Here is a 131,300-nt window from a genome sequence, read left to right on the forward strand (position 1 = left end):
CAGCTTTGCTTTTTCATACCATTGCCATAATGATTCATTCACCCCGAACCAGAACCTGAGATTTCTAATGAGGTTCAAACTGCATCAGTGACCGGTAATTACATGAAGGACGGATTTGCCTGGTTCTGCTGGAGGTTTCTTCCTCTAAAGGGAGTTTTTCCTCTCCACTGTTGCCTAAAGCTTGCTCAAATGGGATTGTTGGGTTTTCTCTATAATTTTTTGTATAAATATTTTCTGTAAGGTCTTAAACCTTACACTGTAAAGTGCCTTGAGATAACTTCTGTTGTAAATTGGCGCTATACAAATAAAACTAAATTGAATTTAATTGAATTGAATCAGCATTTTGTTTCTAATTCGATTTCTATTCAGTTTATTTTATCAAATGTGCCAAATCACAACAAAAGTCATATCAGGGCACTTTACAGAATCTACATGTACATAGAAATATTAAGAACAGCCAGTTAAGCAGCACTACAATAATGGTTTTGATTATTTGAGGGTAATTAGATGACAGAAGAAGCATACGCTGTCCTTACAATGCCAGTGGAGTTAAGGTAAATCCATTACAGATGGGGGAGGTGGTCTAATAGTGGGTCCCCTGTCTTGTTTTGAGGTCCAGGCCCTGCTCGGTGAGCGCGGGGCTCAGGGCCCGATCTGGCAGCCTGGTCCAGATAAATACAGCCGACTGGACAGGCAGCTGCAGAGCGCCAACTCTCAGTTTATTGAGGAGCAGCAGGTCCAGCAGCAGGTACAGTCACACCTGTGAAATAAAGCGGCCAATCACAGAGAAACAGTGTAATGCGAAAAGCAGAAAAGTAACGTCAAACATTGTCTGATCAGCTGATCGTAGAGCAGCAGGACGAACAGTTGGAGCTTGTGTCGGGAACAATTGGAGTCCTGAAGAACATGTCGGAGCGGATCGGCATGGAGCTGGACGAGCAGGCTGTGTAAGATTCAGTTCTCAGTGAGACCTATCCAGGTTTAAAGTTTCAGTACTGGTTTTAGCACCTGTGAGAACCCAGTTTAGCCCGGTATGAACCAGTCTGTGCCTGTGTTCCTTGCAGGATGTTGGACGACTTCAGCCATGAGATGGACAACACTCAGTCTCGGCTTGACAACGTGATGAAGAAACTTGCCAAAGTTTCTCACATGACCAGTGGTAATCTGTAATAGTGTTATTAATCACAGTTAGTTATAGGTAGTTCATTATAGTTGGGTCGTTATTGTTCCCCATACTGTCTGTGTCACCGCAGACTGTTGTCAGTCAGTGTTGTTGTGGTTATAGTTAAGTTAGTTAAGTTAGAGTGAGTAGTATAGTATGTTAGAGTGAGTAGTATAGTATGTTAGAGTTAGTAGTATAGTAAGTTAGAGTTAGTACTATAGTAAGTTAGAGTTAGTAGTATAGTAAGTTAGAGTTAGTAGTATAGTAAGTTAGAGTTAGTAGTATAGTAAGTTAGAGTGAGTACTATAATAAGTTAGAGTTATTACTATAGTATGTTAGAGTTAGTAGTATAGTAAGTTAGAGTTAGTAGTTAGTCGTTAGTTAGTCTGGTAGTTTTAGCGTTCGTAGTCTAGTATGTTGGCGTGCGTCGTCTCGTCGTTCGTTCGTCGTCTCGTAGTTCGAGTTAGTCGTCTAGTAGTTCGCGTGCGTCTCTCGTAAGTTCGCGTTCGTCGTCTCGTCCGTTCGCGTTTCGTCGATGGTCCTTCGCGTGCGTCGTATCGTATGTTCGCGTTCGTCCGTATAGTCTGTTGGCGTGCGTCGTCTCGTCCGTTCGCGTTTCGTCGTCTCGTCCGTTCGCGTGCGTCCTCTCGTCCGTTAGCGTCGTCGTCTCGTCCGTTCGCGTGCGTCCTCTCCTCCGTTCGCGTTCGTCTCTCGTCTGTTCGCGTTCGTCGCTCGTCCGTTCGCGTTGTCGTCTCGTCTGTTCGCGTTCGTCGTCTCGTCCGTTGGCGTGCGTCGTCTCGTACCGTTAGAGTGAGTATATAGTAAGTTCCAGAGTTAGTAGTATAGTAAGTTAGAGTGAGTAATATAGTAAGTTAGAGTTAGTAGTATAGTAAGTTAGAGTGAGTACTATAGTAAGTAGTAAGTTAGAGTAAGTACTATAGTATGTTAGAGTTAGTACTATAGTATGTTAGAGTTAGTAGTATAGTAAGTTAGAGTTAGTACTATAGTAAGTTAGAGTTAGTACTATAGTATGTTACAGGTACTAATACGGGTTGTGTTATTGCAGATCGTCGCCAGTGGTGCGCTATCGGAGTGTTGCTTGCTATTCTTTTTGTCGTCATACTCCTCTTCTTCATCCTCTGATTGATGCTTCCATCTGTCAGCACAGAACCATCCTAATCTTGTTCGGACTGGACTCTACTGGACTGTACAGGCCTGCATTGGGAACTCTTTACCCTGTGATCTGAACCACACTCTTCCTCTTCCACCACCAGGTTCTGATCCAGCTTACATGATTACATCTGTCAGCAGAAACCTCTAACTAGACGTTAGCTGCCGTTAATCCTGAATCTACTGAACTCTAATCAACTCTACTAGACTTTGTTGGACTGGTGTGTAATCTGGTAGGGGCAGGACTGGAGTTCTTACTAGTCTGACAGCTCTCATTTACAAGCAGTCTTTATTATTAACAACAAAATGGAACTCCAATGGTTTCTTCTTGACTCTACTGTACTCTAATGGACTCTACTGACCCCGACTGGACTTTGATGAACTTTATTGAACTCTAATGGTTTATTCTGGACAGAAAAGGATCTGTTTGGTTTTTGAATGTCTGGTTCCTTCGTGGTCCAGTCTGAGGTCAAAGGTCAAACAGGTGGCAACACATTTAAAATTTAGTAAATTTTGTTATTTTATTTAAAAGGCTGAAAAAAACTTTTCAACTCCAGTATAACTCCAGTTTGAGTTCAGTTTAATTCCACTTTAACTCTATGTTAATATCAGTTTACTCATGTTTTAAAGTCAGTTTAACTTCAGTTAATCTCTAGTTTAGTGCAATTCTGTCAAGTTTACTTCGGCTTTTAACCACTTTAATCCTAGTTTAACTTCAGTTAAGCTGGAAAATAATCTGAAAACACTAAAACTTTTTCTGTTTGTCATTTTGCAAAAATATTAATTAACTTCTTTACATCTTGTTTTGTTTTTATTTCACTTTTGTTGCCTGATTGTCCTGGTTCATAGAGGTTTTTCGTCACCTATGATACTGTGTCTCGGCTGCCATATTGGACGTGTTGCTGACAGGGCTGCATTGCAGAGTTGCTGCAGCTTCTGTGGTTTCGAACTTCCAGATGTATCTCCTTGTCTTTCAGTACCTTGTTGAGCCCACTATTCTGACAGTTTACATATGCTGTATATGAACATGACTGTCATGGTCAGTTTGGACTTTACATAATTTCTCTGGACTTTTTTGTAGCACCATTGTAAAACTGAAGAATTTAATTTACTTGTTAGTTAAGTTATACAGCATCAGCACAGTCTCATACAGGGTCAAAACTTCACATACAGTAACCTAGTGTTTGATTGTCTCAAAATTGCTGTTCAGTATCAATTGGACTTAAGATATTTCAGCTTCTATCCAAAAGCTTCATCAGTTCCGACTGACTGGAAACTCAGGATTATAAACCCTGTGGAGTCATCGAGTCGTTAGCCCTTGACGTTCACCTGTTGTTCCACCTTGTGTCACCACCTGACACGCAGTGTGAACGACTGTGAAACATCCGGGTAGTGAGGAAAGAACAGGACTGTAAGTCAGCGACAGATTGTGCCTGAGACCACCTGCTCTGTTTAATGAGGGTTGTTCAATGTAGTAAACAACCTCTTTCACACCTCGCTTGAACCAGTTGTGTCCCCTGTACAGAGTATGGACGTTACTGTCTTCAAAGGAGTTGTCCTTTTCTTTTAGATGGAGCTTCTTTTTTAGACAGCAGCCTTTCAGTCTGTGGTGATGTGAAATGGACTTCCTTGGGGTTACAGCAGTAACCAATTCAAAGCAGACCTGTACCATGATAGCAAAATATACAACAGTTCTGCCAAAAGCTTGTTAATGGCTTTAGTGTCCACTGAAGGTGAAACTTGCTAAGAAAAATTCAACCAAACATTCGGTTGCTTTATGTGCAGTTTTGAGCCTGTGTTGATGAAAATCTGAAAGCAATTTAAACTTTGTGGACCTTCGGGTTTTCTATTCTGCCTCATATTTGTTTGCCTCAGTTATCCCATAATAATCATCCACAGGCTTTATCTCCGTACCTAACTTTCTTTCAAAATTGCATCAACAGCACAATGTTCCGACTGTTGATATATATGTATAATAATGATAACATTAATACTTTATTAACCCCATTGGGGAAATTCTTGTGACCAGAATTCAGGGTTCAGTGTTTGTCCAGGGACACTCAGATTCATCTGAGAAAACTAGGAGTTGAACCACCAACCCTGGGTTTCATAGATGAATAAGTTACTAACTGAACCACAGTGGCCACAATCTGTGGCGATACGTCCCATATGGCAGAAATTTAGGTTTCAGGTGACTTGATGAAGCCACATGAAAAGGCTTCATGCTGCTCTTTCACAATAAAAAACCTTTCACCTGGGAAGGCGAGGAAGGGTTTTATTGTGAAGAAGCAACAGGTGGCAAGCAGGTGTTAGATGACGCAGGTTTACGGTACGCACAACAGAAAAATGTTAGCATCCTAATTCAAGCAGTGTTCAGAATAAAACTCATAAACCACTTAACAGTGATCAATAATCATTAATAATGTTTAAAACTATTGTTGGACATCCATCACTTTCCAGCAGACATCACTGAACCTGTCAGTATTTTTTCTTCTCCTTCAGGAAAATGTCACGTATCATCTTTAATTATTATATCATCATCACAGTGATGTTTGTCTGCAGAAAAATAATGGCTTAACTTTTACAGGTTTAGACTGAAACTGACTGAATTCAGTGTCTTTATCATTACAATAAAAAGTTGTAATAAGAGCAAAGGTACTAGGTACAAACCTAGAATGTGAATATGAGTGAAAACATTGGATTTGATGCTGAATCATTTCCAAACTGCAGGTTTATAGGAATATGTGAGATGTGCAGTCTTTCTGTGCAACAGCAATAGTCGTGATAATAGAATGAGTAATTCTTAATAACAGTAATAACATTAGAATGATATGATAATAATAATAATAATAGGTTTAGTGTCTGCAGCATATTTTCTTTCTTTAAACAAAAAGAAAAAAGACCTTTTCATGTCTTGAGTTATTCTACATTTCATGTTTGTTATTTAATAGAACATCCTGTGATCGCAGCTACTCTTTATTGTGTTATATAAAGATCATTAATTCATTTTATCTTTGAATTTATTGGTTTCGAAAATATTTTATTTATTTTTTATTTTGGTCACCAAGTTTTTTTGCGATAAATTCCTCTGTATCATCACTAGAAAAGCTTTGCAGTGTTATGTTTTACAGGATCCAAGTCAAATCATACACAAACATGGAAACTTACATACAGGCAAACTCAAACACCATAAATAAAAAGAAAAATGATTTACCAGGAAACATGAAACTTCAGTTTGTGGGTTCTTTAAATTGTCTGAAAATATAAAACAGAGACAAAAATGCTCCAGATATCTGTAAATAATGTGAATGAACAGCGTTACAGCATCGATAGCCATTCACAAACTGAACTGAGAATAGTCGAAACAGGAGAAATGGTTCCAACCAAGTACAACTGTTTTCATTCATTCATGTTGCTGTGAGACAAGCGTAAACTGTGAACTTGTCCTTTTGTTTTTTTAATGAGCTTATGTTGGACCACACATGCTCTGAGTACCTGCATCCTTCACCTGGACTCACCTTGTAGCAAGCAGGATATAAAGGAGTTGTCGGCAGGAGCACTGGACTGATTAAGGTTCACTAACAGCACAGTGGAAAATGTGGCAGGTAAAATGGTTCAGGTAAGTATCACCCCATTGTAGGGAGGCAAATGTTTCTGTCTGAGAAGATGGTCGCTGAGTTAAATTCTAAACTTCTGACCTACAATGTAAAAAAATAATTTTCCATTTACTTTGACCAGTTAAATTATTAGTTTGAATTCAGACAAATTTATGAAACACATTATGAGACCCACACAGCATCAGGAACTGACCTTTGACTGCATGTTTGTACCGGTGCTCTGTTCATTACAGGACATGATAGGATACAATAGATCCTTATAGATAGATTTTTTTATTAATCCCACAGCGGGGAAATTCCCATGTTCACAGCAGCAGAGGGAACCAAATAGAAGCAAAAAGATATCTACAAATGTACATATTTACAGTGCTTTGGGATTGAGATTTTGAGCATTGAATATTGCACCTCCCATGATTATTATATATTTGCATATTGCCTAACACCTTAAGTTACAGATTCACTGTGTAATTGTGTGTTACTGCAGTGAAATATTGTGCAGTCTAATGGCAGTGGGGTGAAACAACCTGCATTATCATTCATTCTTGCACTGGCGGTGTAACAGTCTGGTGCTAAAGGAGCTACTCAGAGCCTCCACCTTCTTGATGCAATAGAGTGGGCAGCTGAGGACAGAGCCAGCTCTCTTAACTCACTTGTTAAGTCCCTTCCTATCTCTTTCCATACTGCCTCCCCGCCAGCACATGACATCATGTGTGACAGCATGCATCTGCAGAGGATTGCAGAAGCCACCATCTGTGTTATCAGTCCAGTCCGGTGTATTGTTGAGGTGAACACCCAGGAATTTAAAGGTGTCCACAATCTCAATGACGGAACCCTGAATGCTCACCTGCATGGTCTGGTGGAGTTTTCTGCCGGAAGTCAATCTTTGCCCAGGCCTGGTCTCCAGTGGCCTGGTGACCATCCCCACTTTTTCCATGGCCCAAGATGTATTTCAGTCCTTTCCAGACATCACGGACGTTGGATGGGTGCGTTTCTGACATTTTCCAATAGCAAGTCTAGAGTTTTATTGTCCCTTATGTGGCAATTTACATACTATTAAAGTTGGGTTGGGAGGGTGGCGGAGAGGGGGAAGGAAGCATGAATACAGTTCCCTCAAGAGGATGAGAGACTGTGGGTGCTGTTTCTGCAGCTGTGACACGGAGCAGAGCACATGCAGCACCAGCATTGGCGGTGGAAGGGATGTAAACAGTCAACAGCACTACAAGTGAAAACTCCTGCAGGACGTTATATGGCCAACAAAGGCAGCTCTGTGCTCCTATGGGTCAGTCAAGCAATTAATATTTGGCTATAGCTGCCAAAGATTCTTAGTCATCCAGGTCGTGGTTACCAAAGAGCCATTAACACTTTTAACCCACAGGGGTCCATTACAGTGCTAACGACTCGATGACTCCACAGGGTTTATAAGCCTGTTTTTTCAGTTGGTCAGTCAGAACCAATGAAGCCTTCTGGCCGGACAGTGAAACGTCTTCAAGAACATAAAACAAGTCCAGTTGTTAATGTACAGCAAATCTTCTTGTGATACAGCATAGCTCAGTTTTCAGATTGGTTCGGTCCAGATTGGTCTGGTTCTGGTTGGGCCAATTATTGAAGTTGTAGTTACAACAAAGGTGACGGTCTCCGGTGTCGGATGACACAAACCATGGTGGAGGGGTTCTGGGATAGCAAGAGGGTTACCTGGTCCAGACTGAGACCAGCCACCTTTTCTCCGTTCACCTCCAGGATCTCATCTCCAACTGACAGCAGACCTGAGTATAGCTTCTCAGTACTGTAGTCCAGCATGTCCTCCACGTACACACCTGCAGTATACAAGATTATACTGTTAATCATCTGTTAATGCAGTAAGGCCTGATTTGAGAGTTAAATTGTCTGCACTTATATAGCGCTTTTCTACCTAGCTGGTACTCAAAGCGCTTTACACTGCATCTCATTCACCCATTCGCACACACAAGCCGACACACACACACTCACACTCAAACTCAAACTCAAACTCTGATGGCAGAGCTGCTATGCAGCTGACCTGGGGCAACCTGTGGTTCAGTATCTTGCCCAAGGACTTTGGCATGTGACATGGCAGCCGGGAATCGAACCACCAATCCTATGATTGGCAGACAACTGCTCCAGCTATTGATCCACAGCCACCCCTGAGTTAGGAGAAGGACCAGCGTAAATGCAAGAGGACATTTTGTCCACTGGTATTAAAGCCATTAATAGGAGTGGGACAAAAATCTCTTTGATGAGCTAAAGCAACAAAAAGAAAAAACACTCCTATAACTCTCAGAAAACCAGCAACATAAAAGTCACATTTGGCCTCATTTAGTGCGTCCTGTGTGTGCAGAAACCAGAGTTGGCAGATCATATCGGGGGGCTGACATGCACACATGTACAAATGCCCTCTTAAATTTAGTGAATTGCAATATAATAGTTCATATCATTTTACCATTGTGATTGTAATTAGGTTAGTAAAAAGGATATTGAAATTGTTTTTGTAGTTGCTTGTGTTTCAAATTGTGAAATCAAATTTGTTATCTTGTGTATTTTCTAACTGCCCAGTGTATCAGGATTTATGGACCTGTAAGACCTGTATTTATGTATTATGGCGAACTTGGAAGTGTAAGGCTTTAAATATAAACCTAAAGGTTCAATGTCTGGGGAATTGGCTCATATAAACACTGCCTGGCATCCTTCCCCAACTGAAGGGAGCAGGAGAGACCCCGAACCTTAAACTAGGAGATGCCCCATTACTAATAGTATTTCAGTATTAGTGTACTACCTGACGTAGAGTGTGCGCTTCCTTGGCTGATAATAAAACCAAACATTCCCCCTGGTGGGCGACTGAGTTCCAGCTGAACTGTTCCATCACAACAAACCTGAAGAACTCGACCAATAGAACGAGTAGAGCCAGGATGACCAATGTCCTCAACGCTCAGAGTCTGTGGCAAGAATCTGAGGGATAGACTCATGTTGTGATGGGCTGGTGAGAGTTTACCTTGACAACACATTATAGCAACAGAAGTGTGGATGTGTCACCTGTCGGACTCTGGTCTGTAATCAGCTGAACAGTCATTCTTTTTCTTTTGTTCTGATCCAAAGCTCTGAACTGATGATGACTTTCTTAACTGTGAGAAGGGTGCCCCCTGCGGAAAAGGCAAAAAACAGTCAGTTCATTCATTTGGCTCTCTATGTTACCACAGTGGATCTGGACTGTCCAATACCATTTACCATGTCCAAAATTTACAGTGACTAGGTAAAAGATTTATAAAAATGTGTTGTTGTGTAAGTCCAGTATGAAGTTCAAAGAGCTGTCAGTGTACAAATACAATATCATTAGGCTGAAAAAACGAACGTAATCCATCGGAAATAGCAAACACATTAAGTGTAGATAAACCAACTATTTGGTTTATAGAAATATGAAAGAAATGATTGCATGGTGCTTCAGTGTAGATTTTGATCAGATCCTCCTTGCAAGCGGCATAGATGGACTCGTATGTACAGCTCTAGAACAACTCTAGATTCATTTCTAGGTCCACACTCGTATGTAGACTGCTTCCTTCCCATAGATCATTCTAAATTAGTTTCAGTAATTAATTCATCTAAACCATTAAAATATCTCTTAGACCCATCCCGGGTGTCACAGCTAAAAGATATTTTACCTTTGATCAGCACGTCCATATTAGATCAGATCAATCTATCTTTACTAACAGGCTACGTACCACAGGCTTTTAAGGTTGCTGTAGTCAAGGCCCTACTCAAAAAGCCTACTCTGGACTCAGGGGTTTGAGTAAATTATAGACCAATATCCAATCTGCCTTTTATCTCAAAAATTCTTGAAATGGTAGTTTCTAAGCAAACATGGCGCTGCATGAGCAGCAGCACGTTACAAAAGCTCTCCCCTCTCTTTTTCTATTTCTTTTCTTTTTTATTGTTTATTGTCTTACAGGTTTTCTTTAATATGGTCAAATCCTGTTGCAAGGGTGCATACAGGGAGACCATTTTTATTACTTTTCTGTTTTGCTTTTTTTTTTTTTTTTTTAACCTTTTTGGGAACGCAACGGGGGATCCCCTCAGCTTCACATGTGAAAACATTGTTTACACCGGAGACCAACTGTTAGCTCTGCGCGGCCCTGCACTTCTCCACACGGAACGGCCCAAGGTTCCACCTGAAATACGGAGGAAAAGGAGAGGCTGCAGAGCAGGATGAAAGCTCCAGGAGAGGAGACGGAGGTACAGATCATACGTGCCCTCCATCATTATGGGAAATGTCCGTTCCCTCTCCAATAAGATGGACAACCTTACGGCGCTTACCTGGTGAATGAAACAACACTGGACTCTGTGGTCACCCTGGATGGATTTAAACTCGTTTGGGTGGACAGGAGTTTGGGAGAAAGTGGTAAGAAGAAAGGTGGAGGCCTGGCAGTGTTTATTAATGAGAGATGGTGCAACCCGGGGCATGTCTTTGTTAGGGAACAGCTTTGCACTTGGGATGTCGAGTTTCTCGCTGTCGACATTCGGCCTTATTACATCCCGAGGGAGCATTCACATGTTATCCTGCTTAATGTGTACATCCCTCATTAGCCTGCACATAATAAACGAGTTAAACCTGTTCTTCAACAGATTTGATTCCAGCCCCCCTCCTCCCACTTCATACATCTCCAGTCCACTGGATACATCCACCCCCACGCATTCAAATTCAAATCACGTCAACCCCCTCCATAACCAGATCATGTGTGCCCCCTACCTCCACCCCCGTCCTTCACTGCAGATCAGGTGAGGAGAGGGGCTTAGCTACCAAGCCCCTCTCCTGTGGAACCAGCTCCCAGTTCAGGTTCGGGAGGCAGACACCGTCTCTACATTTAAGACTAGACTTAAAACTTTCCTTTTTTATAAAGCTTATAGTTAGAGATGGATCAGGTGACTCTGAACCATCTCTTAGTTATGCTGCTATAGGTTATTCTGCTGGGGGACCTCTACTGATAAACTGAGCTCCTCTCCTGTCTCCTTTCTCCTGTATCAATGCAAATGCCACCATTTCATGTCATTAACTTTGTGTCTTCTCTCTCCTGTAGTTGTGTTTCCTCCTCTCTGTCTGCCTCTCTCTGTACTTTTCTGCAGGTATCCTCGGCCTGGGGCTGTACATCTCCAGAATCCAGTTCATCTGCCCAATGTTCTTGATGCTTGTTGTTGTCTTTATTGCCTGCTGTTCTTTTCTCTCTTCTCTTTCCACTCACCCCAACCGGTCGAGGCAGATGGCCGCCCACTATGAGCCTGGTTCTGCTGGAGGTTTCTTCCTCTAAAGGGAGTTTTTCCTCTCCACTGTTGCCTAAAGCTTGCTCAAATGGGATTGTTGGGTTTTCTCTATAATGTTTTGTATAAATATTTTCTGTAAGGTCTTAAACCTTACACTGTAAAGTGCCTTGAGATAACTTCTGTTGTAAATTGGCGCTATACAAATAAAATTGAATTGAATTGAATTGAATTGAGAGAATTGAGGCGGTTAAAGATCAGGAAAGCCGCAGGTCAGGACGGCATCAGCCCCAGACTGCTCAGAAACTGTGCTGACCAGCTCTATGAGGTGGTCACGTACGTCTTCAACCTAAGCCTGAGTCTGGAGATGGTCCCGGAGCTGTGGAGTGGAGGACCTCCTTTGTGGGCTTCTTGGAGGACGCAAATGTTTTCGTCTGAGAGCAACAGTGGGATTTTTAAACTCTACACAACATTTCTACAACTCAGGTACGTTAAAATGAGTAATATTGAGCTTGTTCAGTGTGTGGAGTGCAGGATGTTTAGACCGTCTTCCTCTGTCGTTAGCGGTAATTTTACCTGTGACAGGTGTGTGTTAGTTAGCACTCTGACGGAGAAGATAACAGCGTTAGAGGAGCGCATCCAGACTTTAGAGAGGGTTAGAGAGAGTGAGAGTAGTGTTATTTCTGTAGCAGACAGTCTGGGTGTCGCAGGCGGAGATAGCCAGTCCCCGACTCCGGCGTTAGAGCCCCCACAGCGGGGCGAGTGGGTGCCGACTCGGCTGCATACTCGCGCAGCCAAAGCTAAGGCTAAAAGTAGTCCACCGGAGCACACCACCCCCGCGCTTCACGTGTCCAACAGGTTTGCCCCTCTGATTCACCCGCTGAGAAACCTGGAAGAACTCTGGTCATAGGAGACTCGATAATGAGACACGTGAAATTAGCAAGACCTTTAGGGGCTAGTCGCTGACTACCCAGAGTCCAGGCCAGGGAGCAGACAAACAGGCTAAACCAAGTGTCTGCTAGCTGCACAGAGTTGTCACTCAGGGTTCAACATATTGGGACTGTGTCTGTTCCTCGAGCTAAACAAAAAGTTAGAAAAACCCAGAAAATCTGTTTTAGTAATCTAATTAACATAGTGACCTCAAATTCAGAGCACACTGATTGTGCAGCCAGCCCCTCTGATCTGAAGTTAGGACTGTAAAATATGATATACTCTGTTTAACAGAAACCTGGATTAAACAGGACGAGTATGTAGCTTTAAATGAAGCAACTCCTCCTGGATAAACTGAACTACAGAACTAGACCAGGCGACTGAATATCTAGAGTCGTCATTACGTTATACCTTAGATAATGTATCTCCAGTTAAAAAAAAAGTCATTAGAGATAAGAAACTTGCTCCCTGGTATAACGATGACATGCGCGCCTTAAAACAGACTGCTCGAAAGTTAGAACGTAAATGGCGCCAAACTAAATTGTTAGTATTTCAGATAGCATGAAAGGGGAGCATCCTGAACTATAAAAAAGCTCTTAGTGCAGCTAGATCAACGTATCTCTCCACTCTCATGGAAAACAACAAAAATAACCCTAGATTTTTATTTAATACAGTAGCCAAATTAACTAGAAAGAAGACCACTGCAGATATCTCCGCAACAACGTTGTGCAGTAGTGAGGACTTCATGAACTTTTTCAATAACAAAATTGTAAATATAAGGCAGAAAATTCAAGCTTTAAAACCAGACAATTTAGTTGACACAGGTGACGAGCTAACCTCAGCAGATCAGTACCTAGATTACTTTACTCCTCTTCAAGAGAATGAACTAATTTCACTCATCTCTTCTGCAAAATCTTCAACCTGTACATTAGACCCTATACCGACACACTTTCTAAAACAGATAGTGCCAGAAATAATAGAACCCCTGCTGACAATCATAAATTCCTCACTCAGCTGTGGGTATGTCCCAAAGTGTTTTAAATTAGCAGTTATTAAACCGCTAATCAAGAAACCTGATCTCGACCCCTGTCAGCTGTCAAATTACAGGCCGATATCAAACCTCCCCTTTATCTCAAAGATTCTCAAAAAGATAGTAGCTGGGCAGCTATCCTCGTATCTTCATAGAAATAACATACATGAACTCTATCAGTCAGGATTTAGGCCTCATCACAGCACAGAGACGGCACTTGTTAAAGTAGTAAATGACCTCCTATTGGCCGCTGATCAGGGTAGTGTCTCTATGCTTGTGCTACTCGACCTCAGTGCAGCTTTCGACACCATTGACCATAGTATTCTCCTTCACAGACTAGAAAATGTTGTTGGAATTAGGGGAACGGCCCTCTCCTGTCTTAGGTCCTATTTGACCGATCGTTCTCAGTATGTAGATCTAAATGGCGATTACTCCACATGCTCTCCAGTGGAGTTTGGTGTTCCACAGGGTTCAGTTTTTTTTTCCCTTACATGTCCTCTGGCACATATCGAAACATGGTTTAACCATGGTTGCGAGAAAACATTAAGTTTCTTCAAACCAGATAGATCAAATGCTTAATAAGTGAATGTAAGTATATACACTGGATGAGTAACTCTCTGCATCTGATAGAACAGAAGTACTATTGACATCACTGCAGCTAAAGCAGATGTTAGACCACACCGTAACACTTTCGTCATTGTGCAACCAGACCTTGGTGAAATCTAGATTCCAGTCTTTCATTGAGCTTTTAGATAATACTACGACAGCTCTTCACTCGAATATTGCAAGTAAGAAATTTTGTCACTAATGCGCCGAAAACAGTCCATCATCACTCTAGTGACACTGTAAAGCTTCGTCTGGTGTTCAACCAGGTGCTAAACAGGTTGTTAGATGCAGCCTAGAGTCCTATGAACAGAAGATATGACATCACCCTACTTATCTCACTCAAGGCTCCCGGTGAAATTCGCATGATTTTAAAGTACTACTTTTGACATTAAACATTAAGCTGCGGCCGCAGAGACCTTTTTGATACCAATTCGCTCAAGATTGGCTTTGTCAATAGCCTGTCCTAAACTAAGTGGGGGCGCTTTTCTTACAAAGCCCCAAATTTGGAATAGCCCCAAATAAGGCAGACACAGTCTCAGTGTTTAAGTCTAGGCTGAAAACCTATTTATTTAGTCAAGCATTTTGTAAATAGATTTGGGAGGGACTCATGGACGTAGAGCATTATGGTGAACTGGTATGTTTAGATACTGTCTTCCCAACTCTCACTGATCACTCAGGTTTGTTGATGGTGAAGTGTTCGGTTGCTCTACATCCCAAGGAGCCCTCATGTCTGTGTTTCCTTCTGGCCCACCCTTTTAGTAAGGCTGTCATAATTAGTCCTTCCGGAGTCCCTGCTGCACTATTCTACATATAGTGCAGCATATATATATAGTACATATTCACCTCAAACTTTATCCGACTGTGAATACAACTAACTGCCATCTCTCTCTTTCTCTACCTCTCTATTTCCCTCTTCCTGTCTCTCTGTCGAGCTACACGTCATTCCACCCTCTGCCCTCTGGACCTGTCTGACTCGTCCTGATGCCCAACTTCTGGCTGGAGATCTCGTCGCTCGGGATCCACCGTTTGCCCTATGGGATGCGTTTGGAGACTGGATTTGGTCACACACTACTATGAAGTCGGTCTTGGTCTTGGCCTCGGCGGACGTCGGCAGCTGTTTCTTGGAGGTCTCGACTCAACGCTCGATAGTCCAGGAATGGAACAAGTCTGCCTGCAATTAACTAACTGGACTCCACATTAACTTAAAGACATTAACTATTATATTGGACTGCCTGCTGCCTACATAGCATGCAATCACCCATATGAAGATGGGTTCCCTGTTGAGTCTGGTTCCTCTCAAGGTTTCTTCCTGTTGCCTTCTCAGGGAGTTTTTCCTTGCCACCGTCGCCCTCGGCTTGCTCATCAGGGACAATCTCATTTCATGATTCATACACATTCACTGTTCATGTACTGTTCTTTGGTTGTGTAAAGCTGCTTTGTGACAATGTCAATTGTAAAAAGCGCTCTACAAATAAAATTGAATTGAATTTGTGTCGGTTCCTAAGACAATGCACGCTAGGGAGCCAAACCACTACAGACCAGTAGCCTTGACCTCCCAACTCATGAAGACCACGGAGAGGCTCATCTTCAGCCACCTTCGCTCTGTGGTGAGCACTACGATGGACCCGCTGCAGTTTGCCTACAGGCCAAACATCGGGATGGATGACGCTATCATCTACCTGCTGCAATGGGCGCTGACTGCCCTGGAAGCTGCCGGAACCGCTGTGACGTTTGTTTTTTGACTTCTCAAGCGCCTTCAACACCTTACAACCGGCACTCCTGGGAGAGAAGCTGGAAAGGGCAGGAGTGGATGAGCAACTGATGGCATTGATAACTGATTACCTCACTAGCAGAAGACAGTACGTAAAGCTACGCAACTGCATGTCTGAGGTGGTAGTTTCCAGCACTGGGGCCCTTCAGGGGACGGTGCTCTCACTGTTCCTCTTCACCCTGTACACCAAGAACTTCACGTACAACACCAGCAGTTGTCACCTCCAGAGGTTCTTTGATGACTCAGCCATTGTTGGCTGTGTGTCTGAGGGGAACGAGCTGGAGTACAAGTCAGTCATCATGAACTTTGTGGACTGCTGTGAGCGCAATCACTTGTGCTTGAACACCAGTAACACAAAGGAAATGATGATTGACTTCCGGAGGAGGACACCACAACACACACTGGTGAGCATCCAGGGCTCGGAGATTGACATAGTGGACAGTTTTACGTAACTGGCTGTTCACCTAGACCATGAACTAGACTGGACTAATAATACTGATGCCTTGTATAAGAAGGGCCAAAGTTGCCTCCACCTTCTGAGAAGACTACGGTCCTTCGGAGTGTGCAGGCCACTACTAAGGACTTTTTATGACTCTGTGGTTTCCTCTGCTATCCACTACGCTGTGGTCTGCTGGGGTGCTGGCAGCACAGACATGGACAGGAAAAGGCTGAACAAGCTGGTCAGGAGGGCCAGTTTTGTCCTGGGCTGTCCACTGGACTCTGTGGAAGAGGTGGGGGAGAGGAGGATTTTGGCCAAGCTGACTTCCTTCATGGACAATATCTCTCATCCACTGAATAAGACAGGGGAAGCTCTGTGCAGCTCCTTCAGTGGACGACTGATCCACCCTCAGTGTAAGAAGGAGCGGTACCGCAGATCATTCATTCCTACCGCGGTTAGGCTGTACAACTCCACAGTGTAACAAACACAACACATACAAGTTCATTATTAATCTGTCTCATTTAAGGAGTGTGTTTGTTTTATTTTATTTTATACATATAATTGTATACCTTGGTCTTGTAAATAATTGTGTATTTGTAACATTTTGAATTTTTGCACATTTCTTGCATACTTATCTATTCTCACTCTTTTGCACCTTACTATTGTCTTGGAGCTGCCATAACAATTGAATTTCCCCACTGTGGGATCAATAAAGATTTTATCTTAGATGTTATCTTATGTGATCTTATGTGAATAGCATGTATGAAGATTCCCAGTCAGGATTTAGAGTACATTATAGTACAGAAACAGCACTGTCTTAGATGACTTAGCTTTGGCATCAAGCTGCAACACCAAAATTTCCCCTTGGGGATCAATAAAGTATCTATCTATCTATCTATCTATCTATCTATCTATCTATCTATCTATCTATCTATCTATCTATCTAAGTAATACCGTGAGGAATCTCTGCATTATTTTGATCAGGATATATCCTTTACTTCATATATAAAAAATATCTATTACTGCTTCTTCCAGTAATATTGCTAAAATCAGGAGCATCCTGTCCCAAAGTGATGCTGAATAACTAATCCATGCACTTCAAGTTCAAATCAAGCTCCATCTTATCTTAAAGACCTCATATTTCATATAGTTCCATATTTTTCTAGCAGAACTCTATATTCTCAGACTGCAGGTTTACTTGTGGTTCCTTGAGTTCCCAAATGTAGAATGGGAGGCAGAGCCTTTAGATATCAAGCTCCTCTCCTGTGGAACCAGCTCCAAGTTCAGGTTCTGGAGGCAGACACCCTCTCCAAATTTAAGACTCAACTTAAAACTTTCCTTTTTTATAAAGCTTATAGTTAGAGATGGATCAGGTGACTCTGAACCATCTCTTAGTTCTGCTGCTATAGGTTAGTCTGCTGGGGGAACTCTGCTGATACACTGAGCTCCTCTACTCTCTCATTTCTCCTCTATCCATTCAAATTCTACCATTGCATGTCATTAACTTTGTGTCTTGTCTCTCCTGTAGTTGTGTTTCCTCCTCTCCGTCTCCCTCTCTCTGTTCTCCTCTGCAGGTATCCTCCTCCTTGGAGCTGTATATGTCCAGAGTCCAATTACTGGTCCTACCAACCTGTTCAGTGTTTTTCCTGCTTGTTGTTTTTTGTTGCCTAATGTTCTTCTCTCTCTCTTCTCTTCTCTCTCCTCTTTCCACTCACCCCAACCGGTGGAGGCAGATGGCCGCCCACCCTGAGCCTGGTTCTACTGGAGGTTTCTACCTCTAAAGGGAGTTTTTCCTCTCCACTGTCTAATGCTTGCTCTAATGAGATTGATGGGTTTTCTATATAATTTTCTATATAATTATACTCTGTAAGGTTTTAAACCTTAAACACTGTGAAGTGCCTTGAGATGACTTCTGTTGTGATTTTGGCGCTATACAAATAAAATTGAGTTGAATTGAACTGAATTGAATAGTTGGACTTCACCCAAGCTGAATTTCACCTGTGAAAGGTAAAACTAAAGATGAAACAGCCAAAACCTGGCACGAAGTGAAGATAGCTTCCCTAAAGACCTGACAGAGCAAGAAACCATAATCTGCTGATGACTGTGGTTCTAGACTGGCGGTACAGGATTTACTATCAAATAATAAAACTGACAGTTTAATTTATGATTATTATTGATTATGTTTGTTGAGACTTTAACACATCTACTTATCAATGATTTTCTCACCACGCTGAGTGACTGAACAGAAGATTTCTTGAGCAGGCTGGAGGTCATTCTGGTACCTGGGAGACCATGGTCAGATGCTGGGGGGTGAGGATTCAACTTGAGTTGGTCCAGACTGCCAGTTCGAGTCCTGCTCAGTCTGATGTTGGAAAAAAGACGACGCAGAGAAAGATGGGAGGATTCGTCTCTGCTGCAGAATCTGAATGAAACGCAGATATCAATCATCAGGTAAGGAACTGAAACTTTGGACACATGAGACCATACATGAAAATCCATTAAAATGGATCAAGTTTCAGATGCTACTGGTTTGTTTATTCAGTTTGAAAAAAAGTGTCAGCTTCTTTCTGATATCATCAGTTTCAGGATCGGCACACGGTCTGAGCTCTGTTCTTGGAATCAAAAATGAACTTTTAGTTGCACTTGGACCATCCTGATCTCCTGATCAACCTGGAGTAGTTCATACTCATACCATTATCACTGCTCCACTGCACCCAAAACCACCAGGACCATCTGAACTCAGTAACGATTATGTCTTTTGATTTCTCCAGTGCATTCAACACCTTCTGGCCGGCACTGCCTGGGGAGAAATTAAAAGAACATGTTGAGTTGACACTCCCATGATTTAATGGATTGTGGAGTACCTCACCGACTGCCCCCAAGTATATCTGCTTCCAGAACTGTGTGTCTGACACTGCTGCCTGTAGCAGAGAACAGGGGACAGTTCTGTCTCTGGACAGCTTTGTGGGCTGGTGTGGGCGCAACCATCTCCAGCTTAACATCAATGAAACAAAGAACTGGTGGAACTGGACTTCAGAAAATCCAGGGGTCCTGTCACCCTTCTATCTATCTAGGGTGAGTAGGTTGAGGTAGTCTGAAATTCACAGGACTCTACATAGACAATAAACTGTACCAGACAGCAAACTCAACAGTTTCCTGCAAAAAAGCTCAGGTCCTTCTGCAGATGTTCTATGAGTCTGTGGTTCCAGTGTCATCTTGTATGCTGTGGTCTGCTGGAACAGCAACATGAAGGTGGCAGACACTAACAGGCTGAACAAACTTATCAGGAGGGCTGGCTCTGTTCTGGGGGTGGAGCTGGACCCTCTACATGTTGTAGCTGAGAGGAGGATGCTGTCCAAACTCCTCTAAATCCTGGACAATCTCTCAAGTTCAGGTTCTGGAGTCACCTTCTCTACATTTAAGACTAGACTTCAAACTTTCCTTTTTTATAAAGCTTATAGTTAGAGATGGATCAGGTGACTCTGAACCATCTCTTAGTTCTGCTGCTATAGGTTAGTCTGCTGGGGGAACTCTACTGATACACTGAGTTCCTCTCCTCTCTCCTTTCTCCTCTCTCCATTCAAATTCTACCATTTCATGTCATTAACTTTGTGTCTTCTTTCTCCTATAGTTGTGTTTCCTCCTCTCTGTCTCCCTCTCTCTGTTCTCCTCTGCAGGTAACCTCCTCCTTGGAGCTGTAAATCTCCAGAATCCAGTTACTTGCTAATATTCATGACAATAAATGTGTCTAGTTTTTACAAAATAAAGTGTCTCTCAGTTTTGAACCCAATATCACATAGTTCTTTAGGTTTGCATGAGAACCGGGGCTTGTGTCACAAAGCAGGTTAAACTAAAATCTGGTTATCCTCTTAATTATGTATCTGTTGTAAACTGTTTTGTCTTCATCAGGATCCTGTAGAAACGATGACAATGAAGAGTTTTATCACTAATCTGATTGGTCAGTGTTTGGGCTGTTGACAGGTTGAGTCCATCAACTGATAACTGGTGTTTTCGTCTGAGAGCAACAGCTGGATTTCTAAAAACTCTACACAACATTTCTACAACTTAGGTACGTTAAAATGAGTAATATTGAGCTTGTTCAGTGTGTGGAGTGCAGGATGTTCAGACCGTCTTCCTCCGTCGTTAGCGGTAATTTTACCTGTGACAGGTGTGTGTTAGTTAGCACTCTGACGGAGAAGATAACAGCGTTAGAGGAGCGCATCCAGACTTTAGAGAGGGTTAGAGAGAGCGAGAGTAGAGTTATTTCTGTAGCAGACAGTCTGGGTGCCGCAGGCGGAGATAGCCAGTCCCCGACTCCGGCGTTAGAGCCCTCACAGCGGGGCGAGTGTGTGACGACTCGGCGGCATACTCGCGCAGCCAAAGCTAAGGCTAAGGCTAGCCCACCGGAGCACACCACCCCCACGCTTCACGTGTCCAACAGGTTTGCCCCTCTCAGTGATTCACCCGCTGAAAAACCTGGAAGAACTCTGGTTATAGGAGACTCCATCATGAGACACGTGAAATTAGCCAGACCTTTAGGGGCTCCAGCGGCTGTGGTCAGGTGTATCCCGGGGGCCAGGGTACCGGACATTGAAGGTAATCTTAGGGCCTTAGGACAGCATAGGTTTTCTAAGATAGTGGTACATGCTGGAGCTAACGATATACGCCTTCGTCAGTCTGAGGTTACCAAGAATAACTTTAAAGAGGTGTTTAAATTAGCGAAGGCGATGTCCGAAGTTGTAATCTGCTCTGGCCCCCTCCCAATGAGACGAGGCGACATAACCTACAGCAGGTTATGGTCGCTGAACCGCTGGATGTCCAGGTGGTGCTCCGAAAACAATGTGGGCTTCATAGATAATTGGAGTACCTTTGAGGGCAAACCTGGCCTGTTAGGGCGGGATGGTGTCCATCCCACTCGGGAAGGTGCTGCTCTCATTTCTTGCAGTATAGCTCATAGTCTAAGATCAGGCCCAGCTAGTCGCTGACTACCCAGAGTCCAGGCCAGGGAGCAGACAAACAGGCTAAACCAAGTGTCTGCTAGCTGCACAGAGTCGTCACTCAGGATTCAACATATTGAGACTGTGTCTGTTCCTCGAGCTAAACAAAAAGTTAGAAAAACCCAGAAAATCTGTTTTAGTAATCTAATTAACATACAGACCTCAAATTCAGAGCACACTGATTGTGCAGCCAGCACCTCTGATCTGATGTTAGGACTGTTAAATATTAGATCTCTTACATCTAAAGCTCTTACTGTTAATGAAACTATCACAGATCAGGAGTTTGATATACTCTGTTTAACAGAAACCTGGATTAAACAGGACGAGTATGTAGCTTTGAATGAAGCAACTCCTCCTGGATACAGCTACATTCACCAGCCTCGTCTGACAGGTAGAGGAGGAGGTGTTGCAGTTATTTACAATGATAAACTGACTATCGTACAAAAGTATGTACACAAATTTAAAGCTTTTTAATGTCTTTATAGCAACAAAATTGTAAATATAAGGCATAAAATTCAAGCTTTAAAACCAGACAATTTAGTTGACACAGGTGACGAGCTAACCTCAGCAGATCAGTACCTAGATTACTTTACTCCTCTTCAAGAGAATGAACTAATTTCACTCATCTCTTCTGCAAAATCTTCAACCTGTACATTAGACCCTATACCAACACACTTTCAAAAACAGATAGTGCCAGAAATAATAGAACCCCTGCTGACAATCATAAATTCCTCACTCAGCTGTGGGTATGTCCCAAAGTGTTTTAAATTAGCAGTTATTAAACCGCTAATCAAGAAACCTGATCTCGACCCGTCAGCTGTCCAATTACAGGCCGATATCAAACCTCCCCTTTATCTCAAAGATTCTCGAAAAGATAGTAGCTGGGCAGCTATCCTCGTATCTTCATAGAAATAACATACACAAACTCTATCAGTCAGGTTTTAGGCCTCATCACAGCACAGAGACGGCACTTGTTAAAGTAGTAAATGACCTCCTATTGGCCTCTGATCAGGGTAGTGTCTCTATGCTTGTGCTACTCGACCTCAGTGCAGCTTTTGACACCATTGACCATAGTATTCTCACATAGTATTCTCACAGACTAGAAAATGTTGTTGGAAGTTATAGTAACTGAGGGCCGTTCTTGGCTTAGGACCTAAGCCAGGAACGGCCCTCTCCTGGCTTAGGTCCTATTTGACTGATCTTTATCAGTATGTAGATCTAAATGGCGATTACTCCACATGCTCTCCAGTGGAGTTTGGTGTTCCACAGGGTTCAGTTTTAGGCCCACTGCTTTTTTCCCTCTACATGCTTCAACAACATTATCCGTTAACATGGTATTAACTTTCATTGTTATGCTGACGACACACAGTTATATGTTTCATCAAAACCAGATGAGATCAAACAGCTTAATAAAGTTGAGCAATGTGTAAAGGATATACGAGACTGGATGCTAATTAACTTCCTTCTGCTAAATCCTGATAAGACAGAAGTACTAGTTATAGGATCACCTGCAGCTAGAAGCAAGATGTTAGATCACACCGTAACTCTAGATGGCCTTTCTGTTACATCTAGTGCAACAGTAAAAGACCTTGGTGTGATTCTAGATTCCAGTCTTTCATTTGAAGCTCATGTAGATAATATCACCAGGACAGCTTTCTTTCACCTCAGAAATATTGCCAAGATAAGGAATATTTTGTCACTAAATGATGCAGAAAAATTAGTCCATGCTTTCATCACGTCTAGGGTGGACTACTGTAATGCCTTACTGTCTGGCTGTTCAACCAGGTGCATAAACAAGCTTCAGTTAGTTCAGAAAGCAGGAGCGAGAGTCCTCACTAGAACCAGAAGATATGAGCACATCACGCCTATCTTATCTACACTTCATTGGCTCCCCGTGAAATTTCACATTGATTTTAAAATACTACTTTTGACATTTAAAGCATTAAATGGTCTTGCGCCGCAGTATCTAAGTGAACTGCTAGTGTCTTATGATCCACCACGCCTACTTCGATCAAAGGATGCTGGCTGCCTGTCAGTACCTCGTATCATAAAAACTACAGCTGGGGGCAGAGCCTTTTCTTACAAAGCCCCAAAGTTATGGAATAGCCTTCCAAATAGCATTCGGGACTCAGACACAGTCTCAGTGTTTAAGTCTAGGCTGAAAACCTATTTATTTAGTCAAGCATTTTGTAAATAGATTTGGGAGGGACTCATGGACGTAGAGCATTATGGTGAACTGGTATGTTTAGATACTGTCTTCCCAACTCTCACTGATCACTCAGGTTTGTTGATGGTGAAGTGTTCGGTTGCTCTACATCCCAGGGAGCCCTCATGTCTGTGTTTCCTTCAGGCCCACCCTTTTAGTAAGGCTGTCATAATTAGTCCTTCCGGAGTCCCTGCTGCACTATTCTACATATACATTCACCTCAAACTTTATCCAACTGTGAATACAACTAACTGCCATCTCTGTCTTTCTCTACCTCTCTATTTCCCTCTTCCTGTCTCTCTGTCGAGCTACATGTCATTCCACCCTCTGCCCTCTGGACCTGTCTGACTCGTCCTGATGCCCAACTTCTGGCTGGAGATCTCGTCGCTCGGATCCACCGTCTGCTCTATGGGATGCGTTTGGAGACTGGAGTTGGTCACACACTACTATGAAGTCGGTCCTGGCCTCGGCGGACGTCCGCAGCTGTTTCTCGGAGGTCTCGACTCAACGCTCGATAGTCCAGGAATGGAACAAATCTGCCTGCAATTAACTAACTGGACTCCACATTAACTTAAAAAGACATTAACTATTATATTGGACTGCCTGCTGCCTACATAGCATGTAATCACCCATATGAGGATGGGTTCCCTGTTGAGTCTGGTTCCTCTCAAGGTTTCTTCCTGTTGCCTTCTCAGAGAGTTTTTCCTTGCCACTGTCGCCCTCGGCTTGCTCATCAGGGACAATCTGATTATTATGATTCTTACACATTCACTGTTCATGTACTGTTCTTTGGTTGTGTAAAGCTGCTTTGTGACAATGTCAATTGTAAAAAGCGCTCTACAAATAAAATTGAATTGAATTGAATTGAATAACACAGGCGATTACAGGTGTATCATACAGACTCACTGTTCAGGAATTGGAGCGTCAGCACTGTGGAGTTCTGCATTCATTGGCTGTTTCACCTGTCCATCACTGGTGCTCTCTGAGGTGGGTGGGTCTTGGCTTTGAGCTGCGAACCCATCAGAAGACACTGTCATTAGTGAGTGTTTACAGGTGTGTGTTGTCACACTGCAATAAACTGATGAGTTTTTTTGTTCAGTTTTTTAAGTTTGACTGAAGCAGTGGCTACAGGGGGAAAAATAATCTATTACTGTAATCAGTTGCTGTTACCCCACTATAATCAGTTACTTTAAATTCTCTATAATCAGTTACTATAACTTCACTGTAATCAGTTGCTGTTACCCCACTAAAATCATTTACTGTAACTTCTCTATAATCAGTTACTATAACTTCACTGTAATCAGTTGCTGTTACCCCACTATAATCAGTTACTGTAACTTCTCTATAATCAGTTACTATAACTTCACTGTAATCAGTTACTGTTACTGCACTATAATCAGTTACTATAACTTCACTGTAATCAGTTGCTGTTACCCCACTATAATCAGTTACTTTAAATTCTCTATAATCAGTTACTATAACTTCACTGTAATCAGTTGCTGTTACCCCACTATAATCATTTACTGTAACTTCTCTATAATCAGTTACTATAACTTCACTGTAATCAGTTGCTGTTACCCCACTATAATCAGTTACTGTAACTTCTCTATAATCAGTTACTATAACTTCACTGTAATCAGTTACTGTTACTGCACTATAATCAGTTACTATAACTTCACTGTAATCAGTTACTGTTACCCCACTATAATCAGTTACTGTAACTTCACTGCAATCAGTTACGGTTACCCCACTATAATCAGTTACTATAACTTCACTGCAATCAGTTGCTGTTACCCCACTATAATCAGTTACTGTAACTTCTCTATTAGCAGTTACTATAACTTCACTATAATCAGTTACTGTTACCCCACTATAATCAGTTACTGTAACTTCTCTATAATCAGTTACTGTAACTTCTCTATAATCAGTTACTATAACTTCACTGTAATCAGTTACTATAACTTCACTATAATCAGTTACTGTTACCCCACTATAATCAGTTACTGTAACTTCTCTATAATCAGTTACTATAACTTCACTGTAATCAGTTACTATAACTTCACTGTAATCAGTTACTGTTACCCTACTATAATCAGTTACTGTTACCCCACTATAACCAGTTACTGAAAATTCTCTATAATCAGTTACTATAATGTCACTGTAATCAGTTACTGTTACCCCACTATAATCAGTTACTGTAAATTCTCTATAATCAGTTACTATAACTTCACTGTAATCAGTTACTGTTACCCCACTATAATCAGTTGCTGTTACCCCACTATAATCAGTTACTTTAAATTCTCTATAATCGGTTACTGTAACTTCACTGTAATCAGTTGCTGTTACCCCACTATAATCAGTCACTGTTACCCCACTATAATCAGTTACTGTAACTTCTCTATAATCAGTTACTATAACTTCACTGTAATCAGTTACTGTTACCCCACTATAATCAGTTACTGTTACCCCACTATAATCAGTTACTGTAACTTCTCTATAATCAGTTACTGTTACCCCACTATAATCAGTTACTGTAACTTCTCTATAATCAGTTACTGTAACTTCACTGTAATCCGTTACTGTTACCCCACTATAATCAGTTACTGTTACCCCACTATAATCAGTTACTGTTACCCCACTATAATCAGTTACTGTAACTTCACTGTAATCAATTACTGTTACCCCACTATAATCAGTTACTGTAACTTCTCTATAATCCGTTGCTGTTACCCCACTATAATCAGTTACTGTTACCCCACTATAATCAGTTACTGTAAATTCTCTATAATCAGTTACTGTAACTTCACTGTAATCAGTTACTGTTACCCCACTATAATCAGTTACTGTAACTTCACTGTAATCAGTTACTGTTACCCCACTATAATCAGTTACTGTAAATTCTCTATAATCAGTTACTGTAACTTCACTGTAATCCGTTACTGTTACCCCACTATAATCCGTTACTGTTACCCCACTGTAATCAGTTACTGTAACTTCTCTATAATCAGTAACTATAACTTCGCTGTAATCAGTTACTGTTACCCCACTATAATCAGTTACTATAACTTCACTGTAATCAGTTACTGTTACCCCACTATAATCAGTTACTATAACTTCACTGTAATCAGTTACTGTTACCCCACAATAATCAGTTACTGTAACTTCTCTATAATCAGTTACTGTTACCCCACTATAATCAGTTACTATAACTTCACTGTAATCAGTTACTGTTACCCCACTATAATCAGTTACTATAACTTCACTGTAATCAGTTACTGTTACCCCACTATAATCAGTTACTGTAACTTCTCTATAATCAGTTACTATAACTTCACTATAATCAGTTACTGTAAATTCTCTATAATCAGTTACTGTAACTTCACTGTAATCCGTTACTGTTACCCCACTATAATCAGTTACTGTAACTTCTCTATAATCAGTTACTGTTACCCCACTATAATCAGTTACTGTAACTTCTCTATAATCAGTTACTATAACGTCACTGCAATCAGTTGCTGTTACCCCACTATAATAAGTTACTGTAACTTCTCTATAATCAGTTACTGTTACCCCACTATAATCAGTTACTATAACTTCACTGTAATCAGTTACTGTTACCCCACTATAATCAGTTACTATAACTTCACTGTAATCAGTTACTGTTACCCCACTATAATCAGTTACTGTAACTTCTCTATAATCAGTTACTATAACTTCACTATAATCAGTTACTGTAAATTCTCTATAATCAGTTACTGTAACTTCACTGTAATCCGTTACTGTTACCCCACTATAATCAGTTACTGTAACTTCTCTATAATCAGTTACTGTTACCCCACTATAATCAGTTACTGTAACTTCTCTATAATCAGTTACTATAACGTCACTGCAATCAGTTGCTGTTACCCCACTATAATCAGTTACTGTAACTTCTCTATAATCAGTTACTATAACTTCACTGTAATCAGTTACTGTTACCTCACTATAATCAGTTACTGTTACCCCACTATAATCAGTTACTGTAAATTCTCTATAATCACTTACTATAACTTCACTGTAATCAGTTACTGTTACCCCACTATAATCAGTTACTGTTACCCCACTATAATCAGTTACTGTTACCCCACTATAATCAGTTACTGTTACCCCACTATAATCAGTTACTGTAACTTCTCTATAATCAGTTACTATAACGTCACTGCAATCAGTTGCTGTTACCCCACTATAATCAGTTACTGTAACTTCTCTATAATCAGTTACTGTTACCCCACTATAATCAGTTACTATAACTTCACTGTAATCAGTTACTGTTACCCCACTATAATCAGTTACTATAACTTCACTGTAATCAGTTACTGTTACCCCACTATAATCAGTTACTGTAACTTCTCTATAATCAGTTACTATAACTTCACTATAATCAGTTACTGTAAATTCTCTATAATCAGTTACTGTAACTTCACTGTAATCCGTTACTGTTACCCCACTATAATCAGTTACTGTAACTTCTCTATAATCAGTTACTGTTACCCCACTATAATCAGTTACTGTAACTTCTCTATAATCAGTTACTATAACGTCACTGTAATCAGTTACTGTTACCCCACTATAATCAGTTACTGTAAATTCTCTATAATCAGTTACTATAACTTCACTGTAATCAGTTACTGTTACCCCACTATAATCAGTTACTGTAACTTCTCTATAATCAGTTACTATAACTTCACTATAATCAGTTACTATAACTTTACTGTAATCAGTTGCTGTTACCCCACTATAATCAGTTACTGTTACCTCACTATAATCAGTTACTGTAACTTCACACTAATCTAACGCTAAAACACTATGTGAGTAAACAAACTGGAGAGTTTGTTTCATGCTATGACATATTCTCACCTGGTGACTCTGAGCTCGTCATTAACGGCTCTACTTGTGCAAGTAAACAGGCGGAATTCTTCCTCCTGAGATCCACACGTGGACTCCTCTCTGTCAGCTGAGCTGCTGCTGGTCCCCCCAGTAAGTCCTGGTTTAGATCCTGTCCTGCCTTTCTGCCATTGAGCCTGACAGCAGTTGATGTCATCAATGATGTCATAGGAGGAGGAGCAGTGGGCGGGCATGTGACCATCGCCTGCTGGTCAGGGGCATAGGGGTTGATTGGCAGGTCTGTTGGGTGTGTGACCTGATTTACATTAGGTTCTATGTTATTGGCTCTTGTCCTCACCTGCATGTTAGATGCAGACAAGGCCCCGCGCCCTCTGGTCTCACTTGGTATGGCAGAGCCAATGTAGGTCTCTCTGATTGGCTCAGTCCACAAGTTCAGGTTGGTCTTGTATAAGCACCGCCTTCTGTCATCACTTACAGGTGTGTGTTGACTGAAGTCAACTGGACCCTCTGAGCTTGTCCCACAGGTGTGACACTGCCCTATCACCTGAAGTCCTTGTCCTGCCCTGTCACTAATGTATACGTTTAAGCCTGGTTTGGAGACCAGGACGCCTGTCCCTCGTATCCACCCCCGTCTCCTTTGTCTCTCCTGGTAACGGGACTCGACCTCCATCTCTGTCTCATCCTCAAACCGCAGACGCCGACTTGGAGATGCCGCAGGGCGTCGTGTCATCTGCCCTGCAGCTGCTTTGTTGTTGGATGATTCACCCAGGTTTGCTGATTGACCCAGGTTTGCTGAATGGGAGGTCATGCCCAATAACCTCACCTGGGTGACAGGACACAGCTGATTCCCCGACCTATGGACAAATGACAATGGACCACAAATGTGCAGTGAGGATACATTAGGTCACAGTAATCAAGATTACCTGTGCAGGTAAAACCTGGGGCCAGTTAATGTTTTACAACATCATTACAATGTCTGCCGATGATTTTACTTGTAACTGAGGTGATTGACAGGAAGGAGCAGAAGAACAGGTGATGTGATATATATAGTGATGTAACAGGAAGTGATGTAACAGGAAGTGATGTAACAGGTGAAGAAAAAGAACTACATTGTTGGTTCATTAAACACTTTAGTCACAGAGTAGGTTCTGGTTTCACCAACTAATTAAAAACTAAGTCTTCAGCAGTGACAGAACCAGATCCTGAGCACTGACAGAACCAGATCCTGAGCACTGACAGAACCAGATCCTGAGCAGCGGCAGAACCATGTCTTCAGCAGCAACAGAACCAGATCCTGAGCCGGGTTAGGCTTAGGGTTAGGGACAGAACCAGGTCTTCAGCAGAAACGGAACCAGCTCCTGAACAGCGACAGATCAGGTCTTTAGCAGAGACAGAACCAGATCCTCAGCACAGACTGACATGTATTCAGCTGTGAGATGCTGATCACAGTCGTTGCCTCAGGCGGTTCACACCGTCTCAGTTTCCCAACAGTCAAACTCACTGTGTGACTACAAACCACAAAGTGAACTTTTAAAAACCTGATTAAATTTTCCTGAGGCTGAACCTGAATCTAGCTGAGGAAACATTTTCACACTGACCGACACCGATCAGCGATCAGTGTTTGTTTGTGTTACTCACAATGTGCAGGTGTCGGGGGTCATCAGGTCGTGGTCTCCCCTCACAGGAAAACGCCGACGCTTCATACGAGCTCTGCCCTCACGTTGCTGCTGTCGCCGTGGCGACAGAGACTGAGACACTCACACAGAGTGGGGGAGGGGAGAGGGAACAAGCTACTGTGATTGGTTGGTTTGATACAGTAAGAGGATTAAACAGAGCAACTTGTCAGCAACAATTAACCTGACGAGAGCAAGACTGTTAAATCAGTAAAACACTGTGAGGACATTTCTGTCTCTGTGAGGACAGTTGGTAATTTAACAGTCTAGGTTCAAATTAAAAATAAAGACAGCGTTAGCATCAGTACTGATGGAAACTTTAGTTTATAGAGAAATGTATAAGTTACATCAACTGAAAAACAAAAACCTTAATATTTAGAATCAGGTATTCTAAGAGAAACATAATTTTTTTTAGCTGTAGTTGTTTCTCAAAAGAACTTCAGAATCATTCAAAGCCCCAAAACAAAAACTCAGTGATTTGTTGTCATTAATTAAATAATTTTCACTAACATGTAATATATTCCTTTCCCGAGCACCTGGGGTCTACCTGTGTCTAATTGACTGTTATCCAGGAGTGCCCTCTGGCTGTTCAGCAGATGCTGGAGGATCGTGCAGTTCAACTGGGTCCTCTGACCCAGAGACAGGAAGTTTCTCACTTTGTCTGCAGGTGTGATGCTGGTCCATGCGTTCTCCAGGTACATGAGGCAAAGCATGTGAAGGATGTGTCAAGGTCAAAGCCAAACAAACCGTGCAGACCGTTCTGTGACTCCACCTCAGCCAGGCTTCAAGTCGACTGAGCTACACTGTGCATCACATTGCTTGTTACATCATACAAAACTAAAGTAGACAAAAATAAATCACAGTGTGATCATATAGCTTTAAATACGTAGACTTATCTCAAACGGCAATTTGCTATTATCTGCTATTATAATTTTTATAATATATATTTCTATTGAACAAAATTAAATTTTAACAGTAAAAAAAAAATACAGTTATACTACGTTATGAAAGAATTTAAACTCTTAATAAAACCCAAACATAAACGAAAGGACAATGAGGGAATAGACATACCTGTATAAAATAAAATAAAAACAGTACAGCAACTTCATCAATCGGTCTCTCACATGCACACCTTTAAAAAAAAAACACAGAAACACCGCATGAAAAACCGACCGCATGCTCCACAAACCTAGCTTAAGAACGGCTGACTTTAGCATTGCAGTCCAGTGCTGTACAGACCTACAAAAATACATAAATAAATACTGACGCTCGAAATACAAATTTAGAACTATCATTTATCATTAACATGTGTTAACATATTAAAGGGAGCACCAGCATAAGATCACCTTACCTCAGCGAGGCTTCAAGCCGATTGAGGAAAGTAGCGCGACTTAACAGGGAATGACATCGCTAAAAGGTCAGAGGTCACATAAAGAAAATAAATTCAGAAAATAAAAATTCCCTCAAAATAAAAATCACATATACCATGCACATAATACAACCCAACATATAACAGACCAAAAACAATGGATGGATAACTGGTGAAATATAAAACACCTTAATGCACATGCTACACTGAGTCAGGTAGTACGAGGACATTAGTCAGACTCCACACATGTTGTCTGGTGAACAGTTTAAAACAGACACATTCCATTCCATTACATTCTCATCCGCTTATCCGGGGCCGGGTCACGGGGGGAGCAGCTTTAGCAGAGATGCCCAGACTTCCCTCTCCCTAGACACCTCCTCCAGCTCTTCCGGGGGGACACCGAGTCGTTCCCAGGCCAGCCGAGAGACATAGTCCCTCCAACGTGTGCTGGGTCTTCCCCGGGGCCTCCTCCCGGTGGGACAGGACCGGAAAACCTCCCCTACGAGGCGTCCCGGGGGCATCCGAAACAGATGCCCAAGCCACCTCAACTGGCCCCTCTCGATGCAGAGGAGCAGCGGCTCTACTCCGAGCTCCTCCCGGGTGACTGAGCTCCTCACCCTATCTCTAAGGGTGTGCCCAGCCACTCTACGGAGGAAACTCATTTCGGCCGCTTGTATCCGCGACCTTGTCCTTTCGGTCATGACCCAAAGCTCATGACCATAGGTGAGGGTAGGAACGTAGACTGACCGGTAAATCGAGAGCTTTGCCTTTCGGCTCAGCTCCTTTTTCACCATGACGGACCGGTACACCGACCGCATTACTGCTGCCGATGCACCAATCCGTCTGTCAATCTCACGCTCCCTATTTCCCTCACTCGTGAACAAGACCCCAAGATACTTAAACTCCTCCGCTTGAGGGAGGATCTCCCCCCCAATCTGGAGGGTGCAAGCCACCTTTTTCCGGTTGAGAACCATGGCCTCGGACTTGAAGGTGCTGATTCTCATCCCAGCCCTTTCACACTCGGCTGCAAACCGCCCCAGTGCCTGCTGGAGGTCCCGGTCTGATGAGGCCAACAGGACAACATCATCTGCAAAAAGCAGAGATGAAATCCTGTGATTCCCAAAATCCTGTCCATAAAAGTAATGAACAGGATCGGTGACAAAGGGCAGCCCTGTCGGAGTCCAACATGCACCGGGAACAAGTCTGACTTACTACCGGCAATGCGAACCAAGCTCCTACTCCGGTCATACAAGGACCGAATGGCCCTTAACAAAGGGTCCCGAATCCCGTATTTCCGGAGTACCCCCCACAGGAAGCCACGAGGGACCTTCTCCAAGTCCACAAAACACATGTAGACTGGATGGGCGAACTCCCATGAACCCTCGAGCACCCTAGCAAGAGTATGGAGCTGGTCCAGTGTTCCACGGCCAGGACGAAAACCGCATTGTTCCTCCTGGATCCGAGGTTCGACTAGCGGCCTAACTCTCCTCTCCAGCACTCTGGAATAGACTTTCCCAGGGAGGCTGAGGAGTGTGATCCCCCTATAGTTGGAACACACCCTCCGGTCCCCCTATTTAAAAAGAGGAACCACCACCCCGGTCTGCCAGTCCAGAGGTACTGTCCCCGATCTCCACGCGATGCTGCAAAGGCGTGTCAACCAAGACAGCCCTACAACATCCAGTGACTTAAGGTACTCGGGGCGAATTTCATCCACCCCTGGTGCCTTGCCACCCAGGAGCTTACTGACTACCTCGGTGACTTCGACCAGGGAAATGGACGAATCAACCTCCGAGTCCCCAGCCTCTGCTTCCTCAACAGAAGGCGTGTCGACGGGGTTGAGGAGATCCTCAAAGTATTCCTTCCACCGTCCTACAACGTCCCCAGTCGAAGTCAGCAACTCCCCACCTCCACTGTAAACAGTGTTGGCAGGAAACTGCTTTCCCCTTCTGAGGCGCCGGACGGTTTGCCAGAATTTCCTTGAGGCAGACCGATAGTCCTCCTCCATGGCCTCGCCGAACTTTTCCCAGGTCCGAGTTTTTGCCTCTGCGACCGCGCGGGCTGCGGCACATTTGGCCTGCCGATACCCAGCTGCATCAGGAGTCCCACAGGCCAACCAGGCCTGATAAGACTCCTTCTTCAGCTTGACGGCTTCCCTTACTTCCGGTGTCCACCACCGGGTTCGGGGATTGCCGCCACGACAGGCACCAGAGACCCTACGGCCACAGCTCCGAACAGCCGCATTGACAATGGAGGTGGAAAACATGGTCCTCTTGGACTCAATGTCTCCAGGTTCCCTCGGGACCTGATTGTAGCTCTCCCGGAGGTGGGAGTTGAAGACCTCTCTGACAGAGGGTTCCACCAGACGTTCCCAACAGACCCTCACAACGCGTTTGGGTCTGCCAGGTCTATCCAGCTCCCTCCTCCGCCATCAGATCCAACTCACCACCAGGTGGTGATCAGTTGACAGCTCAGCCCCTCTCTTCACCCGAGTGTCCAAGACATATGGTCGGAGGTCAGATGACACAACCACAAAGTCGATCATAGACCTCCGACCTAGGGTGTCCGGGTGCCACGTGTACTGATGGACACCCTTATGCTTGAACATGGTGTTCGTTATGGACAAGCTGTGACTAGCAAAGAAGTCCAATAACAAAACACCACTTGGGTTCAGATCAGGGAGGCCGTTCCTCCCAATCACGCCCCTCCAGGTATCACTGTCATTGCCCACGTGGGCGTTGAAATCCCCCAGTAGGACGACAGAGTCCCCAGTCGGAGTACTCTACACCGCTATTTGGCCCGTAGGCACAAACAACGGTGAGAGACCTATCCCCTACCCGAAGGCGCAGGGAAACAACTCTCTCGTCCACCGGGGAAAACTCCAACACATGGCAGCTGAGCTGGGGGGCTATAAGCAAGCCCACACCTGCCCGCCGCCTCTCACCATGGGCAACTCCAGAGTAGAAGAGAGTCCAACCTCTCTCAAGGAGTGTTCCAGAGCCCAGACTGTGTGTGGAAGTGAGCCCGACTATCTCTAGCCGGTACCGCTCAACCTCCAACACAAGTTCAGGCTCCTTTCCACCCAGTGAGGTGACATTCCATGTCCCAATCGCCAGGTTCCTTGTCCAGGGATTGGGTCGTTGAGGCACCTCCCCACGGCTGCCACCCAATCCACACTGCACCGGCCCCCTATGCTCCTTCCTGCGGGTGGTGGGCCTACAGGAAGTCGGTCCCACGTCGCTCCTTCGGGCTGAGCCCGGCCGGGTCCCGTGAGAAAGATCCCGGCCACCAAGCGCTCACCTACGTGCCCCAACCCCCGGCCTGGCTCCAGGGTGGGGCCCCGGTGACGCAGATCCGGGCGACGTAACAGTCCTTGATTTCATTTTCATCATAAGGGGTTTATGAACTGCAGAGCAGAGCAGTTCAAAACAGACACAGTGAGGTGGAAAATGAACTGATTGACCCTTTAATTATCTCAGTTTCTCAGGTCTTAATAAAACCTGTTGAGACTCAGATGCACTGATTTACTAAGATCCTAAACAGCAAGTACTAAATTGCATGTGGAATCTTCAAAATTGCTTGTTTCATTTGTGGGCGCTTTTAGAATCAGAATCAGAATCAGCTTTATTGACCAAGTTTGCACAAGACAAGCAAGGAATTGGATGTGGTCTGACTCCGTCTTTTGTAGCCTCTGGTTGCATGAAACATTAATCATTTACATACATAGTTGCAATTATTTACATAATACACAGTTCACTATGTTACATGGGGTTATTGCACTGAGTCCTTGCTTTATGGGATTGGACAGTTCAGCTCAGACACAGCTTGGGGGAAGAAGCTGACTCTGTGTCTGGTGGTTCTGGTGTCTATAGCTCTGTGGTGCCTGCCAGAGGGGAGGAGCTTGAACAGATGGAAGGAAGCTCAGTCCCAATGATCTTCTCTGCTGACCGGATCACCCGCTGCACTCTGTGCCTGTCCTGCTTGGTGGCTGAACCAAACCACACAGTGATGGAGGTGCAGAGGACAGACTGGATGATGGCGGTATAGAACATGGTCAGCAGCTCCTGGGGTAGATTGAACTTCCTGAGTTGTCTCCGGAAGTACAGCCTCTGGTGAGACTTTTTACGGACTGTTTCTATGTGGGAGGACCACTTCTTCCTGAGAGATTGTGGATCCTAGGAACCTGAATGAGTTCACAGTAGATACTGTGGTATTGTGAATGGTGAGGGGGAGGGGAGCCAGGGGGTTCCTTCTAAAGTCCACTGTCATCTCCACAGTCTTGAGTGTGTTGAGCTCCAGCTGGTTCTGACTACACCACTGGACCAGCTGCTCCACCTCCTGCCTGTATGCAGACTCATCACCGTCCCGGATCAGTCAGATAACTGTCATGTCGTCTGGATACTTCAGGAGTTTCACAGACGGGTCCCCGGAGGTGCAGTCATTAGTGTACAGGGAGGAGAGCAGTGGAGAAAGTACACACCCCTGTGGTGCGCCGGTGCTGATGGTGCGGGTGCCAGATGTGATGCTGCCCAACCGCACCTGCTGCCTCCTGTCAGTCAGGAAGCTCCTGATCCACTGACACGTGGGAGCAGGTACGGTGAGCTGGGTCAGTTTATGGTCGAGTATTCCAGGGGTGTGTTAAAGGCTGAGCTGAAGTCCACGAACAGGATCCTGACATATGTGCCAGGGAGGTGAACTGCACCTACAGGGGGTCCAGCAGGGGGTCTGTGATGTCCTTCAGGTGGTTCATCACCAGCCTCTCAAATGCCTTCTGCAGACTTTCAGACAGGTTGGGGACAGACTGTATGGTCCCGTAGCCTTTCTGATTTTCTGCCTTTGAAGGAGGGAGCAGACGTCTTCTTCACAAATCTTTAGTGCAGGTAGGGGGTCTGAAGACGGGAGGGTGTGAATATTGGGGGGTGCAGCTAAGCTTATTGTGTGGCCAGGAGGTGTGAGGTGGTTCTTTTCAAACTGGCAGTAAAAGTTGTTCAGGTTGTCTGCCAGGCATTTGCTAGCCTCAGGGTGTGGAGATGGTTTCCTGTAGTTGGTAATGTGCTGCAGGCCTCTCCAGACTAATGCAGGATCATTTATTGATAAGTTGTTCTGCTGCTTCTCACCATAGCTCCTTTTAGCTGCTTTGATCTCCTTTGTCAGCCTGTTTCTGTCCTGCCTGTACAGGGACCGGTCAACACTTCTGTAGGCTTCTTCCTTGGCCTGGCGCAGCTTCCTTAAGTTTGGAGTGAACAATGGGTTGTTGTTATTGAATGTGCGCACAGTCTTGGTCCTGACGCACATATCTTCACAAAAACTGATGTAAGATGTCACAGTGTCAGTGAGATCATGGATGTCTCTCGCTGCAGCTTAAAAAAAAACCTCCCAGACAGTGCAATCAAAACAGCCCTGCAACTCCAATTTTGACTCCTCCGTCCACCTTTTCACCATCCTGACCACAGGTTTATTGGTTTTAGATTTCTGCCTGTAAGTTGGGATGAGGTGAAGCAGACAGTAATCAGAGAGTCCCAGTGCTGCCTGTGGGACAGAGCAGTAGGCATCCTTTACAACAGTGTAGCAGTGGTCCAGTGTGTCCTGGTGGGACACTTCACATGCTGCCTGTATCTAGGAAGTTCATAGCTGAGACTCGCTCTGTTAAAATCCCCTATGATGATGACCAGGGAGTCTGGATGTTTTCTTTCCATGTCCGTTATGTGGTCAGCCAGGTTCTGTAAAGCTGTTGTTACACAGGCCTGAGGTGGAATGTAAACGCCGACCAGAACAAACGAGGCAAACTCCCGCGATGAATAAAAGGGATGGCAGTTGATAAAAAAACACTCTAAGTGAGGACTGCAGAACTTCTTCAACACTGTAACATCTGTACACCAACCTCTGTTTATATAAAAGCAGGTTCCGCCTCCCCGTGTTTTACTGGAGAGCTCCGTGACATGGTCCGCATGGAGCAGCTGGAAGCCGGGAAGGTGTAGAGCACCGTCAGGGATGTTCTCACTGAGCCAGGTTTCACTAAAGCACAGGGCGGCGGATCTGTGTAAGTCCTTGTTTTTTGTGCTGAGGAGCAGAAGCTCATCCATCTTATTTACTAGGTAGCGCACGTTAGCCAGGTGAATTGACGGGAGCGGCGTTTTAACAATTGTCATTGTCGCAAGGCAGCTTTACACAAGCAAAGAAACTAAGTTTACATGAACAATAAATGTGTATGAATCACAATAATCAAATTGTCCCTGATGAGCAAGCCGAGGGCGACAGTGGCAAGGAAAAACTACCTGAGAAGGCAACTGGAAGAAACCTTGAGAGGAACCAGACTCAACAGGGAACCCATCCTCATATATGTGATTACATGCTATGTGTTAGGCAGCAGGGAGTCCAGTATAACAGTTAATGTCTTTAAGTTAATGTGGAGTCCAGTGAGTTATTGGAGGCTCTGGTAGACTTGTAGGAAATTCCAGCTCTGGACTATCGAGCGTTGAGTTTAGAGCTCAGAGAAACAGCTGCCAATGTCCACAGAGGCCAGGACCGTCTTTTTAATCTTGAATCAAATTATCAGAACAGTAGATGGGAAAAGTGAACGTGAAAGGATTGAAAAGACAGAAATTGCGCATGTAGAACTCTAAGAAATCAATTAAGCTAAGATAAACTGATCGACTATCTAAGGCAGGGGTCTCAAACTTGCGGCCCGCGGGACGATAATTTGTGGCCTCCACCTTCATATGAAAGTTTAATGTTAGTGCGGCCCTCGAGTTTTATATGTGTGACACTTTACAGTTTTGTGTGCGGAGATGAACGAACCAACCAATCATGGTGGGGTATATGGATCTCTGGGCAGGACATCGGCCGGGATTAATCCAATCAGAGAAACATTTCTCAATGAGTGACAAAAGTGTTGCCATGGAGAGTTTTCAGCCTGACATTCGTCCCAGTGCTGCGTTCACACTTCAAAAAAAAGTTAAGTTGCTGCCCAGATGGACATTATAAGTCAAAGTGATGCAGTCACATAGCGACACCTGTCCATCGGCAATAACAGTCCCCGGTAACCCCGACCAATTAGGGTCGCATCGCTATTTGTGTCTCGTGTTTTTATTTGCACCGCGCTATTTGCAGTTTTTGAGAGAATTGACCCCCAGCTTCCCTGAGCTGAACTTCAATAAGTCCAAGTACAGGTCCAGACTTACTGATGATCATCTTCAAGTCATACTGAGGGTCTCAGCTGCTTCCTCCCTCAAGACAAATGTGGCTCGACTATGGGAGAGGAAGCGCTGCCAGGTCTGTAGCAGCAAGGAGTAGACAAGAGAAGAAGAACAGTTCATGTTCTTCAATGCTCAATTCATGTTCAGAAGAAGGTTAAAGGTTAAAGAACTGTTAATACAGACATTTGAATCTGTATACAGCAGATATAGAAGACCGAAGAAACCACATATAATCACGACTAGAGAAATCTAATTATTATTATTTTCATTGTTATTATTTTTATTTTATTTATTTATTACTGATTTATTTTGTTATTACTTTTTAATGTGTTTATTTATTTTTTCATATTATTTTGTATTAAAAAATAAAAATACATTGATGTGAGAAGATAGGAATTTTTTATAACAAAGCTTTTCTTGTGGAAAACCTGATGTGGCCCAGCCTCAGCCAGACTCTGCTTCCTGCGGCCCCCAGAGAAATTGACTTTGAGACCCCTGATCTAAGGAAAGGCAGTAGTATTGAAGATAATTAAGTAATTCAAGGATGCATGGAGATAATTCTGCACCCCAACTGGCAGAAAAATAAAGTTGGATGATATGTGGTCAATGATTAAAAAGTGGGAAAGTGGTTAGTGGAAAAAGAAAATCTGTTAAAATCCCAGTATTGATGGATGGAGAATAGATGGCAACTACAAACAAGGAGAAAGCTTATTTGCTAGTGTACATTATAAATATTATTTGGATAAAATACACAAGCAATGGAAAGATAACAATTCTCAAGCTAATTTTGATGTATCCAAGTAAAAGGGTGGTAATGGATTAGCACTTGACATGGAGTTTACAGTACCATTTATACTTTGTTCAGACATTTACCTAATATAGTCACCAAAATGATATTACATTATAGGAGAGAAGGTGCACTCTAAAAACTAAGAACAAGAAAATAATCAACACAACAGTTTACAGGCTATGTACCACAGGCTTTTAAGGTTACTGTAGTCAAACCTCTACTCAAAAAGCCTACTCTGGACCCTTTATCTCTAAAATTCTTGAAAAAGTATTTTCAAAGCAATTATGTGACCATCTATGCAGGAAGAACTTGTAGTAATCACAGTACAGAAACAGCACTGGTGGAGGTCACTAACAATCTTCTATTAGCATCAGACAATGGACTACTCTCTATACTCGTCTTGTTTGATCATAGTGCTGCATTCGACACTATAGATCACAACATTTTATTACACAGACTGGAACTGTCATTGGGGTTAAAGGAACAGCTGGTTTAAATTGTATCTATCAGACAGATTCCAATTAGTGCAAGTTGAGATGATAAGTCTTCTAGAAAAACTAGTCCATGCATTTGTTACTTCCGTCCGTACTGGATGGACTATTTACTATTAATAAGATGTCCCAAAAACTGCTTAAAAAGCCTCCAGTTAATCCAAAATGCTGCAGCCAGAGTCCAGTTACTGGTTCTACCAACCTGTCCAGTGTTTTCGCTGCTTGTTTTTTGTTGCCCGTTGTGCTTTTCTCTCTCCTCTTTCCACTCACCCCAACTGGTGGAGGCAGATGGCCGCCCACCCTCAGCCTGGTTTTGGTTAAGGTTTCTTCGGTTGCTTTCACACCTACAGGATTTAGTTCGATTAAATCGGACTCAAGTTCGTTTTCCCTCTTAGTACGGTTCGTTTTGTCCGGTGTGAACACGGTAATCGCACTCGAGTGCGCACCAAAACAACCGCACCGAGACCCCCAAAACGAGGTGGTCTCGATCCGCATAATCTAGCGAACTCTGGTGCGGTCCTCCTGGTGAGAACGTGTACCGAACCAAAACGGGACCAAACGCTATGAATGATTTGAGGACTTTGGGTAGTGTGTAGATTCCAATTTCTTTCGTTTGTGCAACAAAAACATGCTGTCTGATTAATGGAGGACAAATGTGGAGACGTGAGGAGGTGAAGTGTCTCACAGACACCAGGTCTGATGACTCTGCAAGCGATGTAACGTAATAAACAATAATGAACGGGATGATTGATCTGCATTAACATTTATAGTTAAAAATCATCTCTCTCCTGTCACACAAACGTACAGTAGAACAACACTTTATCTTCTTCCTGTATTTACTTTTTATTTTCCGCAGCAGAAACAATCTGACCAATAAGAGGAGAGGACGTTCTTACGTAGTTTGAAGTGACGTGTTTTGGTTCGTTTGGATTTTTACTCAGTGTGAAACGAAACCGAACCGAAGAGAAACTGATACAATGATACAAAGTCATCAACTGATTCGGACCAAAGCAAACGAATTAAGGTGTGAAAGCGACCTTCCTCTCCACTGTGTTCTGGTGCTGCACAGCGGGGTTGTTGGGTTTTCTACATAGAAAAACTTTGCAATACTGCACAAGATCTGTTTAATTTTCTTAAAAATATTGTATGTTCCCAGTGACCAGAACTACACAAAAACCTGATATAAAGAAGAAGAAGAACAACAAACAAACAAACAAAACAACAACAACCTTTTTTTCGCTCAAACATTTCCCACAATGCCCCGGCCTCAGGATGTGACGTTATACGCTGCCAGTTCCGCGCCTGTAGTGTGTTGTGAAGGAGCCAACATGGCGGCTCCTATGGAGATAATCATGAGCAGCGACTCGGGCTCGCAACTGTGGAACTGCACCGTGTTCGACCTCCACAGCGGCTCCAGCCTGCTCTCTTACCGGGGAGGGAACAGTTCGGCCCGAACTCTCGCCGTCCTCCGCGGGGATTTCCTGCTGTCTGCACAGCTCGGAAAGAACTTCATCAACGTGTGGGAAATCCAAAGGAAGGTAACGTTACGGTCCATCTTACCTCCCGTGGTCAACACGATAAACGGCACACAAATCGTTACCAAACTAAATTCAAAAGTCGGTAATTTAAAAAAAAAAAGGGTCTACTTCAAACATAAATACACCATAATACAAAGTGCCGGACTTGTTTCCGACCAGCTGGACCTTCTGATGAATTCGGCTTCATTGAACTGGCAAAACAGGTAAAACTGGTGTCTTGTAATGAACTCTGCCCGGTGTTCCAAATTTACGAGTGACCACGTTAACTGGTGACCAACTTCCGAACTTCTCGGTGCCACCACCCATTGTCCCAGTTCTGACAGAAAATGCCAGAATTTTGAATGACGTTCTGAGAAGGTAGTGCGTGTGTTCATCCAGTTGTGTAGATCTACCTTCAGTTAGTAACTCCCTGCTCCCCCATAATACAATAGTTTGCTGATTATATAATTTTATTTTAGAGTGCTTTATGAGTTCTTTAAAAAATGTAAATGAAAACACATTAAAGAGGATTTGTATTGCTTCAGTCACTTTGGATTAAACAGATTTTCTCTTCCCACTCACCCCAACCGGTCTAGGCAGATGGCCGCCCACTCTGTTCTTTTTTTTCCTCTCAACTGTCTCCTAGTGCTGCTTAAGTGGGGTTGTTGGGTTTTCTGTAATAGCTTCTGTATAGCTTATATCTGTAGTGTCTGTAGAGACATAGCATGACTGGGTAAGGTGCTGTGATATTATTTTAGTGTATTATTAACTGAACCAGTAATAGGCCATTTTAAATTTCTGCCTGTGTGTTGTGTCTAGGATCAGCTGCAGCAGAAAATTGTGTGTCCAGGTGTGGTCACCTGTGTCACTGCTTCCCCTAATGGACTCTTCCTCGCTGCTGGAGTTGCTGAGGCCATCTACCTGTGGGAGGTGGGTCAGCTTGTTCTTCTGTGGTTTTATCTATGCTGGTCATTGTTTGTTTATAGAAAACTGCTCCAAAGACTTTAACAAACTGTATCTGATTGGTTCAGGTGAACACAGGTAAGCTGCTGTCTGTCCTCAATCGTCACTATCAAGACGTCTCCTGTCTGAAGTTCACAGACGACAGCAGCCATTTTATTTCAGGAGGAAAAGACAACCTGGCTCTGGTGTGGAGTCTGTGCAGGTAATGCACCTGGACACACCTGTACATATCTGCACTCATCATTTTACTAATTACAAATCCATAATTATGATGAAACACTGTGTAACATAATGTTACATTTAAACCAGTTTATATGAACATGATAAGAATGTGTAAAAAACATGCAAATCACTAGTAACATGGATCTGCAGTGTCCAGCAGAGGGAGCTGTGACATCTGAACACAGTCTGAGACTAAGATTGACTTCATGGATCGTAAACAGACCTGAATCTGTTAGACCAGGTTCCTCACAGGCACATTTCCACAGCGGAAATGTCAAGTCAGTCATTATGATCGGTAACTGCTTTGGTGATTGATGAATGTCTGTAGCCATAAAAACTATCATGTGACCAGTTTTTTTTTCTTTTTTTCCCCAGTTTGTTTAGTTGATCAGCTGATTGGTTTTGATCCATAGAGATTAGTTATTTTATTCATCAGCCTTTTTAAAAAACGTTTTATCATTGCTGCACAGAGGGAAATAGAAAATGTTTTCATCAATAACAGAAAACCTCACCCAAATCAATAGCTTCTGTAACTTACTGATCCAACAGAACCGGTTCTCCCCAGTACGATTTGTGAGGTTCACGGCCCTGATTGTGGTTCTATGTTTCTGCAAACCTTTACTATCCACTCTGTTACTCTACAAACCTGGTCCTGGTCCTCACAGAGGTGGTTCTGATCTCAGTGAGCAGCAGAAGATGATGGAAGATGTGAGCTGAATGTTAAATGTGTTTTCAGTTGCAGCTCAGAAATAAAACATGTTTCAGCTGTTTGATCGTGTCTTCTGCAGGATCTGGTCTCAGGTCTGTTTGTGAGAAGGTTGAAACAGTGCCTGTGGAACAAACATCTTTATTTTCAGACTCATGTTGTGAATTGATTATTTGGCTAATAACTGAAATCATCCTCCTCCTCCTTCTTCTTCTTATTTTTCTTTCAGCTACTCCCTCTAGGGCATGGGTTTCCAATCCTGCTCCTCAAGGGCCACTGTCCTGTTTGTTTTTCAACTCTCCTTTCCACTGCTGATTACCTGGATTAGGTATGTACAGCTAATCAGAAGCTATAAGCGCAAGGATGGTTGGAAAAACAAGCAGGACAGTGGCCCTCAAGAAGCAGGATTGGACACCCATGCGTTAGGGTGTAACCCCAGCAGATCATCTGTTTCTGTCTCACTTTGTTCTCTGCATCTTCCTCTGTCACAAAAATGCCTCATATATTCTCCTTTACCACGTCCATGAACATCCTCTTTGACCTTCCTCTTCTAACCCTTCCTGGCAGCTTCATCCTCAGCATTCTTCTCCCAATATACTCCTCCTCCCTATATGCATATTTGATTTGGCCCAGAGTTGTTGCCAGATGTTCCTCCTAACAAGTCCTTCTCCATTTATCCAGGTTTGGGACTGGCACTAAGAAAGCACTGGCTTGTGCAACCTCAGTGGTTGGTTAACACCTGAAAACATCAAATGTCTATAAAAATTGTCCCAGTTTTATTGTCCAATCAACAGTCCAAAGAATTTGACATAGATTGGAGAGGTTTTGTGTAGAAACGATCAGTATAATTACAGAAGCGTGAGAATGTTAATGCCTAAATAAAACACTAACTGATTCTGTATCTAAAAAAAATATTATTACATGTTTTTATCCACTTCCTTCCTGTATCAACTGTTTTCTGATAGAGGTTCTGAATGGAAATGAAAGGACTATTCCTGTGTTTTTCAGTGTGATCCAGCTGGATTTAACCCACGCCCCTGACCCGCGTCACATCCTGGGTCGCCACTCTTTACCAATCACAGACCTCTGCTGCGGCATGATGGGAGCTCAGGCCAGGGTCGCCACCGCGTCCTTAGACCAGACGATCAAGGTAAGACTAACACCGGCAGGTACAACAGGTCCATTCAGGAACATAGCCTATAAAGGGACATGAGCAAAAAAAAATCCTCTTGCCCACGAGAAAGTGTCACGAGAAGATGCACACGATTGATCAAAATGATTTTAATGCAGAATCTGTTATTTGTCTACAGTTACTTTTACAGCGGGCAAAAAAAAAAAAAATAAAAAAAATAAAATAAAATATATATTTATTTGCCTGTCATTATATGCGGACCAGCACATACACTTCTGCTGCTTTATGCACAAGTTATTTATTTTACATCAACCCCACGAACGGAAATTAGTTTTAAATTTGCTTTAGATGTCTTTGAGATATAGCTCATTATCTTCATCAACATCTTTACTGTTTAATGTAGATTTAATGTTCCTGAATAAACAACATGACATTAGTCTCTTGAAACCACAGAGACTAAGCAGCACAATCTGATGTAATAACCTTTGGTTTGTTGTTGACCTGCTGCTTAGGTGTCTTTTTTTAAGAATGATATATATATATATATATATATATATATATATATATATATATATATATATATATATATATACACACACACACAGTGAGGGAAAAAATTATTTGAACCCCAGCTGATTTTGTAAGTTTGCCCACTAACAAAGAAATGATCAGGCTATAATTTCAATGGTAGGTTTATTTGAACAGTGAGACACAACAATGACAAAAAAAATCCAGAAAAATGCGTTTCAAAAAGAGTTATAAATTAATTTGCATTTCCATGAAGGAAATAAGTATTTGATCCCCTATCCGTCAGCAAGATCTCTAGCTCCCAGGTGGATCTTATACAGGTAACGAGCTGACATTGGCAGCCCTTTCAGCTTGTTACCTGTATAAAAGAGACCTGTCCACAGAAGCAATCAATCAATCCAGATTCCAAACTCTTCACCATGGCCAAGACCAAAGAGCTTTCCAAGGATGTCAGGGACAAGATTGTGGACCTACACAAGGCTGGAATGGGCTACAAGACCATCGCCAAGCAGCTGGGTGAGAAGGTGACAACAGTTGGTGCAATTATTCGCAAATGGAAGAAACATAAATTAACTGCCAATCTCCCTTGGTCTGGAGCTCCATGCAAGATCTCACCTCGTGGAGTTTCAATGATAATGAGAACGGTGAGGAATCAGCCAAGAACCACTCGGGAGGAACTTGTCAATGATCTCAAGGCAGCTGTGACCATAGTCACCAAAAAAACAGTTGGTAACACACTACGCCGTGAAGGACTGAAATCCTGCTGTGCCCACAAGGTCCCCCTGCTCAAGAAAGCCCATCTACAGGCCCGTTTGAAGTTTGCCACTGAACATCTGACTGATTCAGAGGAAGACTGGGTGAAAGTGTTGTGGTCAGATAAGACCAAAATCGAGCTCTTTGGCATCAACTCAACTCGCTGTGTTTGGAGGAGGAGGAAGGCTGCCTATGACTCCAAAAACACCATCCCCACTGTCAAATATGGAGGTGGAAACATTATGCTTTGGGGGTGTTTTTCTGCCAAGGGGACAGGACAATTGCACCGCATCAAAGGGAGGATGGATGGGGCCATGTACCGTCAAATGTTGGGTGAGAACCTCCTTCCCTCAGTCAGGGCATTGAAAAGGGTCGTGGTTGGGTATTCCAGCATGACAATGATCCAAAACACACGGCTAAGGCAACAAATCACTGGCTCAAGAAGAAGCATATTAAGGTCATGGAGTGGCCTAGTCAGTCTCCAGACCTTAATCCCATAGAAAATCTGTGGAGGGAGCTGAAGGTTCGAGTTGCCAAACATTGGAGAGGATCTGCAAAGAGGAGTGGGCCAAAATCCCCCCTGAGATGTGTGCAAACCTTGTGGCCAACTACAAGAAACGGCTGACCTCTGTGATTGCCAACAAAGGTTTTGCCACCAAGTACTAAAGCACGTTTTTCGAAGGGATCAAATACTTCTTTCCTTCGTGGAAATGCAAATTAATTTATAACTCTTTTTGAAACGCATTTTTCTGGATTTTTTTTGTCATTGTTGTGTCTCACTGTTCAAATACACCTACCATTGAAATTATAGACTGATCATTTCTTTGTTAGTGGGCAAACTTACAAAATCAGCTGGGGTTCAAATAATTTTTTCCCTCACTGTGTATATATATGTATGTATTTTTTTTAAAGACGCCTTGTTCCTGCTCTTCAAGTTGAAAGGTGACAGAGACACTAACAAGCTGCTTATATGTCCAATTATGAGGTTTGGTTTGTTACCGTTCAAAAGCGTTTTTTAAATGTATCTTTTCTTTCTTTATCTTATGCATGTTTATTGCTCCCTATTGTATATTAGATGGAATCATTATTTCCATGCTAAACCACACAATACATAAAACAAACACATAATACAACAAATGAGCAAGACAGTTAAACTAACAATAACAGACACTACATGCACTCTTACACTCAAGGACCGGGTATACCACTCTTCAGTTCACGTCACTGAACACAAGTATGTCCCTTCAAATAATCTAGTTAGCAGCCCAATTTCCTTAATGTGACATTTTATTAATGAAGTTTGGTTTGTCGTTGGTTTGCAACAGTAGCCAGAGCTGATCAGAAAACAAAAACGTAATGAAGTTTGGTTTGATCCTTTGTTAAAAGTGGCACGAGCTGAGCAGCAAACTGATGCATTTTCTTGTGATGTCTTTGCTTAATTTTCTTATTGTAAGTAACAGGTTTAGGAAATTATGTTCTACCCTCTGAAATCATGTTTTTATCGCTGCAATTAGACTTTCACTCATCTGTGTAGTTGATGCATAGCAGCAGCTCCATCCCCATTGAGTGGGCTTCCTTATTTACACCCAAATGGTATTGACTTATTCTAGATCTCTCTTGAAAATATATTGATAGACTTTACAAAGTCAGAACCTCTCCCAGCCAGAATTGGAGGTCGGAAATGTTTCAGTTGAACATTCCTGGTCCCAAGTTCAGAGCAGTTCATGCTTTAGATGCAGTTAAATTCCACAGGTGTTTGGCAGGTGTCACATAAATATTTGTGCTGTTAGCAGCACTCGAAGATAAATAGTGAAGAAGGAAAGAGACTGATGCATTTAAACAAACACAAAGTTAAAGATTTACACACTATAGGCATTTTAAATATCATTTACTAATAAAGTAAGTAGCGTTAGATCTTATTGAGACTTTCATTCATTAAACACCATAAACAGTGTGACTTTTTTTCATGGATGCTGACATTTTTAATGATGTCACATCATCAGCTGCTCTGTGAATTTGGCCCATGTTTTCCAGTGCGATCTTCAAGGATGTTTACACATCCTCACACTATTTCAATCACAAAGTTGAGTTGGAAATGTCTAACTTCTGGTTGAGATTGATAAATGTTTTATTTGGTTGTTTTCACTGTTTTTGTAAACAAATTAATTTAAATTCAGATTTAGTATAAATCTTAATCTTCAGTAGTTTTTAACTAGTATATTGTTTTATATTCACATATTTCCACAGCTATCCTACTTCAACAAGTTTGATCAAGTTCTGTCAGGATCCACATGAAGGAGAGTTTCTGAGGCTGACGATGATCTGTGTATTGGCCCCACGGCCCTCTGCAGGATCAGTGAAATACCTGATGCATGATGATGATCTCTGTGAGCTCGGTCTGAGAGTAGAGTAGAACTCTGATGTTTAATTTAACCCAGAGAAACTAGTTTTGCCAAGACATGATCCAGGAGCTCTGTTTCTTAGGGTGGCAGCAGAATAAACATTGATGTACGCTGTTTGGATGGATGAACTTGTTTGTAGCTGCTCTGTGTAAACTGAGATAACCTGAAGGTTGTTGTGGCGATAGGGCAGGTAGAATAGGTGAGGTGGTCGGGTCCACTCTCAGATATAGTGAGACTGACAATGATAGATGGTTTTGCCAAGGAAAGTGACAAACCCTCAGAAGCTTCTCATCTTTGACTCTTCTGAACCAGGTTCTAGGTTTAGATCGTCAGGATCACAGCACTAACAAAACTTTGTTTATAGAGAAAATCATCATTCAGGTTTCCTGTTCGCAATGTTAGCTATCTATCATGTGTCTATATTATATTATTTAGTTTAAGCTTAAAATAAATCATTGAGACTCTGTTGGAGCTGAGTGGTAAGTGGTAAAATAAATCACTTCTGTAATAAATCCACCTGTTTCACTGATGGATTTTTTTGTATGATCTTTGTGCTGGTGTTGAACTTTATACTTTAATAGTGACACGTGTCTCTAGTAGTGTCAACAAAAAAATACTTACACAGTGTGATGAAGTAAAGGTTAAGCTCTAGATCAGGTGTTGTCACTATCATGCAACTGATCACCTCTGATCAGAACAGAGATTCTTCTCTGAGCATTCTCAGACCCGTTTTTAATTTCAGTAAAACCTCTTCTGATCTGCAGTAATGACACGTCAGCTCGCTGTCGCATTGTAATTGATGGTCAGGACGTGTTGAACACAAGCCGAGGCGTTGCTGCTACTCACACTTTAAATTATCTAGTTTTTAAGTGGAGTCTGGAACAGAAATACAGACTGAGTTCTGCAGAGCCAGCAGCTCTATTACAGCAAGAGGGAGGCAGGGGTTAAAGTTCAGCTGGCACATCCTGTCTCCATAAGTCTTTATTTATTGTGGAGCGAAACTAAAGATGCTGCATTGGAACAATCTAATTTTATTCATAAAGCACCTTAAAAAACCTTTATTAAAAACCTTTGGACTTAATATGTGGTTGACCCTTCTTTGGCAGCAATAACCTCAACCAAGCGTTTCCTGTAGTTGCACATCAGACCTGCACAATGATCTGGAGTAATTTTCGACCACTCCTCTTCACAAAACTGTTTCAGTGTAGAAATATTCTTGGGATGTCTGGTGTGAATAGCTCTCTTAAGGTCATGCCACAGCATTTCAATCGGGTTGAGGTCAGGACTTTGACTGGGCCACTCCAGAAGGTGTATTTTGTTCTGTTGGGTTAGGGTTAGGGTTAGTAGCAAGTTTTTCAGAGATCTCAGATGTTGTTCCTCGGATCTGCTGGAGCCATTCTCCCAGTTTGGGAGTTACAGCCCCCAGTGTTCCAATCACCACGGGTACCACCTTTGCCTTCACCTTCCACATCTTTTCCATCTCTTCTTTCAGCCCTTGGTATTTCTCCATCTTCTCGTGCTCCTCCTTCCTGACGTTGCTATCACTATCACCCTGAATGCCCACCAGTTTTCCAGGCGAGACAGGAGGATTTGATGAACCAATGTATCGAAGGCAGCCGTTAGGTCCAACAGTACCAAAATAATGCAGTGACTTAAGCTTATCAATACGAAGGTGTGTTGAGGTGGTTTAACTCAGACATGAACATGATGTTTGTTCTGCTGTTGTCATTTAATTAGGTTTATCTGATACATTCTGTGTAGAAAAACAAGAGCCACAAAGACTGTCCAGGTTCTGGGGTCTGGTTCTGGATAGAGCACTGTTTCAGGTAGGGCGGATAGTGCAGGGGAAAAATGGTTAATTTTTCGAACAACCAACTGACACATGTTGAAACTGTAGAAAACAGGAACATACATGTTGTATGTAAGTATTCATTATTAAAAAAAAAATCATAATCTCAAACACGTTGATGTTGAAGATTTAAATTAGGTTTGTTGTTTCCTTGTTAGAAACGGTTTTTATATCAGGTGAATAAAATAACAGCTAGTATTTGTCATATAGCAGCCATGTTTATTCTGTCTCTGTCATGACCAGGTGTGGGAGCTGTCGTCAGGTGAGCTGCTCTTGTCCATTCTCTTTGATGTGGAGATCATGTCTGTCACCTTTGACCCCTGCGAGTACTTCCTGTTCTGTGGAGGAAGTGATGGAAACATTTTCCAAGCGTCCCTTCGCAGCAAGGTTAGTCTGAGCCCTTGCCTTGTAATATCTGCTACATCCTACAACTGGATCCTACTGCAGCTCATGAAAGTCATAGCAAACACAGGACTTTAATTTCCAGCTGACCACTATGGCTACTGCTCCAGGCTCAGTGTCTCCCCTTCCCCCAGTCTGTCTTGCGTGTCCTCTAAATGCTACATGTTCCCACCAACTTTGAACAAATTACCTAACCCCAGGAAGTGTATTTAAATACAGCCCCCACCATGCTGCAGGCTGTGTCAGGCAGGTCAGTTTATCTTCAGCTGATTCTGTATCTAAACTTGGAGAACAAAACAATCTGAGCTGCCATTTAAATCTCTGCTGTTTCGTCTGCAGAGTCTCAATCGGGACAGATCCTTCCAGTCCGACATCGATGGAAACCAGGTGTTTAAAGGTCACAGGTGAGAGCATGTTCACATCAATAGGTGTCAGAACTTTATTACAACTTTATTGTGCTTATACCAAAATGGTAATGTTGTTGTGTGTCAGGGGGAACAACAGGACAATGGTAAACTGAGTCTTCACTAGATGAAAGAACAGGTGACCTACTGCTGCATTTCAAACATTACAGTAGATGTGTGATTTAAATAACGGGTGGCCAGTGTTCTCGCCTGTTGGCTCCTCTGTAGCTGGTCTGGATTTGGAACCTGTCTCAGGTTTGTTCCGTGGCTTCATGGTGATGAACAAAGCCCTCGCCCCCACTGTAACTGTAGGATCTTCTGGCACAGACTGAAACAGAGAAACAGAATGTGCTTTCAGCCAAAGAGAGGAGAAATCTTTGTTTGGCAGGGATGGGAAAACAAGAAAAACGGAATGAAACAGAAGCAGTTTTAAATTTCTTTTCTATTTTACTAAAACCAGATGTTCATATAGGATCTTTACTTGAAGCCTAAAACACATTTTACTGTTATGTTCTGAGTCTTCCTGAAACAAAGGTGACCTACACTCAATAGTTATTTTAAAGCCCTTCACATGCTGTGTTTAGGACCCCTCATAAAGACTGGTTTTAGAGATATCCCACCTGTGTTTCATCCTTAGGAACTTGGTGAGCTGTCTCTCGGTCTCAATGGACGGGACCCTGCTCCTCTCTGGGTCACATGATGAGACGGTTCGACTCTGGGACACTAACAGCAAACAGAGCATCCGCTGCCTGGCCCACAAAGGTAAACCTCAGCACCCCCAGTATGGCTTTACCGTTGACAAGAGTATAAAACTGTACTTTACAGTCCGATGTGAATAAATAATCAAAACTATTATAACAAATCATCAAGAAAATGTGGTAAAGGTGAAAGTGGGGGGCATTGACTACCTGTCGAGTTTACTTGTGCAGTCCCCCAAATGAGGGGCTCAAACAGCTAAAGCCTCAATACCTGTAATGACAAGTGGAGGTTTTGCAACAGGGAGTCAGGATGTCACAGATATAAACTGGATTCTAAATATTCATAAAACAAGCCGTTTAAAAATCAGCAGCATGGTTGTCCTGATTGGCTGTCGTTGTCCTGATTGGCTGATAAAGTAGTTTCAGACTTGTCAAACACAAAACCATCAATTCACTTATTACTGATCAGGTTGTTGATCCTCTCTGCTGAAACTTATGATTAGATTTATGGTCCTGGTCTACGCTCTGTTCCATGTTGTTTAACTGCATCTCTGCGTTAAACTCAACAGAACTGATCAGAAGCAGGACCTGTTGTCTCAGACCCTGATGTGGAGGTGAACTGATCTGTGCAATTGCACTACTCCCTGGTCTCTGGTCGCTGCTGGTTAATTAATGAATCCTCTGACCCTGGAGCAGCTTTTAGTTACCGTCTCATCCATAATGAGTGCTGGTGCTGCTGCTGCTGCAGTGTCTGACAGGGACATGAAGAAGAAATGAGCCACCGTGTTCATGACTGGCACTTTGTAATTAACCAAATCCTCTCTGTGCTGAGGCTGTGTCACTTCAAACGGCGTCTGGAGACGATAATCCTTCCTCTGGCTGGACTGACGGACTCGTCCTGTCACGTTTTCACACTTGCTTGTGCCAACGCTGCTCACACAGAACCAGGCGGAGGAAAGAAAAGATTTATCCTCTGAGACAGCAACACTACAGATGCCTCTAAATACTTCTAGGGGTGTAACAAAATATCGACATACTCTTGAGCACTGCAATATCATTGATTAGCAAAGATTAATTTAGGAAAAATTTGATGCCTGACTTTAAAGTTGGTCTCTTTTAGCTTTTAGTTCAGACCTCTGATGACGAAAACTCGTCCACAACTTTCTCTGCACTTAAATGTTAGGTGCTTATGAATCAGAACCATTTCTTCCTGTAACACTTTACTGTAATGTTTTTCTTCTTGACTTAGTTTTTGTGCTTGCGTAAAACGAGTCCAGTTGCCACTGAACAGCATTTTTTTGGGATATATTTTCACATTCTCTAAACTCGCTTACTAAGTTTTAAGTTCTAATACAATGCATCCTGTTGAATAACTTGAACTGGTGCACCTCAATAACCTTTCACATTCATACACTATAATTTACCTTTGCATTTACTCATGAAATGCTCCAAGTATAGGCTGCAGATGTATCCAGATATTCTTTTAATTAATTGACCAGCATGAGCACAGCCCTGCCCATGTTGATTAACTAGAAATGTCAAAGATTGGATTGATTAATTGATTGACCACGCCAGAAGATACGAGGTTCAGGTTCTAATCCTAATCCTAACTCTAACCCTAGTTTTATGTAGTTTTGAATATATTCAAAGTACAAGTACTATACAGACCATGGCATCATCTCTGACACCTCCACTGCACAGTGTGCAGCTGGCATCCCTTGCTCTCAGCTTACTTCAGTAAGTAACCCTAATTCAGTGTTTTTCCACCAGTCCATCATTGTGTGGACATATCTGGCTGATGTAGGACATGAGGAGCTTGAGACAGACTGGAACAAACAAATGCCGCTATAAATGTATTTATTATTTTTTCTGGATTGAAACTCAGCATAGAATCAATGTGTTTCTACTCTACAGACATAAAAAGCAGAAACATCATGAAACACAGCTGTCTCACCTCATCAGTTGAGCTGCTGCAGAGCTTTTAATCCCATCATATGATCTTCACATTAATCTTATTTATACATCACATCATGGCTCTAGAAGATTAATCTGCTGGTTAAGGTCACATGATGTGATATGATCGAAATCTCCATTCCAATGGTCTGAGCGTTGAGCCTGAGAAAAGCACAAACTGCTGAAGGAAAACAATTAATTTTTAATAATTAATGCTACATCTAAGATATTCTGACTTCTGAGTTATTAATGATGTTCATGTCTTCTTCACAGAGTGGTGGACAGATATTGAGTAACAATCAGTCATTACTTTATCAGGCCTTCTTCGTGTTTGCAGCCTTCTAATAAAGTAGCGACGGGATCACTCTTACATGTGCCAATCTTAGGAGTGCTGACGTTAAACTAAAAAGGAAATGACCTACTGTAGACAATATATGTTCTGAGGCAAAACTGTATAACACACTACATGCTTTTATTTACTTTTATTAGAAGGCCATAAACCTGATGAAGTCGTGATACATTAGATGCACATTTAATCATGATTACAACACAGTTTGAGCCAGTACAATTTTCATATATCTGGTGTCTTTCCCAAATGTGTTTTCCTAAAAACATAGTAAGATTTAATGTAATAGTGGTTGCTACATGAAATACTAATTAACATGGTGACATTACTAAAAACTAGATTTAAAAACGATAATTTAGCATTTTGACTTTCGCAAGTACTTAAGAGAGATACTTAAAATATCTGACTTTATTAAATTGATTAATTATTAATTAATATTAATTATGTGACCAAGTGGGTTAGGGTTGGAGTTAGTGTTACAGGCTACATTTACCCTAATCTGAAAGTGGTACTGTGAATTCTAAAGCTTAAAAATGTGACTCATAAATATGTTAAAATATGAATTATAAATATCATATATGCCAGTTACTAAGTTTACTAACCCTCCAACTAGAAACATGAAACATGACTGTATCTGCATCAGAACTTTAATGTTATTCAGCTCACATTTAACTGGAATTCATTAGAAATTAAAGTAATTTTTGTATATTTTTTTGTTTGTTACTTAGTGTTGACCCTGGATGACCTTTTGATTCTGACTTGAGGCAATATGGATCAAATCTGTGAATCAGTTAATCAGTTGTTAAATGTCTGACTTTTGTTCTGTGATGTAGAACCGTTACGATCAGTCCATATACACTGCATTTCTCATGTAGTGCATGTAGTAATGAAGCCATAATAAATCTGTAGTTGATGCCAGCCAGTTTTACCTATATAAACTAAATCTGAAAAAAAAAAAAAAAACGGAACAAGCAAACATTTATTGTTTGAAATAAACTGTTATAAATCAGATTTCAACCACATAAGGTGAGTTGGTTTAGTTTATCCTTATGTAGACTCTTTTGGCATCAGTGACTGGTCATCAAGTCCATCCTGTCCCTGCATGTTAGTAATTTCAATCTTCAGCTGCAAACATATATAAACTGTTTCAGGTTCAGTCATAGTTCATGTCGCCAGGGAGCAAAGAGATAAATGAAGGATACGAAACAGTTCCACAGTTTTTTAAATCTGCAGTGCTGGAGAGCTGATTGTTTCTGTTTCCTCAAGTCTCAATGTGTCAGATCTCTGTGACTGTTACTAAGAAACCTCCGTCTTACAGCAGAACTCGACCTCTTTACTCTACAACTAACTCTGACATCATCTAAACTACTGCTCATCTCACTAAGAGAGACGCCGACAGCTGCTGGTGGAAATGACCGCATCTCTTTGGAATAAAGTAGATTGTGCTGAGGACACAGAGACACCTGAACACAGCATACTGTACTTAACTGGATCATACTGATCACACCTGAACTGGTCCCATAATCCCCTAATAGAGATGGGTATTGGGGTGAGCTATAATTTTCTGTTCTGTAACAAAAATATAAAAATAAATATTCAGACATTTTGCAAGACGAAAAAGTTGAACCTCAACCTGGGAGTCCAGGTGTGTTCTCCAGAGTGAGTGAGTCCAGTAAACAGTGTGTCAGGTGCCATTTCCTCAGCATCTGCAGTACGTTGGCAGCTCTTTAACCCTGAACACTTACTCAAATTTATGTCTCCACGTTGGACCAGGTTTGGGCCATTAGTAATTTAGTAATTTCAGCAGCTAGAGCCAAGTGAATGATCAATATTTGTAATTGAGTGGGAGATTATTATCCAGTTTCTATCACCACAACAAGAGACAAATGCACTTTGACAGTAGAAACAACAAACTTCCATCAAACTGTGGCTTTATCCAAGGTTTCACTGCTGAAGACGTTTATTGCTGTTTTACAGCAGCCTACCTTATCACTAAACATTGAAAGTCTGTGTCTGTGTCACTAATAAAGCATTTCTATTTAACCATTTAACCAAGTGTGAGAGCATCAAATAAAATTAAAGTGTAGGATTATTAGGTATCACATTTAGATATAAAACCTGCTGTGGTCAAATAAAACAAGACAACAAATATTTTGGATCAGAGACTTTAAAGTCCTTAACAGACAATAAGTTTTATTTTTGAATTAAATATAAAGATGAAGAAAAAAAACAGGGTAAAGAAAAGGAACTTGTATAAAACTGTGACTTTGACCTCAGAGCATTAGTTTCTAGCTTGTTTGCTTAACATGTTTTAGTTTGTTTAAAGGAAGAGATATCTAACGCAGTGTTGGACCAGTGCAAACCTGATTTGGTTGTGGGAGACTGGGCTTCCAATCCCAGCTGTAACCTACCTCCAGTAGGGGTCCTTAGGCAAGACCTCCTTATGTTACCCTGCCTACACGTCACTTCAAACTACGTGAGAACGTCCTCTGCGCTTATTGGTCAGATGTTTCTGCCGGGCGAACAGAAAAGGTAAATACAGGAAGAAGGTGAAGTGTTGTGAACTACTGTACATTTGTGTGACAGGAGAGAGATGAGTTCACTATGAATGTTAATTCAGATTGGTCATCCTGTTGATTTTTTTTTTTTTTTTTTTTTTTTTTTTTACATTACATTGCCTGCAGAGTCATCAGACCTGGTGTCTGAGACACTTCGCTTTGAGTACCAGTTAGGCGCTTTGAGTACCAGTTAGGCGCTTTGAGTACCAGTTAGGTAGAAAAGCGCTATATAAGTGCAGACCATTTCCCATTTACCATTTACTTCACCCTGTAACGTCTCCACGTTTGTCCTCCATGAATCAGACACCATGATTTTGGTGGACAAACAAAAAAGAGGAAAATCTACGCACTATTCATAGCGTTTGGTCCTGTTTTGGTTCGGTACGCGTTCTCACCAGGAGGACCGCACCAGAGTTCGTTAAGTGATTCGGATCACGACCACCTCATTTTGGGGGTCTTGGTGCGGTTGTTTTGGTGCGCACTCGAGTGCGATTACCGTGTTCACACCAGTCAAAACGAACCGCACTGAGAGGGGAAACAAACTTGAGTCCGATTTAATCGAACTAAATCTTGTAGGTGTGAAAGCAACCTAAGTGTAATTGTGGACCAGTTCAAATGTATTGTTGGACTAGCGTAAATGTGATTCTACTCTGAGTGTTTCTATACTTGTTCAGCAGTTCATCTCCAACTCTGTGAATTATTCATTGTCGTCACGGTGACAGCAGCATCGCTTCATTGACCCGTTGTAATGTTAATGGACGGGTCATGTCCTCAGCCTTCAGCCCCGTTTGTCCTTGTCTTGTCTCTTTACATTTACATTTGAGTCTCATCCTCAGAGACTGTTAATGAGGCAGCTAGTTGCAGGGTCAAAGTCAAACTCAAGGACACTTCAGCAGCTGCTGATGGACACATTTTCTCTCAGACATGATGATGCATTAAATACAGATTGTGATTGTTTGTACAGTGGTCCATAACAGCTGAAGAGTAGTCAGACTTTGTCCCTTGGAGGGACATCCTACATAACCTAACGTGGTTTTGGTTTTGCTCTGATGACGAGCTTTGAGAACTTTAGAGCCAGCTGTAGAGATGGACGTCAGATCGAGGATATTTGATATTTACTAAACATCTCTGTGACTACGTCTGTGCAGATGGACGTACCACACAGGAGAGGACACAATGTCTCTTCAGGATTCCTCTCTCTGATGTAACATAGAAATTAACTTAACTTATTGTATTAACTTATTACAGTTGAATATGCAAACATATCACGTCTTTGATAAGTGACCAGTTTTTGTACTTCGGAACAGTTCGACGTTTCAAAGCTTCAGGAAACTTTGTACTGAGAGTTTGTTGAAACGGTGATGTCTGACTCAACTTTCTCCTGCTTTGTGACAACTCATAGACCCTGTTAACACCTGATATTAAGATGGCTCATAAGTGGACAGCCGAGACACATCACTGAGGGGGTGAGTGGAAAGAGGAGAGAGAAAAGTTCAGCAGGCAACGAAAAACAACAAGCAGCAAAAACACTGGACAGGTAGAACCAGTAACTGGATTGGAGGAGGATACCTGCAGAGGAGAACAGAGAGAGAGGTAGACAGAGAGGAGGAAACGCAACTACAGGAGAAAGAAGACACAAAGTTTTCCACTCACCCCAACCGGTCGAGGCAGATGGCTGCCCACTAGGAGCCTGGTTCTGCTGGAGGGAGTTTTTCCTCTCCACTGTTGCCTAAAGCTTGCTCAAATGGGATTGTTGGGTTTTCTCTATAATTTTTTGTATAAATATTTTCTGTAAGGTCTTAAACCTTACACTGTAAAGCGCCTTGAGATAACTTCTGTTGTAAATTGGCGCTATACAAATAAAACTGAATTGAATTGAATTAAATGAAATATGAGGTCTTTAAGACACGATGGAGCTTGATTTTTATATTGTCGATACTACACGGTTTTGGTGTCTTGTCTAAGACACGTCGGCAAATAGCCAGGAGGAACCTGAAATCCAGCTGCTCTCACCAACTGCTGCCCCAAATGGGTGTGGTCAGATGTGGTCGAATGGTTACCAAACCACCTTAGCAAGTAGGTTACATTTACATTTAGTCATTTAGCAGACGCTTTTATCCAAAAGCGACTTACAAGTCGGTACAAATTACAATGGTAAGGACCCCTACTGGAGGTAGGCAGACCCTAGTCTCCCACTTTGGAGGCAGTGATGTTACCACTACACTAACCAGCCGCCATAGTTTGAGAAATCATCAGCCACTTGTGCCTGATTGTGTCCACTTTTAATTCAATTCAATTCAGTTCAATTTAATTTTATTTGTATAGCGCTTTTAACAATTGTCATTGTCGCAAAGTCTTAGTCATCCATAAATGAAGCTTCTGATCTGCTCTCTGGAGGATGAACCCTATAGATGTTAGTGACTTGATCATACTGTATCACCACCTTCAGGACAAACCATGATGCCAAGATGCCATCAGCAGATCACACTTTGTCTGACTTGACACTAAATTTTAACATGATCTAACAAATCTAAAAGTGTTATTTTTATTCATATTTTTATTTTATTTTCATGTATTTTGAAGCTACTCTGTGTCTTTCTCATATTGGACTGGAACGGTTCTTTTATTTTGTAATTATACTTAGAATCTGGCTATGAGGACTAAATTGTTGGTTGCTGCCGTCAGTCAGGTTTTGAGACTGCCTGCAGGACTCTCTCGTTATTCTCTCTCTCCACCTGTGGGGTCACCTGGCAGTCATCTTTTTCCTCTTTTTTTTTTTTTAAGTTCTCCCTACCCATCGTCTCTTTCTGCAGCTAAATGTTTTATTCAGGTGCTCTACTACAGAAACAGCAGTGTGATGGAAAATAAAGATTCTGACTTTTCAACACAGCAAACTGATCTGCTTCTTCTGGGCGAGGCCCTGACAGCGTCGGGGCCAAGGGTTGGATTCCCCTGAGCTCAGCATTGAATATTCTGTTCTCGAGTCTCATGGTAACGTAGACATGATGTAATTCGCAGTGAATCAGGCAAAGAGTGAAGAGATTCAAGAGCTTAGTAACTTATTGAATCTTTGTATTTCAGACCTTTGCAGGTGGAAATTGGAAAAAGTACAGTTTCTTCACAAGTGTTCATAGATTAAATATGAGATGGGTGAAACTATAGTATTTTGGTGTTCATTAGGGATTTGAATGCAGAACTAAAGCACGTGATCAGACATTAGTGGTCTACTCCATTTGCTGTGTGAACACTAATCTGACTGGTTTGCTTCTTTTGTATGTAAATGAGCTGCCTTCTTTTTTAATTATTGGTCTGTCGATTTGTGTGTGACGTGTGACGCTGCTCCCACAATCATTACTGCAAACATAGTCCTGCTCCCCTGTGTTTTGTCGTCTGCAGCCTCTTAAATTGATGCCTGTGGTAATCTGAGGGAAATTAATTTGAAAATTCCCCAGACAGGAAGTTGGAGTGACAGCTGACTGAGGAAAACTCGGTAAAAACAGTGAAATGCGTTGTATTGTGTGGGGATTTAAGAATTTTCTGGGAGGACTGGAGGTTGGAGGTTATATGTCTGTGAACGGCAGCAAATCGACTCCCACATGTTGTTTCCTGGCTATGCTTTGGAGCTTTTGTTGGCGTGAAATGAGTCTGGCAGAGCATCGCCTCGTCAGCTCGGCTGCTGATTTTCTGATTGAAGACAGTGCTGGGTGCCTCTCTGTCTTTGTGGCTTTCTTATGATAAGCTGGAAATCATGGGTTGTTTCTGTAAAAGAATGAAAATGTTTTTAGTGATTGAAGCGAGGCAGAGCAGATTAAACCTTTCTGTTTGCTTTAAATGGGTCACTGCAGATTTCTTCACGTGATCTGTAAACATCACAACATGTTGTTTCAGGTTTGTGAGCAATTGAAGCTCCTAAAGCAGAAAGTGGCTCATTACAACACCTATTAACATGTTAAATGGAGATGTTTCACAAACAATGGCAAAACATTTCACGTCCCTTTCAAACATTAATAAGTCGGGTACAGAAAGATTGATCAATTTTCTATTCAATTCAATTCAATTTTATTTGTATAGTGCCAATTTACAACAGAAGTTATCTCAAGGCACTTTACAGTGTAAGGTTTAAGACCTTACAGAAAATATTTATACACAAAATTATAGAGAAAACCCAACAATCCCATTTGAGCAAGCTTTAGGCAACAGTGGAGAGGAAAAACTCCCTTTAGAGGAAGAAACCTCCAGCAGAACCAGGCTCATAGTGGGCGGCCATCTTCCTTGACCGGTTGGGGTGAGTGGAAAGAGAAGAGAGAAAAGAACAGCTGGCAATAAAGACAACAACAAGCATCAAGAACATTGGGCAGATGAACTGGATTCTGGAGATGTACAGCTCCAGGCCGAGGATACCTGCAGAAAAGTACAGAGAGAGGGAGACAGAGAGGAGGAAACACAACTAAAAAAGAGAGAACACACAAAGTTAATGACATGCAATGGTGGCATTTGCATTGATACAGGAGAAAGGAGAGAGGAGAGGAGCTCAGTTTATCAGTAGAGGTCCCCCAGCAGAATAACCTATATCAGCATAACTAAGAGATGGTTCAGAGTCACCTGATCCATCTCTAACTATAAGCTTTATAAAAAAGGAAAGTTTTAAGTCTAGTCTTAAATGTAGAGACGGTGTCTGCCTCCAGAACCTGAACTGGGAGCTGGTTCCACAGGAGAGGGGCTTGGTAGCTAAAGGCTCTGCCTCCCATTCTACATTTGGAAACTCTAGGAACCACAAGTAAAGGTTTACTTGTGGTTCCTAGAGTTTCCAAATGTAGAATGGGAGGCAGAGCCTTTAGCTATCAAGGTTCTGGAGGCAGACACCCTCTGTGCAGTCTGAGAACGGAGAGTTCTGCTTGGAAGATAAGGAACTATGAGGTCTTTAAGATAAGATGGAGCCTGATTATTAAGGGATTTATAAGTTAGGAGAAGTATTTTAAATTCAATTCCGGATTTTACAGGGAGCCAATGGAGAGAAGCTAATGTTGGAGAAATATGATCTCTCTTGCTAATTCCAGTCAGAACTCTGGCTGCAGCATTTTGGATTAACGGGAGGCTCTTTAATGAGTTATTGGGACATCCCATTAATAAGGAATTACAATAGTCCAGTCTGGAAGTAACAAATGCATGGACTAGTTTTTCAGCATCACTTTGGGACAGGATGCTCCTAATTTTAGCAATGTTTCTTAGGTGAAAAAAGGCAGTTCTAGAGATTTCTTTTATGTATGAAGTGAAGGAGATATCCTGATCAAAGATAACTCCGAGGTTTCTTACAGTATTACTTGAGGCCAGAACTAAGTCATCAATGGTGAGAATGTGTTTAGACATAGTGTCTCTGAGATTTTTAGGCCCAAACAGTATAACCTCTGTCTTGTCCGGATTTAGGAGAAGGAAATTGGAGGTCATCCAGGCCTTTATGTCTTTTAACCATTCCTGAAGTTGGACTAATTGATTAGTTTCTCCTGGTTTCATAGATAAATATAGCTGGGTATCATCTGCATAACAATGGAAATTTATAGAGTGTTTCCTAATAATATTGCCTAAAGGGGACATATATAAAGTGAAAAGAATCGGTCCAAGCACAGATCCCTGTGGAACTCCATAGCTGACTTTGCTGTGCATGGAAGACTCATCATTAACGTGTACAAACTGAAATCTATCCGATAGATACGATTTAAACCACTCTAGTGCTGTTCCTTTGATTCCAATGACATGTTCCAGTCTGTGTAATAAAATGTTGTGATCTATAGTGTCGAATGCAGCACTAAGATCTAACAAGACGAGTATAGAGAGTAGACCATTGTCTGATGCTAGTAGGAGATCATTAGTGACCTTTACCAGTGCTGTTTCTGTACTATGATGTACTCTAAATCCTGACTGGAAATCTTCATACAAGTTATTGCTACGCAGGTGGTCGTACAATTGCTTAGAAACTATCTTTTCAAGGATTTTAGAGATAAAGGGCAGATTGGATATTGGTCTATAATTCGCTAAGACCCCTGAGTCCAGAGTAGGCTTTTTGAGTAGGGGCTTGACTACAGCAACCTTAAAAGCCTGTGGTACGTAGCCTATTTGTAAAGATAGACTGATCTGATCTAATATGGACGTGCTGATCAAAGGTAAGACATCCTTGAGGAGTCTAGTCGGGATGGAATCTAAGAGACATGTTGATGGTTTAGAGGAATTAATTACTGAAATTAATTCAGAATGATCTACAGGGAGGAAGCAGTCTAAGTACGAGCGTGGATCTAGAGTTGTTGTACAATCCATGCTATATGCAGGGATGATCTGATCAATTTTTTCTCTAATAGTTATGATTTTATTTGTAAAGAAATTCATGAAGTCATTGCTGCTGAGAGTTGAGGGAATACTAGGGTCAACCGAGCTATGACCCTCACCCTGGTCAAACAGTTTTTTCAGTTTGGACTTAAAGGTTTAGTCCAGGTGACAGGTCACTGCGGTAGTTCGAAGACAGCGGGATAGGGCTGAAGCAGTGCACTTTATGCAACTGTACTGCCAGAGCTGCAAGTTTCAAGTTAACTACTGCTCAGATGTAACATCAGCCTTTACTGTCTTCCTGGAGACTTTGTGGACATGAAGGCTGGAAAGAGTCAGCGTTAACCAGAGTCCAGCATGCTCCGGTTTCGCAAGGCTCAGTACCTGTTAGTAATTCCTTAATCGCACTTTTCTCTGTATCAAATCTGGGCCAGACCCGACTCGTACACCAACATCAGTTAAACACATGCAGGTTGTAGACTTTTTCTAAGCAGAACTTAGTTGTCTGAGGACACTGTCCAATTCAGATGCACAACACACTCGCTCAGCTCCAGTTGTGTGTGGAAGCAAAGGGACAGAGAAAAGCAATTTGTGCTAAAAATCTGTCCACATATCCAAACTCCCAGTTCCTGTTCATTAATGTTGAAGCTATGCTCATTATTGTTATTAGAAGTGATGTGAGTCATTTCTGTTTTCAATCTCATCATTATCTTGTCTACTAATGTTTGCAGGTAACTAGCAAGATATTTGACCTGAGAAGGATGAAACACTATTGTTAATGACCCTGTGTTGGCTCCACTTTGTGGTCTGCGCCATATTGCAGCTTGTTGCGTGTCATCAATAATCACCTTTGAGAAACCATAGACTGTATATTAATATAATACTGTAGATTAAGATAAAGAATTAGCATTGACAATTTTTAGGAATGGAGTTATTCGAGTTTCTCGAGGAATTGTTTCAGCCCTAAGAGGAAGGCAAATCATCCCTTCATTGTGGGCTTGTCAACGGGGCACTGCAGTAGTTGAGACAAGGTGACGGTTGTCAGTGATGACTCCCTCCTTATCCTCAGGTTCCTGGCAGACTGGCACAGTCAGTGAAGATCTTATGTTGATGCAGTGCTGTAAGAAAGTCTGACTGTGAAGACCAAAAATTCTGTCTGGGGGAGATTGAGTTGAAGATGTCAGACGGGCAGAAATGTGTATAGGAGGAAATTTTGATCTCCTTTAAACCTCATCCTCCTCCTCACCCTCAGCAGGAACCCTCACTGTCTGTTCAATGTTCTTTAGAGAAATTTAGAAGTACTTTAATCAGGGACTTGCAGAACAAGATGGACTGAAGTTGTACTAAAACCTTCGATTAATCGGTTTATTCCGAATCTCGTCCACTGATCTGTACTGTGTGGGACAAGAAATAAACACTTCACGAGCTAGAAAAAGAAAAAGTCATAGGACCATCATAATTCAGGCACAAATGAGGTTAGCACTGTTAGGGCTCCACATTCCTACGTTTGTGAAGACCAGCACACCCTCTGAGGTTAACAGAATGTGAAAGTTTGAAGTTTTCCTTAACATAAGGTCAGCCTGAGACACTCTGGCGCTGTTTAAATATTTTACTGACAAATCAGAAGAAGAGCAGTTTAATATTTCACACTAAAATCCATTAAAAGAACACGACAGACTTAATGAAGTACACTTCCACTTTGTGGTTCCGTGACTAACTGTGGTTCTTCAGAGAACAGTTGGGTAACTTGTGATGTTTATTGGGGAGTTGGGTTCACTACCTTGTTTTGTTTAAATTTCATTTATGTATGAAATGCGTATAAAACCAACCCCCCCGATGTATTTGTTTCAAGAGCCCATTGAGTGCACAGCTCAGTTCCAGTCCACATGATTCTGTTCTTGCTTATAATCATTCTGGTCGGTTAATCTTAGGAAAGGTTTTCTTGTCTTTTTCATATTTACAGCTCTAATAGCTGGTCTAATGCTTGCTGTTCACCAACACAGAGGTGTAGAATTTAAACATTTACACTGTAGGGGCAGACTAAATAAATACATTTATTTATAGAGCACTTTTCTAAACATATGTTACAAAGTGCTTCACAAAAGAGACAAAAACACATGTAGCCCAACAAGATCAACTTGAGAGCAAGCACTAGGCAAACAGTGGAGAGGAAAAACTCCCCCTAGGGCAGACCTGGGCAAATTAAGGCCCGCGGGCCACATCCGGCCCTTTGTACGTCCCTGTCCGGCCCGCGTGAGGCCAATCATAAACACCATAAATTAAACTTTTTTTTTAACTTTTATTTTTAACTTTTATTTTGAAATTTTATTTTGAAAAGCGTTACGTCGCTACGTATGCACGTCGTAGACGTAGCACCTTCACTCGCGTATACACATGTGTGAGGTGGAAAGCATTACAAGTTATTGTTTGTGGAGATTAACAAGTTAAAAAATAAATTGCACTGGTTCAATAATTGTTTTTCTTATTTAACCAATAGACCACAGTTTCACATAACCTAATATACATATTTACAGAGTGCTTTATTCTTCTGATTATCAGTACCAGGTATTCAAAATATTTAATTTAAGTATTTTACAATGAAAGAAAGTTGGTGGCCCTCTGACACAATTCAGGCTTCTCATGCGGCCCCTGATAAAAATTAATTGCCCACCCCTACCCTAGGGGAAGAAACCTCCAGCAGAACCAGGCTCAAGTTAAACGGCCATCTGCCTCAACCGGTTGGGGTGCAGGAAACAGTTATACAAACAAAACAATAATACAAACACAACTCACAACAACTACCGCATCAGACCAGTTCCAACGGAAAGTTAATGGGAAGTCTTCCTAAACACAGATTTGTCTTAGTTTAAAGAAGATCAGAGAAGGCTCGCTTGTAGAGGTATGTTTTAAGGAGAGATTTAAAAGATTTTACTGAGTCAGCTGATCTTATTTCCTCAGGTAAGTTGTTCCAGAGTTTGGGGGCTCTAACTGAAAAGACTCTTTCACCTCTAATTGTCATTCTAACATCAGGGACATACAGAAAATTTCTATCAGAGGGTCTGAGGCTACGTGCAGGCTCATAAGGCTTTAAAAGCTGGAATAAATAGCTGGGGGAAAGACCATGCAAGGCTTTAAAAGTTATTAATAAAATCTTAAAATCAATCCAAAAACATACTGGCAGCCAGTGTAAGGAAGTTAAGACAGGAGTGATGTGTTCATATTTTCTTTTTCTAGTTAAGAGTCTTGCAACTGAGTTCTGAACAATCTGGAGCCGATTAATGGATTTATGGCTGAGACAGGTGAGACTGTTGCAATAGTCAAGGCGTGAGGAAATAAATGCATGTAAGATACTTCTGTATCATGAAATGAACGTATTTTGGAAATATTTCTAAGATGATATGACAAAGTTTAGTTTACTATCAAACCAGCAGCAGGCTTAGAAATGTCTAAAAGAGAATCCGTGCAGGGCAAAATGTCTTTGGCTATATATTGTGGACTAATAACTATTTCTGTTTTGTCAGAATATAGCTGCAAGAATTTTTTTTTGTCATTCTACACTGATGTAAGGAACTCAGTCCTCTGTGGTCCGAGATCTTAGAGGGACAGTACAACTGAGTGTCATCAGCATAGCAATGAAATGAAACATCATGTTTAGGAATAATATGTCCTAAAGGGAGCATGTACAAAGAGAACAAAACTGGTCACAGCACTAAACCTTGAGGGACTTCGTACTTTACAGGAGAAAAGTATGACTTGCCGTTATTAACGGTAACACAAAACGATCTATTGGACGGGCATGAAGAGAAACATCACAGTGCAGTGCCTTCTATTTCAGCCCAGTGCTTTAGCCAGTCCAACAAAATGTGGTGGTCTACTGTATCAAAAGCAGCACTAAGATCAAGGAGGACAAGAACAGCACATACCAGCGTCAGAGGCCAACAGAATATCATTAGTCATTTTTAGTAGGGTGGTCTCTGTACTGTGATGTTTGCAAAAACCAGACTGGAATTTGTCCAAAATGATGTTGTTGTCTGGGGCTAGAAATAAGTGTTTAGACACGTACTTTTCTAAAAATGCATTTTCTAAAAAGTGTAGTTTGGAGATGGATCTCTTAGTTTTCAGGGGATGAGGGATCTAGTCCAGGTTTTTTCAGACTAGAGTCTGATCATTGCTAAACAGCATCAAAATGTCTTCATCATGAGCTTCTGCAGGTGCACAACATATATAGAAGCCACAGCAAGAGAAATGAATGCTAAAAGAACGGCAGCGTCATAAATGACAGGTATGTAGATCCCTTCCCCCAACAATGATGTTATTGTTGTATTGATTCAAAGCTGCTGCTCAGTTTTTCTGATTCTGCCCCACTGGTCATACGCGGATTGCATATGTGTAGCATAAACTTCTGGTGCTGTGCTATGTGAGGGCGCAGTGTTGCATAAGCAATGACGTGGTTTAGAGCAAGTATATCACTGGACCTACTCTGGAATTTGATGTTTTCTTATTTATGTTTATGCTGGATATATTTAGTTTAATCATGAGTTCTTTACTTAAAAATATTTTTTTAAGTTCATTGTTGGGCTTGTTTTGTTTAGTGTCAGTTTCTTTACTTTAGAACCAGGTTCTTTAGTTTCCTGTCAGGCAAAAGATGGTTTCAGCCTGCTCCAACTAATCCAACTATCAAGAACAAATGGTCAGTTTAGAAATGAAGGATTTTTCTGTTGGTTTTCAGGATGCTGACAAGAAAGTGTATTTCAAAGGCATCTGATGGTGGTGAGGGTTAATATTTGAAATAAACTGCTCAATGCAAATGCTGGTAAAATAAATCATGTTCTCCAAATGATCATAAGCTGCACAATTATTTTATGATCTGGTTTTCATGTTTAACATATAACAAATATTTCATAATTTCAGATACATGTAAGTAACTGTTATGCTTGATGGTGTTTTTGGTTTTCGTCCAAAGGAAATTGTAGTTTCTTACTCATGAGTACATATTGTGAATATGGCAATATGTTCTTGCAATTAAAGGTCAAAATACTGCAGTACTTTCAGCCCGAGTATTCTCTTGACATCAATTATTTTCTGTGCATTCAGGTCCTGTGACGAATGCTGTCATCATGCCAGCTCCGGCCAACATGTTCCTGCCTGACAGTCGTCCTTCTGTTCCGTTGCCGCGCTTCAGCCGACACCTGCACGGCTCTGAGGGTGATGGTGTCGAGTCGGGGGAGGTATGTGTCCGGCTGGGTCTTTACACACAGGTGAGTCCACAAGGGAAGTCCCGCTCCCTCCCTTCAAAACACGTGAATTTAATTGAAAACAGAAGAACAAAAAAACTCTGAACCTTGCTTTTAATTTGAAAGTACACCAGAAATCGACCAAAAAATGGATAGCGGTCCAATTCTATGCAGCAAAATTGGAAAAGAATCTTGCTTTTGAAATTATTGTATAATGATCAGTTCACACTTTTACTTTGAAATGATCCTAGAGAGGTTGTTTTAATTTTGAAATGTTCCAGGAGGAAGAGGAGACGTATCTACAGAAAGCCGATAAGCTAAATTCTTTGATGAACGCCATAACAGACAAGGTGAGAGGGGGCGGGCCTTAAACCACACTTTAGGGAAATTAACCTTCAAGAATCAAATGTTGCTGTATGTTGAGTTTAATTTTTTTTTGTATAAGTGGAGAACAGTGGAGTGGAGAAACACTTTCACAATAAATTAGCTCAGAGGGGTTCCTAATATTCTGACAGCATCAAGTTCAACAGCAGCTTCAAACTTTTTCTGACAGTAACAAGTGTTAAAGTTTTACTTTCAAACCAAATAAACTAAATGTGTCTGAGATTTAAAGCTGAACACAAAAACTGAGGACCAACACACACTGTAACTGGTTTCACCTGTGTAATCTTTATTTCTGTGACTTACCTGTACTTACACTTTTGTGTTTTTTGTCTTTGTGGTTTTGTGTCAGTCTGTGTTTGGTGACGGTGAAAACACAAAGGTTCGAGTTGCAGAACTGGAAGAAGAAGTTCAGACTCTGAAGAAAATCAACAAAGATCTTTACGACTTTTCCAGTCAGCTGCTCACTAAGCCCACGTAGACACATGTTAACACAGACACAAAAACTGACAAAGACTCAGTGTGAGTGATTTTCGTTGTTTTAAATAAAATTCATTTTTTCCTTCCTTTGTGCTGTTTGTTGCTGCCTGGTCCTGAGGCAGCTGCAGCTTTAAACCTGTAACACATACAGGAGTGGACAAATCTGTTCACGAAAACACAGGAACCTCTTGTGTTCTTTGGAATAACTTGAAACTAATAAAATAACCCAAGAAAAAAAATTAAATCTGTGTTTTTTAAGGCTTCAGCAGAATAAAAAAAAAAAGCCCAGACCGCTGTTTGGTACTGTGCTCACCAGAGAAAGTCAAGGAGCAGTTCAGAGTTTAGAGGGTTTAAGGTGTAAATGTTTTAAGACCATCTCCAAGTAGCCTCATGTCCCTGTGACTACCGCTGCAAATATAATTAAAGATTTTAAGGCCCGTGGGACTGTGGCCACATTCCCTGGTCGTGGCTGAAAGAGCAACATTGACTCCAGATTGAACAGAGGGGCACTGTGAATGGGTGACAAAGCCAAGTACAGCTGCCATGAGAGGAACAAGCTGAAGTCCAGAGTCAGGCTACATCAGTGTCTGGTTGCTCCGCTCAGAACGGCACTGTTAGTGAAGACTGGAAATTGCTAAAATAAGAGAACATTCCTTGGACAGAAACTGAAGCTTTCTGGGAAGTCATTTCAGTGTCATCATGTTCATCTTCACCAATGAAAATGTGATGGAAAAGAACATGGAGAAGGGTTGGTTATGTGTTGAGGCTGCCTTGCTGTCTGACACTAGGTTCCTTGAATTTGTGCAGGACACAATGAAATATCGAGATGATTAAGGATTTCTTGATCGGCTGTCTCAGCCACAAGTCATGGGTCCATTGACCCGTAACAATACGCTAAAAGCACCACGAACGACTGAGAACTAAACACTGGACTATTCTGAGGTGATGGAGCTCTGATCTAAATCCTGTCGAGCAGGGAAAGAGTGAGGAGGAACTCCTTAAACCTGAAACAGCTGGTGCAGTTTGGTCAAACTACCTTTTGGCAGAAATTGCTCCTTTGCAGCGATTTCCTCTAAAAGGAAAGGAACAGCTCGTTCAAGACGAATCAGTTCTGCCCTGACTCAGTCAAAGGCAACAGGTCCACAGAGAATTGATCCCTACTTGCTGTGAATTCATTCATATGTGGGAACGATGAGACGGATGTCGTTTCTACCACGGCAGCACTTTAACAGTGCTGGTGACCTTTAATTTAACAGAAGTTAGTGTTTGTGTCTCTTCCAGTACAGACAGTAGCTTTACTGTTAAGGTTTGTCTTCTTTGCAGCTCTTTGTCTCTGCTGCCTGGTTTCTCACTGACTACCTCAACTGTTATTACCTAACAGCTACCATCTGTTACTATCACCTGTCTGTGCATATTAACCATCATTCCACTCTCCTAACCATTTTTATTCTTAAGGCTTGTGGGAGTGCTGCAGACTATCTCAACTGTCACTGGATGAGAGGTAGGTTACACCTGGACAGGGCACCAGTCTATCACAGGGCTGACGTACAGAGACAAACAATCGCAGTTATCGCATTAGTCATTTAGAGTAACCAGTTAACCTGACTGCAGGTCCTTGGATGGTGACAGAAAGCTGGAGTACCTGGAGAGAACCCACACAGACACAGGGGAATTATTTCTAAACTACACATTTAGTTCACAAGATAAACTGTAGCTAGCCTCCAATAGAAATGAGTAAAACCAAACCACTGCTGTATAAAATGTTCCTGCTCTGCTCAAATTGTCTGTAGCTGCTTCATTAATAATCTGCAGTCGAGCCGCTTATTGACAAGTGTCCACACAACAACAGCACAGCTGTGCAGCTATAAATAGTCAACATGTAATCTGACTCTCAGGTATCAGGAATAAAAAAACATTAGGGATATTAAACACCGGTATAAAGTCAGATTAGAAATAAACAAAAATCTGAACATGCAAAAAATGTTGTACCAAAACCAGGTCTGGACCTCCAAACAAACACGTTGTTAGAAAAGCCCCAATAACAACAAAAATTCGTGAGCATTAAATCCATAAAGTCAATAAATAAATATATTGAGGTGTGAAACTATGTAAATGTGACATTTGAAAATGTAAAAAGTGTAAAATGTCACGTAGTTTAAATATTCATCAGCTCACACATTTAAATGAATTTTCAGTTTGACCTTCACTTCAGCAAGTTAGTAAAACACAGAATGTCCCTTTAAAATCGACGTTATTGACTAAAACAGAGTCATTAATAAATATTTCACAGCAAGTCAGTCGGAATTCATAATTCTCAATAATCATTTGCCTGGTTCTGATGATCAAATTCCCTAATAAGAATATTTTGTCAACAATTCAGCAGCTGGATGAAAAACCTCAACTGTTTATTTTACATGTTCAGAAGGGTTTTAAGTCCAGGAACAAGAGAACAGCAAAGACCTGCACTGTCTCTGCACCTGACCTCTCTGTCTCTGTCTCACAGTGTCTGTTTCATTGACTGTCTGTCTTTTCCGGTGAATCTCTTTCTAACATTGATGATGACTAATGATTTATTTAGTTCACATTTGGACTGGATCTGAGAACATGGAGAAGGGTTGGTTATGTGTTGAGGCTGCCTTGCTGTCTGACACTAGGTTCCTTGAATTTGTGCAGGACACAATGAAATATCGAGATGATTAAGGATTTCTTGATCGGCTGTCTCAGCCACAAGTCATGGGTCCATTGACCCGTAACAATACGCTAAAAGCACCACGAACGACTGAGAACTAAACACTGGACTATTCTGAGGTGACGGAGCTCTGATCTAAATCCTGTCGAGCAGGGAAAGAGTGAGGAGGAACTCCTTAAACCTGAAACAGCTGGTGCAGTTTGGTCAAACTACCTTTTGGCAGAAATTGCTCCTTTGCAGTGATTTCCTCTAAAAGGAAAGGAACAGCTCGTTCAAGACGAATCAGTTCTGCCCTGACTCAGTCAATGGCAACAGGTCCACAGAGAATTGATCCCTACTTGCTGTGAATTCATTCATATGTGGGAACGATGAGACGGATGTCGTTTCTACCACGGCAAGACTGTCTGTCTTTTCCGGTGAATCTCTTTCTAACATTGATGATGACTAATGATTTATTTAGTTCACATTTGGACTGGATCCACAGTTTTAAACAGTTTGACATGAAATCAGCTGAACCAGAGACCTAAAGTTAAACTGAACCACAATCACACACGCGAAATCTGAATTTCTGGGTTCTACAGGATTCTGCAGGATTCCGGGGGTCTCTTCTGGATTCTGTCTTTATTTTAAGTTTTAAACCGTTAAACTGCAAAAACTCAAGTCCAGTCTGATCCAGGTCCTCCGGGTTTTGGTGGGTCCAGACTGACTCACTGAACTGGGCTAACATTCTGCCCTGAGCGTCGACTGCCAGGACAGGATGGTGATGTTTCACATGCACTTGGACTGCAAAAGAAGTGTGGCGTCAAAGTTCACTGAACTAAATCTGTAGTTGTGAATCCAGTTTCCTCCCGGAAAAAGCATCTCTACCGTCGTCGTGTTTGTCCCTCCAGGTTTACTGTAGCTCGCCGTGGGTCTCTTCAGTTCTACAAACTGCATCCAGCTCTCCCACAGACTGCTACCTTCAACACTTCCTGTACTGACCTGCAGAGACCAGAAAGACTGACCATGAGCCTCCGGGTTCGACTGATTTGTCTGTGGACCAGAGTCAGAGACTCAGAGCTGGTCTGTGAAAAACTGAGTGTAGTATCACTGCACAACAGCAGTTACACAGGTAGTTACATTAATGCAGTATGACAGTTATACTCATTGTGGATCAGCTCTGATCAAACTTGGGTCTCATTGTGGTTGTACTGCAGATTTGATGTGTACCCAGAAACCCAGTCCAGGTGTATGACTGTTCTTCATGCTTTCATCTTGTTCATTTCCGTGTCTGTGTGTATTACTGCATTACTGTGTGTATTACTGTATGTGTGTATGTGTGTGTTATGTAAGAGCGTCTCGACTCTCAGCTCTGATGTTCTGACGATGACGAATCGAAACCTCACAGAGTCAAATTGAGCTGAATTCTCCCCGAAACCCAGAAACTGCAGGTCCAACGTCACAGGTCTGCATTTTACTCCAACTACTATAGTATTTCTGTTCCTCTAATATTATTGCAGTAATATTATTATTATTCTCCTATTATATTATAGGAGAATAATAATGATACTAATATTGTAGTAATCCTGCTCTAAATTAACCTAAATGTCTCTGACAGATGAAACATAAAGTTCATGTTTTTCTGATGGGACTTTTGAACAGAGTCATCAGAACTAGAACTTGTCAGAACCGAACCTCAGTGGAACTTCACATGAGCCCGTTTCTGTTGAATTCTTCATCAACTGTAATTAAAGCGAAAATCATCTGCTTTTAATTTGAAGGCCACGACAAGATTTTTCAAAGTAAAACATCCTCTCCCTCAGATAAATATGAAGTCAATAACAAATAAACATTTCGTCTTTTTAATAAACAATTCCTCCATCACCTCCTTTTCCTTTGATCTCCTACCTCCCTGTGTTTGGGATGACTCCTCCACCACCTCCTCGTCCTCCTTCCTTCTCCTCCACCTGTAGCTCCTCCTTTGTTTTCTTGACTTTTCATCACCTCCTTTCTACGTCTCCTCTAACAACTCCCTTTCACCTCCTCCTTACTTAAACCACCACCTCCTTATTTTCCCTTTTATGTCTCCTTCTCCTTTCCTCCTCATCCCCCCCCCCCCCCCCCCCAATCGCTTAGAAAACCCCCGTCTTCTCTTCACCTCCTATTTTTTGGGTGCGACATCTCCTCCTGTCTCACCCCTTTCATCCCCCTCAATCTCCCCCCAGCAGCAGCAGCAGCAGGAGGAGCAGCATCCCCTCCCACCCCCCAGTCTCCTCTCAGCAGCCTGTCGGTGTTTCACAGAGCAGGAGGAGAAACCGGAGGAGCGGCAGAGCGATGCTGAGAGCGCGGCAGGATGTCTTTCACCTCCTCCTCCTGGTCCTCCTGGTCCCGGACTCTCGCAGCTTTCCTCCTCCTGCAGCTCCTTCTCACTCCGCTGTGCCTTCTCCATCCACAGCCGTGCCACATCCTAGCGCAGATCGGGCACAAGGTGCGCGTCGGTGCGCTCCTGCCGGCGCAGCGGGCGGCTCGAGTCCAGGTCCAGGCGGCGCTGAGCCGCGCGGCGCTTGCAATAAGCCGGGACTGGGACCCGAACCAGGACCAGGACCAGGGCCCAGACCGGAAACGGGACAACTTTCTGCCCTACAACCTGAGCTTGGAGCTTGTGTCCCGGCAGCCCGCTGCCGCGGACCCAGAGTCCCTGTTCCGGAGCGTGTGTCAGGGCGTGGTGGTGCAGGGAGTGTCCGCGGTTCTCGCCTTCCCGCAGAACCGCGACGAGCTTCTACAGGTGGACTTCATGGCCTCGTTCCTGGAGATACCGTTCCTGAGCGTCATTGAGCACGAGGAGCCGCTCCGCACGCAGGTAGGAGTCTCACTTATACCCGGGACTCTCCGGGCTCAGACACGTGATCCGGTTCAGCCCGGACCGCGTCTGACATTTGTAGGATTTGTTGATCCGGTTTGACCTTGACCTGTCTGATGTCTGGAGAATTGTCTGACACGGCTCCCACGCTCCTTTTGGAGGGTTTTGGTTAAAGACGGAAGCGCGAAACCGGTCCGGACAGATTTAAGGCAGTCCTGCTGGGTTCTACAGGATCCTGCAGGATTCCGGGGGTCTCTTCTGGATTCTGTCTTTATTTTAAGTTTTAAACCGTTTCGGGAGTTTTCTTTTTCTCACTCTGGTCTTTATCTTTTTATGTTCCGGTGTCGGAAGCTATAGTCAGATCCAGAAGAGAGCCCGGTTCTCGACAGACCACCAGAGACAAGGATTAAAATAATGAGGTCGGTCTGAGATGGAAACCTCGGACCTCCTGTTGGTTTCTGAGAACCTTGAACGGGGTTTGGAGGTTTGAGCTGCAGGTGGAGTCATTGAATCTCAGATCAGATTCAGCTGAAACCGGTTTTACAGGTTTAGGATTTCAAACTTAACGTGGGAAAGGGGGGGGGGGGGGTTGCTGCAGGTGGATAATAGTCATTCACCAAACGTGTGGTCGGTGGTTCGATTCCCGGTTCTTCTTTGTACAAGAAGAACTTCTTTGTCCCCCCTCCCCTCTCCTCCCCCCCCCCAATCCTCCCCCCCCCTCCCCTCTCCTCCCCTACCCCCCATTCCTCCCCCCATTCCTCCCCTCTTCCTCCCCCCCTCCCCTCCCCCCCCTTCCTCCCCTCTTCCAACCCCCCTCTCCCTCCCTTCCTCCCCCCTCCTCCCCTTCCTCCCCCCTCCTCCCCCTCCTCCCCTCCTCCCCCCTGCCCTCCTCCCCCTTCATCTTCCTCCCCTCTTCATCCCCCCCCCCCGTAGGACTTCTCTCTGTTGAAAAACACTGATTCCGTTTCTGTTCAGTTCCGTTCAGTTTTCAGTTTTGTTTTTTTTTCTTTTGTCCCAGAAAGTGCTCCCACTTCCTGCCAGAGGCTTTTCACAGTAAAAGCCTGAGTGTGTATTGATGAGATTATCTCTGCAGGATTTTCATTTCACGCTGAAAACAATCCAGTTATAGCTGCAGTGGGATTTCGGGTGGGGGTGGAGGGGGGGTCTTGATTTTTAATCATGTCCTTCATAGAACAACGGCACATTTAATCCTCAGACTAAGACAGGTGTCGATTCCAAGACCGTGTGGGTGGGGTGGGGGTTTGGCTTCAGTCCACCAGGTGTGAACAGTTGTAACATGTTTACAGAGTTTATATCCAGTTCCAGTGATCAGTATTCGCTAAAATAAATCAGATCCTTTACTGAAATCAGACTTGTTCTGTCACAATCGGCTGCAGCTGCTGCTTTCCTTCAATTCAGACTCTGATGTTGGTAAAATTAATCTGTGTAGAAAACATTGAGCAGCAGCTTTGCCTGTTTCTGCATCTACTGCTTCACGTGACAAACAGGAACTCTATGAGGAACCTGCTGGTTCAAGTGTCTCTGGACTCACACAAAAATTGTTTGTGAGGGAAGATGCTCCACTATGTAAAACCAACTGAGCGTTTTTCTAGTCCCAGAAATTCAAGCATAGTTTGAGTTACAGTAGTGTTTCTTCTGGATTTCCTTTACTTCTGGATTTTCCTTAAAGTGTCTGGGTATGAATCCGCTACTGGGCAGAAAACCTCACTAATGCATATAAGCACACCCATCACTCGCCAATTAGCTACCATTAATTTACACACTACAAAAAGTTAGAGCTCACATTATATTATAATGATGCACGGACACAAGCTGAATTTAAGAGCATAAGATTAGAGGACATCCAGGCCTTTATGTCTATATTTACAGAATTCTCTTTGCAGAACATATTCTAAGCTGATACTGATCACTGACCGGTCTGGTTTGGTTGAGACAAGTCATCAGTGCTGCTCTGTTTCACGTTGTTCTCATATTTTACTGTGTTACTGTGTTGGCTGATGTGAGAGCATCTCTAATGGGATTGACCACAAATGGAGAGATTTTAAGTTTATAGAGGCAGAAGAGACAGTTTCTTGACTTTAGTTTTTTTTAAATGTGTTCTGTCAGATAGCACTGTGAGACATACAGACACACTCCACAAAACAAACTGCCTCAATTAAAGAGATGCAGAGTAAAAAGTGACTTATTTAGACGTCTGCAAGGTCTACTAGTGCACAGTGTGTAATAGGATGGAATCATAAATGTCCTCACAGACACAGAAATGTCCTCACAGACACAGAAATGCGTGTCCTAAATTTTCCACATCGTTCACAGTTTTAAAAAACGTTTGTCCTTGTTAGAAATGTGAAATAATCGGATTCAGAAGCTGAGGCGAATTTGATTTTGTTACTGTTATGACTTCAGCTTCTGATCAGCTTCTCACGTTTTCTTAGTGTCTGGGGAAACAAACCAGCTGATTGTGCTGATGTTCCGGTTTGTCTCTCATGCTGCTGCTGTTTGTTGATTCCAGCGATTCTCTGAAGCAACTCCAACATCTGCTCGGAGACTCGGAGACTCGGAGACTCAGAGACTCAGAGCGGGAAACCGGCTACTGTTTGATGTTTACACATCAGATTCTTCTGATCGCGTCAGAACCGCTAGACACACTCAAAGACTGCATTTTATTCTTGCTCCATTTCTGTTTCTGCTCCTCATCATCTGTCTCTGCTAAAACATTTACACACATCAACAGAGTTTGGTTGTTGTCACTGTTGTTATTTAAATTGTGAAGAATCTGAATAGGGTTTGGTCCGAATGAGAAGAAATTATGATGCGAGCACTTTGTTTTTAACTGCATATGTCTTTACACTAGATGACTTCACTTGGGCTCAGTGTGGTTCTGTCTCTTCTCAGTTGACTACTGTGAAACCAGCTGATAAATCTTTACAACTGAAAGCCAAAAAAATCTTTCTTATTCATTCTAAAGCTTTCTCAGTAAATCTTTTTAAAATATGAATTAAGTTTGGCTGTGTGGTTGCAATTCTTGTCATAATTAACAACAGGCTCTGCTGATATAAAAACATCAGAAATCTATATGAAGTTTGGTGGAGACCAGACCATCTAATGGTGATGATCAGGAATGAATCACTTGAATATGTACAAGGTGAATTTTTATGAGCTTGAGTGTTGCATGGACTATTTGTTATTTAGTCTGTGTGGTGAAACTTTTTGTTGTTGCAGTGACTTTACTCACTTTTACTTTAGTGTTTTTAATTGAAACCCAGTGACTTTGTGTTAATCCATGTTTACAGGGGATTACATCACAGTGAAACCAGCTGATTTCCAGATCAATACCAGTATTAAGTAAGTAAGTAAGTTTAGTAAGTGATTCGCTCTGTGGCAGCAGCAGCACGGGCCACTGACATGGTTAGAGTCTCAGGTGATGCTTCAAACAGCGCTGCTCTTGTTTGTGCTGATCATTTGTGAATCGGTGGGAGCTTCTGTTTTCAGAGGTAAATTCAGCCTGACGGTGAAATAACTGAATCTTTTAATCCCTCTAAAGACGAGCAGCAGCAGATTAGTTTCCCATCATGCTTCAGTTGTCTTTTTGTTTGACCTCAGCAGGTCTGGCTGATTTTATTTCACCTCTGAGATAAAACACAAACACCTGACGGAGAAAGACTAAAAATACCTCAGCTCAGAGCTCTGCTGGGACCAATGAGCTGTCGACAAACACTGATGGGTACAGGTGGGATCCAGTTAAAAGCCTGAGACATATTTATCAAAACATTTTGTTTAAGACAGTTTTGTTATCTAAGATGTTTAAGGTGAAACAGTCTGAGAGCAGTTAAACTGATTCTTTTACAAGATCCAGAGACTGTAACCTAAGAATTTCTCCTAGGGGGCAGATCGTTGGTCCTTTTGGTGACATTCTATAGTCCCTCGAAGATTTTTAAGTTTCAGTTACACCTGGTGAATCAGAACCTGTAGTTTTTAGGGGAACACGGGTTCCACACGAGAAACAAAGTTTTTTTACAAAGTGACGCCAGTAAAACCAGTGAGACGTGACATTTAGAAAAAACGAAATCAGTAACAACAGTTAGTGTGTGGTTTGGTTGGCTGTTAAACATAAACCTGTGCTTTGAGAGCTGTTGTCAGTTTTTAACAGTGAGGTGTCAGACTGAGTCCAGAACCCCATCAAGACTCACTTATTAGGAGACTTAAACAACTAATAATTAGCTGCTGATGCTTCATTCTTTGCAGGCTGATAAACAGAGTGAAGATAACGTATCAGGCTGATCCAGCACCATTCAATTCAATTTTTCAATTCAATTTTATTTGTATAGCGCTTTTTAATATTGACATTGTTGCAAAGCAGCTTTACACAACCAAAGAGCAGTACATGAACAGTGAATGTGTATGAATCATAATAATCAGATTGTCCCTTACTGTCCCTGATGAGCAAGCCGAGGGCGACGGTGGCAAGGAAAAACTCCCTGAGAAGGCAACAGGAAGAAACCTTGAGAAGAACCAGACTCAACAGGGAACCCATCCTCATATGGGTGATTACATGCTGTGTCAGGCAGCAGGCAGTCCAATATAATAGTTAATGTCTTTAAGTTAAAGTGGAGTCCAGTTAGTTATTGCAGGCAGACTTGTTCCAGTCCTGGACTATCGAGCGTTGAGTCGAGACCTCCTAGAAACGGCTTCCGACGTCTGCCGAGGCCAGGACCGACTTCATGGTAGCGTGTAACCGACTCCAGTCACCACACGCATCCCATAGGGGCCATACAGGGGATCCAAGCGATGAGATCTCCAACCAGAAGTTGGGCACGAGGACGAGTCAGACAGATCCAGAGGGCAAAGGGTGGAATGACGTATAGCTCAACATTGAGACAGGAAGAGGGAAAAAGAGAGAGGGAGAGGGAAAGAGAGAGAAGAGGAGAGATAACAGTTAAGTTATGATCACAGTCAGATAAAGTTTGAGGTGAATGTATATTAGTATAGAGTGCAACAGGGACTCCGGCAGGACTAATTATGACAGCCTAACTAAAAGGGTGAGCCTGAAGGAAACACAGACATGAGGGCTCACTGGGATGTAGAGCAACCAATAACTTCACCATCAACAAACCTGAGTGATCAATGAGAGTTGGGAAGACAGCATCTAAACATACCAGTTCACTATATTGCTCTACGTCCATGAGTCCTTCCCAAATCTATTTACAAAAATGCTTGACTAAATAAATAGGTTTTTAGCCTAGACTTAAACACTGATGCTTTAAATGTCAGAAGTAGTATTTTAAAATTGGCGCAAAATTTCACGGGGAGCCAATGAAGTGTAGATAGGATAGGGGTAATGTGCTTGTATCTTCTGGTTCTAGTGATGACTCTCGCTCCTGCATTCTGAACTAACTGAAGCTTGTTTATGCACTTGGTTGAACAACCAGACAGTAAGGCATTACAATAGTCCAACCTAGAGGTGATGAAAGCATGGACTAATTTTTCTGCGTCGTTTAGTGACAAAATATTCCTTATCTTGGCAATATTTCTGAGGTGAAAGAAAGCTGTCCTGGTGATATTTTCTACATGAACTTCAAATGAAAGACTGGAATCTAGAATCACACCAAGGTCTTTTACTGTTGCACTAGATGTAACAGAAAGGTCATCTAGAGTTACGGCGTGATCTAAAATCTTGCTTCTAGCTGCAGATGATCCTATAACTAGTACTTCAGTCTTATCAGGATTAAGCAGAATGAAGTTAATTAACATCTAGTCTTGTATATCCTTTACACATTGCTCAACTTTATTAAGCTGTTTGATCTCATCTGGTTTTTGATGAAACATATAACTGTGTGTCGACAGCATAACAATGAAAGTTAATACCATGCTTACGGATTATGTTGCCCAGAGGAAGCATGTAGAGGGAAAAAAGTAGTGGGCCTAAAACTGAACCCTGTGGAACACCAAACTCCACTGGAGAGCGTGTGGAGTAATCACCATTTAGATCTACATACTGATAACGATCAGTCAAATAGGACCTAAGCCAGGAGAGGGCCGTTCCCTTAATTCCTACAACATTTTCTAGTCTGTGAAGGAGAATACTATGGTCAATGGTGTCAAAAGCTGCACTGAGGTCGAGTAACACGAGCATAGTGATGCTACCCTGATCAGAGACCAATAGGAGGTCATTTACTACTTTAACAAGTGCCGTCTCTGTGCTGTGATGAGGCCTAAATCCTGACTGATAGAGTTTGTGTATGTTATTTCTATGTAGATAAGAGCATAGGAGAACACACACACTAACATACACAGAAAGGCTAACACAGTAAAACACAGTCTGGACCGTGTAGTTATGATGTGTTCTAGTCCTGTCGGGCCAACACCTAGAGTAAAACAAGCACAGTAAAACACACAGGAACATACACACAGTAACACAAACACAGAAATCACACACAAACACAGAAATCACACACACACACACACACACACACTAATAGAAACAGTCAGTCGTGGTCGATTCCTCGTTTTCAGTTTCTCCAAATGTTTAAGAAACAGTTCTGATCTACGTTTTTCTTCAAAACTCTTGTTAGAGTTTCTCTCCTGCTGAATGTCTGGGAGTCATCTCTTCATTCAATTCAGTTTAATTTTATTTGTATAACGCCAAATCACAACAGAAGTTATCTCAAGGCACTTTACAGTGTTTAAGGTGTAACACCTTGCAGAGTATAATTGTACAGAAAATTACATAGAAAACCCAAAAATCCCATTTGAGCAAGCTTTAGGCAACAGTGGAGAGGAAAAACTCAGTTTAGAGGAAGAAACCTGCAGCAGAACCCGGCTCAGGGTGGGTGGCCATCTGCCTCGACAGTTTGTTTTTGTTTTCTAATTAACACAAAAAAGCAATGAATAAACAAACAAAAATCAACACAATCAAAAAATTTATTTCAACTATATGTCTGTACCATTCATATATAAAGTACACAGATTATGAATGAGCATAGTTATACCGTGAATATCTAAGTAGAAATGAACCCTGGGATTGACCAAAGGATGGAGGGTTATCCTGCTGAATGTTATAACACATTCTCCAACATCTCATTACATTGTTAGAATAATTAAACAAGTGATTCAAGCACATTTCTAAATGTAAACTGAATATTTTCTTACACAGCCAAACACATTTACACATTGTCACTGACATGGATCAGTAACAAATCACAACAGATAGATGCAACTAGGTCACAAACAATATTTTTATACCTGTTAATTATCTTCCCTTGGATTCAGGAGGAACAATGCAGCTTTCATCTTGGTCGTGGAAAAGTGGCCCAGCTTTATACTCTAGTGTGCTCACTAGTGTGCTCAAAGGTTTGTGGGACCTTTCCCAACCAGTCCACATGTGTTTTCTGGACTTGAAGAGGGCGACTGACCTGTCCCTAGGGGCCCTGTATGATCAGAGCAGGAGTTTTCGTTTGCATTGCTGGCAGTAAGTCAGACCTGTTCCCAGTGCATGTTGCACTCTGACAGGGCTGCCCTTTGTCACTGGTTCTGTTCATTACTGTTTTTCAGAATTTCTAGGCACAGCCAGGGGCCGAAGGGAGTCCGGCCTGGGGACTATAGGATTTCATCCCTGCTTTTTGAAAATGATGATCATGCTAAGACCCTCAGCTTGTACTAGGGTGGTTTACAGCCCAGTGTGAAGCGGCTGGGATGAGAATTAGCATCTCTAAGTCTGAGGCCATGGTTCCCGACTGGAAAAAGGTTGCTTGTCCTCTCCAGGTTGGAGGAGAGATCCTGTCTCAAGTGGAGTAAGTATCTTGGGGTTTTGTTTGTTTCGAGTGAGGGAAGGATAGAGCAGGAGATTGACAGACAGATCTGTGCAGCAGCAATGTGGTCGATGTACGGGTCTGTTGTGGTGAAGAATTTACTGGTCAATCTACGTTCTTACCCTTACCTATGGTCGTGAGCTCTGGGTCATGACCGAAAGGCCAAGGTCCCGGATGAGTCTCTGCTTCTCTCTATCAAGAGGAGTCAGCTGAGGTGGCTGGGGTATCTGTTTCAGATGTCTCCAGAACTGTCCCATTAGGAGGAAGCCTGTTGGAGGGACTATGTCTCTCGGCTGGCCTGGGGAGTGGAAGGATGGATGGATGGAATAATTGTCTTTCTTTTGAACAGTCTTTTACATTGACTCACCTTCTAGATTATTCCATAAATTCAGCCCTTTTATTACAATCCATCTTCTTTTTTAATATTTGTTCTTGCCTTTAGTTTTTAAAACACAAATATTCTTTAGTCTTGTTCTTTGCTCACTCTTTTAACGGAAATGTTTAAAATATGTGTGCAATATTTACATTGAATTGAAATTGTAAAACTGTTAGTATCTTCAGTTTCCATAGATTAACATGTCAATAAAAGGAAACATGACATTCACGATGGTGGACACGTTTCATTTTCTGTTTTGCAGCATCAAATTCTAAATGTGTTTATATTTCTAAAATACAGTGAAGTTGTTCAGTGAAATAATGAAACTTTATTGTACTGAATTATTTTAATGCATTTTAACTAGAAACAGGGTTTGTACCTGTGATCAACATGTGAACGTACCTGATTAGATAGATGTTATTAGATAAATTACACTACACTAATGACCTCAGTAAAAACTGGTGTCCTTGACAAGCACAGTGATTAACACAAGAGCAGCTTCAGGAAAGAGTCTCTGCAGGGCCAAATAGTTCTTTCAGTCCTAGTCTTCTCTCATATTTAGACTCAGTTTCCTGCAGCAAGAGGACGATACCAAGGAGGAAAATGTCAGTCCTTTCATAATAAAGGTCTCCAGTGTGTGGGAACTGTTGCTCTGAACACAAAAGTCTTTATTTCCCCCCAGTTACATCAGATGGTGCATCTACATTCCCTAGAGGAGCTAACCACTAAACTGATGCAGGTTGTCTCCTGCAGTCAGTGTTGCTGTTGTGTTGAATAAATCCTGTGTGACTGAGAAACCTTCACAAACAAACATTGAGTGCAGAGAAGACTTTGATCAGAGGAGGATTATCCTGACGTCTGTCTGCTGTCAGTCCCTGTCTGGTTCTTCTTCTCTCCCCACCAACAGCAGCTGTGTTTAAATGATTTTAAATGACTAAATAAGTTTCTGCAGTCACAGGTTACAGTATAAGAATCAACCCAGGTCAAACAGAGGAAAGATCTGAATATTAATATTAGCGTGGACAACAGAGCGATCTTGTAGTTGAACGGTTAAAGCACATGCCATGTAACAGTTGCATCCCTGGTTTTGGTTGGGCTATTGACCGTTCAACTCATGTCCTTTTACGCTGGGGGTTGGGGGGTGGATGGTTTGGGGGGGGTCTGGACCTTTTGACACTGGAAGCAGGGTTGTTGGTTGTATGGTCTTAAACTTGGTGTGACTGCTGCTGTAATGCTGTGTATTCAGCAGCCTCTGTAGTTTATTCATTGGGCTATGTATTAAAATGTTTCTTGTCACGTGTTACACACTTTTTTTTTAATTTGCATTCTTTATTTCATATCTTAGGCAGGTGGGTACTGACATTGCATTCATTCAATCATCATTGGTGTCGACTACCAGATTCTGCTGTTGTGACATCTTTACTCTGTAATGACTAAATCTGGATGTGATAAGGTTCCTGTTTAGAGCTGCTGGTTCAGTCTCTGTGAATATTTTTTAACTGTTTTTAGGTACTGTCCGGTATGATCAGGTTTGTAGGTGGTTCCGCGTCATGTCAGGTGTCACCTTCACCTGCTGAGAGTCTGACTGTAGTGTATCTGATTTCCTGCAGCGGTAATGCTCGTTAACTCCCTTCAGCTGATGGTTGTACTGTGACCTCCAGCAGGAAGCAGAGTGACCGACGCAGAGAGTTTCTGACATTAATCACTACTTTTATCCAATGTGAGGAACAAAACTGCAAATATTTGAGTCATAGAGTAGATATTGATACCTAAGTGACATCAGAAAGAGATTTCACTTTTAAGTCTGCAGAAGAGTTGTGTCTTCATCAGTGGTTGTCAGGCTGCTGAGTGAACACGGTTAGGAGCTGGCTTCAATCCTGAGACGACAGAGCTAGAAAACTTTGAGATATTTTTCTCTGTGCTGTAGGAACCAGAGCCCAGAGAGAGAGAGAGATTATAGGTGCTGTTGGGGTGACCAATCCATAAGTGAGAGTCAGAGCTAAGGGTCATGGTGGTGAGTTTTATTTATTTAATTTTTATCTTTTGTGTGAACTGAGCCTTTACAGTCTGTAAAAGCTGCAGGTGAAACATCAGGAGCGTCGAAAACAACAATAGATGAGGTTGAGACAGTTCACGATACAGATTTAAACGGGGTTGTGTATCTGGGTTTAAATGCGGTCCAGTATTCCAGTTTCTGGGTTTAAATGCGGCCTAGTATTCCACTATCTGGGTTTAAACGGGGTCCAGTATCTGGGGATTGAATGCAGTCCTGTTTCTGGGTTTAAACGGCAGAGGTGGGTAGTAACGCGTTACATTTACTCCGTTACATGTACTTGAGTAACTTTTTGAAAAAAATTTACTTCTATGAGTAGTTTTACTGCACCATACTTTTTACTTTTACTTGAGTATTTTTGTGAAGAAGAAACTCTACTCTTACTCTGCTACATTCGGGGTAGTAGGAAAAAAGTCGTTAATCCTGCTAGGAACAAAAATGGTGGAGCTATCTATCAGCAACGCTACAGCCGAGGAGGATGAACAAACCTGGCCTCATGTTAAAAAAATGTTTCGTACACACAGTGAAAACGAACAGCTTCGTCATGCGGTGTCAAAACAGACACAGACATTTCAGAGTATAAAAACTCTATGTTTAATCTGAGGAAACACTTCGCAGTAAGTTTAGCTGTTTCATTTAGTGTTGCAATGTTAGCATATTTAATTAGCAAGTAAGCTAGAGGCAAAAAATATAGGTTTCTTAAATTTGTTACTTATTATAATTTATTACTGGATAAGTAGTTACAGACATGTGGTAGTGTCACTGTGTCCTGTATAGAATGATTAGTTTATTATATTGTTAATAACGTTTATATCCTATATTGGACAGTTTCCATTCTGTAGCGTTTGTGTCTGTGTCGTGGATTTTATTATTTCGATCGATCCTCCTTCACTTCACTCACTTCACTCCAAGAACCTTGAAAACCAACTACTACTGAAGCTTAACCGTCACTTCATTGAGTGAAAATCCAAACATGCAGACACAGTTTATTATAAAGTGAACCCTCTGTTGTTCGCTGCCATTTGGAGGGCAACTCCATATATACTGGAAAAGTTTAATTGTTCAAAAATGTATGCTTTATATTGTGATATGTTTTGTGTTTTCTCATTTGTTTTTATTTATTTCATTTATTTTATTTTATTATTTGGAATGTCTGCATTATCATTTTAACTGCCTGCAGTGTTTACATAGTTTCTAAGAAAATAACTAAATGGGACATTACAATGTAACAGTTACTCAGTACTTGAGTAGTCTTTTCACCGAATACTTTTTTACTCTTACTTGAGTAATATTTTGGATGACTACTTTTTACCTCTACTTGAGTAATATTATTTTGAAGTACAGCTACTCTTACTTGAGTCCAATTTTTGGCTACTCTACCCACCTCTGTTAAACGGTCCTGATCAGTATCTGGGTTTAAACGTGGTCCTGATCTAGGTTTAAACATGGTCCTCATCTGGGTTTAAACACGGTCCAAAATCTGGCTATAAATGTAGTCCTCATCTGGGTTTAAACGCGGTCCAGAGTCTGGCTATAAACGTGGTCCTCATCTGGGTTTAAATGCGGTCCAGAATCTGGCTTTAAATTTGTTCTGATATGTATTTAAATGTGGTCCAGAATCTGTATTTAAATGTGGTCCAGAATCTGGGTTTTAGCTGGTTTTTTTAAGTTTGGAACAAATAAAATGAAAACGATGAAATTAGAGAAAACAGTTTTTTATTTTTCAACAGATAATCGAAGCTTTGAAGTTTCTGTCTGCTGCTAATTAATGTGTCTTAATGAAAAGATTAATGTTCCCACTCAGGGAGGAGGAGGAAGGTCCACAGGGTGAGGAGGAGGACGAGGAGGTAGAGGGGAGTTGATCAGTTGAGCGGGAACAGAAGAGATTTCATTATCGACCTCCTCGGCTGCTGCTGGACTTTAATAGAAGAAAATGTGTGTGTGTGTGTGTGATTAGAGGGTGGGGGGTGGTGGTGGTGGGTTGTTACTGTCTGATAGTGCCATCCAATCACAGAGCAGAACAGAATAATGAAGCAATCCTCCGAGTGAGCAGAGAAAATTACAAAGCTGACCTGTTTCTGTCTGACTCTCCTCCCTCTGATTGTTTCGAGTCTCACAGACACATGAACGTTTCTGTCCCCGTTTCCCTTTGCGCCTGTCTGCCTTCTGGCAGGTCCAGACTAAACCAGGTTTAGTTCTGTGTGGATCAGATGTTTTATTGTCATGTAGCTGTTTGCAGCTCCCTGAAGTACAGCAAATGTTTTCTCATGGAGCCAAGACAGGCAACGTTCAAATCATCAGGAGACAGTGCAGTTCACTGAAGAACAGGGATCGAGTCTGGCGGTGTAGCTTGGTGCTGAGTTCACGGGCAGGCTTGGGGTCACGGTTTGTGTTCTTAGATTGTTGTGTGGCTACCTCAGAGAGTGGAGGGACAAACAGGTGGTGTTCTGAGCGTGCTGGTCTAATGATGTAACTAAGCCTCCATCAGACAGCGGTTACTGCAATCATTGAACCTGTCTTGTGCGCACCCATCGTCATCTGGTTTTCTAGCAGCCACAAAACAAGACAGGTACAGACTGCAGTGAACAGTAACGACAAGAACCAGATGGATGCCCACCATGGGCCTGGTTCTGCTAGAGGTTTCTTCCTCTAAAGGGAGTTTTTGTTCTTTTGACTAAAACCTGCTCAAATGGGATTGTTTAGCTTTTCTATGTAATCTTCTGTACAAATTATACTTTGTAAGGTCTTAAATCTTCAACACTGTGAAGTGCTTTGAGAAGACTTCTGTTGTGATTTGGCACTATACAAATAAAATTGAATTAAATTTAAATGAAACGGGCAGGAAAAATCTCCACAGACCCTTTGCACCCTGGACACAACCTTTTTCACCTCCTCCTTTCTGGCAGGCGTTACAGAACCCTGTTCACCAAAACTGCACAGGAAATGTTTCTTTCCTCAAACAATCCCCCTCAAAAACAGTTGAACTCAACTAAATACAATCTGCCATATAAAAGCACAACATGCCTTTTTACACACTTCTTACATTACTAATGCGAATTACTGCTATTTGCACTTCTCTTACAGTATAGGATACATGTTGGTACCAGACCAATAACAGCTCCCTGTTCTGAGGTCCAGAATGGATCTGCACTGTAAAACCTCTTATCATAGTCTGAACCATTTGGTTATGTTGACTGATCAAACTAAGTTGGACCAGATCCGTCCCAGTTTGCATTTGTTTGTGGTAAGTGATATGAAAAGCAGGATTGTGGTGTGAAAGACAAACCTCAACCCAGCTCCAGTTCCCATTTCCTCTACAGCCCATGTTGTCCATGATATCTCATTCAGGTTCTCAACCAAACATGTTTACCGAAACTGTCCAACAACACGGAGAGCTGTTGGGCCTTGGGATGTTCATGTCTGTTCATTATGATGAAACTTGTCAGTTGACAGTCTGAGACACAGGTGGAGCCTGGAACTAAATTATCATGCAGCTGACAAAATGTTTTTCACGGGTGGTTAAAAGAGTCTTTGAGCCCCCCCAACTTCAATAAATGGCGAATCAGTGACCTGCAGCTGTTTTTCATTATTTTACAGCTCAGAGATTTTTTTTTTGGCTGTGTGTAAAGAGCAGTAAACGGCTGTCGGTGAAGAGAAGCCAAAACAGAAAGTGCTTGTCCTGATTCCTGCTGCTCAGTGTGGTGGTGAGACTGTGTTTGATCCAGACTGATCAACGGTGTGTTGTTGATGGTTCTGACATCCTGAGGGTCAATATAATTACAGTTTAGTGGAGACATGATGAAGCTGCTGCAGCAGTGGATCATCAGCAGCTGTGTGTTGCTGTTCTCAGCTGCTCGGACTTAGATCACATGGTTTATTTTTGGTCTCAGTATCTTCAGCATCCAGCTGCTGGTTTCTCCTAAGCATAAAGAGCTTTTCTCTAGTCGCCTCAGATCCACATTCAGAGCCTGCACAGGTGAATGCTCACATTATTACAGATGTTTTCTAGCAGCAGAAACACACTGAGCTGAGTGGAAGCTGCACTTTAGGAAGTGATGACTTTGAAGCCTCCTACAGGAAAAACTGTCAGTAACTGAAATCCTGCGCTTTTCAATTTTCTCTTCATTTAACAATTATAATTTAGAAACATTTAAATTTACTGCTATGTTTGTTGGTGCCCTTCCCCCTCATCACCCCCATATCTTTGGAGGTTTTACTTTTCAGAAACATCATAACGTTAGTGCAGTGTTTCATTATGGTCATGAATGAAGCATGATGCCAGCGAAGGCTGCAGTTTCTCATGTTTCTGGCCCAGACTCGTAGTCGGGGGGTTAAACTCTCTGCAGGAGTCTCTTTGATCTCCTTCATGTTAATCTGTTATGCATCTGTCGCAGCACTGCTGTAATTTCACCTTTCCTCCCACCTTAGTCACCTGCAGCTCTGAAGGCAGAGGAGCTTTGCTGTGATTGGCTGAAGTTGGAAAAACACGAGGTTCATCAATAATTCAGATTGGATTTTAGTTTGACAGCATCAAAGGGGAAAAGTCCCTTAGTCTGTCCTAATGTACTGGTTACAACAGCTGATTCCTTACATTTTTTGCGTTCCCCCTTATGTTAAAAGGGTGTGTTCAATAAAGACAAGATTTAGGACTGTTAAATATTTGTGACTTTGGTGTAGATCAGATCACATTTCATCACCACGTTATGAAAACAACTTTTTCTTGCAACTGTATTTATTGGTAAATTAGACACATCCTCTCTCAAAGTGATGCCGAAAAACTAGTCCATGCATTTGTTGTTACGAACGGACTAACGGGACCAACGAGTAAGAACAAAAAGGATATATTTCTTAAGAAAAGGGCCACAGTAACAAACATGAACAAAGTATCAACATAAAACACTGGAAACAGGCAAAAACTCAAACTAAAACTCCAACAACAACATACAAAGTACCAACAAAAAACCCCACGCACTAGTGCGGACATGAAACTAACAGACAAACTAAATGTACAAAGTGACAAACCAAAATCACTGCGGCAGGCAGGCAAACGGGAACAAACATACAAAACTAACAGGACAAAGTAGCAAAAAAAAAACACTGCATAAACCCAGACCAAACAACTCAAACAAAAACAGAGGGGCCTCACGGACAAACGACCGAACAAACAGACTGACCAGATACGGCGCGAACAAGACATGAGCATGAATGAACGAGAATGACAATCAACAAACCAGCAATGAACTGAGGACTGAGGGGTGCTTATAAAGCAAAGGGAGTGCACAGGTGAACTGAGTCAGTATTTAGTGGAGGAAGTCCATATATGGGTGTGTGGCAGGAGGGTGTGACAAAGAACAAAAACAAAACATAACAACCCGACAGGGGCAGAGGGGGGAATTGTAACAGAACCCCCCCCCCGGCAAGGGGCGGATCCCAGACAGCCCGAAACACCAGACCGGGCGGGCGGAGGGAGGCCCGGAGGAGGTGGCGAACAGGACTGAGAGACGACAAACCAGACGACAGAGCCTCGGGCGGACGGCCGGGAGGCGGCGAACAGGACTGGAGAGACAACGAAACAGAAGGCAGAGCCGGCTGAGGACTCCCAGGTGGACTGCCCAGCAGCGACAAACAAGGCTGGAGAGCCCCGGGCGGACTGCCCGGCGGCGTCGAACTTTGAGCCAGCTGGAGCTGAGGGGCCAGAACAGGAACACAGTTCTCAGGGGCCCCCCCAAGGAGACAGGAGCAGGGTGGTGGTGTCCTCATTGTCATCCCACCACATCTCCTGGGGTGACAAACAAAGTTCGAATTTAAGAGACGGCGACGACGACCTCTGCGTCGACCCGTCCGGAGACTCCTGATCCGTGACAGGAACAGGAGCCGGATCCGTGACAGGAACAGGAGCCGGATCCGTGACAGGAACAGGAGCCGGATCCTTGACAGGAACAGGAGCCGGATCCAAGACCAAAGCGGCATCGGCTGCTGGACTAACAAAAACGGCATCGGCTGCTGGGGGGCTAACATTTACATTTACATTTAGTCATTTAGCAGACGCTTTTATCCAAAGCGACTTACAAGTGAGGAACAAGGCAAGCAAACAAAATCTAAGTCAAGAAGAAACAACATCAAAGCAAAGTGCTATCAAAAAAGTGTTACTGTTTCAAGAGATGTTAGAAAGAAAGGGTAGAATTTTTTTTTTTTTTTTTTTTTTTTTTAAGTGCAAAGGAAGATGCGGAAGAGTTCTGTTTTCAGCAGTTTTTTAAAGATTGCAAGTGAGGTGGCTGAGCGTGCAGAGTTCTGCAGCTCATTCCACCATCTTGGGATCACTGAGCTGAACAGTTTTCCTTGGTGTCGACTGTGTGGTGCTGGTACCACCAGACGACGTTCCCTGGTTGAGCGCAGTGGACGGGAGGGGATGTAGACCTTAACGATTGAATTGAGATAAGATGGAGCTGTGGAGTTCACCACTCTGTAGGCAAGAGACAGAGCTTTGAACCTGATCCTTGCAGCCACAGGAAGCCAGTGCAAAGATCTGAAGAGCGGTGTGACATGAGACCTTCTAGGTTGATTGAAAATGAGGCGTGCTGCCGCATTTTGGATCATCTGGAGGGGTTTGGTCGTGGATGCCGGTAAACCCATCAGTAGTGCGGAACAGCAGAAGCAGCATCGGTAGCCGGGGGGCTAACAGAAGCAGCATCGCTAGCCGGAGGGCTAACAGAAGCTGCATCGCTAGCTGCAGGACCAACTAAAACAGCACTAGCTGCAGGACTAACGAAAGCAGCACTAGCTGCAGGACTAACGAAAGCAGCACTAGCTGCAAGACCAACAGAAGCAGCATTAGCTGCAATAACCGGCTCTACAGATGTTGCTGACCTTGAAACCCGGGGAGCAGACCATTTACCATTTAGACCATTTGTAATTCATTATTAATAGTTTGTCTTGATAACGCTTCAAAAAGCCTCCAGTTAAATGCTGCAGCCAGAGTTCTGACTAGAATTAGCAAGAGAGATCATATTTCCTACGTTACCTTCTTTCTCTCCATTGGCTCTGTGTAAAATTCACTTTCAATTCAAGTCAGTTTTATTTGTACAGCGCCAATTCACAACAGAAGTCATCTCAAGGCACTTTACAGGGTTTAAGGTTTGAGACTTCATAGAGTATAATTATACAAAAAAAATATATAGAAAACCCAACAATAACATTTGAGCAAGCTTTAGGCAACACTGGAGAGGAAAAACTCCCTTTAGAGGAAGAAACCTCCAGCAGAACCAGGCTCATAGTGGGCGTCCATCTGCCTCGACCAGTTGAGGTGAGTGGAAAGAGAAGAGAGAAAAGAACAGCAGGCAATAAGACAACAACAAGCAGCAAGAACATTGGACAGGTCAACTGGATTCTGCAGAAAAGTACAGAGAGAGGGAGACAGAGAGGAGGAAACACAACTACAGGAGAGGGAAGACATGAAATGGTAGAATTTGAATTGAGATAGGAGAAAGGAGAGAGGAGAGGAGCTCAGAGGTCCCCCAGCAGACTAACCTATAGCAGCAGAACTAAGAGATGGTTCAGAGTCACCTGATCCATCTCTAACTATAAGATTTATAAAAAAGGAAAGTTTTAAGTCTAGTCTTAAATGTGGAGAGGGTGTCTGCCTCCAGAACCTGAACTGGGAAATGGTTCCACAGGAGAGGGGCTTGATAGCTAAAGGCTCTGCCTCCCATTCTACATCTGGAAACTCTAGAAACCACAAGTATACCTGCAGTCTTAGAATGGAGAGTTCTGCTGCTCCTATGAGGTACTTTATATAAGATGGAGCCTGATTATTAAGGGATTTATAAGTGAGGAGAAGAATTTTAAGTTAAGTTCTGAATTTTACAGGGAGCCAATGGAGAGAAGCTAAAGCAGGCGAAATATGACCTCTCTTGCTAATTCCAGTCAGAACTCTGGCTGCAGCATTTTGGATTAACTGGAGGTGTTTTAATGAGTTATTGGGACAAACTATTAATAGTAAATTACAATAGTCCAGTCTGGAAGTAACAAATGCATGGACTAGTTTTTCAGCATCACTTTGGGACAGGATGCTCCTAATTTTAGCAATGTTTCTTAGGTGAAAAAAGGCAGTTCTAGAGATTTCTTTTATGTATGAAATGACGGAGACATCCTGGTCAAAGATAACTTTCTTATAGTATTACTTAAGGCCAATACTAAGTCATCTACGGTAAGAATGTGATTAGACATAGTGTCTCTGAGATTTTTAGGACCAAACAAAATAACCTCTGTCTTGTCTGGATTTAGGAGAAGGAAATTGGAGGACATCCAGGCCTTTATGTCTTTTAAGCAGCTTGAAGTATGACTAATTGATTAGTTTCTTCTAGTTTCATAGATAAGTATAAGTGGGTATCATCTGCATAACAATGAAAATTTATAGAGTGTTTCCTAATAATATTGCCTAAAGGGGACATATATAAAGTGAAAAGAATCCAATAAGATGAGTATAGAGAGTAGTCCATTGTCTGATACTAACAGAAGATCATTAGTGACCTTTACCAGGAAAAATGCAGAATAGAGTTTAAAACACTTAACACATAACATATAAATCACTTAATAATCAGGCTCCATCTTATCTTAAAGACCTCATAGTTCCATACTTTCCCAGCAGAACTCTCCGTTCTCCGACTGCAGGTTTACTTGTGGTTCCTAGAGTTTCCACATGTAGAATGGGAGGCAGAGCCTTTAGCTATCAAGGTTCTGGAGGCAGACACCCTCTGTACATTTAAGACTAGACTTCAAACTTTCCTTTTTTATAAATCTTATAGTTAGAGATGGATCAGGTGACTCTGAACCATCTCTTAGTTGTGCTGCTATAGGTTAGTCTGCTGGGGGAACTCTACTGATACACTGAGCTCCTCTCCTCTCTCCATTCAAATTCTACCGTTTTATGTCATTAACTTTGTGTCTTCTCTCTCCTGTAGTTGTGTTTCCTCCTTCTTTGTCTCCCTCTCTCTGTTCTCCTCTGCAGGTATCCTCCTTGGAGCTGTATATCTCCAGAGCCCAGTTACTGGTCCTACTACCTGTCCAGTGTTTATCCTGCTTGTTGTTGTTGTTTTTGTTGCCTGCTGTTCCTTTCTTCCTCCTCTTTCCACTCACCCCAACCGATCGAGGCAGATGGCCACCCAACCTGAGCCTGGTTCTGCTGAAGGTTTCTTCCTCTACAGTTTTGCCTCTCCACTGTCTCCTGGTGCTGCTCAGTGTGGTTGTTGGGTTTTCGATAGAATTTTATATACAGGTATATTTTGTAACATCTAAAGCTTAAACATTGTAAAGTGCCTTGACATGACTTCTGTTGTGATTTAGAGCTATACAAATAAAATTTGATTGAATTTAATTATGTTAAGCCTGGCCTGGTTAGGGCCACACAGTGCTGTGGTTTGTTTGGTTTCGTCTCAGCCTAATGCTTCAACAGACTTGAACAGACTACTGATGGGTTCAACAGACTACTGATGGGTTTACCGGCATCCACGACCAAAGCCCTCCAGATGATCCAAAATGCGGCAGCACGCCTCATTTTTAATCAACCTAAAAGGTCTCATGTCACACCGCTCTTCAAATCTTTGCACTGGCTTCCTGTAGCTGCAAGGATCAGGTTCAAAGCTCTGTCTCTTGCCTACAGAGTGGTTAACTCCACAGCTCCACCTTATCTCAATTCAATCGTTCAGGTCTACATCCCCTCCCGTCCACTGCGCTCAACCAGGGAACGTCGACTGGTGGTACCAGCACAACACAGTCGACACCAAGGAAAACTGTTCAGCTCAGTGATCCCACGATGGTGGAATGAGCTGCCTATCTCTGCACGCTCAGCCACCTCACTTGCAATCTTTAAAAAACTGCTGAAAACAGAACTCTTCCGCATCTTTCTTTGCACTTAAAAAAAAAAAAAAAAAAAAAAAAAAAATTCTACCCTTTCTTTCTAACATCTCTTGAAACAGAAACACTTTTTCGATAGCACTCTGCTTTGATATTGTTTCTCCTTGACTTAGATTTAGTTTGCTTGCCTTGTTCCTCACTTGTAAGTCGCTTTGGATAAAAGCGTCTGCTAAATGACTGAATGTAAATGTAAATGTAAATGTAAACAGACAAAGACACACTGGGGCTGAAAAGCCTGCAAATACATAAAGCTGCAAAGGGGTAATGTTGTGTGATTATAGCCCTGTTACCACACACTGAAGGCTTACCAAACAGTAGCCCTCATATTCTGAAAGGTGGACCAGTTTGGTACTTTGGTTTGGACCAGAATTCAGGTGGAGCTGGCTGTGGGCTGTGTGATTGGGTGGAGCAGTGATAACCCTAGCTGATTTGCCCACTAACAAAGAAATGATCAGTCTATAATTTCAGTGGTAGATTTATTTGAACAGTGGGAGACACACAGTTATAAATTAATTTGTATTTTCATGAATGACATGTCATTCAATGACAAGTATTTGATCCCTTTGCAAAACGTGCTTTAGTACTTGGTGGGAAAAAACCTTTGTTGGCAATCACAGAGGTCAGTCATTTCTTGTAATTGGCCACAAGGTTTGCACACATTTTTGGCCCACTCCTCTTTGCAGATCCTCTCCAAGTCATTAATGTTTCGTGGCTGATGTTTGGCAACTCAAACCTTCAGCTCCCTCCACAGATTTTCTAGGGAATTAAGGTCTGGAGACTGACCAGGCCACTCCATGACCCCAATATGCTTCTTATTGAGCTGATCCTTTGTTGCCCTGGCAGTGTGTTTTGGATCATTGTCATGCTGGAATACACCACAACCACGACCCATTTTCAAAGCCCTGACTGAGGGAAGGAGGTTCTCACCCAACATTTCATGGTACATGGCCCCATCCATCCTCCCTGGATGCGGTGCAATTGTCCTGTCCCCTTGGCAGAAAAACACCCCCAAAGCATAATGGTTCCACCTCCATATCTTTCTGTGTTTTTGGAGTCATAGGCAGCATTCCTCCTCCTCCAAACACGGCGAGTTGAGTTGATGCCAAAGAGCTTGATTTTGGTCTCACCTGACCACAACACTTTCACCCAGTTTTACTCTGAATCAGTCAGATGTTCAGTGGCAAACTTCAAACAGGCCTGTAGATGTGCTCTCTTGAGCAGGGGGACCATGCGGACACAGCAGGATTTCAGTCCTTCAAAGCGTAGTGTGTTACCAACAGTTTTTTTGGTTACTACTGGTCCCAGCTGCCTTAGAGATCATTGAAAAGTTCCTTTTGTTCTCATTATCATTGAAACTCCACAAGGTGAGATCTTGCATGGAGCTCCAGAGTGAGGAAGATTGGCAGTTAATTTATGTTTCTTCCTTTTGTGAATAATCGCACCAACCGTTGTCACCTTCTCACCCACCTGCTTGGCAATGGTCTTGAAGCCTATTCCAGCCTTTTGTAGGTCCACAATCTGGTCCCTGACATCCTTGGAAAACCATGGTGAAGAGCTTGGAATCTGGATTGATTGATTGCTTCTGTGGACAGGTCTCTTTTATACAGGTAACAAGCTGAAAGGGCTGCCAATGTCAGCTCGTTACCTGTATAAGATACACCTGGGAGCCAGAGATCTTGCTGACTGATAGGGGATCAAATACTTATTTCATTTATGAAAATGCAAACGAATGTGTAACTTTTTTTTAAATGAATTTTTCTGGATTTTTTTGTGTCACTGTCAAATAAATCTACCATTGAAATTATAGATCACTGATCATTTCTTTGTTAGTGGGCAAAATTACAAAATCAGCAGGGGTTCAAATAATTTTTTCCCTGACTGTATCTAAGCACAGGATGGAACAGTGAGGATGTAATGTATTCTGTGGCTGATGTAATGGATGTGGACTCAGTAAGAGCCAGCAGGACTCATTGATCTGTTCCTTAATCAGATGCAGACTCGGGACTCAGCTGAGCTTTTAGTGAGATGAAACTTCAAACTGATTTTAAAACCTGAGCCACGACTCTGCAGAGAAACAAGGCTCATTTTACTTAAGCGCTCCAACTGACAGATTATGTGAAAGGATGGAGTCTGTGTGAATAACAGTTTTCTTAGCTTCATTCACAGATTGTCAGACCACTGGTCCCACCCCCACACAAGATTGAGATCACACACAAAACATGCTGATGTGTTGTTAATCTGTTTCTAGTGCTTTTTTGTCTGTTGGTACCCTGCACCTGGTTCTGGATTCATGTTTGTAGTAGTACTGCCATGACCTAATAAATAAATAATAAATAATACAGTAATTCGAAATCAGGAGCGAGGGGGTGGGGGGTGGTATGTCAATATGTTTGTTTGAGAAAACCTTTTTGACTTAAATTCTTGCTACAGCAGGTAAGCAGCACAGGACCCCACAACACTCATTAGTTACACCACCCAGTGATGGAAAAATAAGGTGATGGGGTAATGTGATGTAGTTCCTGAGTGACTGAAGCGACACATTTATTAATAGTGTAAAGGACAGGTACAAAACTGGTAACACCACAGACTCAACAGTGATGTCATGTCACAAGACCACAGAACATATTGTCTGCAGCGAGTTCAGTGATAGCAGAGCTGGTGACTCTGGCTGGAGTCTCACGTTTAATCTGCCTGTATCACCAAGACGTCACAAACTGATCCATAACATGAAAGAAACAGCTCAGTGTAAATATCAAAGGTTTCTGCACTGTTTATAATTGGATAAGCAATGAAGTCACTGACGTTATTCTACTTAAAATCAGAGCTACTGAACCAGAAAACCATCAGGACTAAACCTTACGTCATTTTCCCAACTGTTGCTGATTCTGAAGCTGATTCTGGATGTTGTTTGTCAGATTTGATGTGTTGGAAGAAAATGTCTGGGAACATTTAGCTGTTTTTTTCAGTGCCAGATATTTACCGTTTACCACACACAACAGCTAATAATCGGGCCCTAGTGATGTTTCCTATTAAAGGCATAGTAAAAAAGTTAAGACGCAGTTTTTAAGAGACAAGTACAGTGGAGGAGTACGGTGATGTTACCTGGACATACTACACTGGGCACATTTGTCAGATGACTGTGGGAAATGATCCGACAGTCACTTAGTGTGAATCACTCCAAGTTTTTTCATCAGCACAGTGTCTGACAGCAGCATGCTAAGAATCATTTCATTCTGCACAACTATTTCCCTAAAATCCATTTAACACAGGAGGCCTTTACAGTCTTGGCTCAGCAGCAGCAAGCTCAGAGCCAACAGCCTTTTGCTAAACTCGCTGCCCAGTATCTTCATGCTCATGTCTGAGATAAGAACAGGCGAAAGGATGTCAGCAGTATGGGTTCATTTGTTGGTTGATTGAAGGTGATGACTCTGTCAACATTGTTAATGATGAGAGAAGTGTCCCCTTCTTCCTGTCTCTTCTCCTTTTTCTGTTTTTGTTCATCAGCCCTCAGCTGCATCAGATGCAGGATTTTTCAGATGAAACCACAAACTGATCTTTATTAAATCTGTGTCCACTGTGAGTAAGTCCCCTCAGTACCCTCAGTGAAGCTATAAAACTGTGACAATAGTTTCATAGTCATAGTTTCAGTCCAGTATAGTTTTCTTGTTTTGTCACTTTACAGTATGTTCAACTTTTTGTAGTGGTGTCTGAAAGCTGGTTGATAATTCCCATATACGTTAGAAGGTTCTTTCCACTAATAAGTTATTGAACCTAAAAGTACAAGGGGTATGTACTGGTTTGAAGTCTCCCTGTAGAGGTGCTCGGTGTCTGTGGTGGTTTTAGAGTCTCTCTGTGGTGGTTTTGAGCCTCTGGCTGGTTGAATGGGCAGCCAAGTGTTTGCTGGTTCAGGGTTTAGAGTAATGAGAGCACATTACAGCAGGACAAACTTCTTGTTAATATTTAAAGAGTGTGAGTGCAGCCGACGGCTCTGCTGTCAGCTCTCATTATTACAGAGAAATACGAGTTGTGCTCCGTTAGCAGCTTAGAGAAACTCTGCTCGCATCAACTATATTTTTCACTACGGTGGAAGAGCAACTGCTGCAGCCAAAGACCTGCAGAGAAAACTGGTAACTAACATCAGAGAGGTTCTTTACTGCTGAAACATTTTATTAAAGCAGGACCAATTTTTGAGCTGGAAGGTGAAAAACATTTGTTTTTAATCCACACTATTAGACTAAAGGTTTCGGCTCATTGCATCAAATGTTCAAATCTCCACTTTGAACAGTTGAGCAAAGAACTGTTCAACATTTTGGAAAAAAGTTGTGCCAATTAGGCTCTCAGAGCCTCAGGACAAGTTGGTTTCTTCAAGGACAATAAAGTTCCAGTTGATGAGGACGCTGTTTCCTCCAGGTCTGATTCTCATGATGGGGTTTATCTGCTGCGTGTGCAGAACTGTTAAAGGCTCAGATCAGCAAAAATAAAAACAGAAGTGACAAAAGAGTATGCTCATGCACAGCTAGGTTTGGCTTTAATGACTGGTCCTTCAGTGAGGATACACACAGCTGGAGGACACATGAGATATGTTCTGTCGACAGAGAAAATTTCACAGTAAAATGTTGAAACATCACAGGAAAAGAACAGAGTCACTGTTGGTCACAGGTCCTTTAAACAACCTGTCCACATTTTATTCCTGTCTCTGTGTGAGACCAGTTGCCAGGCTGTTCTTGGCCTTTAACAGGTGATATGGCTCAGGGCAAGCTGAAGACTTTTGTTCAGCTCAGTGAGATTTGAACCCGGAGAATATGTTGTTATGATGGAGCAGGATGAATTTCATCATAAACATAATTTGACTTGAAAAGCAGTTTTTTTATTGTCAGCACTCTATATAACCTGTGCTCCCGAGCTTTTTATTTCCTTGAGTTTTCACCATGAGCAGCGGCAGCTTAAATCAGTCGGGTATCTCTTTCTACTTCGGCAGCCACAGGTTTCCTCTTTCTGTCTGTGTTTGCTTTTCAAATGCAGCAACCTGCCTAAGCACTGGACTCTGTGGAGCTGAGCTGAAGCCGTCTCTGCTGTTACAGGTTGCAGCAGCCGTGTCCTGCAGTTAAGATAGATTATTGAATCACGTCTCAGAGGCTGAGGGGGAAAACGTCCAGTCTGCTTCATCTGTTTTCTGCCGAAATCTGTCTCAGCCTAGATTTAATCTTCACAATCAGCTGTTGGTTTGCTTTATGAAGTTTATAGGTTTGTGAATCATTTCAGCTTTTGTGTCGTTTCATCTCCTCATCTTTCATATTTTATTCAGACTTATTGAATCACCTCCTTTCATTCGTTTTTTGATCTTGTTTCTGTTTCTCTGTCTTATTGATTCACTTTGTTGCTGAGAGCTGACGACAGACCCACACACTGATCCAGGAGACTCACTTTCCTCTTCACACAGTTTAGTGTTAGTGTTCCTGATAGCAGCTGCCCTGACCTGCTGTTTCTATCGTGCTATTTATCTCAAGGTTTACTTCATAGCTCGTTGAAGATCTGACCTCTTCCTGAAGAATTTGTATGGTTGTTTTCAGCTGTCTAGTAAAATATATAAGTAAAAGGTTCAGGAAAGGTTTTCTGCTTCGATCTGCAGAAACAAAAAAGTATTTTCGTCCTCGGTCTGCTCTACCTTAATCCTCCTTACTGTGTCAAACAGACTGTTCCCTCACATAAAAATAAAACTGTCGACCTTCAGTGACCTTGAGGCTCAAACACCTTCCCAGCATGCATTGCAGTTCCCCTGTAGATTACACCAACAGAAAACAGCCAATAGCTCTGAGGTAAAGACGATGGAGATGTGACGCAATGCAACAATATGTAAAGTACAATGGGGGAGGTGACGAGACAGCATCTGTGTAATGCAAAGAAAGAGGTTGTAGAGTTACCATTCAAAAAACTTTCATCAAACAGTCTAGCAAAGAGTAAAAGAAATAAAGTAATGCACAGTTACAGTCAGGTGATCTTTGGTATTGTAACATCTCGGAGTCTTCCCTGAGCCAACTTTCTCTGTGAGGAAGATTTCTCTCTCCCTCTCTGTCTGGTCTTTGGTGTAATCAGCCTGATTTACCTGGCAGCTCCTCTCACTAAGTTTCTATTCCACATCATCTGTCTCATCTGTTTACCCTGCAGAAGAAGCTCCAGCCTGATTTTTGACTGATCTCCTGATGTTTTTCGAGGCTGCCTTCCTGACCAGATCTCCCGTCTCTGATTACTGGCACTGTAAGTCTGATTCTGATTTCTGACTTTGGAAAATCTGGTCTCTGGCTTTTTCAAACCCTGAAACTGGCCCTGATTATTCTGACTCTGGATTTTGGACACAAACTCCTGGCTCTGGATCCTTCAGTGAAATTCTCTCTGGCTACTGGATCTCTGGATTCTGTTTCCAGGCTTGGTTTCTGGATTTGGATTGATTGAATTAATTGAAGAGGAATTGCCAATGGAACTGTTCTGCATTTCTGCTCATTGTGTATCTTCTCCCCTGAGCAGTGTTGGTGCTACCGTAACATAGAGTACAGTAGTGTAAAGTCAGCTTAAGTAAAAGAGCAAAACGTGTGACGTCTTCTCTCTCCTTGTAGCCCTCAAACAGACATTTCTCTTCACAGCTTTGACACTTTAAACCCTTAAAGTGTAACCTGTCAGTGTCGTCATGGTGACTGTGGACGTGCCCTGCATTGTCATAACAGCAGAGAGAGAGAGCAGTTCTTTGAGCTCTAATCTCTCTCTTCTGCATGATATTGACATGCAGGGACTCAAACCTACGACACCTGATGAACGCAACAAGATTATCTCACAGGTCAAACATTAAACTGTCAGGGTTGCCCTAACTGAGACAAGCTGGCCTCAGGGTCCCGAGATCACCTTAAGACAGAGTAGCACGATGAGAGATCTAGCTTAGGTAACTGCCACAGCTCGTAATCATCTCCAGTCCAGGAATGTTCCTGGCTCGACCACCAGAATATCAAAGTGAGGTAAAATTGAGGTAAAGTAGAGTGAATACCATGTGTCTGTTGTCATGTTAAGTGTGAGCGGTCACCAGACAGAGACCAACATCGGAGCTGCATCAAATGAGGCATCAGAGGAAACTGATGGAATCGCTCAAAACTGATCTTCAGCCATCTCCTGGACAGATTTGACTGATAACTGCTTCTCCAGTCAGATAACACACAGCATATTTCTATTTCCTGTTCTGCGTCAGTCAAAGAGGTGGAGGAGGAGGTCGCACAGTTGTGTGAGGTGTCTGCCACCTGTTAGCAGTGTCAGGTGGAGTTGAGGTGACGGTGGATCTGTGGAGAGATGCTGTTGTAAAGTGAAACGACTCGGTTCCAGGCAGAATGAAACTTATGTCAGAGTTTAATGTGAGTGAGACACAAAGTGACTTTCAAACTGCTGCTAACTCCAGATCTGTGCCAAATCCTCAAATCACAGGAAGGACAGGAGGAAACCAACAGCTGAGATGCAGAAACGCACAAAACTGAATTTTAATATTGACATAATCAAAATGTTTTCAAGGTGATTCACTGATTTTTCGCTTTTGTCCTTCATCAGATGTCATTGTCAAAACCAGTTCTGTTTTAACAGTGATCAGACTAATGTTTTAATATTTATATTAAAAAAATGCACAATTAGCTCACAGAAGAGTTGTTGTATCAAACTGTGTCCAAATTTGGACGGATAAAAATTCCTATTGAGCAGCTAGAAGGTAACAACTAACATCAAATAAATGAAGAAGGCTGATCTGTCAATCTGAAGTTTGTAAAATACATTTCTACTCATGGTTTAATCTTTTCATTTCTCTGTGGAGCAGAGTTCAGCTAATTAAAAGTGTTATCAGAGAAATTACAACATGTTCTCAGATCTTGAGATATATGGTTTCTCTAGAATGGAAAAACACCAGGAATGAATTTGAACGTCTTCCCTCACACTGCAGAACAGTTTCTGTTGTGATTCACTTTTCACTCATTTTCACAATTGTAGGTGTTTGTTAAAAACTGGAGGTTTGTTTCCAGTGGAACGTTTTGTCTAAGATGTTGAAACAGACGACGATGTTCGGAGACGCACGGTGACGTCTGTGTTTGTATATGACTGTCGTTTCTCTTTAGTTCTATAGTAAAATGCTGCAGATGTTTGTGGTGTTTTTATTAAATCATGTTTCTCACACTAGACAAACATGATTATTCTGCTAATATAATAATAACAATAATAATAATAACAAACTTCACTTAAAAATGCTGTTTCTGCTGGTAGAACGTTACAGATTTCGCCTCCAGACACCACACAGGATCAGTGAGCTAATCAATTGTCAGATGTTTGATTGCTGACTTATTTGTTTCTATTTTCCCTCTGCTTCTCCTCTTGGTTTTCATCCTGGTTCTCTGTAGAACCCATTCCACCTGCAGATGGTGACTGGGGTTCCTGAATCCAGTCTGTCCAGCCTGTTACTGACGGTTCTGCAGCGGTCCGGTTGGAGGGAGGGCACTGCGGTTCTGTGTCAGGGCTGGGAGGAGGCTCGGGGTCTCCTACAGCTCCTGGATGGTGGGGGCGGGGTCACCTGGCACCTGCGGGCCCTCCTGAATCTGACACAGTCAGCACATGATGACACACAGATCCATGACTTCTTATCCCGACATTTCAGACAGAACCAGCCCTCGCCAGCATCTGTCCTGCTGTTTGGTGCTGACCCACAGTGTGCTGCAGCAGTCCTGCGCAGTGCCCAGGACTTGGGGCTCACCTTACCCATGGTGCACTGGGTGCTGGGCCAGCCACTCAGCCCTGATGCGCTGCACGCCATCGGACTGCCACTTGGGCTGCTGGCCTACGGCCAGGTGGACCAGAAACCGCTCGAGTTCTACATCAGAGACGCCCTGCAGCTGATCACCAGAGCTGTTGCCACAGCAACTGTAGTGAGGCCAGACCTGGCTCTGATCCAAAACATAGTGAACTGCTACGACAAACCCAACAAACATGAAGTGTCGTCATCAGGAAGGTTCCTTACCAGGTAACTCACACTTGTCTCCCTCATCTAGCTGCCCAGGTAACTGCAGGTGAATTCTTAGTGGTATAACAGAGACAGTAGAGGTGATTGTGACCTCAACTGTTTTCATGAGTTGTCAGCAAAGAAAAAAACATTGTCTGGGCAAACAGACGAGTTTTTATTTTGTGTATGTAGTAACTTTTCCCACTAAGCTAGCATAGACATTTCCAGTCTTTATGCTGAGCTAAGATAGCCATTTCCCTGTTTCCAGTGTTTTTCCTAAGTTACTGTTACTCAGGGTGCAGGGGCTGCTGAGCGAGCTGCTCGGCCCCAACACCCTGCAGACCTTCGGATCGTCACTACGTGAAGCTAGCTACTGTTTATTTTTGTTGCTATTTGTTTGTAGAAAAACAAGCAAACACAAAAGGAAACTGGCGTTCAGAATTAATCTTATTTACATATTTATCACTTATTAGTTGATTATTGTATTTTCATATTTATCTCTAATTAATATCTGAGCGTCCCTGTTGTTGCAGTGAATTTGAAATATTTTTTCAAATAAACCTGTCATGCGTCACTTCCTGTTGTTTACATTTTGGCTTCAAATTTCTGATGTTATGCAAAGTTTATTATTATTACTTTTCTTATCAAACTGAGATAAAATATATGTCCACTGTAATGACCCCACATCTAATTTTCTCTCAATCATTGTAAAGAATCGAAGCGAGAACGATTAGCTTTAACTCGAAATGGATTTTAGTTTATTTCTCATTAGTTCATGAAAATAAAACTAAGAGCAGATTTATAATTAGTGTTAATTAACAGCGATTTAATCAAACCAAGATTAACATTTATTTTTGTACAAATGAGGAATAAATGAGTTTCAACATTTCTCTATCCAGCAGCAGTTTAATGCAAATGATTTATTTTCTCAGTAACATAGAGAAAAATCCCCGAGGGTGACTTTGATCCTTCTATCCTCACCTCTCAGACGGGAGGATACAACATTAATATTCATAACTAGAGTCTGTTTGTTGGGTGAACACAAACATGTTATTCATGAGGAGATTTATTACTGAGCCTGAGCTGTTCGGCAGTAGTCGCAATAGAAACAATAAAGCCTTCTGCTGAACCAACGTTTCTTAAATGTTTAGGAGAACTGATCAGTATCGTCTATTATTATCTAACTCCAATCTTTAACTGATAGCGTTTTCTTCTATTAGAGGACAGATATGAAAGATGGAGAAATATTTGCTTGTTTTCTATGATTTTCCCTTTATTGGATAAAAATTAAGCCACAGTTAAATGTTAAACTGTTCTCTAAACACAAACTCCTGGGGCTGAATAATGACTGGATTATGTTTTACTGCAGGTTTGAGGAGGATAAAAGGTTTAACTGCTCCCCTCAGTTTCCTGACAGGAATGGATCAAACACTTTGACAGTAAATGCAATTATTCAGACTGAGATAAAAACCTCTGAGGATGGATTATCTGCTGAAGGAGAAAAAAAGAACAAAAGGAAAGAATGTGAAGAGAAACAAAAACATAAGAGATTTGATTTGAACTCAGATCAAACTAAAGTCTACCTATCTGAATACTGTCAGTTCATCATCATTATCAGAAGTGACAAAGCAAACTGACTTTAGGTTCTGATATTTGTGACTTTTTTCCTGACACGAGCAATAGTTGCTGTTGAATGTTTTAGATCAGAAACAAATGTGGATTTGTCTTTGTGAACTGACCAAGAGCGATTGCAGATCACAGCCCACCAACCTCTTAGATTAGATTCACCTTCGTCATAACTCACAGAGCGGCTCTGCAGTACATACAGCTACAGAGTCAGTGAGTTGCAGTTGTAGTTATTAATATTATCTTTGTTGTTACGGTTGTTGTTGTTGTTGTTGATGTTGTACTATAAGACGTTGTACAGTATAAAAATCGTGTACATATAAGTAATGTGTGGAATGCAAGGAATGTGTACAATATAGGTAACATGGGTACTTTACAACCTTAAGTGAAGTTTAAGCTGTAAAGTAACTGTATTTCTAAATAAAAACGTGGTGCTGCACATGTACTACACTCTAGAATAGTGTACCGTATTTTCCGCACTATAAGGCGCACCGCATTATAAGGCGCACCTTCAATGAATGGCCTATTTTAAAACTTTTTTCATATATAAGGTGCACCACATTATAAGGCGCATAGAACAGACGCTACAGTAGAGGCTGGGGTTATGTTATGCAACATTAGATGGAGCTGCACTAAAGGGAATGTCAACAAAACAGTCAGATAGGTTAGTCAAACTTTATTAATAGATAGAATACAAACCAGCGTTCTGACAGCTCCGTTCACTCCCAAAATTAATAAACAGCTGTTTTATTATTTTCCCTGAGGTAAAGTCAGTGACCTAGAATTTTCGTGACACAGTTTATCTTTGTCCATGTTGATGATGTGCTCTGGCCATGTCATGCCTTTCAGTTCAAGTGATAAATGAATAACAATATGTTGTGACAAAGGTAGCTAAAAAGTATTATAGTATTGTTCTTAAAAATTGTCAGAGTGAGAGTTGTGTATTTTAGTTGATCTTTGTTAAGATAATTAGTTGCAGAGTGAGCGCTCTTTCCACTCTCTGTTCAATAGTACAGCTTTGACGTATTTTATCCGTCGGTAAATTAAACTAGTTTAGTTTTCACAGTAAAACGAACTGGTTCATGTATATGCTGAGTGTGCTTTATACGTTTTTGCCTTGGAAAGCATTTGTCTTTGTAAGTATTAACATGTTTATTGTCATTAGAATTTTGTTAGTTGTTACCTGTTACATGTGATAAATTACGTGTGCGTGTTATTGTAATTAGCTTCATTCAAGTCAAGCTAGCGTGTGAGTGTAACATACCAAATGTGTAACGATGTGTATTATTTGTTAACTTAGTTTCTGTTTCTTTCACTTACATAAAGAACAGATAGGATAAAATGTAGTTGAGAGCAATGTATTCCTCAGTTCACAACTCCAGTAAAGACAAGAAACCGCACCATTGATTCATTAATGTTAAATTCTCTGGCTGCTGGTCTATTCCCGTGTTCTACTGCGTGACTGATCGCCTTGAGTTTAAACTCTGCGTCGGAACCGTGTCTCTTAATAGGAGCTATTTTGGGGTTTTTGCACAAACACACAAATGGAAATGAAACGGTGTTATGCCGAGTTTTGCATGCCTGCTGACATCTGTATCACCCACTGTAATCAGGGAGGAGGATGCAGATTTGGACAACTCCGAGTTGCCAAATATTGCACCCCCTTCCCTTATTAACTGTAACCTTTGCGTTATTAAAAATGCTAAAGCAGATTAGTAGTGTTGTGTATACAAGATGTGCAAACTTCGGTATGATTTGAGCCACTCACACTTTTGCGTGTGTGAATTTTCACTGTCAGCTTAAAATAATCAAAAAAATGGACAAATGACAGCACTTTTTTATAACGTGTGTTACAGTTACATTTTTACATTCACATTTACATTCAGTCATTTAGCAGACGCTTTTATCCAAAGCGACTTACAAGTGAGGAACAAGGCAAGCAAACAAAATCTAAGTCAAGGAGAAACAACATCAAAGCAGAGTGCTATGGAAAAAATGTTTCTGTTTCAAGAGATATTAGAAAGAAAGGGTAGAATTTTTTATTTTTTATTTATTTTTTTTTAAGTGCAAAGGAAGATGCGGAAGAGTTCTGTTTTCAGCAGTTTTTTAAAGATTGCAAGTGAGGTGGCTGAGCGTGCAGAGATAGGCAGCTCATTCCACCATCGTGGGATCACTGAGCTGAACAGTTTTCCTTGGTGTTGACTGTGGTGGTGCTGGTACCACCAGACGACGTTCCCTGGTTGAGCGCAGTGGACGGGAGGGGATGTAGACCTGAACGATTGAATTGAGATAAGATGGAGCTGTGGAGTTAACCACTCTGTAGGCAAGAGACAGAGCTTTGAACCTGATCCTTGCAACCACAGGAAGCCAGTGCAAAGATCTGAAGAGCGGTGTGACATGAGACCTTTTAGGTTGATTACAAATGAGGCGTGCTGCCGCATTTTGGATCATCTGGAGGGGTTTGGTCGTGGATGCCGGTAAACCCATCAGTAGTGCATTGCAGTAATCCAGGCGAGATAAGATCAACGCCTGTACAATGAGTTGGGTTGAGTACTCCGTCAGATAGGGTCTGATCTTTCTGATATTGTGGAGGGCATATCTACACGACCTAGCGACTGTGGCGATGTGATCTGTGAAGGTCAGCTGGTCATCAATGATGACCCCCAGGTTTCTGGCTGACTTAGTAGGGACAATCACCGCAGATCATATGTTAATGCTGATGTTGTGTTGAGTTGAAGGTCTGGCAGGCAAGACTAGAAGTTCAGTTTTGGGTATGTTGAGTTGAAAGTGTCTTTTTCTCATCCAGGCAGAGATGTCAGAGAGACAGGCAGAGATGCGAGATGAGACAGTTGAGTCATCCGGCGGAAAAGACAGGAAGAGCTGTGTGTCATCTGCATAGCAGTGATAAGAAAAGCCATGAGAATGGATGATAGAGCCTAGAGAAGACGTGTAGATTGAAAAAAGAAGAGGACCAAGGACTGAGCCCTGTGGTACACCGGTGGAGAGGTTATGAGAGTCAGAGACACGCCCCTGCCAGGATACCTTAAAGGTTAATAAGGGAGGGGGTGCAATATTTGGCAACTCGGAGTTGCAGAGATCTGCATCCTCCTCCCTGATTACAGTGGGGGATGCAGATGTCGGCAGGCATGCAAAACTTGGCATAACAACGGGACGCTACGCGAAGTCATATATCCCAGCATGCACTGCGCGCTACTTCTTCTACGACGGAAAATGGAGTCGGTGGCTGTTTACCGTAGTTGCGAGACCTGTTGCGGTTCAATACTGATCCATGTATAAGGCGCACTGTCGGCTTTTGTTAAAATTGAAGGCTTTAGGAGCGCCTTATAGTGCGGAAAATACGGTAAATTGTTGGTAACTGCTGTGCTAGCTGTTAACTAGCAAACTAATATTTGTTGTTGATGTTGCTCTAATGTTACACTGAATAATGAAGCTGTCACCTTTTTGGACTTGAAGTTGAATTTATTTGTTTTTTAGTCTAAGCATGATTTTGATTCAGATTCACGTGGATCTGCTTTTAGTTCTTGTAAGTTTATTTCCCAATTTTAGTGCACTAATGTAACAATTAATCTTTCTCTTGATATTGCTTTAATGTGATATCGCCATGAAATAAAGTAGAAACAATTTTGTATTCACAACTCTGTTTCATGGTTATTACACATAAACTAGCATCTGTCTTTCCAGGTAATTATTGTGGCTCTTGCTGTTTCCATTCCACACTAAAACCCAGAGATATATTACTATATATTATATATTATTACTCATTACCAAAGTAATAACCAGATAATACGGTGGTATAACTAAAAAATTACTTTGTAAAACCTTTTACTATTGAACTAATGACTTAGTTACATTGTTATAACCTCCATAAAACCTTTTTATCAAAGCATTACACCCTCACTTATCTGGTTATTACCAGGGTACTACTCTACTTATTATCTTGACATTATCAAAATGCTACTGTAACATGTACAGTTGAAGTGTGTGCAGTATAACTAATGTGTACATTATACATAGCATGCAGTATTCAATTCAATTCAATTCAATTTTATTTGTAGAGCGCTTTTTACAATTGACATTGTCACAAAGCAGCTTTACACAACCAAAGAACAGTACATGAACAGTGAATGTGTAAGAATCATAATAATCAGATTGTCCCTGATGAGCAAGCCGAGGGCGACAGTGGCAAGGAAAAACTCTCTGAGAAGGCAACAGGAAGACACCTTGAGAGGAACCAGACTCAACAGGGAACCCATCCTCATATGGGTGATTATAAGCTGTGTAGGCGGCAGGCAGTCCAGTATAACAGTTAATGTCTTTTAAGTTAATATGGAGTCCAGTTAGTTATTGCAGGCAGACTTGTTCCATTCCTTGACTACCGAGCGTTAAGTCGAGACCTCCAAGAAACAGCTTCCGACGTCCGCCGAGGCCAGGACCGACATCATAGTAGCTTGTCACCAATCCAGTCTCCAAACGCATCCCACAGGGCAAACGGTAGATCCAGACGACGAGATCTCCAGCCAGAAGTTGGGCGTCAGGACGAGTCAGACAGGTCCAGAGGGCAAAGGGTGGAATGACGTGTAGCTCGACAGAGAAGACAGAGAGAGAGAAGAGGGAAAAGAGAGAGGGAGAGGGAAAGAGAGAGAAGAGGAGAGATTGCAGTTATTTGTATTCACAGTCAGATAAAGTTTGAGGTGAATGTATATTTAGTATAGTGCAGCAGGGACTCCGGCAGGACTAATTATGACAGCCTAACTAAAAGGGTGGGTTCAGAAGGAAACACAGAGATGAGGGCTCACTGGGATGTAGAGCAACCAATCACTTCACCATCAACAAACCTGAGTGATCAGTGAGAGTTGGGAAGACAGCATCTAAACATACCAGTTCACCATAATGCTCTACGTCCATGAGTCCTTCCCAAATCTATTTACTCAAATGCTTGACTAAATAGGTAGGTTTTCAGCCTAGACTTAAACACTGAGACTGTGTCTGAGTCCCGAACGCTATTTGGAAGGCTATTCCATAACTTTGGGGCTTTGTAAGAAAAGGCTCTGCCCCCAGCTGTAGTTTTTAGGATACGAGGCACTGACAGGTAGCCAGCATCCTCTGATCGAAGTAGGCGTGGTGGATCATAAGACACTAGCAATTCCCTTAGATACTTTGGCGCAAGACCATTTAATGCTTTAAATGTCAAAAGTAGTATTTTAAAATCAATGCGAAATTTCACGGGGAGCCAATGAAGTGTAGATAAGATAGGCGAGATGTGATCGTATCTTCTGGTTCTAGTGAGGACTCTCGCTGCTGCATTCTGAACTAACTGAAGCTTGTTTATGCACTTGGTTGAACAACCAGACAGTAAGGCATTACAGTAGTCCAACCTAGAGGTGATGAAAGGTTTTGGTGAAACATATAACTGTGTCTCGTCAGCATAACAATGAAAGTTAATACCATGCTTACGGATAATGTTGCCCAGAGGAAGCATGTAGAGGGAAAAAAGCTGGGGGCCTAAAACTGAACCCTGTGTATAACTAACAGTGCTCTGAACACTGTGATTCAGTGTGTAAATCACACAGTGATTAAAGTATTGTTGCCGTATTGTACAGAACACAGTCTGTTCTGTTGTGACCATCTGACTGGTTTGTGTTTGAATTCCTAACACAATTCTCCCTCCCTGTCACATTATTGCTCTTACTGCAGTTAAACAAGCTGAAAGCATTGTTAATTGTTCTAAGATGTTCAGTTCAATCAGTTCATATATGTCAGTGATCAAGTGTTATAAGTTTAGACACTAGTGTATCAGTCATTGTGTGTTTTATAGCAACTATGGCGAGCCTCTTAAGGATTTTTATGAAACTGACGAGGCAAAAGGAGAGAAAATGACAATCACAAGAAAAACTATGATCATCACAATGATACTAACATTAGTAAGGATAACAGCCATTCACAGGTTGACTCATATTATTCAGTTGTTTTAAACCATTTTTAAAAGACATTGGAGACTGGGCAGACATCAGGTCCTCAGAAACCAGGAGTATACACCTAAACACATCACGTTGAGATTGGTTATATCTCCACATACTCTACGTATATAAAAACCTCACAGGATTTAGATTTAGATTTGATTTTATATTTATACTGACTTTGCTGTTTATCAGGTTTGTTTGCTTTCTGCAAAAGCCACAGGCATGTGCATTACCTGTTTTTTGTTTTTTTCTTTCTGTCTCCTGCAGGTTTCTGTCAAACACATCTTTCTCTGGTGTGACGGGTCCAATCCATGTTCTCCACAACCAATCTCAGGTCCTCACTTTGCAACGCTTCCACATCTGGAGCCTGCGTCGGGATGCGCTGGGTCAGCCCACCTGGGTGACAGTGGGCAGCTGGGAGGGGGGTCAGCTGCAGGTAGAAGACCAGGAAGTTTGGCAGGGACCCAAACATTGGCACAGGACAGAGGGAACAGGTGGGAGGACTAGGGGCCGCTGGAGACCGGGTATGCCTGTGGCAGGTCGTCGTGTCAGAGTGGTGACTCTGGTGGAGCACCCCTTTGTTTTTACAAGGGACGTAGATGACGAGGGCAGTTGCCCAGCGGGTCAGTTCTGCCTGGACGCTGGTACCAACAGTTCGGATACTTTGGAGCGGTTCTTCAGGGAGGTGGCAGGTGGGAACGGCAGTTTCCTGCCTGCTGAGTACAGCAAGTGTTGTTATGGATACTGCATTGACCTGCTGGAGAAGTTGGCCGAGGACCTGGGCTTTGAGTTTGACCTTTACATCGTGGGAGATGGGAAGTACGGAGCGTGGAAGGGGGGGCGTTGGACCGGACTGGTTGGGGATCTTTTGAATGGACTTGCAGACATGGCTGTCACCTCATTTAGTATCAACTCAGCTCGGAGTCGGGTGATCGACTTCACCTCGCCCTTCTTCTCCACCAGTCTAGGCATCCTGGTGCGCAGTAAGGACACTGCGGCCCCCATCGGCGCCTTCATGTGGCCCCTTCACTGGTCCATGTGGGTGGGCATCTTCCTGGCGCTGCACATCACTGCACTCTTCCTCACACTGTACGAGTGGAAGAGTCCATTTGGCATGACACCACACGGACGCAATAGGGTGAGGGTGTTCTCATACTCATCAGCTCTGAATCTGTGCTATGCCATCCTGTTCGGACGCACTGTCTCTTCCAAGACTCCAAAGTGTTGGACTGGTAGGTTCCTGATGAACCTGTGGGCCATTTTCTGTCTGCTGGTGCTGTCCAGTTACACTGCCAACCTTGCAGCTGTCATGGTGGGAGAGAAGACCTTCGAGGAGGTCTCTGGGATCCACGATGCCAAGGTGAGAGAAAGAGGTCGTAACGATGTTCCTTTCAGGACTAGCAAAACCCCAATCTGTCACAGTAATAGTTAGGCCAAATGTTTCGCTTCACTGATGATGTCTTCAGAAAGAGAGCACAGGAACCGTCGAGACACACGAAGCTGTAGCAGTAAACTCAGGCTACCAGGACGTCTTAAAGATTCTCTATTATCAATTCAATCGTAATGAAAAAGAATCTGACGTCTGTGGAGCTCGTCCCTGAATAACTGCGATAAAGCTAGACACTGCAATTAACTTTAATTCACCAGCTGATTGGCAGAACAGGGAGTGTTTGGAGTGACCGCAAACCGGGAGTGGTTGGGGTATAATTGTATGTCTATCTGTGGGTTATTAGTTTTTTGTTTTTTACTGTGCAGAGTGCAGATCTGATCTACTACAGCCTCACAGCTGAATGTTACCTTGAGACGTCCAGTGATGGTTCAACAATAGGTCCAAATTTCACTGATCAGAATTGGGTTTAGTCTGCACTTTCTGAACAGTTTAATAAATACAATCGAAAAACTGATTTCACTACTTCGGTGTGATTCTTGCTATAAGACATAAGATGCTGTAAGCTTTATATTTAGTTATATTCTTATAAATCAGTGACAATAACAGTTATCAAGGTTCATTTGGACAGATTCCTCTGCCCGTAGTTGACTGTGTGAAACTCCTCCCATTCTTCTTTTTCTTTTTCTTGCAGCTACACCACCCATCCCGGGGTTTTCGTTTTGGGACAGTGAGAGAGAGCAGCGCTGAGGATTATGTCAAGAAGAGTTTTCCAGAGATGCACGAGTACATGAGACGCTTCAACGAACCAACAACGCCCGAAGGAGTCGCCACCCTCAAGTAAGCGAACAGACAGACGTGTTGAAGCACAGTTGCTATGTGCTGCAGCTGTGTGGAAGTCAATCATGTGCAGAGTGTAAGTTGCAAACTGCATGTCAGTAATAGTCCTTTAATTCAGTGACTTTTATTTTCACATTTACATTTACATTTAGTTGTTTAGCAGAAGCTTTTATCCAAAATGACTTACAAGTGAGGTACAAAGCAGGCAAATATTAAAGCCAGTTTCATGGGGTATATGTGCAAATTTGTTTTTTTTAATAAGGTTTTAGTGCAGAAAAAAAATCCTAGTCCATGGAAAGGTTCAGAACAGGTTTTGAAAATTGAGAGTGAGGCGCCGGAGTGTGCAGAGGTGGGTAGATGGTTCCATGATTGAGTCGGAAAGCGTAGCCTGGGATCTCTTTAGGTGACTTAAGGGGACCACAAGATGTTGTTTGCTTGCAGAGTTGAGCAACAGTGAGTACAGTGAGCAAGAGGGATTGTAGACCTGGATGAGGGACTGTAGACCTGGATGAGGGAGTTCAGGTAGGCCGGTGCTGTCAAGTCGACCACTCTGTAGATCAGAGTCAGGACTTTGAACCTGATGCAGCAGCTCCATGAAGCCAGTGCAGAGATCTGAACAGTGGTGTAACGTGTCCTTTTTACTGATCAACAATGAGACGTGCTGCTGCATTTTGGATCCTCTGGAGGTTTGATGGTGCAGCTGGTAACACCATCAGTAAGACACTGCAGTAGTCAGGACCAGATATGAGCAGAGCCTGAACAATGAGTTGTGTTGTATAGTCTTAAAGGTCGGGTCTGATATTTCAGGTTTCTGGCAGGTTTACCATTTCTTCTCTAAAACATGAGAGATAAAGATGCTTTTAGTTTGTCATTGTACAAGTCAGATGTTTTAAGTGTTCAAGTCGGTAAAACTGTCTACAAATATTTTTCTTTACAGCTGCAGTAAGCAGATATTAAATCCACACACTTTATATGGCTGCAGTTTTTAATGTTTGAATGTGTAAAACTACACTTGAATATACTGGGTGTCATGTTTTCATTTTTGGGATAGTGCTGTTAGTAGGTGATGAGATTAACCCATCACCAACAGCAGGTCTGTGATGGGTTTGTCGAAGATGATCAGGAGTTTGTTAATGATATTGGTCCACATGGAGGAAATTCAGGGAGACAGCAACTCTTTTATCAATATGACATAGTTTGGTAAAATAGTTACTGTAGTTGCAGAAACTCAAATCCAAACTGGAGTTAGGGTTAGTATTAACCATGTTGCTCTGTGCTGAAGGACAGATCCTCCTCAGCTTGATGCCTTCATCATGGACAAAGCATTGCTGGACTATGAAGTTTCCATTGACGCCGACTGCAAACTGGCAACTGTCGGGAAACCATTTGCCATAGAAGGTAACAAGTTTGTACAGATATTCTTTCTATTCTGGTGTTTCTGAGGATGTTGTTGGACCATAACTGTCTTAAAATTGGGTTTAGGTTCAGGTTCAGGCTTGAACCACTTTTAATGCAATTTTATCCATTTTACAAATAGTTCAAATTAATCAGATGATTTTTAAAGAATTGTCTTTATTTTTGCATTGAGAGTTATTATTAGCAATTGTCAGTGCTCTGTAGGTAGGTATTGTTAGGTTAGTTTAGTACCTGAACATTAGCAGTTATTTGTTTATAGGTTCCAATAGGTATCAAAAGCCAGAAAGACAGAACTTTCATTAGAGACTTGTCAGACTATTGTTGTCCTTAGAAGTCAGGCTACTTAATGTGAGAAATTACAAGGAAACGTACCATTTCTTATCATGCTGTTAACTACTCCGTTCAGACAGCAGCAAGAACAGGCTCTAACAGTAACAGAAAAATGAGTGGGAGGCCCCGATGGACAACTGTGCAGGAAAACAAATATCTGAGAGTGTGTAGTTTAAGACAAAGATGCCCAAGGTGCTGTCTACAGATGAGTCTAAGTTTGAGGTGTTCGGATCAAACAAAAGAACATTTGTGAGACTCAGATAAATTAAAAGATGCTAGAACAGTACTTAATACATTTAGTCAAGCATTGTGGGGGCAGCGAGATGGTCTGGGTCCTTTGGAGGTGGTAAATTAGGAAATTTATACAGAGTTGAAGGGACCTTGAGAAAAGAAAACTATCAGAATTGACAGCTAGCATGCCTAAGGTCTGCCAGGCTGTAATTCCTGTTTTTTATGAAGGAAAAGTTCAAAAACACAGTCATCATTTCCATCAAAAAAATTAATTTGAGCTGAAAATATGACATCACATTACACATCACGTTCAGGGAACAGCCAGAGAATTTAGCTGAACTAAATGTTTGACATGGGAACATGGGAAATTGACCAACAACTACAATTAAGGCTGCTAAAACTCTTGAATGGTTCTTTCAGTTCTGACTGACTGGTTGAGAGTTTCAGATGTTTATCATCTGTTAAAAGTTAAAGGAGGTTAATATCTTAGGCTCTAAACCAGTCTGTTTGAACTGTAGTCGCCTTTCACATTGATTGATTGATGGTTCTTGGCAGGTTACGGTATTGGCCTTCCTCAGAACTCTCCTCTGGCGTCCAACATCTCCGAATTCATCAGCAGATATAAATCAGACGGCTACATGGACCTGCTGCATGACAAGTGGTATAAAGTCGTTCCGTGTGGGAACAGAGTGTTTGCCGTCACTGAGGTCAGTCCTCACTACGCTATTGACTAAATGTTTATGTGTGTTTATACATTCATTAAACATATGCACAGTGACACAGCTTTATCATTTGTTCACCAATGGATGTGAAACAAAACAATTGAAATGTACTCAAACTGTCAAATGACCCCTTCAATGTAAGGGTTTGGTCAAAAATAGTGGATGAACTGTGGAATAACTTGTATTCATAGACCTCAAATGTATTTGTAAATTGTGTTTTACACAGAAACACTGACCTCTTCGAGGCTCTTATGGATCTGATCGGGTTGTAAAGGGGTTTATCTTCACCAGGGAAAAATTGTTTTGTCGTCTGTTTTGGCTTTTCAGTCTAATGATGCCAATTCACTAACAGTGACACTTAACAGCAGATCAACCCCTGACCTTTGATCTGCTGACCATCTGCATTAACTAAAGGTAATGACACACATGACCGTCCCCACTGTGTGCTGTTGCTCACAGTGCAGAGAGAAAATTACCAAAAGATACTGGAAAGCAAGACCTTTTAAAATAAAAAGTGAATATTCTGAAATTACCAAGTCAGTCATGTGACCTGAGTCCAGCTCAGCTGCATTTCACCTCCTGAAGCTGAAATGTCCCATAAACAATCAGGAAGTGAAGACCTGAAGACCAGAGCATCACCAGGGAACAAAACAGCATCTTTTGTTGTCAAACTTTAGTCTTGATTTACAGCCACTATTAAAACTGACAAATTATGTTTCTTTGTCCAAATACATTTAAGTCCCAATAATTTGAGGTCAATAAAAAAAAAAATGCAACGTATCCACCATTCAGTATTTCTAACCAAACCCTTTAAACCTGACAGGTCAACTCTGTTGGAATGTTTTAGTCCAAATCCACTACAGAACCAACATAATGGAAAATGCGTCACTGTCCAAAAATGTCTGTGTTTATGTGCGTGGTGCACTTTATGTCTTGCTATAATTCAGGAAGTGAAACTACTCCACCTGCTGGCGTGACTGAGTGTATTCAGGACAACTACAGAAAACACAGACCGACTGATTCTGTCCCAGTGGGAGCTAGAAATGGAAAATAATTTTTGTTAAAGTGAACCAAAAAGCTCGATAGTCCTTTTACTGTGGCTCTTCAGTGGGGATCACTCACTTTTTTTCTTCTTCTTTCTCTGACAGACTCTTCAGATGGGGATCAGTCACTTTTCTGGACTCTTTGTTTTGTTGTGTGTCGGAGTAACTGGGGCTTTGCTGACTCTGGCAGGTGAACATGGTTTCTTCCGTCTTGTCCTGCCACACATCCGCCGTCGACAGAACCTGAAATACTGGCTACACACCTCTCAGGTGAGTCTCAGGTGGTTTTAAGACATTTATGTTGATTTATGCCAGAAAAGAACCTAGTACAGCATGAAACATCGTCAGAGTATTCTAGTAACGTCAGCTCAGGAATAGATGAATTAACAAATTTAACATTTATATATCTGCACATTTATCATAACATAGTGAAACAGGCTGAACGTTGAAAGTTTAGAGAAATCCTCTGCATCATATTAAATTCATTTCAATTAAGTTAATTCATAAATCATCAAATCACAAGAAAACTCACCTGATAGCACTTTACAATGTAAAGACCTTACAGAATGATATAGAAAACCCAACAATCCCCCTGAGCAGCACTAGGAGCCAGTGGAGATGAAAAACTCAATCTGCCTCGACTGGTTGGGATGAGTGGAAAGAAAAGAGAGGAAGAACAGCAGGCAACAAAAAAACAACAACAACAAGCAGCAAAAACACTGGACAGGTTGTCAGGACCACTAACTGGACTCTGGAGGAGGATACCTGCAGAGGAGAACAGAGAGAGGGAGACAGAGTGGAGGAAACACAACTACAGGAGAGAGAAGCCACAAAGTTAATGACATGAAATGGTAGAATTTGAATGGAGAGAGGAGAAAGGAGAGAAGAGAGGAGCTCAGTGTATCAGTAGAGCTCCCCCAGCAGACTAACCTATAGCAGTAGAACTAAGAGATGGTTCAGAGTCACCTGATCCATCTGTAACTAAAAACGTTCCTTTTTTATAAAGCTTAAAGTCTAGTCTTAAATGTGGAGAGGGTGTCTTCCTCCAGAACCTGAACTGGGAGCTGGTTCCACAGGAGAGGAGCTTGATAGCTGGATTTAGGAGAAGGAAATTGGAGGACATCCAGGCCTCTATGTCTTTTAAGCAGCTTGAAATTTGATTAATTTATTAGTTTCATCTGGTTTTATAAATAAATATACTGTAGCTGGGTGTCATCTGCATAGCAATGGAAATGTAGTGTTTCCTAATAAAACTGACACAGAACCTTGTGGAATTCCGTAACTGACTTCTGTGTACATGTAGAAACTGGAATCTATCTCATTCGATTTAAACCAGCCTAGTGCTGTTCCTTTAACCCCAATGACACGTTCTAGTCTGTGTAATAAAATGTTGTGATCTATAGTAGTTGAATGCAGCACTAAGATCTAACAAGACAAGTATAGAGAGAAGTGCTATTTCTGTATTAGGATGCACTCTAAATCCTGACTGAAGGACTTCATATTGGTTATTCTGTGCACATAATTGCTCACAATATTCTCTATTAATGCAGAGTTAAAGGTTACCCCTTATAATCACTTAATCTGCACTAAGAATTAGAACTAGAACTAGAACTAAGTTAAAAACTCAGAGTAAGGGACCTGAGGAAGGTACACAAAGACAAACAGGACTGGTTTATGACTACTCTGGTGAGGCTCTCAAATGAATTAAAACTATGTCCAGGTCTGGGGTTGATTATTAAACTTGAGTGGAAGATTGCTGCTACTTCTCCACCCCGACCTGTGCTTCTAGGAACATGATTATTAACATGACTTGGGGGGTTGACTCATTCAGACAGACATATGCATCCTGCTGCAGCCAGGTTACAGTAAGACAAAATAAATCTATGAATGAATGAAATGTTTTCTATAGTTCTGGGAGGTTTTGATTTTCTAAAGACGTTTTGGTTCCAACAAAGTGTTTGTGTGTTTGACAGAAAATCCATCGAGCTCTGAACATGACATATGAAGATGTGAAGAGGCAGCGAGCCGAGAGAGAGAAAAGGTTGGGCCTCAACCGCATGAATCACTGACATGATCCTAAATTTTGTTCATTGGCAACTGGACCTGCTTCAAGTTCTTGTATATGTTTTATCTTAAAAACAGTTATAATGTGTGTAACAGTCTGTGGTTGTTTTTACCTTAGACGGGTTAAAGAGCCCATATTATGCCTGCTGCTGTTTTAAGAGTAAGTCTGCTACACCCAGGAAAAACAGTGTTTGGACTGAGCCTGAATCATCATTTTGAGAGGTGAACTTTGAAATGACCACTCTAGGTTTGGTTTCCACAAAACAGTAAAACAAAGGAAAAAAGGAGGAAGTGCATTTATAACATAATTGGCGCGTGTCTACATGCATAATAGAATCACATAAAAATTACCAAAATTTGCATTATATAAGCTCTTTAAGACCTTGGAGGTTGTTGAGGTTGAATGTGAATCATTGTCCCACCAACCATCATGTGTATCGTTATGATCACGAGTCAAAGTGTGACTGACTGTAAAACCACCTGAGGAGGGAAGTAAGGATTGCAAGTGTCTTATATGTGGTGTTAGTTTTCACTGTGTAGCACTCTTAGGAAACTGTAGCAGTGAACTCTCAGAATCTGGTCTTTTTTTCTGAAACAAACTATTATCACATAAACATTAAACAAATTATCACCAGTTCAACATTTAATTATTTCACTCTCTGTACTCAGCTGTAACCTGCAGAAGTCTCAGCTCCCCCAAAGCCCACCCCCACCACCGGCCCCTGGAGCCTCCGCCAAGTGGAACAACGAAACCATCAATGATTCTGCCGCCGCCGCCAAGGATGCCCGAGACTTTAAACGAGTCCACTTTAATCTCGAGACACTGAACACCCGCCGGCTGCTTGCTCGCATGGCCGCCTCTGATGCCAAAGGAGGGGGAACCAAAAATGAGGGGGATGGGCCTACTAAGCCAACGGCCGGGCAAAATAGCAGACTGTATGAGAACGGAGGACCAACAGCTTCGTTCACCAGCCTGGTGCTTTCCCTCCCTTCTTCTTCCTCTTCCCGACCCTGTACTGCTCCACCTGTAGAGCCTGGTCCTTCCCTAGCAGCACCAGCTCCGACCTCATCCACAGTGACCCCTCCCCCTGCCGTTGTGGCCCCACCCCAACCTGGTGAACTGCAGGAGCTGCAGGAACAGATTGAGCAGATGCGGGAGAAGCTGAGGACCGCTCTGGCCCGGAGAGCCGAGATCCAGACCACTTTGGACAAACCTGTGGTCACGGTGGCAAACAACCTGCCTCAGGTCACAGCGGTGACAGCAGCAACTGTGGCAACGATGATGACGATGGCAACAGGAGCCCCAGCCACACCCTTAAGTACCGCTGCCCCAGTAACAACCCTCCCTGCAAACACTAAGTGTGTGACAACCATGACGCACCCCCCCCCACAAAGTCCTTTCCAAAGTCCGGCCGCTCCACAGCAGACTGACCAATCAGAAAAGGTGATTCTCTGCATCTGGCGGCCATTTTAATCAGCTGAGTCAGGAAAATAACGATAAGTTCTGTGTTTAATGAATGTGAATGGACAGAAAATTGAATCAAACTAATTTTAGTATTTCTTCAGTTATTGATAGAACACACACCTGTGCGTTTAGAGCTTGACTGAACATTTTTAGGGTTTTTCTCATTTAGAAAAAGATTTAGTATTTAGTTTAGTTACCTACCTGAACACTGAACACGGATCCTTTAAAATAATACTGATTGTTTTTCAAATTAAGGCATTTTAGTGTGTTGAGACTTAATGAACTAATTATGAACCTCTGGCTAAGCCATGACTCTTTGCTCCATTTAAAAAATGTTCTTCAACATAAAATATCTCAACACAAAGAAATTCAATTTTATTAAAACTAATTAATTTACATTTTTAGGGTACTTCACACATAAGTAGGTTAGGGTTAGGGTTAGGTTAGACAAGTAAATAAATGAGGACACCAAATTTGCATTTGCATAAGGAAACAGTAGAATTATACTTTCAAAAGTATCAAAAATAATATTGTAGTATTTTATATATTTAATATAGTTTCTGCTTAAGTGCAGCAGCTGATTTAAACTGCTGTTTCTAATTTTCTAAAATTTGATAATTTAATATGTTTGTCTTTATGAAATGCTGATTTTAGACATATTCTCCCTCAGATTGTTTAAAACGGCCGCTTTAACAGAGATTAAAGGTTGAACATGGCTACAGGACCTTCTTTGGACTGGATGGAGAAATTGGACTTCATCAGACAACAATAAAACCTTCAGGACATAAACATACCAAACATTATGAGACTCACACAGTTTTTCTCTGTGAGCAATTTACATCCAACGCAAATGTTGGTGCCAGTGCAATAAAAAATGTTTGTCTTTGTGTGGAGATGTGAAGAGTAATATTATAAAGTATCTGCAAAGACATTTAAGGATTTAATCAAATCTTGGTTAATGAATGAAAAATATGGATTTAATAGATTTTTGGCACACTTTAATGCTTTTTGAGGTTTACCTCTTAAACCACCACAGAGACTGAAAACCGAACCTGAATGTTCACATTAACTGCAAATAAAACATTTAGGATCTGTGATGGTTAACACCTTAAATCACACATTTTAAAACTGACCATTCAATTAATGTACTCAATAATGGTGATATAATTATGAAGTAATTAAGGTGTTAATTGGATGAATGAATATTAATTTTGTTCATGTAAATTTTGTTTGCAAAGATAGTTTAATTGAATTGTGTAAAAAAGAACCTTAAAATGACCAAATAATATATAATTCAATATGTAAGGCATTTAGGTCAATGACTAATGGAAACATGTATGATTAAATATCCTAATGGATTATCTGCAGGTTTGGTTTTCATGCTCTTTGGCATTTCTCAAGTTTTTAACAATATATTTTATTTTTTATTTTATTTTATATAAATAAAATATCTTAGGTTGTAATGTTTTGCTAAAAAGAATTTTAAAGGGTAAAACCCCTTCAAAAGCTAATTTAGGATTAATTAATTGATTGTGATGATTTATCTGCAGGGTAAAAAGAGCTTGCTCATTAAACATATTATTGTCCAGTAATTTCTCCATTAAATTGATGGAGAGATGAACTTTTGATTTTGGCCGAGTTTCACTCTTAGCCGCATAAAAAGCTAAAAAAAAAAAAAAAAAAAAAAAAAAAAAAGGAGGAAGAAGACTTTAAATTTTTTAAATATTTTTTTTAACTGATGGATCAAACTAATGAAAAAGTCTTCCTATTAGTTTTCATGTAGGTGTGATAAACCAGGTGAGACCAGGGCCCTGTTGTCTGTACATTGATTAACAGGTTTGCTGATAATACTGTGGATAATTTACCTTTCCTCCTTTGTTATAAAACATCACACACAGTATGTCTCCGATTGATACACATATGAAGGCGACTTGACGTTGGGTTTTCTTGTGCCAGTGCTAACTAATGTTACTTCAAATTCATGTCCATGTTTGTATCAGACGAATATAATACGTACATAATGCTGAATGTTTAAATATTTGCTTATTGATTTAGATGATGAATCAAACAGACTCAGGGAGATGATATTGGAGGAAGTGAGGATGAGAAAAAGAGAGAGTGACTGTCGAAAAGACTGAAGAAGAAAAATATTAGAGCGCGTTCAAAGCAGATCTAAACTGATCTTCTCTCCGTTAGACCAGTAAGAACAGATTGCTACTGCTACTACTATTAGCTAAACATGTCAAGGTTAGCAAAAGGTAGTGAACTTATAAATAACACACTAAGCTGGAAATCAGCTTCTGATTTGATTAGCTTAGCATGTAGCTATCATGAGTTGTGTAAAAAATGATTGTGCAAACTTTGACTCGTGCATGGAAAGAAAACTGAGTATTCATATTTACTACCTTTGCCACCTTTACTATCCACATTACATTGAACAAAACTGATGTTTTCTTTGCTGGTCTTTCTACCAGGTTGATCTGATGTAGTCACATGTGAAGTGGTGCTATAAAGCGTTTTACAGTTCTCTTGAGGATGCCAGTAACAACAGATGGTAATGACGGAGCTGCTGTTCTCCTTATTACAAGTCAGTGAATCATCAAAAGGATTCTTAAGAAGTTATTCTGTTTCATGTTCAAGCTTTAAATTATTGATATAAACAAAATTATATGTGGGAGAATGTAACCTGACAGGATCACATAGTTCCACAGAGTGGAACATCTTCCCTCACAAACAATCTTTGTCTAAGTACATACTCTGGCTACAGACCCTTAGTAACCACAAGAAAGCACAGTTGCCCCTGATGAGTAAATCCAGCTGGATTGGAGAACCAGGATAACTGGAGAAGTGTATCTAGAATCATCCAGCACGATCTGTTTAGCACAGAGGACAGGGCCCAGGTGAGCGCACAGCCTGTTCTTCATAGGTAGATTGACAGATTAGCCAGAGAACTTTGTTGACATACCGGATCTGTACGTTCTTCCAAAGTCATGTTGAGTTGTCCTGGCAAAAAATCCACCACCTTAAACCAACCAACTCAGGATCAGGCTTGTTCTCAGATTTAGTCAGTGTGAACAAGATCACTTCTCACATTTGAAAAGTGCTGGACCATCCAACAATTAATGTGCATTATTCTACGTGTTGTTGATGAGGTTGCGGCAATGATAGTAAGAGATGCGAGTTCATAATAAAGACAGCAATAATACATAGGTCTAAAGAACTTAAAAGAGCCAGTGTGTGGATATATGTGGTTAAGTTGACAATCAGACAGCGTAAAGTTATGCCACATCATTAAATCCAGCTTTTCTAATCAACAGTTGGTTTGAAAATCTGACATAACAGGACAATCTTTTTCAGGATTCCAGCATTTGGATCTGTATAGTGACATATGAAAAACAGAGCCCAGGTGTTTCCACAGGTTTAATCAACGTCTTCCTCCTCACCTGTGTGTTTCTGTGAGACATTCCCTTGTGGTTGTACTGATGAACTGTGAAGCGCTCACTGACCGTCTGTTTGCGTAAAACAAGGCTCGTTGAAAGTTTGTGTTCATGTTGGTCTTCACATAGTTTATGGAGAAATTAAAAAGGAAGTAAGGCTGTAACCAAATTAAGAGTCATGTTCTTTGTATGACTTTATTCAACACTAACATGTTAAATTAATTTCTCTAAATTTAATCACATAATTAAGTGACATTAAAAACAGGGTTAAGAATATATGGACATCACTTAAATCAGCTCCTCTGCAGTTGGTTAGCCAGTTCTTTGCACCCCAGCTGTCATGGCAGCCACATGCTCGCTGCTAATATATGGCACGCCATTCAGTGTACTCCTCATGCTTGACGGTCCCTCCTTTTAACACCTGGAGATCCTTCCCTCCTACCTTCATCACAGGGATCTGCTCCCCTCTCTGTTCTGTGATCCCCACTGACCTAAGTTCTCTCTCTTATAGCCATCTTATCCACTCTGCACCACCTCAGGATAACTCACCTTTCACAGGTTGTCATCAAGGCGAGAGCAGGTGTAACTCCTCATCAGTGGGGCATTTCACCAGCTCCCTCAAAGGTCCAATCAGTGTCAATATTATTCCAGTTATTATCAATGGCAGACAGCAAACAGGCTACAGAGCAGTGCAAAGAAACTATACTAATCATGTTAATCTTTTTAAGCCTCTAACCAACCACAGTACTAATATTAGTGCCCCTACAACAAGACTTGGTCTTCTAAATGTCAGATCCCTCTCTAACAAAGCATTGCTCCTAAATTATCTTATTCTCTCTCAGAATTTATACTTCTTTTTCTTAAATTAAACCGGGCTAAGGATGGGTGAGTGTGTCCATTTGCAAGAGCTCTGTCCCCCTAATATTATTCATTTTAACTCCCCTAGATTAAGTGGTGGTTGTAAAAGACTTTAAATGCAAAAATTTGAGTGTTAAGGGTTTTGCTGTAGTCAGTTTTCTTGCCTGCTTTTGTTTTGGTATTTCCTGGGGCATTTTATTTTGAAGAGCCAATTTAGGAAGTAGGTAGAAGGTGATTATACGGCGCTAGCTCATGGTAAGCTAAGGGTGTTAACAAAGACACAGAACAAGGAAGGCACTAATTACTTAAAGTAATAAATTATTTTTGTTTAGATCCCGTCGAAGTGGAAACAAGGTTTGTTCACGCATCTGTAAGGTTTTGAGTGTATTGTATTTAAGTTATCATGGCATTATTTTAATTGTTTTGTATTTGTTTTAATTGAGCTCTTATGTTGCTTTGTGGAGTTATACCCAAGGAAATAAACACTGCCAGACTATCAGTAAAACAAGTTTTATAAAAGTTCATTTTTAATAAAATGACGGGGATGCTACAATAAGAGCTTGTTCTCACTGGTCCCACTACATTCAAGTTGATGGTCACGATGACTGCAGAGGGACTTGACGATGGTCTAAGTTTGTAATGCTAAAATGGAAGCATCAGCAATATTAACCCAAAATAACAAAGATTCAGACAAGACATTGGATGTCTGTCAGCATAGCGGAGAAGAGGAACTTCGCCGTTCTGCTGGCTCACGGAATCCCACAGAGAGGATGCTCGCATATCAGAAAGAGGAGGCCTACAAGAGGGAGAAAGGGCTCTTGCAACTTTATGAGCAATGGAAAATCCAGGTACGAAAGGCCAGAGAACAGCTGAAGGTAGACATTTCTGAGAGCCAAATTGCAGATCTCAGAGACACATTAGAGAAGGCAAAGAATGATATTGCTGATATCTACATGGAAGTTAGAGACCATGTTACGCCGTCTGGCGGAACAAGATGCCGGATTGATGCCTGTGAGGCAGTGACAAAAGACATTGTTAAGGTCGCCTATGAAAGGATTGCAGGGATAGATGGAGATTTTGAACTACTCACTTGCAGACACTGCAGCAGAGCTAGCAGCAAAGAAAGGGGAGTATGATATGTTAATAGAAGAAGAAAAACAACGTTAAAGAATCCAACAGCTGGAAGAACAACAGAAAAGGGATCTAGCAGTTCAAAAAGTCAAGTCAACTTTATTTATAAAGCACTTTTAAAACAGCAGACTGACCAAAGTGCTTAACAATTTAAAATAAAATAGAATAAAAGAATAGAACATAATAAAAGTGCAATCAAAATGCCATTTCCAACATAACATTTAAATAAAATTAAAAATTTAAAAGAACTAAAAGGAATAAAATACAATAAAATTGTTAAAGCCAACTTCTCATGGGTCAAAAGCCAAGGAGAAGAAATGAGTTTTGAGCTTTCATTTAAAAACAGTCAGTGAGGAGGCCTGTCTAACTTGCAGTGGCAATGCATTCCACAACTTAGGGCCTACAACTGCAAATGCCCTGTCTCCCCTGAGCTTCCGTTGTGTCTTTGGCACATACAGAAGCAGCTGGTCAGCTGATCTGAGCGACCGAGAGGAGGAGTGCACACATTGCAGCTCAGAAAGGTAGGGAGGGGCAAGACCATTTAAAGACTTAAAAACAAATAAAAGAATTTTAAAATGAACTCTAAGATGGACAGGCAGCCAGTGCAGTGAGGCTAAAACCGGGGTAATGTGCCCTTTCTTGCGAGTTCTACTCAGCAAGCGAGCAGCAGCATTTTGTACCAGCTGAAGACGGGCCATGGACGATTGAGGGGGTTAGGGTTAGGGTTAGGAACCAAGGGACAAGCCGGTCCCCCCTCACGAGGGACCGGGAAGGCACGGGCCATCCCCTGGAATCCCGCTATCGGCCGATCCCCAGGCCGCTGTCTGAGATTGTAACGGGGACTCCGTCCCCGACGTCCATAGTGGACCTCCGTCCACTCCTGCTGAGCTCTGTAGCTCATAGTCCTGTTCCCAGAAGATGTTGTGAAATAGTTCTTTGTTGTATAAAAAATAAAAAAAATGAAATAAAAGTGTTTGTCCAAGTGTGTTATATTTTTTGAAAAAAATGAAATGAAATGAAAGCGCTGACTTTTACTTAAAAAATAAAAAATAAAAAACCAACAAAAAAATGTTATAAAAAAGAAAACACTCCCAAGATATACAAAATATATATATATACACAAACAAAAATGTGCCCGTAGCGCAACGTTTCGACCTGAACGGTCCTCCTCAGGCAAGGGCACAAAACAATACGATATAATATATTGACCTCAGGCAGGCAGAGATGTTGTCTCTTCAAAAGTCAGAGTCGAAATGAACCGGCTTTGTTAATTCAATCCTTTTATACCCTCCCACTTTATTTTCCTTTCCTCATTCGTTTTTCTAAGTAAAGTAAATTTAGTTTTCATTAACCCTATAAATGCCAAATTGTTTTTCTTATACCCCAGTTTCCTATAGTTATTTTAGTAACATTATGTTATTATATTATTTTATTGTTATATTATTATTTTTTTTATTTAGTTTTATCTTAGGATTGGGGGTTGTGGTTAGGGGAATGAAATTTTGGCCTGGATGCCGAAAATCAGCACCCAGGCCCAATGCACAGGCCATCACCACACCGTGCCAAAAGGGTCCCCGTACCCAAGGGCCTCCACTGCCAAAAGAAGTAAACAAAGCAAAAAATATAAAATGAAAAAAGCGTCCGGTGTCATTATTATTTTTGTTTTTATTTATGATTTTTTGTTTTTTTACATTTTTTTGTCTGTTTGTTTGTTGTTATTCTTCATTTTTTATTTTGTCCTTTGTCTCCGTCTTGGGGCTGGGGTTGGGAAGGGTTGGGGTTAGGCATGGGGAGGAAAGGTTAGGGTTAGGAGGAGGGAACTGAACCCTTCTCCCAAAGGGGAAGGGACGTGCACGGTCCATCCCTCCCATGGGCCCCCTGTACCCGTCCCAAGAAAAACGGTCACGCTGGCGCCTCCGGCCATAGCGCACCACGGTCCAGCCGTCCTCCATGGCGTAGACCCCAAAAAAAAGGTAAGTCTTCTTTTTTTCTTTGTAAAAATATTTATTTTTAACAAAAAACACTTTCCAAAGAAAAGGAAAGGATAAAATACTGTATTTTTTAAAAAATGAAATTCAATGAAATGAAATTAATAAACAACAAAGGAAGATGTGCCAACAAAAAAAAGACAACGTTTCGACCTTAAGCGGTCTTCTTCAGGTCAAGGCACACTGAAAAACTAAATATGGCTTGCTAAGAACAGCTATCGAAAGGGACATGTTCTCACTTCGATGCTCCAACCAGAAATGAGCTTCTCCCTGTGTTTCCCTTTTTATATGCCCACTTATTTATTATGTAACTTAAAATCGTCTGTTTTTAACTTTAACTTCTAACATGAATTGTTTTGTCTTTTTACCTTAGAGTTTAAATTATCCCTATGAAATGAATTAAGCCCGATTAGATTTTAACCCTGTAAATACTTTTTAACCCTTTAATTCCTAATTCCCTATTACATCACTATCAATATATGTATTTGTATTTATTAAATTACTATTATTATAATTAATTATCTTTATCAATTTTTTTATATTTTTTATATTTTTATTTTTTTATTTTTATTTTTATTTTTATTTTTTTTTTATTTATTTTTTTTATATTTTTATGTTCTTTAGGATTAGGGTTGGGTTTAGGGGTTTAAGGTTAGGTTTAGGGGTTGGGGTTAGGGTTAGGGGTTAGGGTTAGGGTTAGGGGGTTAGGGTTAGGGTTAGGGGAATGGAGAAACCAGTCCAGGGCCACTAAGTGGTCCCGGACTGGCCTGGACACGGTCCATCCCCGGCCGCGGTCCACACACTCCCCTTCCCCAACTGGGGTTAAGGGTGAGGGTCATGGGTGAGGGATAGGGGTCGGGAATGGGAAAGGTTTAAGAGTTAGGGTTGGGGGAGGGGTGGGGGGTGGAGTTAGGGTTAGAGGAAGGGGTGGGGTGTTGGGATTAGGGGAGAGGTTGGGTATAGGGAAAGGGTTTGGGGTTGGGGTTAGGGTTAGGTGAGGGTTAGGGGATAGGTTGGGGTTAGGATTAAGGGTTAGGTTAGGGTTAGGGGATAGGTCGGGGTTGGGGTTGGGTTTAGGGGAAGGGGTTAGGGTTAGGTTAGGGTTAGGGGTTGGGGTTAGGTAAGGGAAGGGGATAGGTTGGGGTTAGGGGTTGGGTTTAGGGGAAGGGGTTGGGGGTTAGGTTAGGGTTAGGGGTTGGGGTTAGGGATAGGGGATAGGTAGGGGTTGGGGTTAGGGGATAGGTTGGGGTAGGGTTAGGTTGGGGATAGGGGATAGATTGGGGTTAGGGTTAGGTTAGGGATAGGGGTTAGGTTAGGGTTGGGGTTAGGTAAGGGTTGGGGTTAGGTTAGGGATACGTTAGGGGTTGGGGTTAGGTTAGGGTTAGGGGTTGGGGTTAGGGTGGGGTTAGGGGATAGGTTGGGGTTTAGGGGTTGGGTTTAGGGGAAGGGGTTGGGGTTAGGTTGGGGTTAGGGGTTGGGGTTAGGGGATAGGTTGGGGTTAGGGTTGGGGGATAGGTTGGGGTTAGGGTTAGGGTTAGGGGATAGGTTGGGGTTAGGGTTGGGGGATAGGTTGGGGTTAGGGTTAGGGGTGGGGTTAGGTTAGGGTTAGGGGATAGGTTGGGGTTAGGGGTTGGGGTTGGGGTTAGGGTTAGGGGTTGGGGTTGGGGTTAGGGTTAGGGGTTGGGGTTAGGGGATAGGTAGGGGTTAGGTTAGGGTTAGGGGTTAGGTTGAGGTTAGGCGGATTAGGTTTAAGGTCCATGGACATTTTTTGTTAAGTTTCCTCATTAAGGCCTTCCGGAAATTTTGTGTTTAATTTGTTAATCCATTTTCTTTCAGCCAATTTGCGTTCCTTTGTGGACCAAAACACATTGCATTGTAAGCCCATGACCCTCAGGTTGGGGAGTCCATGTTGTAAGAAATGTTTAACAATATGAGTTTGGGTTTCTTTTTTGTTTCTAATGTTGTATCTATGTTGAGTTAACCTAATTCTAATTGTGTTTCCAGTTTCTCCCACATATTTGTTATTACATTTTGCACAAATAATACAATATACACAATTTTTAATGTCTGGGTTCTGTATTGGGTTAATTTTATGTATTTGTTTTGTTACAGGGTTTCTGATCCAGGAACATGAGAAGAAACCCGGACAAAGGAGCCGTTTCGGGCTTGGATTGAGGACGGGGATCCTACTCCTGACCAAGTAGTCCTTGAGATTTCTGTTTCTCCTATATGCCGAAATTATTTTGTGTTTTTGTAAGTAAGGTGTGTTTTTTAAGAGGTTATGAAAATTGTTCTTAATTTTGTGATTCAGTTCCAGGGCCATTTGTGAATAGGTGGAAATAAACGGAATTATCCTCTCTGAGTCCTGTGTTTGTTCTTTGGGTTGTAAAAAGGTTTTAAACGAGTTCCGGAGGAACTGTCTGGAGTACCCTCTATCCCTTAGGGCTTGGAACAAAGTCTTAGTGGCTTCTTTGAAGTCTTCCTCCCTAGTGCAGATCTTATTGAATCTTAATAGCTGGGACTTAACAATCCCCCTGTATGTGTGTTTGGGGTGAAAACTAGATTTATATAAGAGGGCATGTGTATCTGTGTCCTTGAAATATACTTTAGTGTCTAATTGTCCCGTTTTATCAAAATGTGGTCCTTTAAATGTAATTGTGTCCAGAAAGTTCACCGATTGGCGATCAATTGTGTATTTAATTTTAATTGATGGATGGTGCGAATTTAAATGTTTGGCAAACTCCTGAAATTTGGTCTCCGAATAGGTCCAAATTCCCCATATATCATCAAGGAACCTATAATAATATAGTGGTTTTAAAGGGGCTGAGGATAGGGCCGATTCCTCCCAATTGGCCATATAAATGTTTGCATAAGATGGTGCAAACTTTTTGCCCATGGCAGTTCCCTTAATTTGAAGATAAAATTTGGAGTCAAATTCAAAGTCATTTTTGGTGAGGCTCATTTCCAATAGATGTAGAATATATTTATCCGGTCTTTTTGGGTTGGGATACTTTGAGAGCCATAATTTCACTGCCTCTAATCCGGACTCGGTCTCAATGTTGGTGTACAAACTATCTATGTCAATTGTGAATATGAAGGAGTCCGTTGGAATTGATTTGTTTCGTATTTTGGCTAAAAAATCATAGGTATCCCTGAGATAACTAGGGTGCTTATTAGAAATAGGATTCAGAAAGTATTCCAAGTACTCCGCTATATAGTAAGTTTCACTGTCTGAGTCTGAGACAATCGGCCTTCCTGGCGGAATCTCGTAAGGCTTACTCCATTCTTTTGGGTCTTTATGTATTTTAGGTAACAAATAAAACCTCCTTGGTCGAGGTGTGTCATTTCCCTTAAGGTATAAATATTGTTTTCTGTTTATAAATCCGTCCTCAATCATTTTGTTTAGTACTTCTTTAACCTGTTTGGCTGTGTCTAAATATATAGGTTTTTCTAATGGTTTGTAATAAGTTGGGTTATTCAATTGTCTAAGTCCCTCCCAGATATATTGATTTCTGTCCAAAATCACAATGGCACTCCCCTTGTCAGCTGGTTTAATAATAATGTGTTTGTTTCTTTGTAGTTCCCGTAGTGCCTTAACCTCTTTTTTTGTGAGATTTTGTTTGTCCTTTTGACTCCATAAGAGTTT

The 131,300-nt window shown here is 41.9% G+C and overlaps 4 protein-coding genes across 12 annotated transcripts in view; 3 read left to right on the forward strand and 1 right to left on the reverse strand.

Moving 5' to 3' along the window:
* The window catches only part of stx6 (syntaxin 6), a 9,741-nt gene extending 5,009 nt beyond the window's left edge, over window positions 1-4,732 (forward strand). Inside the window, exons 5-8 of one of the 2 annotated variants that reach the window (XM_026345628.1) lie at window positions 614-748; window positions 841-947; window positions 1,065-1,159; window positions 2,229-4,732. In XM_026345628.1, the coding sequence (XP_026201413.1) occupies window positions 614-748; window positions 841-947; window positions 1,065-1,159; window positions 2,229-2,305 (414 nt within the window). In that variant the 3' untranslated portion in view covers window positions 2,306-4,732. The remainder of the gene's footprint in view (window positions 1-613; window positions 749-840; window positions 948-1,064; window positions 1,160-2,228) is intronic. The other variant, XM_026345629.1, reaches the window with a different exon arrangement.
* A 2,256-nt stretch (window positions 4,733-6,988) lies between these two features.
* On the reverse strand, window positions 6,989-31,431 carry si:dkey-121a11.3. Of its 6 annotated transcripts, none has more exons than XM_026344917.1 (9): window positions 30,292-31,431; window positions 29,710-29,827; window positions 28,409-28,925; window positions 28,084-28,315; window positions 24,094-24,196; window positions 18,211-18,406; window positions 8,995-9,101; window positions 8,738-8,910; window positions 6,989-7,763 (listed from the first exon to the last, which is right to left on the reverse strand). In XM_026344917.1, exons 1-9 carry the CDS (start codon window positions 30,455-30,457, stop codon window positions 7,564-7,566), a joined length of 1,812 nt encoding a protein of 603 aa, XP_026200702.1. In that variant the 5' UTR covers window positions 30,458-31,431; the 3' UTR covers window positions 6,989-7,563. The 6 variants fall into 6 exon arrangements, with proteins under 6 accessions (XP_026200702.1, XP_026200701.1, XP_026200703.1 ...); XM_026344916.1 differs by having other exon boundaries at window positions 28,084-28,318; XM_026344918.1 differs by having other exon boundaries at window positions 28,084-28,925; window positions 29,710-29,819.
* A 9,402-nt stretch (window positions 31,432-40,833) lies between these two features.
* wdr18 (WD repeat domain 18) lies at window positions 40,834-68,592 on the forward strand. Its single transcript, XM_026344921.1, has 10 exons — window positions 40,834-41,125; window positions 41,924-42,034; window positions 42,136-42,269; window positions 44,004-44,145; window positions 49,903-50,046; window positions 50,401-50,465; window positions 51,103-51,227; window positions 67,430-67,593; window positions 67,851-67,919; window positions 68,303-68,592. Exons 1-10 carry the CDS (start codon window positions 40,844-40,846, stop codon window positions 68,429-68,431), a joined length of 1,365 nt encoding a protein of 454 aa, XP_026200706.1. The 5' UTR covers window positions 40,834-40,843; the 3' UTR covers window positions 68,432-68,592.
* Window positions 68,593-73,388: 4,796 nt separating this feature from the next.
* grin3bb (glutamate receptor, ionotropic, N-methyl-D-aspartate 3Bb) lies at window positions 73,389-121,598 on the forward strand. Of its 3 annotated transcripts, none has more exons than XM_026343688.1 (10): window positions 73,389-73,958; window positions 102,540-103,156; window positions 111,010-112,102; window positions 112,824-112,969; window positions 114,252-114,367; window positions 115,502-115,653; window positions 116,817-116,981; window positions 118,685-118,752; window positions 119,445-120,219; window positions 120,911-121,598. In XM_026343688.1, exons 1-10 carry the CDS (start codon window positions 73,452-73,454, stop codon window positions 120,917-120,919), a joined length of 3,648 nt encoding a protein of 1,215 aa, XP_026199473.1. In that variant the 5' UTR covers window positions 73,389-73,451; the 3' UTR covers window positions 120,920-121,598. The 3 variants fall into 3 exon arrangements, with proteins under 3 accessions (XP_026199473.1, XP_026199491.1, XP_026199482.1); XM_026343697.1 differs by adding an exon at window positions 100,291-100,380 and having other exon boundaries at window positions 73,874-73,958; window positions 119,445-121,598; XM_026343706.1 differs by lacking the exon at window positions 120,911-121,598 and having other exon boundaries at window positions 118,894-119,491.
* The last annotated feature ends 9,702 nt before the right edge of the window (window positions 121,599-131,300 follow it).

Source organism: Anabas testudineus, chromosome 4 (genome assembly GCF_900324465.2).
Source record: "Anabas testudineus chromosome 4, fAnaTes1.2, whole genome shotgun sequence".
In the NCBI taxonomy this organism is placed as follows: Eukaryota; Metazoa; Chordata; class Actinopteri; order Anabantiformes; family Anabantidae; genus Anabas; species Anabas testudineus.

Coding starts and splice junctions, on each gene's coding strand:
- si:dkey-121a11.3 (XM_026344915.1), bottom strand. CDS start 30,457: ATGCTTTGCCTCATGTACCTGGAGAACGCATGGACCAGCATCACACCT. Junction 28,926..29,709: donor ACCCCCGACACCTGCACATT/GTGAGTAACACA, acceptor ATTTGTCCATAG/GTCGGGGAATCAGCTGTGTC. Junction 8,911..8,994: donor TACAGACCAGAGTCCGACAG/GTGACACATCCA, acceptor TCTATCCCTCAG/ATTCTTGCCACAGACTCTGA.
- wdr18 (XM_026344921.1), top strand. CDS start 40,844: ATGCCCCGGCCTCAGGATGTGACGTTATACGCTGCCAGTTCCGCGCCT. Junction 51,228..67,429: donor CCGCTGCCTGGCCCACAAAG/GTAAACCTCAGC, acceptor CTGTGCATTCAG/GTCCTGTGACGAATGCTGTC. Junction 67,920..68,302: donor TGAACGCCATAACAGACAAG/GTGAGAGGGGGC, acceptor GTTTTGTGTCAG/TCTGTGTTTGGTGACGGTGA.
- grin3bb (XM_026343688.1), top strand. CDS start 73,452: ATGTCTTTCACCTCCTCCTCCTGGTCCTCCTGGTCCCGGACTCTCGCA. Junction 112,970..114,251: donor GAAGGAGTCGCCACCCTCAA/GTAAGCGAACAG, acceptor TCTGTGCTGAAG/GACAGATCCTCCTCAGCTTG. Junction 115,654..116,816: donor GAGTGTTTGCCGTCACTGAG/GTCAGTCCTCAC, acceptor TTTCTCTGACAG/ACTCTTCAGATGGGGATCAG.